The sequence below is a fragment of the Panthera tigris genome, chromosome B2 (assembly GCF_018350195.1).
Source record: "Panthera tigris isolate Pti1 chromosome B2, P.tigris_Pti1_mat1.1, whole genome shotgun sequence".
Lineage (NCBI taxonomy): Eukaryota > Metazoa > Chordata > Mammalia > Carnivora > Felidae > Panthera > Panthera tigris.
The window spans coordinates 85,252,379-85,396,557 of record NC_056664.1 but is presented as its reverse complement, the minus strand read 5'-3'; the positions used below and the strand labels follow the sequence as shown (position 1 = coordinate 85,396,557).

Sequence of the window (144,179 nt, the reverse complement as noted above, 5' to 3'; positions counted from 1 at the left end):
CAGAGCCTGGAGCCTGTTTCAGATTCTGTGTCTCCCTCTCTCTGACCCTCCCCCGTTCATGCTCTGTCTCTCTCTGTCTCAAATAAATGTTAAAAAAATAAATAAAAATTATGATACCTTCTTTGTGAAGAATCAATTAAGGAATGTAGTGCTGGGTATCAGTGAAGGCAAGGCTGTTGTCGCAATTCAGGTAAAGGCTGACAGTGACTGCTATAATGGTACCATGACCCGTTACCATGAATTCTTGGTACTGAAGGTAAAGATAAGTGAAAGCATTGAGTAGTTATTTAGAAGCTTGAATGGGTAGGAAATGGTTTCTTTGAGTATTAGGGGGAAATGTGATTGTTGATGGCATGAAGGATGGCTGCCAGAAGTTTGATATGGATAACATGGACATTGGATTAATTTTTTGAGTAAACATTGGGATGACAATAAAGATGTGTGTGTGTGTGTGTGTGTGTGTGTGTGTGTGTGTGTCGGAGGTGTAGTGAGGGGTTCAGTTTTGGATATGTTGATTTGAATGCCCAGCAAGATACCAAGGCAGAAATATTGAAAAGTAGTTGGACATTTGGGACATGAGTTGGAAAGTAGTTGGAGTAGGTCATCAGTACATAAGAAATAACTGGACTTGAGAACAAGCAAAGCCACCTAGTCAATGTAGAGTAGAAAGAGAAGAGAACCTGTTGTAGAAGGCTGAGGGACACTAACATTTAAGGGTTATGTAAAGCAGTGGAAGAAAAGAATACGGTGGTTTCATAAAGCCACAATGAGTGTGTGCTTTCAGAAACGGAACTTAAACAAGAATTAGAATTGTCCTTTGGATTTAGTAATAGGGGGGTTACTAGTGCCTAACAAAATGTTTGTACCTCTAATGGTAAAATGCCCAACAACAGGGGAATAACAAGAACAATGTGAATGATGAGAAAAGTGATGTCTTCAACAGTACAATGGTAAATACTTGTAAAAACATCCATTTCCTAGAAAGTATCAGCAATGTCCAAAACATGAGGAAGTGGAGAAGAGTGTAGACAGAAGTTTTACAGAGACTTCAGTAGTTAACAAGTAGCACAGATAGGGCCTATGAACACATAGCTTGCAATGACATTTATGGTTGTTATTGCTTCTGTGGCCCTATACTCTGAATTGTCGTCTTAATGGTGTAGACAGTTTGAAACTCAGAGAAACAGATTATATATGATGATTATGATAATAGCACGATTAGAGAACTCTAAAGTACATCTTAGAACTACCTGTTAATAATTCATATTAGGACAACTTCCATTTTGAGTAAGGTGAGAAGGAATTGTAAATAAAATATATGAGATGGAGACTCAAATCTCCACTAGGCACACAACTTCACATCTCAGGGAATTCTTGGGAGACATCGCATAACACTAGCAGAGACCAGGGTCAGTAGGTGTGGATGCCAATAAAAATTGTGCACTGCCTATCTGAGAGGCATGAGGGATGCAACTGTAGTTTACAATTTTGATTCTATGTGCATCATAGAAAGCATCTCCAATTAGAATAGAGTGTACCTACTCCCAAAAAATGAACAGCAAACCAAACAAGCCCATTTGGAATAATTAGATGCACATCTCCTATGCATATCCATTGTCAAGTATATAGAAACTGAATGAAGAAATATTTTTACATGGAGGGGTTGCAGATGGAAGGTGTCTTCTAAATACGCAGTAACTCACACCGTTAAAGGTGCTTCTACCTTTCTTTGTCCACAAGTGCTCCTGCTTTGTCATTTCACATAGACCCCAGCTTAAAGCCGATTGGTAACACCTATCTAGTTTTCCTATATCCACAGGGTGAATTGTACCTAATTTTCTCTGGATAATTTTATTATTTTGGTTGAAAGTTATAATATATCACACTACACTACTTTAATTTTTTGGAGGGAAATATAACAGCAGCCAAAGATCTTACTCTAATTTTTAAAGCATATAAAGAGTATTACTTTTAGGAAAAGCAGAATAGTTACAAATAACTGTTTCTCCTGGTGGTGTGGATTGTTCATTTTAACTTCAGTTGTGGTTATAAATAATATTTTCTCAAAGCTACCTTTTTGAGCTGTTACATTTTTTAAATGGTCACACATCCTTATAGCTTTCTTCAGGCCCCTGCAACACAAAGGTAGATGCTGCTCTGCCTAACTGACCACTTGGGGGAGGATTTTGTAGCATAGCTATATATAGCACTGGTTTCTCAGTACCATGGACAGCACACTCCAGATTACTATGACAATTCAGACTTCTGCAGAGATTCATCACATCTAGAAGAAGGTTGGGTGGTATTGGTAGCCCCTCCAGGAGCTGGCCCTTCATCTAGTAACATGACATTCTTTGGGAAAAATGAAAAGGGAACAAATCTTGTTTTATCTATAGCACTATGTTATTAATAGCATCTCAAGTCTTGTCCTTCTTACTTTTATATGACAATATACATCAAAACCTGAGAAGAACTGATAGTCACAAAGGCAAGCCAGATTTAGAGGATGAGATCAATTCTAGGCCATTCTCACTATGCCTGCTTGGATGAACCTATCTGTACCGCAGGTAGATTCAGGGACAAAGGGGTTTGGGAGATGATTGCAAAAGAAAATATGAAAATATGGGAAAATTTTACTAAGTCTTTAAGACTATTGAAGCTATGTGATATGATGAAAAAGACACTGGACTCAGAGTCAAGATTCCTAGGAACCAAGAGACAGGTATTTTGTGTATACTTTAGAGAGCCATTTTATCTCCTAGACTTGATTCTTCATGAGAAAAATAAAGGACTAGACTAAGTGATAATAATATTATTATATAGTTTTCAAAAGGAATTTTATACATACATCATAATTTAATATCCATGTAATTTTAGTGTATTGTTTACAATATATTTTTTGTATTTTATTCTCCCTTGAGTGAGAAATTGCAGAGAAGAAAAAAAATCCCTATTATTATTAGGACAAAAAACTTAGATGACAAGCAATTATACAACCGGAGCAAGTAATTACACTCAAAATTAAAAGCTTTCATTCTGCATATTTTAGGCTATTAGACTGAATAACAATCTGTCATCTATCTGCATCTGTTCTATCATTTAGACATAGCAACATCCTTAGAATTTATCATATATTCTGGGAACCAAAATTCACTGAAAAAATTAAGAAATAATCTTTATCCCTCATTAGGCAGAAGAATACCAGGCTATGTGTCTGGTGTGCTCATGTAGGGGAATGTGAACATTCATTTACTAGCCATTCCTCACCAGAAGATACCAGGTACAAACTTGTTCCTGGGGAGGGGGGTGGAAAAAACCACAGTGAAGGATTTTGGGTAGTTGAAGATGTATGTTTTAGGGATAGGATTTTCAAAACAAAATTTGGGGTAAAGAGACCCCAAAGGAATAGAAAGAGACTTTGATCCAGCAAGAGCATTTATGCGTGGGATTTGGTGACAGCAAAGCCAGTTTTTATTCCTAAATTTTTATGCATTTTCACTTTTATTATCAACTCTAATGGCAAATAAAACATATATTCATGTCTTCAAACCCAAACTTACTGAATCAAAAGTTATGGTGTTGATGCCCTAGTGAAATTCCTTGAAAAAATTGAAACTGGTATAAAAGAATATGGGTAAATCAGAGTTCAAGGTGATGCTAGCAGCTAACTCCAACCAGGAATCTGAGAAATGTTAGGCAGGAATTGACAGAAAATGAAAACAAAACTCCTGGAAAAGGAGCTGTGATTGCTGTTGGCTTCCCACCTGGGATTATCCTCACACTCTTTGCTTATACTCTGAAACTTTTAAAGAGAAGATTCTCTTATAGGAAACAGGTAAAAATCCAGTTTTGTGATAAATATATTCAGGTGAGAAGAGAGCAGAAGTCACTCAAGCAAGCTGAATCAAGGTATTAAAAAGCTTAGGGGGTTAAATAAGTACAGTGTAACTCAATTATTTGGAAGATGGTTAAGATTCTGTTGGGAAATAGTGAGAGATGGAACATCATGGTAAAATTATGTAAGACCACTTTGTAAAGAGATGTTTACCATGTTAAGTTGTATGGATTTAATTTGATGGTAATAAGGAGAAAGATCAACATTTTATAAATGATCTTCAAATTTTGTTTTTGAAAGTTAACTGGTACCAGTGTGAATACTGGGTTGGAGTGGGGAAGGGCTGAAAGAGATGAGTTAGAGAACTACTGCAACAATCCAGCTTAGGGATGGAGAAAGAAAGGCATTAAGGCAGTGGTGATAGTAAAGGAGAGGAAGGGATAAATTGGACAGATATTTGAAAGGTAAAAAATAATCAGTTACTGAAAGATGGTGTGTAAAGGTTATAAAATTGCTAACGAAGGCTCTAAACACAAGAGCTTGAAGAATTGGGTAAATGATAATTTTATTAACAGTAGTATAGAATTCAAGAACTAAATTATTGTAATTTTCATCCAGGCTGGGTCAGGCTGCAGGATATCCAGGTGGAAACACTCCTTGAGTAAGTTTGGAGCTCAGGAGACAGTAAGGGCTATAGAATATAAAGTTTATCATAGATAATCTATAGATATCTCCTACTATAAATGTTCTACCATTGTACACCCATGTCTTCCTCTAATCTCTTGATCATCCAAAATTAACCAAAACCTTATGAGATCAGGTTTGGGTTTTTTTTGTTTGTTTTTGACTGTGAAATTGTGCTAGAAAATTTGTGAAAGCACCAGCTTAAACCTATGCGGACACATTGAATATTTTTAAAAAAAGGAAAGAAAACATAAAATCTTTCTAAAATTTAAGTTTTACTAAATTACATTTAGTAAAATGTATTAACATTATCTTAGATTCCATTAAGACCTATGACAAATACTTTCAATTTTTCCAAAACCTTTAAACAGTTTTCTGCCAAATACACCCAACTTAATTTAGATATCTTTTATTCACACAATTCACACAACTTCAGGACCATGATGTATCCTATCACACCTTAATTTAAAAAGCAAATAAAATGTCTTCTGTTTATGGAGGTATGAGCTCAGCATGATAATTCAATGTTCTATCCAGTTGCTAAAAACAGTGTGTTACTTGTGTGTTGTTCAAAAAACCATGTTCAAGATGCCCTTCTGTGCAGCTCTTTCTATGATAATAGGTAATGATTTCAAATGAGCATATTTCTAGGCAGTTTTGCCAAATAATAAATAAATGTTATACAGATTAATAAATAATTTAAACAAGGTTAAGAATGCTCATATGTACTTTAAGTCATTAAAATAAATATGAAGAATTAAACATAAAGGTCTATTGACACAGATAATGAAATTAAAAATGTAATTTTTTAATTGAAGTATAAATAAAAAACAGTATTAGTTTCAGGTGTACAATGAGCCAACAATTTATACTTTGCTCAGTGCTCATCATGATAAGTGTAGTCTTAATCCCCTTCACCTATTTCAACCATCCTTCCACCCACCTCCCCCCAAAAAGTAAAATTTACATCACATTTCATACTCTTCTTGGGCTCACCAAGAGTTCTGAGAATAAACTACATGAATCTTTTTTTCCCATCCATTTTTTGTTTTTATTTTTTTATTTTTTTATTTATTTTTTATTTTTCAAAATTTACATCCAAATTAGTTAGCATATAGTGAAACAACGATTTCAGGAGTAGATTCCTTAATGCCCCTTACCCATTTAGCCCATCCCCTCTCCCACACCTCCTCCAGCAACCCTCAGTGTGTTCTCCATATTTATGAGTCTCTTCTGTTTTGTCCCCCTCCCTGTTTTTATATTATTTTTGTTTCCCTTTCCTTATATTCATCTGTTTCATCTCTTAAAGTCCTCATATGAGTGAAGTCACATGATTTTTGTCTTTCTCTGACTAATTTCGCTTAGCATAATACCCTCCAGTTCCAGCCACGTAGTTGCAAATGCAAGATTTCATTTTTTTTTGATTGCCGAGTAATACTCCATTGTGTGTGTGTGTGTGTGTGTGTGTGTGTGTGTGTGTGTATTTATACACCACATTTTCTTTATCCATTCATCCATTGATGGACATCTGGGCTCTCTCCATACTTTGGCTATTGTGGATAGTGCTGCTATAAACATGGGGGTACATGTGTCCCTTCGAAACAGCACACCTGTATCCCGTGGATAAATCTTTTGATGGAATACTTAGGTTTACTTAAATAATGACAAGTTCTGGTTTTTACTTGATTCTCTTTTTTCCTCACCTGCTTCCTCTCTAATATTCATCAGCAAAGACAACAAAAACATATTCTTATTTTTTCTTCTTCTTTTCGGTAATCTCCAAATGCACCCTAACCCAAATAAAAATCATTTCTTATGTGAGAGAGAAAATTATCTCTTTTCTTTCCCTCTTGCCCACCCTTAAATAGATTTTCCCTTCAGAATAATCTTTTAAACAAAATGTGTTTACTTTTTTTAAATCCTCAAAAGGTCCCCATTACACATAAAAACTAAACACCTTACACTGTTAATGTCCTTCATAATCCTGTGCCTACTTCCAACCAAAATTCACTCTTTCTCCCTCTAGCCTTTGTGCTTCAGCCATCGTGGGCTTCTTCTGATTCCTCAAATGTGCCACATCTATTCCATCTCAGGGTCCTGGCATCAAGTCTTCTTTCCACTTTGAACACTGTTCCCCTGGTGTTTGTTTAGCCTGTTCCTTGTTGTGTTCCAGATCTCTCAACTTGAATAGAAAAGTCTCTATCATTTTCCACTTTCCTCTGTGTAATATTAAAGTCCAGGACTGTTCTGTCCATGGGAGAGATGGTCACAGTGGTGAAGAGCCATCCAATGGCCAAGGTTTGAAGCTGTGGTTATATTCATATATCATATCTCTGGAAAGTTATTAAAACTTGCTTTGCCTAAGTTTCTTATCTGTAAAATAGGGGTAACATTAGTGATTACCTCGTAAAGCTCTTGTGAATATTAAATGCATTTAACTAGGGCTGGTGCAATTTAAAGATCTGAGAAATGATCTATTGCTCTCCCCTGGACCTCACACCTTGAACAGCACTTGGTACAAGTGGAAATCTAATAAATATTGGAAAAAAAAAAAAAGAAAAAACGATCATGCTATACTCCTTATTTATATTGAAGTGATTTTTTTTCTTTTAGAAAAGATTCATTATCTTCTTTATTTCTGTCTCAAGATATGGGTATATATCCAAAAGGAAATTTATTTTTAAATTGTAATCTAACTTATCATAGATGTTAATATTAGATTATGCTGAAGGCTCACTGGTCTTATAAAATGGAACTAGTAATCCCTGACCTTCAGCAGTCCATAGAAATGTAGAGAAAAAGAGAAATGAAAAATAGCAATAATTTGCTAACTGTTTGTTAATTTAGTTGCTGTCTTTGTGTAACCCCACAGCTGCAATATAAGGCAGTTTTGATTGTAAACTGGGAAGAGTATAAATCATGGCTAATTAAAAGTGCCAAGGAGATCTGAAATATGACAGAATGCAATTACCCAATTTGGGCATGGGCCAGTCCAGTACTGGTTATCTGCTCTTGGAAATAATGTGGAGTTTTATGTGGCTAGAACAACTTGGTAAAATATAGCTGCTACACTTAGTATCTCAGTTTCCCACAGTCTCTTCATAGGTCTGCATTCCTAGGACTATGTACTACTTGGACAGGAGTTTGTGGAACTTTCTTTCTCACAAATGACCACGTATATGCACAGATCTAACTTTATATTGGCTACAGCTCAAGAGTGCGGTGGTTTCCTGGTCTGGGATATCTACTGCCCTCAGAAACCACAGGCTGTTAATTTGGTTTTGAGTCAGAAACTGCTACTTTCTTAGTCTTGGGGATTGAATAAAACACAATTTGGTCCTCTCTTCAGCCAAGAAGATGGAATTTAATATAATATTTTTTCTTTTATGTATCTTTTATGTGTCTTGGGCTTTAATTTCATGCATATAAAGAATACTTGCAAGATTTTTTAATACTTTTTATTAGGTTTGCTTTCATTCTGAGCTGTGAGTATTATGAGTTCATTAATTTATTTCAAACGTGGAAGGAAAGTAGGTTTCATTCTAATACCTACCTGCCTTATAGTAGTTTTCATTATTCCCACTTAACACAGTGTTAGGGAAGTTAAATTCCTTCTGTAAGATCATTCACCTTGTCCCTGGCTAAGCAGGGATTCCAGCTCAGATCTAGGTGATTACAGAACCACTACTTTTTCCACAATACCCCCCTAGTTTATAAGGACAACTAGATCCAAAATTATAAAGAATGTTGAAAAAATGGATCTGACATTATCTAAGGCCTTAAAATTTTACCCTTTGGTTATAGAAAATGCTATGTATGTGCATAATTAGTGAGGACATCGCCTCCTACTGCTTCTGCCCTTTTCTTAGAGGTCAAGCTATGATTATTGCTGGGATCCATGCATATCTGGCAGTATCTGTGCCCTGGTAAGTGAGCCTAAAGGAAACCATGGGCTTGAAGGGCTGAGTGGCTAGAAGAGGAGTTATCATTTCAGGAAAAGAATCACACATGGCAAACTCATCTCCAGGAGTTGGAGCTGATTTCAGCCTCCCTGTTGCAAGTGTATTTCTTGCTCCTCCACAAGAACACATTCCACGCTGTGTGATATTTGACAATCATTGCATGATGTGTTTGCTAAGAGACTGTTTGACTTCCTTGTGCACCAGCAATGTCTTGCATAGGGCTTGAAGCAGGACTTCAAAGTCTGTTGGTAGTGTAATAGCTAAAAGCCCTACCTCTGGGGTCAGCTCCGGGTTCCAATTTCTGTGTCACCAGTTACTATCCGTGTGACTTTTGACAAATTCATTAATCTTTCTGTGTCACAGGTATCTCATCTGTAAAATAGACATACTAATGCTACCTACTTTTGACCTCTCAGTATAAGGATGAAATGAATTAATATCTTTAAAATGCATGGAAGAGCTTAAATAATGGATTGAGCTTAAATATTCCCCTATCGTGGTCATAAACCTTTGTTCTTTAGTCTTGCTGGGGCCTGGAGAGGAGCTTGGTTTGGCTTGTACAGTGTAGAGAGGAGCAAAAACTGAAATAGAATATGTTCAGAAATGGCACACACTCTTCACTTTTACATAGTCCCTCCTGCTACGTATTTTCTTACATTCTGCACCCTACACTCTTGTCTCATATGTCACACCTCCAGTAATTTGTTCTAAGACAGTGATAAAATTATTAAGGAGGACAGTACAGGGATTTGAATTCATTAGGATGGCACTGAGGTTTGATTCAATCCTTCTTAAATGCAACTGTTCAAATGGCTGTGAATCCATGTGAATGTACATCATCTAAGCTACATTTTCATATATACATATTACTTTTTAAAGCCAATACTTTATTTAAAATAGTGCTTGTGGAACAACTATTATCTTCTAATTACATAAATATGCATACAACCATCAGGTTACATATCAAATGTTAACAATTTATGATGTTTGCTATAAATAAATTTTCAATTTTTTATTTTAAAATGGTAGTAGAAACACTTGAAAATTTAAAAATATCTTTTCATGTGAATAGATACTTATTTTTATTAATAGTACTAGACTAAATCGTATTCTATCATGTACTGTCTCATAATTTAGCCAGACTTGTATTAATGGACATTTTAATTTGTTCCAGTTTTCATGATTATTTAAAAAAATATTTTTGTAAAAACATTCATACATAAATTTTAATGCCCATCTCAGATCATAGCCTTAGGATAAATTTCTCTAATGTTATTGCTAGGATAAATGTTTTGCTGTTTTGGGGGCTCTCTATACATATTACCAAATTACCTCTAGAAAAACTGTACAAGTATATACTCTATATAAGAATGGGTGAGAAAGTCTGTTAAAAGGGCTTTCTCCCACTGAAGCTAACAGATCTTTCACCAGATTTTATAAATGAAAATATGGTATATCAGTATAGCTTCAATTTGCATTTCTTTGAATATTAGCAAAGTTGAATGTATCTCCAACTTTTCATTGGTTATTTAAAATTTTTCTGTTATGGGGCACCTGGGTGGCTCTGTTGGTTAAATGTCCAACTTCGGCTCAGGTCATGATCTCATGGCTCGTGAGTTCCAGCCCTACAGTGGGCTCTGTGCTGACAGCTCAGAGCCTGGAGCCTGCTTGAGATTCTGGGTCTCCCTCTCTCTCTCTCTGCCCCTCCCCTGCTCAGGCTCTGTCTCTCTGTCTCTCAAAAATAAATAAACATTAAACAAAAATTTTTTTAATAAAATTAATTTTTTCTGTTATGAATTACCATTCATATTGTAATGTAAGTTTTCATTTTAAATTGGGTATTCATGTTTTCTGATAAATCTGCCAAAATAATATGGATCCTAAAAAAAAATGTGTTTTTTTCATAATAATACTTTGCAAAGTATTTCCTGGCAGGTTATTCACTTTGTAATCTTGCTTTTTTCATGTTTATATGGTCAAATCAGGTGTTAGTTTCTCTGTATATTCATGCAATTAGGTCAAATTTACAAAGTCCATTTCCCTTCGAGTATTCATTTGTTCTTCTGTGTATTCTTAATTTTTACTATATAGATTTCAATCTATAGTCCTAGAACTTATTTTGAGAACTATAAGGATACATGTTCCTTAGGTTTCAATTTGATTGTACCATCTACATAAAAATCAGCTCCACCTTTTGTGTATTCTAGAAGAATATAGGATTAGCTTTGTGTGGGTGTGGGTTTTTGACAATTTTTTTTTCATCTATTGCTATTTGTCTCTTTGGGGTTTTCCACATCCGTTTCCATCTGTCTTCATAATTTATATTTTCCTAGAAAACCAATTCTTAGAAAAATTTAAGTATTTCCTGAATATTGAGCATGTTTTTCTCTTAATTTTCTTTTCATATTTAATTAATTATGTCTTTTACTTCTCTATTTTCCTAGAGGTTTGTCCATGTCATCTTTTTAAAAAATCAGCTCTTGGATTTATTTATGAATTGTAATACTTACTTTGTTCTACCTTATTCCTGATTTTATCTTACTAAGTATTAATTTCTTAATATTTTAGCTTAGGTTACTATTCTTTTTCATGAGGAAATGCTTGGAATCTTTTCATTATTTGTCATTTAATAATAAAATAATAAAAAGTAGAATTTTTCAAACTTATGGATTATTTTCTTTTCCTTTCTCTGTCCTGTGTTTTGTCCTATTTATTCAAAGAGTTTAGTAAACTTTTCCTACCAGTCCCTGTCTCTAATCCTTGTTCCTACCTCTAAGGACACGATTTGGAATTTTTAATCCAGATATTATTACATTATTTTGCTACTGGAGAGCTTCTCCTCTGAAAATTTTAACTTTAAAACTATGTTTTATAACAAGATTTAAGACAAATTCTCTCTCTCTTTTGTTGTTGTTGTCATAAACACTGGTTTTAGGAGTTTTTACTGAGCTTTCTAAGCCATAAATTTCTTATTCATAAAGAGATGCAACTACTTTCACATGGGAAGGTGACACATGGAAAGAGGCAGGGAAGAATGAGAACCTTGGTAGGGTACTCATCCTGGGTTCTTGTTGTTTTTGAGTCACACTGTGCCCTTGCCCTTTCAGAAGTTGGGTTTATCAACAGAATTCTGAGAACCAAAAAATGTCATTATTTCTAATTTATGTAGTGTTTTTGACAGTTGCAATAAAAAAAGCCTGAGAAATGCCATTAACACATTTTCTGAATGTATACATATCTTAGAATGTCTTTCTGTCCCCTCACAAGCAACAACTTAACCATGTATAATATTGTCACCACCTAATTTCTTCAACATCCCATGTGTTGTGCTTATCTTGGACATAGTTTTGTAAAGGAGAAGTTAATATCAATTCTTTTTTTATTCATTTAAGTAAGCTATATGTTTTTTACCTGGATGTACATAACATTTTTCTCTTTTATCAATGAATTTAAATTTTTTTCCTCAAGTACTGATACTTGAGGAAAATAATTAATATTTTTTAATTTAATTTAATTAATTAATAAATAATTAATATTATTTAATATTATTTAAATTTAATATTTATTAATATTATTTAATTTAATTTTAATTAAAAAATCTTTTAATTACTTACATGCATATCTATTTCTTTTTTCTGGAAATGTCCCATTATATACTTGTCTATTTTTCCTATTGAAGTTACTCTAAATCTTCCTTCCAGAGTTAATGTTTATTTTTGTTTGACTTTACTGTGCTTTAAAAAATGGCCCCTAGCCTCAGTAATTTATTTACAAAACAAGCATTTATATCTTGTTTACGTTTTATGTCACTTATGTTACAATTTATATATTTTTTATTCTGTGATCTAGGTTGATCAAAAAGGAGTAGCTCCTTTTTGGAGTTTGCCATTCCTGTGGCAGAAGGAATAGTAAGGGAGATGGCAGAAACATGGAGTATTGTCCAGAAGTTCATCTTGGAAGTTACATACTATTATTTCCACCATGTTTTCTTAGCCCAAGCAACCTATGACCAAATTTGAAAATACAGAAGCATACTCCACTCCAGGAAGGCACTGTAAGCCATGTTGATTTGGGTAGAAATATATTATCTTCTTACAGGGCAGGGAGCACCTTATTGTAAACAGTAGTAAAATCAATGACAACATCTATGCTACTGTTGTCTATCCCCCAATTTTATTAGCTTTTTTTTAAGTCACATACATTATTTTGCTTTTTTCCTCTACATACATGAAAACTGGTCAATTGTATCCTTTACTTTACTGATCCAGAGTCCTATGGCACTAATTTTCCTTTTACCATCATTAACAGGGGTCCGGTTGTTTTAATTTCCTTGTAAACTATCTTCTCATTTACTTCAATTACTATTTTTCTTCATCATATTCTATTCTTCTTTTATAGAGGCCATGTACTCTTAAAATCTGCTTTAGATAAAAATAGTCACAAATTTTTTTTTTCTCTTTCCTTTGTATTTTCTCACTGTTAAACAGGGTGAGATTTGTCCATACTCAATAATTGCCAACACACAGAATATAACTCTTTCTTCTTCTTGTTTTAACCTCTGGGTTATGTGCCAAAACCTCTTCATAAATCAGTTGGAGAGGACATTGATATAAACATTTTAATACTAAATTTCTGTGATGTATTCACCTGTTTTGTAGTTATTTTTGCTTCTTGTCTTCTCTTAATGGTCATCTACTCTTTGGGCTCCTAAGATTCAGGGTTCTCATGAATTATATTCCTTTTTCCACCTATAGAATACTGCTTTGGGGGACGACAGCTGTCAGATTACACATTGCCATTTAAAGTTCTCATTGATTATTCTTGATCATTTATTCTGTAAATATGAAGTATCCCCTTGGTTTCAAGAAGATAGTATGGGAGGAGTAAAAGAAAAGAGGAAAGATTGGTGATATTTATAGGGCAAGAAGATCAGCATTTCTTCTCAGAGTAGTTTCTTATGAGTAGGAGGAAGCCCCAGAACCTCCACACATGATTGTGCCCTGCACAATCTGGATGGCCAGTGATGAACATTGGCAGGAACTGAAATTCATCCCTCTCCATCAACCAAGCCATATGCTCTTCATCAGCCTGAAGAAGGGGTGCCTTTTGGCTGCTTGCACAACAATGTTACATGTGCTAACAGCAGCCCAGTTTTTTTTTTTTTTTCTGTTTATGCACTTAATACAAATAGGGTCCTAAATATATAGTCTTTTGTGTCTGGCTTCTTTCAATATTATTTTTTTAATCTTCATTCATATTGTAGGTAGTTTTGGTTTATTCTTTCTCAGTGCCAAGTGGTATTTATGCAATTTATCTATTCTATTATTATTGTTCATTTGAATAGTTTTCAGTTTGGAACATATAAATATTTTTGCTATGACAATTAGAGTAGATGTTTCAAGGGAATATATTTTCTTATTGTTAAATATATTCTTAGGGGTACAATTGCTATATTATTATGTATGTGTTATATTGTTATATAGTCTTATGTATATATAGTTTTAGTAGTATGAGCATCTAATTTTCTAAATTGTTGGGGCACCTGGATAACTCAGTTGGTTAAATGTCAAGCTCTTGATTTTAGCTCAGGTCATGATCTGAGGGTTCTGTTGGTGAGATCTAGCCTCTGGTCCAGCACTGCATTGACAGTGCTTGAGATTCTCCCTTTCTGTTTTCCTCTGCCCCTCCCCACCTCCAGCTCACTTGTGCGCATGTGCTTACTCGCTTTCTCAAAAATGAATAAACTTAAAAAAAAAGTGTTTTACTAGCTGACACTCCCACCATCTGTGCATTGGGGTTCTGGTTATTTCGTATTTTTGCCATTGCCTAATACTTCTATGTTCTTCTTTTTTCCTTCTGATGGGTATGCAGTGGGTTTTTATTAGGATTTAATTATCAAATCCCTAATACTTACCATATGTATTAACATGTTGAGCACCTTTTAACATATATATTAAACTTTTGGATATGCTCTTTTATTAAGTGTTAATCTCTGCCCATTTTTCTATTGAATTATCTTGTTTTCTTATTGGTAGGGGTTCTTAATACAGGCTTTTGTTGAATATTTGTTTTATGAAAATGTTTCATGATTTGCAGATTTTTTTATCACTCTCTGAAAGGTGGTTTTTGATAACAGAAATTCTTAATTTTAATCTAATACAGCTTATTAAGTTTTTCTTTTGTGATTACTACCTTGGAGTCCTATTTAAAAAATCTTTGCATTACCAAGTTCACAAAGATTCCTTTTTAATAAAAACTTTATTATTTTACCTTTCACTTTTAGATATGAATTTTGAACTGGTTATTTTTATGTGGTAAGCGTCCAGACACATTTTTCTTACAGATGCCCAATTTGATCCTAGGTCCTCTATTGAAAAGTTCATCTTTTGCTCACTGTAATATAGTATCACCTTTCTCATAAGTTCTAGGCAAATTGTAAAGTTGAAAAGCATTTTTTAAAATGACATAATGTGTAATAAGTGCTCAGTATGAACCACATTTTAAATGGCTTTTCTTTTTCTGGAGTTAAAGTATTTTACAAACTTCTTACTTATTCTTATTCAACTTAGTAAGAAGCAGTCCTGATACTTCCTTGGGTGATCTGCTGATTTTTATTAAGCTTTCTTGCCATGTGCAAATGACAAACATTAAAAAAAATGAAGTAAAAGATATTCTTCTGCTCATCACGACCTCTACTCACTACAGTGGTAATGCACTCATTAATAGACCTTTTATACAGTCAGAGAAATTTCTATCTCCAAGTAACCTTAGAAATGTATTGATTTTAATATAAGAAAAGTTTAGTCCCAGAAAAATGAAGTGGCTTGTCACAGTACTGGTTAGAGAAGGAGACTGGAGTTTAAACCCAAAAAATTCTGGGGCACCTGGGTAGCTCAGGTGGTTAAGCATCCAACTCTTGATTTCTGCTCAGGTCATGATCTCAGGCTTGTGAATTCAAGCCCTGCCTCATGTTCTGTGCTGGCAGCATTGTTCTTGCTTAGTATTCTCTCTCCCCCTCTCACTGCCTCTCCCCTGCTCCTGCTCTCTCTCTCTCCCTCTCTAAAAAAATAAACATACTCCAAAAATCCAGAAATCTTGGGTCTTTTCTAGAGACTCATATTTTTTAAAAAAACAAATAAAAGAAAAACCTGACTTACCTAATAATTTTTGAAAACCTCACAACTCAACAAAAACATAATTTCACTAGCTTCTTTGCTCTCCATATGATTGGAGATCACTGTGTCTCTGAATTTTGAGCTTAAGACAATGAAAGCCCTATTGCCAGGTTCCTGAGGATACTTGTTATGGGCTGAATGTTTGTTCCCCCACCCCACCCCCCGCAATTCACATGTTAAAATCCTAATCCCCAAAGATGATGGTATTAAGAGGTGTGGGACCTTTGGGAGGTTCTTAAATCATGGGAACAGAGCCCTCTTGAGTGCTATTAGAGAGGGGCAGTAGGGGGATGGATTAAATGGGTGATGGGGATTAAGGAGTTCACTTGCTGTGATGAACACCAGGTGTTGTTTGGAACTGTTGAATCACTATAGTGAACACCTGAAACTAATATTACACTATATGTTAGGTAACTGGAATTTACATTAAGGAAGGAAGGAGGGAGGGAAGGAAGGAAGGAAGGAGGGAAGGAACGAGGGAAGGAAGGAGGGAAGGAAGGAAAGGAAGGGAGGGAGGGAGGAAGGAAGGAAGGAAAGAAGGAAGGAAGGAAGGAAGGAAGGAAGGAAGGAAGGAAGGAAGGAAGGAAGGAAGGAAGTTAGTTAGTTAGTTAGTTAGTTAGTTAGTTAGTTAGTTAGTTAGGAAGAAAAGTGCTGAAAGACCTTTGGCTGTGTGAGAACCGAGAGAAGGCACTGGCTGTGAACCAGAAAGAGAGCCTTTACCGAAACGTGACTATGCCAATGCATTGATCTCAGACTTCCACCCTCCAGAACTGTGAGAAATAAGGTTTTGTTGTTTGTAAGTTACTCAGTCTGTGGAATCTTGTTATAGCAGCCTGAACAGACTAAGACAATACTTAACCTCTTGGTGACATATCAAGGAAGCAACAGAGAGTGGAAACGAGAGGCCCCTCCTGTGTGAATTCTTGCTGATATTTAGACTAATGACTCTAAGCTAGCATTCACTGTGTAGACTTTGGAAAATTATAAAACAATTTGTGAAGAAAACCAAATTTCGTTCTTAATGTATCTGTATCTGTATATATGTGTGATAGGGTATTTCTAGTTTCTGTACATTGTATAATCTTTCATGTATTTTTCTTGATCTTTTTAGTTGGACTTTATATAAATTTTAAAAAAAATACAAAATAAGTCTAATTGAGAGCCATTCCATTTTTTTTTTTATCCAGAGGTCAATATATAATGTAGCCACACATTTCCTTTTTTTGAAAATTGAGTCATTTGCTTCTTTCTGGTTGTCCTGCATTTTTCTCTTCCTGCATAATTAAAATATTTATGGCAGTGGCTCTGAGATCATATTTGTACATTTCTACGGCTCCCTAGTGTATAAATCTTCTGTTTCGAGACTTGGGTTAATTTAAAGTAACTAGGGAGTGTCTCAGACCATTTACATATTACCTCAAGCAGTAATATCTTTTTTCATATTGTTCTAGATTTTTAGCTTGAAAGTCATTTTCTTTCCTACAAAAGATGGAATTCAAGGAATGTTTGAATATTCTTCCTTCTTTTATTTGTTATAATTTTCACTAAGCAGTATGTCCAGTTTTTCTTCTCATCTCTACAAGTAACTTTAGAAGTGTATAGATTTTTTTTTTATTTTAAAATTGGTGTCTTAATGGACTCAAGAACACATGGATGTAAATCTTAATTCTGTTTTGTTTATTGGTTTGAGTGACTTTCTTAGCTTTTAGAAGTTTTCTTCATCTGTAATTCTGAAAAAAAATAAATATAACCATTTAAGGTTTGTTAAGCTCTTAAGGAACATACAATGTAAATAGAAAACATTTAGCATAGTGTTTGGCATATAGTATATAAAACACATTGTTAATTTCATTAAGTCACAAATTCATTTTTTCTGTGTTTTCTTGGAGTCATCATCACAGAGTAATTGAGAGTGACCGTGTCTGAGTTGTGTCTCTGGGAAACAGACCATGAACTGGATTTAGGAATGCAGGAGTTTAATTAGGGAGGGAGGGGGTGTGCAGGAAGAGGCTTCAGAATGCAATCCAGATCTGTCTTCTGTGAAAAGAGAAGAAAGTCTTAAACTGATATAGAATTCTGTCACATTCTCATCTGGCCAGAGGAGTTTTGGAGCAAAATTACCCATAGAGCAGACTCACAATAGGTAGAAATGCCAGACTCCAGCATCTCTGCCATGCTCCTCATTGGCTGGGGAAAGCCTGGGAAGAGTGTAACATTGGTTCAAAAATTTAGATATTGTAATGAGGCACTGTCAGCCAACTGTGTTTCTTGCGGCCAAACAGCCAACTTTCTTGGAGGGAAATCTAAGCGATGCCTCTCAAGCTGCCCCATAGGTTTCTGGAACATGCTACCTGTGTTCATTCAAATATGTCCCCTTCACTTACTAAATGGGGGGTTGTAAGGTACTTAACCATTCTGCTCTTGGTTTCTTTATCTGTAAAAAGAAGAAAGTGATGGTAGCTATCATAACATTATTGTGAAGGTTAAATTAAATAACATATAGAGTATTTTAAATAGCATCTGAAGTGCTCAATAAATACTTGCCATTATTACCGTCATATTCTTACATATTTTGCTACTTTGATTTACTCTTGCCTACATACTTCCTTCTTGCATTTTATGTACATATTGTTTTTAAAAAACAGGTTTTGGGCACCTGGGGGGCTCAGCTGATTAAGCATGCGACTTCAGCTCAGGTCATGATCTCATGGTTCGGGGGTTCAAGCCCCTCATCAGGCTCTGTGCTGACAGCTCAGAGCCTAGAACCTGCTTCAGAGTCCGTGTCCCCCTCTCTCTGCCCCACCCCTGCTTGTGTTCTGTCTCTCTCTGTCTTTCAAAAATGAATAAACATTTAAAAATAACATTTAAAAAAAACAGGTTTTGCTGTGAACTTAAAATTGCTCTTAAAATCATCTTAAAATAACTTTTCAGAGAGTCCCCTGAGTGAATATTCATTGTTTATATGCTTTTCCTTCTCTGATTTCTTCTTGTTCATTGTTATCAGTCCAGGCAATTGCACATATTAATATTTCATTTAATAATCCCATTTGGTATAGGTAAGAAGAGAGTCTACATGAGATTTTCATGTCAAAAGCTTGCAGAGTCGATGTACTAGTTCCACAGTATGAACAAAATAAGTTTCTTTGAGAGAAAATCATAAGCACTATGTGCTATATCCTTCCCAGATAAAAAGGAGCTATTTTATATCCATCAAAGTTGAAATAAGGTTTAGTTTAGTGGACCAGAAAAATATTACCTGTTTTGACACAAATACAATAGAACAATTCCAAAGAAATCCAATTTTGAACAGCATTGCACGCAAGGATTAGAAAGTTTCAGAAGATTTGGATTTTCTGAATGCTTTTTGTTGTTTGAGGTGCTCTCCTAAGATTAACTGAGCATATTATGTAAGGATGAACCAGCTTTATCGTTGTGCTTTTTCAATCTCTTCGAAAATGAAAATTTAATCACAAGCCATCATATTCACAGATTCTCATCCATTCCAAGGATCTAAGGCTTTTTTTTTTTTAAGTTGTAGTATATTTTATTTCTTAAATCATTATAAAAAATGTCTACGTTGTGAGATTTAAAACTATTCTGAAGTTTTTTTATTTTTATTTTTATTTTTTTATGTAGTTGATACTAGTAAAGTGATATGCCAGTGTGAGCCCTGGATTGACAAGGCAGCCCCATAAAAAGCTTTGGTTCCCGATTAAATTGTCTTTTAAATAATAACACATAAAATCTCAACAAAGGTCTAAGGTTTTAGATGTATCATCCTCTTAAGAAGATATTCCTTGACAGCTGTCCCAAGGCCACTACTAGTATTCTTACATAATGATATAAACTAAAAACTATAAACCATGGGTGCAGAAAAGAAATTGGATTATTTCGGCTGGCTTAAATGATCATGTCTTTTTTAATGATGTTTTTAAAAATCATGTAATAGTGATAGCATGACATATAGAGAATGTAAGTAATGGATCTGAGTTCTCTTTTCACATTTTAATCACCACTTTTCAAACATTGCCTTAGCAATCATGTATTCACTGTAAATACTTATTGAGTAACTACTTTGTGGCTGGCCTACTTCTAGGTACAGTGATAGAGAAGTGAACAATTGACCTAGGATTTATTCCCCAGCTTAAGATTCTCCATTATAATTAAGAATTCTTACATTACCTGCAAGGCTAAATCAATACACAAGTCTTTACATCTATGAGCTTAAGTCATACAAGATCCCCTGAGCTTATTCCCCTGTAAACCCACACTGTTCTACTGCCCTTCTCTTTGTCTTTGAACATGCCAAACTTTTTCCTGCCTCAGGCCATTTGCACTAGTAGTTATTGTTATCTGTTATGCCCTTCCTTAAGATCCTATGGTTTCTTCTCATTATTCAGATCTCTGTCAAAAGTGCAACTTCATAGGCCTAAATAAAATGGCTCTCAACCCCACTCTCCAATCACTATCCTTTAATACTGTTTTTTAATCTAAAATAAGAATTATTGGAAGTTATCTTACTTATTTTTAAATATATGCTGATTTTTACAAATCGTTCATGCCCTTTCTGATATTGTGACTCCATTTGACAGCCATTTCCCAATCTTTTGCCCTTTCTCCGAGAACCTACCATGTGTTGTTCCTGGATGACTTTGCTCTTTGTTCTATTATAGCACTGAGTACTCTCTGTGCTATAGTGCTCTTTGTACTTGACTGCCCCTAGCACTAATATGTGCTTCACGTCCATATATACAGCTCCTGCAGCAATGCAGTAAACTGTGATTTCTGGGGAAAAGAAAAAACTTATTGAGCAAATTAATGAATTAATTTTTACATTTGTACAATATTTACCACTTAATTAATACATGCTATTTCAACCGTTTCACATAAATAAGGGGAAAAGGGCATAAACTTAATATCTCTTCATTAAATGTTGCAGTGTTACATTCTTTTATTTTTTTAAGTATTTATTTTTGAAAGAAGGAGAAAATGTGAGTGGGGGAGGGGGATAGAGAGAGAGAAAGAGAAAGAGAAAGAGAGGGAGAGAGGGAGAGAGAAGTGGGAGGTTAGAGACAGAATCCCAGGCAGGCTCCACACTATCAGCACAGAGCCTGAGCCAGGGCTTGAACCCATGAACCATGAAGTTGGATGCTTAACCGACTGAGCCACCCAGGTGCCCCAAAACAGTGTTATATTCTCACCCTAAAATTCTCAGAGTCATGTATTCTTACAAGCCACTTGTGAGTTCTAAAGTATTGAATCTTTTTCTCATTAGAGGTCTATAACATAGAAAGCAAGTACCAAGAACTATGAATGTTTGGGGTACTACCATTTGAAATTTCTGTTCTAGGTCACATAATTCCCTTAAGCTAATTATGGAGAAAATCTCTGACATTTCATAGGAAGGAACTCATTTGCATATATGCATGAGAGGATAGGAGAAGCTTTATGTACTAATATTTTAATTATTCTTTGGATGTTTTATTTCTATAACCATTTTAATATATATCCCTTCTGTAGCAAAGAGCATATTGAATTTCTTCCAACAGTGACAATATCATTGGAATTTCTTCCACCAATGATTATAGTTCTTCAGTATCCTGAAACTCAATTATTTATTAATTTCTTAAGGAGAAGTATGCTTGTTACTTATTAACATCATAATAGGTAATTCCTCCTATTCAGATAGATTTATGGAGTAAATCTTAGATAAGAAAAAACACAACACTTAATGGCCTGATTATATGCAGAGAACAAAATATATATCTATTTGATTATGCTTATTTTCATAAGAATTCTGTTTCAGGGTACCTAGGTGGCTCAGTCACTTAAACGTCTGACTCCTGATTTCAGCTTGGGTCATGATCTCACGGTTTGTGAGACTGAGCCCTGCATCAGGCTCTGCGCTGACAGCCTGGATCCTGCTTGGGATTCTCTGCCCCCCACCTCTCTCCCTCAAAATAAATAAACATAAAAAAAATAATTCTGTTTCAAAATGGAATTTAAGTCCCCAAATACTCATAAGAAAACAAAATAAAATAGATCACCAATTAATGTAGCTATAATGTGTGCCACTGAGGTAACTTCCTCATATATCACTAGAATCAACCAGAATAAAGACACTCTTGCTAGACTCATACAAAGAGAAATAATTCAGCTTTTATATTCAAATATTATTCTTCCATATGTGGTTAATATACATATCAATGACAGGAACATCAGAAACTTTATTAGATAACTAAACTGGGTCAAGTATTAATTTAAAGGCATTACTTAATTGTCCAATAACCTTAGATCTAGAATCAAGTTTTTAAAAAATATTAAACTAATTCCTCATAAAAGGATACCTTTCATTACTTTATTTCAGAATGTTGTTTTATATAACATATAACATATTTCTCTAGAGTTATGTTCTCAAGAGTATAGTAATTTTTATGATCTGGAAAAAGGTATGGGTTGGCATTGCTTTTGCTTTCTATTTTATTGAAGCATTCCAGTCAACTTGAACTGAAATTAATGCAAGAGAGAAATAAGCATAGTTCAATGGAAATTTCCATGCCCCACGGTCTGTGGTGTTCTTTGTAGAAATCTAGGGTGAAATGGCAGTGATTTCCACTCTAAAATTTTTTTCCAACATTCTTTTCAATTGATAGTGCGTGCAAAGAGGTATTGCAGTCGCTGGCAGCCACACTTGCCCAAATACTCACGATGATTGCACTTTACGTATATTTATATGTTGAGGATTTTACACACTGAGATAGTCAGGAATTCATGTCCACATTCTTCCAGTGCAAAAAAAAAATGTGCAAACCACATGCCAATTGACTATGTGTAATACCTCAACTTGGTCAGCACTGCTTTAAAAGAAAGATGAACTCAGGAGCATACTGGAAAAAGAGAAAGTGTGGCCTAGAAGAAAGGAATAAAAGAGAAAAATGGTAGATGGGCTAGATTTTTATCTTGGAGTCCTACAACAAATTTAGGTTGATTTTCTTATTACCTTCTCCATTTCCCCACACATGTATCATACTCAGTCCATATTGTTTTCCAAATCATTTTATTTTTATTAATCTTTTACAACCAGTACAGTAATTAATTCCAGAAACAGGCTTTTTGGCTTCCTGACTTCACATTAGCAAAGATAGTCCTTTAGGACTGAAAGTAATGATCTCTGGCATGCCATGTGTACAGTTTTAATTTTAAATTAGTAAAATGTTTGGCAAGTGAGGGTGTACAATGAATGAGATAACAGTTCCATTTTTCCCACACACAAGTGAAACTAGTTGCCATGAGGACAGGTAGGATGTGGCCATGCTTCCCTACCATGGTGAGGGAATTTCTCTCCCACAGTGCATCCTGGGAAGTGATCTTGTTTTATAAACCCTCCAAAGGCTTATGATTATGACAAGAGCCATGTTGGAAAAAAATAAGCAACTGACCATGCTGTAACCATAATGCTTTTCCTATTCCATGTCTATATACTGAAGATGATCCCTCTGTAACACGTGCATTTTCCCCATAGTGAGCTCCACTCAGCTGATGTGTCAACTTATGGTCTAAAATGCAAGTATATCTGTTGGGTAAACTATGGCCCTAATTACAGAAGCATGAGGGATGAAACTGATTTGTGTTAACAGTTATTATGTTCACCCTTCTACAACCCTATGCCCTAGATTTTAATGTAATTTTTAATAAATAAGGACTCCCAAACTTGGACCTTTGCTGTTACTCCCATTAGAACTTTTAACCCATTAACCTTTAACCTTTCCCATTAACCTGTTTTTTTTAGAACATGGACCTTTAAAGTGAGCAATAAAATGGCTTTTTCTAGAATAATTCATGTCCCTTATACTCATGAGAATATGCCATACAGATGTAGGGGATTGAAAGTTCCCCACATTTTTTGGGATGAATACTTGATTCAAAATGAGACTTTCTCATGAGGAATCAAAATGGAGGCTTTATTTCTCTTCCTTTCTGGAGGCCAAGAAGTAATAATTGTATTATATATTTTTCAAGTTTTTATTTAAATTCTAGTTAGTTAACATATACCGTGATATTGGTTTCAGGAGTAGATTCAGTGATTCATCATTTACATACAACATCCAGTGCTCAACACAACAAGTGCTGTCCTTAGAACTAACTCATCACTCATTAACCCATGCCCTGCTTACCTCCCCTCTATCAACCCTCAGTTTGTTCTCTATAGTTGGGAGGTTTGCTCTCTTATGGTTTGCTTCCCTCTCTCTTTTTCTTTTTCCCTTCCCCTATGTTCATTCATCTGTTTTGTTTCTTAAATTCCACATATAAGTGAAATGATATGGTATTTGCCTTTCTCTGACTGACTTATGGAAATAATAATTTTAAAACATTGTGTTGTATTCAAAACAGAAGAGGATGATAGGTTGATTTAAGTAACTAAACAAACTTAAGGACAGCAACAACAGAACAAGAGCAATCATTGTGCTCTTTTGTGATTAGAACAGAGATTATTTAATATACCTCCTCCCTTCAAAGATCTGCATTTGAAAGTAATCATCAGTTTAGCCAGAATGATATTTTGCTTTTCTACTTGTATTACTGACATTTTAATATTCTCCCCCCCCATTTCTCCTTTAGAAACTGTCATCTCAAAAGAATGATTTAAACACTGATGCATTTAGATAATACAATGTACATGATTGAGAAAATTTTAAATACTATAATTTAAGACACTTAAGGCCACAGTTATTTTCATATTAGTTACACCCTCATGCTAGTATAATTCTAATCTAAATTTCTGGCTCGACATGTTTGATTCTGTGGGCATAATCTCAGGTGTCCAAAGCCTTAGGTACTTTTCCATTTCATTTTATTTTTAGCCTTTGTTTGATTTCAATAATGTAATTATTGAAACAATTAGGAAAAAAGCACAGTGAGCAAACTTTCAAAACCTAAAATTCTATGAATCTGTAAAAATCACCATGCCACTGACCAAATTTAGAAGCTATCAAATAAGCTTAAATCAGGTCATTTTGATCTAGACTATTTTTATCCTCAGAGAAATAAAGAGGCAACTTTTCTGCCAATGAGCAGTTTTTAAAATATTTTTAAAGAGATTTTATTTTTAAGTAATCTGTGCATCCAACGTAGAGCTCAAACTCACAACCCCAAGATCAAGAGTTGCATGCTCTACTGACTGAACCAGCCAGGTGCCTCTTTAAAAAAATGAATAAATAAGATTTTATTTTTAATTCATGCCATTAAGTAGTTTAAAAAAAATGTAAAAACTCCTTTTTCACAGATTGATTATCCCCTTCCCATCTCACCTGTTGGTCACCTGTCACATTAGTGAGAGCATGCATACCTTCTCTTAGGAACATAGCAAAAGTTACAGCTTTTCTTCCCAGCACAGGTGAAGCAATGAAAGTGAGGAAATTTGGAAGCCTTGTAAAGATCAATGAGAAATAAACGCGAAGTTACTTTGCAAAGTATAAATTACTATTTACATATAAATATGGCCATTCTTTGCCCCATTACTATTATTATTGGTGCCGTTACTGCTGCTACTACTACGACTATAGTTAATAGTTGGATTTTACAAAGGCTGAAAGAATCTCAAAGATCCTATTCGTCCATGAGAGGAGGTGAACTGCCATCAGTTGATAATAGGCCTTGTCACAGAGATCCATATCTGAATTGTGGCTCAATATTCAACATCTATGTTATCTGAGCCAAATTACCTTAATTATCTGTGCCTCAGTTTCCTTCTCTGTAAAGTGGGAATACAAATTGTATCTGACCTTCAATTAAAAAAAATGTATCTGAGTAATTCCACTTCGGGTCATGATGGAGTAAATGGTACTAGACTTTTCTTCTGTGTAAATAACCAGATAAATATGTGCAAATAACCTGTATGTCTGTTTCCAGACATTAGGCTATACCCAGAGCCGAATGCCCTTAAAGAGAGGAAAAAACATGCTAAGACCTACAATTGTTTCAGCTTTCTGCCTGGATGTGTATTCCAGACTGTGGAGCAGGGAGAGAGAATTTATATAAGGGTAGCATTTTTGCTCAGTTGAGGAGTTAGCAAGCAGAAATCAGTGAAGCCTAAGCAGCTGGAAGTTTTAGGGTGGAACTGTAAGGGGAGGAAGCAACACAAGAAAAGGCACTAAAATTTACAGAGGGGTTCCGTTGGTCTTTAACTATGGAACTGTCACATGTGATCAGACTCCATGAGGCCATCACAGAATAATTACTGGAACAGGACAACTTCTGGGAGCTATTTGCTGAAAGATCACCAAATGAAATTTTTAAAGGAGCTGAATATATTCGAGGTCTGACCAGCCAGAGCAGAGTATCTTACAGAACATTCAGTAGAGAATCTACTATACAGTTAAAAAAAAAAAAAACCTTTAAGCAATTTAGTCTGTATTGGTTATCTTCATTGAGTCCTTCTTGTTCCCGTTTCATTTTCTAAACTTTGAGGTGAGGATGAGGGTAAATTTTACTAAAAGAGAGGTGGAGATGTGACCCTCTTCTTACAAAAGGAAAAAGGAATAAGAGAGAGATAAAAAAAATAAACATGAGACACATACACATGAATCCAAAGGAAAAGGGACAAATGTCATAAAAATAAGAGTTCTGAATCACTTTAATACTCATGACAAAAACTCTTACCTCTCAACGCCATGACCTAATAATATTCTTCACCATGACCTCCATCAGCGCTGCTTTTTCTTGGGGGTAGAATACAGAGGGCTTCAATTCAGCTAGAGAGGCTGAAGTTTTCCATTAGTATCATGACCTGAACTCCAGTGATAGCAACATGGAAAAGGAAATAAATTGAGAGATGCTGCAGAGGGATAAATACAGGAGTTTCAGTGATTAAAATGAGAGAAAACGGTGGCACCATAAATAGGATATGGGCCATGTATATAATAGACAAGGATACAAGAAGTACGCAATGCCTTGAACATATGGAGACAAGTCTAATTTTGTGTATACAGAATTGGGCTGGTGTATCACTGAGGTGAAGCTGTGCAGCTGATAACAGAACAAGGAGACATATTTTATATGAGCTGTTGGAAATAAATATATAGATTTCAAAGTGATCTGTTTGGAGGTGACTATAGACTTTTAGAAAATAATTGAGGAAGAAGTTGACATTAAGGGAAATAAAATAAGTTTAGATAAAATGTGAAATAAATGGAAGATGAGCCAGCCAACATAGATGAAGGGTGAGAACACAGATGAAGTGAGAAGTGAGATTACCAGTGTTCAATGGGTAAATTAGCTTGCTAGGGCTGTGTGATATTGCGATTATAGGAAGAAATATATGTTTACTTTTTGACATCCTTCCAGCACAGAGCTCCTAAAACCATTAGGATTTCCTAAGGAATGGAAACAATAAACATGTTTCTGTTGTCAATGAAGTGACTTTTGCAACAAACCTAAGGATGAGGGCTGGTTTCCAGGAGAGCCAACCTGTGATTATAGACTGTTGAAACTTTCAGTTCCATTCCACCCTTAAACAAACATACTGGGAAGAGAGGGGCTGGAGATTGAGTCCAGTCACTAACAGCTGATGATTTAATCAAGCATGCCTATATAATAAAACTTTCATAAGAACCTAAAAGGGTGGGATTTGGAAGGCTTTCAGGTGGGTGAACACGAGGAGATCAGAGGAGAGTGGCAAAGCATGGTAGCTCCACATCCTTTTCCCAAGCCTTGCTCTATGCATCTCTTCCATCTGTCTGTTCCTGAGATCTATTGCTTTATAATAATCTGGTGATCTAGTAAGTAAAGTCTTTCTCTAAGTTCTGTGAGCTTGCCTAGCAAATTAACCTGAGGAGAGGGTCTTGGAAATCTCTAATCTGTAGTCAGAAACCCAGATGATAACATGGGCTTACAATTGGCATCTGAGAGGAGCATGGGGGAGGAGGGCAGTCTTGCAGAACTGAGCCCTTACCCTGTGGAATATGATGCTAGCTTTAGGTAGATAGTTGTCAGAATTGAGTTGAATAGGGCACCCAGCTGTTGTCAGAAAATTATTGGTGGTGTGGGGAATCAACACACACACACACACACACGTGCACACACACAATAACTGAGTGTAGAACCCTTTTGCTGCCATAACAAAATACCATAGACTGTGCAGCTTAAACAAAAGAAATATATTTTCTTACCATTCCGGAGGCTAATTGTCCAAGATCAGTATGTCAACAAGTTTGAATTCTTCTGAGACTGCTCTCCTTGGTTTGCAGGTAGCTGCCATTAACTGTGCCATGCAGGGTTTTTTCTCTGTAAAGAAAGATCCCCAGTGTGTCTCTGTAGGTCATAAGAGCCCTCTATTATAAGATCACCAGTCAGATTGGATTAGGGTCAACCCTAACAGCCTCATTTTTACTTAATTACCTCTTTAAAGGACCTATCTTCAAAGATAGCTACATTCTGAGGTGCTGGGGGCTAGGACTCAACATATAAACTTTGAGGGAATACAATTAGCCCATAACAATGAGAGAGAAAGAAAAGGATTTCAAGATATCTACAATAAACTAGAAACTGTCTAAAACTAAAACTAAACTATCTACTGAAAGATATCTACAATAAACTATAGAGTGAGGAGAGATTACAAAACATATGCTGTGGAATTCATAAACAAAATAGTATGAAAGGGATAGAAGACAGAATGTAAAGGATTAGGATTGAGTGTTTGAATGGGCATTGAAGACAGATATTGCAATTTGAGGGTACAACAAGAATGGAAGGACCATTTTTTCAAGTGCAAAGATCTGTGCACTTTCAGTTGAATGGAAAAAGTTGATGATACATGATGTAATAGATATGGTTGATGGAAAAAAAATTGTGAAGGACGTTGGAAGGAAATAGATTAGAAGGAAAAGGTGTTAGGGGGATTTAATTTGCAAGATTTTTTTTAAGTCATGGAGAGAGAAGTTGAATATGCCCATTGGTTTCAACCTTCATTAAAGTAGGTAGCTAGGCCATCTTGAAAAAATGGAAAGTGTTTGTCCTTCTCTGACTGACTGATTTTACTTAGCAACTTGTGTGATGTATCTAAAATGGTCAAACACAAGGAAGCAGAGAGTAGAATACTGGTCATGAGGGGTTAGGGGAGTAGGAAATGGGAAGTTTCTATTCAAATGGTAAAGAGTTGCCATTATATGAGATGATTATATTCTAGAGATCTGCTATCCAACATTGTTCCTATAGTTACAATACTGTATTGTACATTTAAAAATTTAAGAGGGGGGATTTCATGTTAAGTGCTCTCACCACAATAGAAAAAATAAAAGTGGTGCAGCTCCAGCTTACTAGTAATGCAAACACATAGGAAATGATGGAGAAAAAAGAAGTTAATGTAATAGTGGCATTGAGTAGCTTTAAGAGGAAGCAACAAATGAGAGGTTGAAGATAGGTAATTGTATTTAAAGATGTGTTTGGTGGAATGCTGGAGAGATAATAGGAATGGAACGTTCTTGTGCTTCAAGAAGAAACAATGCTAACACTAGGTTTCAAGGATTTGTCAAATAAAGAAAAGTAGTTTAATTTCACTGAAGAATGGGTGGGAGATGAGCTAATATCAGGCAGCTGACATTAACGAAAGTAATCTTTTTTTTTTCCCCTGTCACTCTTAGTGGCCCTGCTCACATAATAAACCACATTAAGAGCTAAGGGGTTATTTTAATTCTGTAACAATGCCTCATCTTTGAATTATCTGAGTGGTTTTCATTATAAACTTTTGTTGCAAATTTTAATAGGCTGAATATACACAGCCTTAGGAAAGCTAATTTGTTTCGAAGGAATTCTTTAATAGCTATTACAAAAACTAAGAAAAAAATAGACCTTAAAAAAAGGATTAAAGTTGATTTATCTATGTCTCAGAAAATGCAAGCTAACTGAAAATACAACATGCCTCAATGCATGGAAATTGTTGTCATAAAAATAAATTATCTCAGTGGATATGCATTCAGAAAGTGGTAAATAATGCTGTTCACTCATAAGAACACATTTTAAACTGGAAAAAATTACAGACATCTCCCATTAAGAAAGATAGCCTCTTATGTTCTTGTAATATAGACACACTAAATGGTATAAAATCACAGCACAGTCAGCAAGTCTGAAAACTCATGAGGTCATGTCTACATAATGATAGTAGTAGGATCCAGGTTCAAAAATTATATTGTGCCCATGTTGCCTGTTCTCATTCCACTACAAGATAATGTAACTAAAATAGATAAGCGGATTTTTTATCTATGGTTTCATAGGATTCAGAAAAAGTTGGTACATAATCACACTCACAAGGAGATAAATTTGGCAGGGTAACATATTCACTTCCATTGCAGTTCAAAGGAATAAAAGAGTGCATTGACCTCTTATTCTTTCTATTTGATCTGCTCTTCCTGAAAACCTCCAACCCCAGTGGACTACTGAAGGAAGGAAAACTAAATTTACCTAATCCAGTAATCTTAGTTTGAGTCGATAATGTCAAACGATCCTTTTTTTGGGGGGGGGAGAGAGAAGGGGGGAGAGTAAAAGCTGGGGAGGGGCAGAGAGAGGGGAACATAGGATATGAGGCAGGCTCTGCATTGACAGGTTGACAGCAGCAAGCCCAATGTGGGGCTCAAACTCCAGAACTGCGAGATCATGACCTGAGCCAAAGTCAGATGCTCAATTGACTGAGCCACTCAGGTGGCCCACAAATGACTCTTTAATTCCATTTCTTTGAAATAAAAGGTTTTCTTTCAGATGTCTATCTCTTACCTTTTGAGAGAAGGTGACCATTTATGAATTCTCATGTCAGCAGAAGAGACTCAGGTTGTAAACCCACATGTTGTATGTAGGAGTGCTGACAATACTGACTCCATCTTGTTCATATCCCAGCAATGACCTCCTTTTGGGCTAAGTGTTCCAGACCCCTTGGAGGTTAATGTATGCCTGACCAGAATGCAGGTAGGCTTGTTCTGATTTTCCCTAAAGTTTAGATAACTAGTAGAGATAACAGATTCTTTCTCTTTGGCACACAGATGATACCACGTTAGATAACTACCCTTTGACCTTATCATAATGCCCCTTGCTCTATAAAATCTGGGCATTTTTTTCTTCTTCCAGATTTTTATTTAAAGTTAGTTAATATATATTGTAATATCAGTTTCAGGAGTAGAATTTAATGATTCATCACTTGTATATAATACCCAGTGCTCATCGTAACAAGTGCCCTCCTTAATACCCATCACCAATTTAGCCCACCCCCTTCTCCATCAACCCTCAGTTTGTTCTCTATCAATAAGAGCCTCTTATGGCTTGCTTCTTTCTTTTTTTTCCCTTCCCATAAATTCCTAAATTCCACATTTGGGTATTAAGGTACAAACGTTGTGTTGCATAGTTGTGTTTTGCCTGGATTATTGTCCACCCAACTCCCCCATTAGTAAGTTACTCTGAACAAAACTCTGTAAATGGCATGGTGTGGCTTGATTCATTTTTTGGTCCCAAAATTACTTTGCAGTCTGGAGGATACTTTACTGTCCCTCCTCCACCTTCTAAGAATGCTCCATGCATCTTCTATGATCTTGGCTGTGGGGAGTCTTGAACTGGTCAGCTCTCTGTTCTGGTTAAGTATGACTAATCATATGTTACTCTATTTGTGTTGTTCTGGCAGCCACTTCTGGACTATGGCTACAGATACTTGTCCTATGTCTCAAATTTCCAATCTATTAATAGCTCTGTCATGAAACTGCAAGTTTGACAGGATGCCTACTGTCCCACTTTGCACATCTACTTTTCCTCTCAGGGTGTATCTGTAGGCCCAGAGCCATAGCACAACAAATAAAGGCTTAGAGGAACATTTGCATGCACATCTTCAAGCCTATCCACATGCCTCTGGACATCACCATTGGCACATTGGATCCAGAGCATTTTAATAGGGATTTGCAAATGCCATCACAATTTCCATAGAATTATGCCACTTGCCACTACATTTCCAAATTCTAACCTACAAATATGGATGTTTCTCAAAACCCTCACCTTAAAGTTTTGGTACTCAGTGATAAAGAAGAAAGGAGTTTTGACATTGAAACTACCTTATTTACCTTAGGAGAGCAAGACTTATGACCTAATCATCATAAACAGATGGGAGTGTCTTCTCTGCAATATGAAAGAAAATATATGACTAGAGTCTGTTAGGCTTATCTCTTCATATACTAAAAAGATTTAGAAAATCCTATCTCTGGAAAAGCTTAGATATCTAGGTAATTGTATTTCATGAAAATACTATTTCTAGCATTATAAACCGAGTACAGCATTAACTCTTAAGCTCCCTTTTCATTCCTGCTCCATCAACTATCACTCTCCACATACACACTGAAAAGGATGCCTTACTTCTGACGGACTAGTGAGACCATCACAAACCCATTAAATAAAAAAAAGGTGCCTTAATATATTTCAAAATATCATATTCCTTATATTTAAAAAGGAAACTGTAAAATAATGCTAGAATTTATTTGAATTTGGAATCTATTATCTACCAGTTTCCTCCAGGCTTTCCACTAACTTCCTTTGAAATGAGAGAACCAAGAGGGCAGGGCTTATATTTTATTATTTCCCTATTATCCACACATTCCTCAGGCCAAATCAGAAATGGATTCCCTTATGTAAACATGAGTTATCCTTGAGAACCCATAACTCTGAGATGATCCAGTATCTGATGAAAAAGCAAAATTATAATACTCCATTTTTCGATGTGTGGTAGGATTCTATTAATGTCTGCTTATTGATTGTCTACCTGGTTACTGTAAGAAGCATTAGTTTCTTGCTGGCTGTTAGAGGCCTCCATTCCTCACCATATGGGCCATAGGAAAGCTTTAGTGTTCTCCTGACATGGAGATAGCTGCATACCTTTTATGATCTGGTCTTGGAACTGTGAGACTGGCTGTGATTTTCACTTTCACCATATTCTATTTGTCAGAAGCAAGTTATTAAATCCAGCCCACTTTTAATATGGGGGGAATTAAGCTTTACCTCTTGAAAGGACTGTAAGATAAATCGTAGATGTATTTTAAAATCACAACATCCTCCTACAGAGAACTTCTTTTCTACCATAATAATACATCTGACTTTCCTGGACCCAGAGGTCTGTAACCAGATCAGGCCAATAACTTCCATCCACTGGACAATTATGGTACAGAGTCTATTATCTTTTACTCTCCAACCCAAAAGCTATAGATACACTTACCTATCATAATCCCCTCACCAACATACTCTCTGCTCTCCAGATCTGTATATTTGTCCACCAGATTCCTGAAATACATTTCTACATAATTTCCTCATCTTACTATATGTTCTTAGTCTTTGCATATAAAAATCGTAATATATCTCTGAATTCTAGCTCAAATGCTACCTCATGTTAAAGTTTTCTTTATTAAGAATATCTTGCTCCCCTTCCCATCCTCTTACATTCTTTCAGTTCATCTTTTGATTTAATCATTGCTGAGGCAAGCAGCTTTGTACAGATGTGACCAGACAGCACCTCCCATTAGCTGTACCAGTGATCTTTTTGCTTTCTGTCCCGAGCTTCTCTGTAACAGGACACGTGTGGGAACCATATGGCCACTTATATGCAACCTGGGAGTGTGGGAGAGTTAATGTCCCAGTGGGCGACTATTTATAGAGTAGAAAGAGAATTGCTGTTATTAAGTTCTGACCTCTTTTGTCCTTAGGCAGTTCTGGAACACACCTCCATGGTTCCATAGAAGGTCCAGGGAGAATCAAGCCAAGATGCTGTTAGTAGTGACCTATTCAAGAATATACCCTGGAGTTGTTTTTTTTCTCCTCCCCTATATCCCTCAGCCTCATCTGCCACTCCTTTTCCCTGCAGCTATTTCTAAAAATAATCTACCTGCCTACTAGCAATATTCTCTGTCTCTGATTCCAGGTCAATAGCTTGAGGAAGACATTCTCCCTGATCATGATTAAAAGCAATCACTTCTTTCTTGTTTATCACAGTAGGTCTTCTATGTTGTCTTTATTATGCCTCCTTGTACTTGGCTGTACAATTTTTTAAAGTGAAAACTGTGCTATTTATCTTCTTGGCTATGATGCCTACCCCAGAGTTTTTCACATCATGGGTTTTCAATCATTTCTTTTTTTTTAATGTTTATTTATTTTTGAAGGAGAGAGAGACAGAGTAAGTGGGGGAGGGGGAGAGAGAGAGAGAGAGAGAGAGAGAGAGAGAGAGACATAGAATCTGAAGCAGGCTCCAGGCTGTGTCAGCACAGAGCCTGATGCAGGGCTCGAGCTCACGAACCTCAGTATCATGACCTGAGTTGAGGTCGGATGATTAACCTATTGAGCCACCCAGATGCCCCTTTCAATCATTTCTTGAATACAAACATAACTTTTAAGCTCCTAAAAAGTAGATGACATAGTGATTACATATGCATGTTGTCTGCAAAACCAGATAAGTAACATCTCTGTGAAAAGTGGACTATAACATTTGGTCAATGAGACAAATCAATTTCAACTGGTTTAAATTTTCAAAACAGATGCAAACTCTGCCAATTTGGATTTTGTGAGGCATCTCTTTTAGCAAATTATAGCTATAGATTTATGGGGAACTTTCATCAATTTTAAGGACTGAATAAAGCCCAAGCATCTTGGGAGGATCATCTGAGGCTATGTTGTATGATATCAGGAAAAAGAAAATAACTTACAGAATAGTCAGATTAATATAAGACAAAAAGCATTACATTAACATAAAAAACAGCCCTAACATTTCCCTTTGCCTTTATTTCATAATGTTCTGCAGCATTGAGGGAGACTAGCAAAACATCCTTCTTATCCATTTGGTTGGTAAGTTTCCCAAATCTTCACAAAGTCAACATATTTCATTTTAAAGAGTTACAAAGTATAACTGTTGTCCCCATTCCTACTTGACTTTCTTAAAATTAATTTCCCACACACAACAGCCAAAATATTTTTGAAAATCCCTATCAGATCATGTCATCACCCTGCTTAAAATATGAGATGTTAGGATTAATCTGCCTTCTTACCCTGACTTACATAGCCCTGTATCTTATGACTCTTACCTGCTTCTCCAACTTTTCTTACCACTTTCACTCTTGATTACAGTGCTCAGTACACAGTCCAACACTCAACATTCAAATTTTTTTTTCATGTTGAGGTCTTCACTCTACTTCCCTCTATCTGAAATGTTTTTTTTTTTTTTAATGTGAGTCCTTATTACCCTTCAGTATCAGTTCAGTGTTACCTTCTTAAGATAATTCTCCCCTAATAATCCTATCTAATGAAACCATATGTGAACATTTCTTTCATAGCACCTTTTATAATTCAACATTAAATTATATGTTTGCTTGTTTATTATTATTATTTTTTTCTTATCTCGCTCTTCCCCCATTAGGTCCATGAAAACAGGGACCTTGTCTTTTGCATGCATTATTATATCTCTAGTGATCTGTCCATAGCAGGTGGTATTCAATAGATCTCTATTGAATAAATGAGTGAGAACGTTATATAGCATGGTGGGAAGAGCATAGGGCCTTAGAGTCAGATTGACTGGTTTTGGATATCAGCCCCACTGCCCACTAGCTATATACCATGAGCAATTTAGTTGATCTCATTTTTCCTCAGTAAAATAGAAATGATGAAAAGCCAATCTCTACATTATTGTGGAGATTAAATGCCTAGAACACAGTTAAGCATAAAACATACTCAATATTGACATTAGCTTTATCAGGGTGGGAAGCAACATGGTCTTATTTAAAGAGAAGGAAACTGCCTGTATGTCCACCACTCATTTTCAAAATTAGGAACCCTAATATTTAGGGGAAAGGAGACTGGTAGTGGACTTTGTTCCCTTCATGTAGAAAGGGAAAATTTAAAACTTTTCCATTAGCATATCCCTGAAAAAACAGGCCACAAGCATGGGGTGACTTAGCCACAGCTAGGAAAATTGTCTAGGGGGCAGTGATTGTTTTTCATAGAGTACTACACATAATGACATGAAAGATTCTCAGAACGGGCAAAGTGGGTAAATGCTAGAATTTCCTATGATTAACTTATGAAAAGATTGAATAATTTTCCAAAAGAGGCTTTATACAGATGAAAAACACTATTTTGAACTAGGAGAAATGGATAAGCTAAACTTAAGGTTTATTTTTTGTTCTTTATTCCAGTCTTTTGAAACTAGGGTTAGATAGTAAGATGAAATCAGTAATAGGAAATAAAATTACAAATTCTGTGAATTTGACTTATAGTGTATACCTTTTGAAATTCCAGACACACACATACACACTCATTTAAAATGGTTTTGAATAATATTTTAAAACATACTATGAAAAAAAAATTCATCAATTATGCCATGTCTGACGCCAGGGAAAAAGTCCTTGAACTTGAGTGTGCAAAAGAATTGGCATGGTGATGTTATACATTACAGATATTCAGTCTTTAACTCCAAAGAGTCTGATTCAGTAGGGTTGGGCAGTCCTGGAGATATGCATTTAAAAAACTCTTAGATGACCAGTCATGTGGCAGTCTGCATGAGGAATAAACTTAAATAAAGTTTGGTGCTATATATATATATATATATATATATATATATATATATATATATATATATATCACTATATATATATATATATATATATATATATAAAATATATAAAATATAAAATACTTTAGGGAATGCAAACTCTGTATAATTAAAAAGGTTAGGGGAAAAAAAGTCTTACACAGAAATGAAGACAAAATTTCATATATTCTTCTACTCTTCCTAATTATTTCATTTCCAAATAGCTTAAATTATACCTGAAGTCAAATACAAGGTGTGCCAACTGCTGACAAGTACCCTTAATTTTATACCCTTAAATGCTGATAATCAAGGGCAAATGCATTCCCATTGGAGTCTCAAGTGGCTTGAGCCAATATGTCATTTAAAAAAGAATTTTCTTCCCACTGTGTGGTTCCATCTATGTATTACATTCAGTGACAGGCAAAACTAATCCATGCTGTGAAAGGTCATGATTGTAGTTGCCATTGGGGGAAGAGGAGTGGTAGGGACTGGGGATAGAGGACTGGGGGAAAATGAGAAGGTTTTGATGGTGCTGGTGATATTCTATTTCATGATCTGGGAGGTAGATATACAAGAGTTTAAACAACAGTGAGCTATATACATAGGACATGTACCTTTTGAAATAATTTTTTGTAAAAAAAAATTAAGTTAAAAAAATTAAATGGTTTTGTTGTTGTTTTAGAATACTTTTAGATTTACAGAAACATTGTAAAGATAGTCCTGAGAATTTCCATATACCTCACACTCAGTTTCCCTTATTATTAACATCTTACATTTGCCACAGTTTATTCAGATTTTCTGTTCCAGGATTCTAATCCAAGATTCCACACTGCATTTAGACATCATGTCTCCTTAGCTGTGATGGTGTATCATCAATTTTTGATGACCCTGACAGTTTTGAGAATATGGTCAGGTATTTTGCAGACTATCCCTCAATTAGGATTTGTCTGATATTTTTCTCATTATTAGACTGGAGTTATGGGTTTGTGAGAGGAAGTGGCATTCTTATCACATCATATCTGGAGTACATACTATCAACATGACTTAACACCATTGATGTTAATGTTCATCACCTGTCTAAGGTAGTTATTGTCAGATCTCTTCACTGTAAAGTTACTATTTTTTCTTCTTCCTTTCTGCACTTTGCTCTATGGATGGAAATCACTTATGCAGCCCACACTCAATGTGTAGGAAGTTATGCTCTACCTACTTGAGGTTAGGATACCTACATAAATTATTTGGAATTCTTCAACACAGGAGAATTTTTCTGTTTCCTCCTCTTTATTTGTTTATTCTCGTAGTTATATTAATATGATCTAACAAATATTTATATTTTACTTTGGATTGAACTAATACTGCTTCATTATTCAAATTTTACCAGCCTTGGTCACTGGGAACCATTTTAATTCCTGAGTTCCTGAGTCCTTTTGATGTATGCACACACAGTGCCTTTTTGTTTTGTTTTTGTTGTATTTGTTCGTTTTGGCAAACATTCCCTTCCTTTCAGGCACTACAAAATGCTCCAGGCTCCTCCTACACATTTCCTACTTCAGGCCTAGAATCAGCCATTTCTTCAAGGAGCAACTGGCTCTTTTTATTGGAGAATGATAAAACCAAGGTCTGAGTACTGAGTGTGATCACTGCCACTAGAATGTTGTTGATTCTATGCCCTCTCAGCTGACAGATCAAGAAAATATGTGTGTATATACTAGCTCATGTATGTTTAAATATCTATACATATCTCTATATGTCATCACCTGCTTCTATATTAAGCTGAATATAAATTTACACAAACTCTACTCCATCACCCCATGAATCCTTCTAGTTCTTCTTCTCTGTAGCCCCCCACTCCAACAACAAGAAACCTGGTATGCAACCCATTAATTTAATTGTTCAGTTGCAGTAGACATGTAAAACATTAGCAAAATTGTCAACCAGTTATGCTGTGCAAAACAGTTTTATCAACCAGGGTATAGTACTTACAAGCAGTTTCTTCTGCCCTTAGTCTTACAGACTCCACACATCTCCCAAATTACTTCAGTCAGCACCTTTCACTCCCTCCCCTTTAGTGAAGTTGTTTCACATTCGTTTACTCTTGTATTCTGTCCTGTGGTATCTTTTTAAATGTTTGAATTGACTTTTTAAAAGTTTACATACCTAAAGGTTCATTCTTTGTGCTGGAAAGTTCTATGGGTTCTGACAAATACATAGTTGCATATAACCATCATTACAGTATCATACTGAACAGTTTTGCCTGCTCCTAACATTCCCATTCCCTCTAAGCCATCCTTCCCCCACAACCACTGAACTCCTGGAAGCCACTGATCTGCTAGTTGTCCTGACGGTTTTGCCCTTTCTAGAATGTTATATAATTGAAAGTATATGTCTGTAGCCTTTCAGACTGGCTTCTTTTCTTTAGTAATATGCATTTTAGATCCATCCCTGTGTTTGTGTGGCTTGATACTTTGTTTCTTTTTATTGAGTAGTATTCTGTTGTATGGATGTAAATGAGCTCGTTTATCAACTTACCTATTGGAGGACATCTTGGTTGCTTCCAGCCTTTGGTGATTATGAATGAAGCTGCTATAAAAAAATTGTGTGTGGGTTTTGCGTGGATGTATGTTTTTAAATTATTTGGGCAAATATCTAAGAGCTGTATTGCCGAATCCCAAGTGAAGATTAAGTTCGGCTTTGAAAGAAACTGCCAAAGTGTCTTCCAAAGTAGATGTACCACTTTGCATTCCTTCCAGAAATGAATGAGTTTCTGTTGCTTTATATCCTCACCAACATTTGGAAATGTCAGTTGTTTGGATTTTAGCCATTCTAATATGTGTATAGCAGTATCTCCTTATGGTTTTAATTTGTATGTCCCTAATGACCTGTGATATTGAGTATCTTTTCAGGTGCTTATTTGTTATCATTATATCTTCTTTGATGAGGTATTTATTCAGTTCTTGTGCTCATTATTTACTGATTTAATTTATTTTTGTGCTTGAAGAGTTCTTCATATATTTTTGGTAGGTTCTTTATCCTATATATGTTTTGCATATATTTTCTCCTAGTCTGTAACTTGTCTTTCATTCTCTTAATAGTATGCTTTGCAAAAGTTTTTAATTGCATTAAAGACTAACTTACCACGTTTTTGTCTTTTATAGATCACGCTTTAAGTGTTACATCAAAAACTGATCACCAAATTTAAGGTCACCTAGGTTTTCTCATATATTCTGTCAGTTTTAAATTGTTTCATTTTACATTTGGTATATGCATTTTATATGTAAGACATACATCAGTGAAGAACTCTTTTTGTTATTATTTTTGTCAAGATGAATCTTCTATTCCAAGATATTTTTGCCAAGTGTTCACCCACTGGCCTGAGCTGGATTAAAGAAAAGTTGTCTCCTGAAGTGGCCTGGCCTCAGTTAGATAGGTCAACACTTTCGTAACCACTCCCCCACATGCCATAGCTCTAGTGGCTACCAAGATCAAGCTCTACCTTGGTGCTATGGTATGTAGTGTTCTAGTGTGTTCCTCACTTTCCATGCTTCCAGGTGTAGATAGCTCTGGCTCTTGGGTGAACTTGAAGGCTCCTGAAATCTTAGGTTGAATTTTTGAGAATGTATTATGGAGAAGAAGGGCAGAAGGTAGTGGTGGGTTGTACCTGGCATCCTCTTATATCCTTAGTTGCCATGTTTGATGTTGGATCCTGTAATGTGTTTTATGCTAAAGAAAAGACACAGTAACCCGACTTGATTATATAAACTAAAATTACTTTGTTCTTGTGCAAGTCTTATTTCAGTAACTGATACCGGGAGGTCAGATTGATAGCTCTTTGGAAACCATAGCACGGTTATCAGAAATGCAGGCGGGTGGGCATGGCTGACATTTTAAGAACTAGATTTATTATACAGCTAATTCTAAGGTTGAAGTACTCTCCCTTGGGTTGGAATTCAGTTTTTGTTAATTAAAAATCCATTTATCTAAATTGTGTTAGGTTTCCCACAAATCTAAAATGTGAACACCTGCAAGTGATATTGACATTCTAAAGCCCCGACTGCATAAGGATGGGGCGGTTATTTTTCATTGTCAGAAATGCCCTTTTTCCAGATCTCTCTATGAGGAAAATAAGTATATGGTAGAGAAAAAAAATGAAGCCCAGCATTATCCTCTGAGAAGATGGATACTTTTTAGAGGAAGGGAATGTCACTATATTGATAAATCCTTATTCTGAATTATTTTGCAGTAGATATTTAGAAGCAGTAGAACATTAAGATAAATGAAAGCTCTGATACCAGACTACATGGTCTTGTATCCCAGCTCCAAAAATGATTGAATAGGGGAGCCTGGGCAGCTCAGTCACTTAATCCTCCAACTTTGGCTCAGGTCATGATCTCATGGCTCCTGAGTTCAAGCCCCCATAGGACTGGGCTCTGTGCTGACAGCTCAGAGCCTGGTGTCTGTTTCAGATTCTGTGTTTCCATTTCTCTCTCATCTCTCCCCCATTCACATTCTGTCACACGCATGCTCTCAAAAATAAATAAACATTAAAAAATTTTAATGACTGAATAGTTGATCTTGCACAAGTTTCTTAATCTCAGTTTCCTAATGTATGCAGTACATAATGATAGTGACTCTATACTCGCAGGGATATATTCTGGTTTAATTTAGTGCTGTTTTGGTCAGGGATGAAGTTCTTTCCTCAGCCCTATTTCCATTAGAATCTTCAAATTTCCTACCATTTTTTCAAGAAGGAACTTACAAGCATCCAAACTGTGGAAAATCAGGTTCTTTGCCCTTGATAGATTGGTGAGGGTAGGGGAAATTCATGACCCATCACAGTTTCATCTTAGAAGTGTCTCCAAACCATCCAGTCTCTCCTTTACATTTTACATGTAACATCATCTTTTCCTCTCATTTCCACAGGCTATTTCGTCTACGAAAAAGTCTTTTTCTGGAAAGAAAACATGTTTTCCCTATATATTGGCAATTTCTTTCAATCTTTCTTTTCCCTTTAGTATAAGATACACAGAAGGAAAATAGCCCCTGGGTTACAAATGGCAGAGAAGAGGTTAGAGAAGTCGGGAAGATAGCTATATTAATTAATACTTCAGGATATAATTCCACCATGCATAGAACACCCAAAGCCTCATGCCTGGTACTAGTAAGGGACTAATAACAGACTTGTTATTATCTAATCATAATCAACACTATAATGATGACTGTCTTAGTTCAGGCTGCTATAACAAAATGCCACAGATTGAGTAGCTTATAAACAATAGAAATTTAGTGTCAGGTGGGGGCCCTCTTCCAGAGCACAGACTTTTTGTTGTGTCATCACTTGGTGGAAGGGGCAAAGGAGCTCTCTGAGGACTCTTTTATAAGAACACTATCCCATTCAGGAAGGTTCCACCCACATGACCTAAGCAACTCCCAGTGTCCCCACTTCCTAATACCATCATTTGGGGGCTTTAGATTTTTAATACACACACACACACAGAAATGACCCAGAAAGTTTTCCTGATGTGTTTGGAAAAGTTTGGAAAAGATTATAAATAAGAATGGCTGACGAGAGAGTTAAAAAAAAGAAAGAAAGAAAGAAACTGTCCTGACCACTTCAAATAGCAACCAAACCAACAATAGAGAACAAAAAGAGAGTGATCCAAGGGATGAAAGGAATCAGAATTGCCCTAAATGCTTTCTTGGACTAACTCGTACTTCACTCTAAATAGCAGCACCTTGATCTCAGATCCAGGGAAAACAGAGTCAGTCCTGCGTGGGGACCCACATATGTATTGGCAAGTGCCAATTGAACATTGTTCAGTAAACAGCAAGATGGGCAACACATTGCTCTCGTATCAGTCTGGACTTGGGTACTGGTCTCTCCAGAGCCTCAGGTGGTGCTAAAGCAGGACTCCCTGCAGGGCCCAGTCTGGGTGACCCCCTAATATTTTCCTTTTCTTTTCAGTACAAATGGTTTCCAAGTCACTTGGAATTAAAAAAAATTAATAAATAGGAAACTTGCCATTAGCAAGAAATAATGATGTAATTAGAAGATTGATCCCAATATAAAGACTTAATCAATTTGAGAAGCCATTTTTTATTTCTTAAGCTGTACTTGGGTCAGTTTTACATGTTGTATTCAGAAGCTAGAATTACTCCTGTTCCTAAAATCATCAAGCATATTTATTTTCTTTCCATTTCTATGATCCTCTAGGATATTCTCTGAAGCTACTCTGTGGCTAAAGTGACTTAATCATTACTTTTTATTTGTTTTCACTAAACATTCAGATTTTTAGCACTGAACCTCAGCTTGACTTTTACATAATAATAGCCTATTTGCATATGCTTTACATGTTAATTGTTGTGCTGCTAATCTCTTTGCTATAATTAAAGTTAGCACTTCATTATAAAATCCTATTTTCTAAGTTTTATAGCATGACAGTAAATATTTCCTGAAGCTAATATTAACCTACCCACTTATTTGCAGCTCCTTTTTATGTATTGAGATATGTGTGTGTGTATGTGAGTGTGTATGTGTGTGTGTTTTCCCAAGTGTGGGAATGGTAAAAGCTTGGAAAGTTTTGCATTTTTGTTTTATTTTCATTTCTTAGCCTGAAGTTAAAGTTTACTCGAGTTTCATGATTGAACATTTCCATTAATAGTTGTTTTATCATTGCTACATTAGTTTGGGTTGCATATATATGATGCAACATTTCCTATATCAAAACATTTTGTATTAAATCAGTCCTACCATCTTATGATTCGTGGGGGTTCTGAATAATCTAAGTATACGAGTGTCTTCTTGTAATGGAAATAGATTCTACCAGAACTTTGCTAAGTGCTAACACCACTATTGAGTCAGCTGGTCTTATTAAGTTTAGACACTCGAGGAAAACCTCAAAGTACAGATATCATTTACTTTTCATCTACATTCCAAAACATGGAGCCACATCTATTTCCTCCTCTAAATCCATCTTTAAGTTAACTGTGAAGAAATACTCTGAAAAGAACGTGTGACAATATGGATTGGTTGTCAGGCAGTCAAAGCTTTATCTGGAAGTTTGACCAGGGACATGTCTCTTAACTTCTCTGGTATTTGGTTCAAAATATGAGGGTTTTGTTGAGATAATTTCTAGGCTCTACATGCTTTAAAATTCCGAGATTCTGAGAACTGAAAATTATAGAAGGCTTATGTTCAAATCTCAAATCTACTGTGATAAACTTTATTGTTCAGTTAATCTCCCTAGAGTTAGGCTTCTCATCTATGAAACAAGACAAAGAAAGTATCTGATATCTGTAGGCCTTTTCAAGTATAACCTTAAGGATCACAGATTACTAGTGCAGCAAAATAAAGAATGAAACCACAAATAAGGGCATGTTGAATGTATGTATTATGTTCTACTTCTTGCTAAAATCCCATTAAATGACACCAAAAGAATGTTTATAAGTTTTGGAGATTTGAAGATTGGGAGAGAAAATTTTATAAGAAAATGACAAGTACAGTGAGAATGGGAGGAGACCCAATAGCAACCAAATTTGGGAGCTGGAAAGTTGAAGCAAAAAGAGGAACAGACTTGGTGCACCCAAGAAAACAGGAGCCAATGGTAGGGAAAGCAGAACAACAACCCTTCAAAAGGCTCCAGAATTCACTTTACTAGTTACTTCTGGAAACGGGGCAGAAAGTAGGGTTATACAAGGCTGACTGAAGATCCCTTTAAGGTATTGGTAGACCTCCACATATCCATCTCAGTTTTGCAACTGAGCAATGGCTCTTATTGGCACTCTTTCTGGATTGAGTCAAACTGAGGATTCTTGAACTAGGAGAGAGCAGACCAAATTGAAAGAGTCCATACAGAAAAGAAGGAGTAAATTGAAGTGTACATACTACATAAGTCTTCAAACCTTCTCCTTCACTTATCCCATAGAATGCCAGCAGCCAGGTCAGGAGACAGAAAAAAAAATCTCCAAGTATTCTGAATCAATCAGTCAAGAGGAAAGACCCAATGACATTGACAGAAAATGCTTCAATAAATAAATAGTCCAGATGAACAACCCACATTAAAACTACACTCAATACAACTTTACCTAGATGTTCCTATCACTGTTTTATTGTCTACACTAAAATGTAAATGGACAGCCAAAGGTAATTGTGCATTTTAGACATGCATTTAATATGAAAGACAAGGCCAAAGGTGCAAAAAAACAGTATAGGAGGGTAACGTGGGAGAACCATTTTTTAAGTGTTTTTTTTTTTTTAATGTTTTCTTTATTTTTGAGAGAGAGAGAGAGAGAGAGAGAGAGGGAGAGAACTTGAGTAGGGGAGGGGCAGAGAGCAAGGGAAACACAGAATCAGAAGCAGACTCCAGGCTCTGAGCTGTCAGCACAGAGCCCTCTGTGGGGCTCAAACTCACAAACCGTGAGATCATGACCTGAGCTGAGGTCAGACGCTTAACCCACTGAACCACCCAGGCAGGGGGAGCCATTTTTTTTAAAGCAAGGTGACAAAGAATTACCAAAAAGATTTGGAAAGATGAGGAGGAAGTGTAGGGATGGAGGGATGAAGAGTAGGAGGAGAAGAAGGAAGAGCCACTCTGTGGATAACTGATGCAGTAAACTGAGCCAAATTTCAACCAACCAATTTTGACCCAGAAAGAAAACTTTGTAAGTTATTCGCCAATTAACTTCTTTCTTTAATATGAAGAAATCAAGAGGCAAATTCAGGCTTTATTCAAAGAAACTCCTAAAATGAGAACTTAACAATGACCTCTTATCTAAAAGTCTCTTTTAGTCGTGTTTGTTTGCATTCATTGCCTCAATTTTCTACTCAGTTTTCCTAGCTGAATTCTGACTGTAGTGACAGAAACATGCTGAATGTTTTCTTCTTGCTTGTTTTAGAACTGATGCAGAGGGAAGTCCCTAACAACCCTTTCATATCTCTAGAGGTCCTCTGGGGGACCTACAAGGGCAATCCCAGAGGCTAGAGCCACACGTACACTGGGGGAACCACTGATTTGCTCCTGTCATTCTCAGCACATTGCAGTAGAGGTCTGTGTTAGAGTATGAAGTGGAAGGGATTGAGGCAGATCTATCTGAAACAGTCACCAGGTAGAAAGGAGGAACTCTCAATGGTCTGGGACCCCTGTGGAGAGCTCATGGCTGTGCTCATGAAAGGAAATCCACATGTACATTGATCCATATGTTTGATCTTCTTTCCTGTGGCATTATCCAAGGAAAACCAGGAGCCCCAGCTCAGCTCAGCACTTTCTGTGCTTAATCCATCATAGGAGCCCACTTGGTATGTGCAATTCACAAGCTGAATTGCCTACTTTTCTCTCAACTTTGTCTGTGTCCAGTTTCCATGTTTTAAGCCAGTGCTTGGCCAGGCCCAGGAGCTCCCAGCTAAGAGAAGAGGCTATGCTGTGTGAAGTAGATTTGAGAGCGGTGCAAGAGGCAGAACACAGCTCTTCTAACATATTTTGTAGAGAAAGAAACCAATATGCTTCCTGTGTTTGTTTCTCTGTTACTCCTTCTTTATTAGAATGCAGGAAGATAATTCTGAAAACACCAATTTTTAATTTGAGAGGTATTCACTTTGTATCTTTAGGTGTGGAAATAATATTTAACTATATAGTATGCCCATGGCATCTCTTCTTGTTACAATATTCCCTACCTACTTCACAGAGGTGAAAGACATTGTCACACTTCAATGAAGGATCCTTCATAACTGCAAGTGCTAGTTTGAGAAAGCTGACATTTGAGAAGTCATGCTGTGTTTCCATGGAAACTACTTGCAGTTTTAAGAAAAACTCTTAGAGCCAGATTTTAATCTCAAATGCAAGAAGCACAGAACCACATATTCTAAATGGAGAAGAGGAATGGAGTGATAGAAGAAATGCTAATTTGAAGGCACAGAGTGACAGGGTTTTTGTTTGTATGTTTGATTGTTTTCAAATTTAAAACCTCATCCAAAAGTCATATTTGTTGTATGTACATAGTTTACTAATAGTGCATCCGTGTTTATTTTTGTCAGAGGTCCAAGTGCATTGAAATGAAGCATTTTTAGTATGAGACTCTCCTCTTCAATTTTGGAGGGAATTTGAGAAAGCTGTTTAAACGGAAGAACTCTATGGACGAATACTTTTGCAGTCATGCACGATGAGGCTATGAAAGTTTGGCACAGACTCATCTCTGGAAATATAGCATCATTCTTAGGCACTAAATGACAAATTGGCTATGTGTTAAAAATTTATTATGAGGATGGGCAGGTGTGTGAGAAGCATGTTGAATAAAGACTCAGAAGAAAGGAGTAGGATTCTTTTATAATACTTATAATGAAAAAGATGGGAAAAAGGAAAAGCCTTGTGATGGTCTCAAAAACATACAGAGGTATGTTGGCACATTTAAAAAGTAAGTTGGAAGGAGATATGAGGCATTGCTAGCTAAGACAAAATGTCTTTCAAAAGTTTTGAACGCTCTTTTGAATGTTTTTGCCATCTGTGAAAGATCAAAGCTAACTAGAGGATTACTGATTAGGTAATGAATGTTATAAAATGTCCTAAATAATTCTTTTTTTCTCAGTGAAATTTGCAGAAAAGATTCAGTTAATGAGAATTTCTTAAAAGCCTAGACAATAAAGACTGCTATGAGAGTTGAACAAGGAAAATGGAGACAAGATCCCCTATTTCCCAGAAAGAAGAAAAATGAATCTATCACAAATGTGATAAGATCATCAAAACCACATAAATAGCTACAAATAAATTGTAGCACTATGCAATGAATCTATGGCATGACAGAAAATTCTTCATCATGATATAAAAATTTTAATGAAAGACAGACTTTTCTATAATTTAACAAATGGTGATATTTTGATACTTTAATTTTTACGATTTGCTGCTCTGTTCACGCTTCACCTTCGCCTCAGGAACTTGTGTGCACTGCAATACAGCAGCAAGTAAACAAAGAGGACGTACCAGGACACGGAGCCTGAATTCCAGAAAGGATCACAGACTGTAAAAACAGCTGTATAATATTGTCTTTTGGTAAAAGATCCTTGAAGAAAAGTGACATAGTACAAGGGAATAGAGAGTGATATGCCTGCTATTTTAAATAGTATAGTCAGGGAAAAATTTGAGACTTTTGGACAGAAGCAAAAGTGAAATGACGGTTGCAGGGAGCCTTACAAATATCTTGGGGAGGATCATTCTGAAGAGGAAACAGAGGGACAAAGAAAGGAGGAGCCTGAGGAACACACCTGGATAGAGTGCTGTAGAGAAGGCAAAAAGGTCTTTGTGGCTGGGGTGGAGTGAGCAAAGAATAACGAAGGAAAGATGATCAGGACTGAAGCAGGGGCTAGATCATGCAGGCTTGGGCACCTCCTGCAAATACTTCGGATTTTATTCCTACTGTTGAGGAGAGTCATTGGATAGTTTTATGAAATATCATAATGTATAATTTAACATATTAAAAAGAATCACTCATGGGCATCTGGGTGGCTCAGTCAGTTAAGTGTCCAACTCTTGACTTCGGCTCAGGACAATGGGGAGCCTGCTTAGGATTCTCTGTCTCCCCCTTTCTCTGTCCCTCTCCCACTTATATGCTCGCCCTCCCCCCTATTTCTCTCTCAAAAATAAACTTAAAAAAAATCACTTAGCTACTAAGAAGGAGATAGACTATATGTTTCCAAAAATAGAAACACGATGAGAAGTTACAGTCAGGGAAGAAAAGGTGGTGGCTACAACCAAACTAGTCCTAGTTAGTGAATGGAGTGAGAAACTTTCATATTTGGGACACATTTTAAAAGCAGAACTGGCATATGCTCCACAAAGGAATGGATGTAGGATGTGAAGTAAAGATTGATTCTAAGCATTTTGGTATGAGGAACAGAAAGTATGCTGATGCCACTTGCTGGGAAAGCAAATGTTGGTGGGATGTAGGAAATCAAATTCAGTTTTTTAAAAGTTAAATTTAAATTACTTATTAGAAAACCAAGTTCAGATTAGCTATATAAGCCTAGACATTTGGATGAAAAGTCAGGGCTTATACACACACTTTTGGAAGTTATATCCTATAGATATAGTTTTGGAAGTTACTTGCATATCCGTGGCACTAGACAAAGTTGCCTAGAAAGAGAATGTCGATAAAAAAGAGAAGATAAGCAAGGACAGAGCCCAGAGCCTTGTAACCTTCAGTGGTTACAAAAGGCAGGAGCATGCAGCAATGTTGACTGAAAAAGAACTTTGAATGTTAATTTTTTTTAATGTTTATTTTTGAAAGAGAGAGGGAGACAGAGCGTGAGCAGACAAGGGGCAGAGAGAGAGGGAGACATAGAATCCGAAGCGGGCTCCAGGCTCTGAGCTGTCAGCACAGACACAAACATAGAGCAGTGAATGTTAGAAGGAAAACCTAAAGTGGGTGATGTCACCAAACTAAGGGAAGAAAGTTCTTCAAGGAGGATGAAATGATGAACTGAACTCACTGCTGGGAGTTTGAATAAGATGGAGACTGAGAATTACTTTCTAAATTTGGCAATTTGGAGGTCATTAGAGACCCTAATAAGAGCACTTTTAGTGGAGTGATAGGAAAGAAAGATTTAACTGGATCCGAAAGAGAAAAGCAGGAGAAGTAGAGAGTATAAACAACTCTCCAGAGATATTTGCTGTATAAAGGAATAGAGAGCTGTAACTGGTGGGAGATAAAGTCAAGGGAAGATTTTGTTGTTGTTTTATGATGGGGATATTACACATTCTTCTATACAAATGAGAACTCTCCAATAGATAAAAATTGATGATGAAGAGGGAGGAAATAATTCTAGAAAGAGAGTCTTTGATGTGAAGAGAGGTAATTGGATTAAATGCACAATTCAAAAGATGGCATTAGGAACACAGAAAGTCTATACATTATAATAGAAGAGACAGTTGAATAATGAAGAACAAACTGTAGATAGATTGGAATACTTGATGGATGTAGAAATTCTCTTCTGATGGCCTCTATTTCCTCAGTGAATTCTAGAGATCATAGATAAAGAGTTTGGGGGGATTCAGGGGTGTGTTAGTTGCATATTTCTGTGTAACAATAATATCACAAACGTAACAGCTGAAAACATTGCAGATTTATCATCTTCCAATTTCTGTGAGTCAAAAGTCTAAGCATGGTTTGTCTGGTCCTCTGAAAGGCTGCAGTGAAGGTGTCAGCCAAAGCTATGTTCTCAACACTTGACTAGGGATGGATTCACTTCCAAACTCATGTCGTTGTTGGCAGGATTCAGATACTTGCAGACTGATGGATTAAGGGTCTTAGTTTCTTGCTGCTGTCAGCTGATTACTCTCAGTTCTTTGCCATGAGACCTTTCAAGTAAAACTACTTGCTTCATCAAAACCAGCAAGCGATAGATTCTTCTAGCAAAGCAGAAATTTCAATCTCAGATCATAACCACGGATGTGACATCTAGTCACTTTTGCATATTTTATTAGTTAGAAGCAAGTCCCAGCACCCCCCACCCCCAACCCACACACAAAAGGAAGAAATTACACAAAAACTTGAGCACCAGAAAGGTGGGATAACTGAGGTTGTCTTAGAGTCTGTAGGCCACAGGAAAGAATGGGAGCTTGAGTCAGATTAAAATAATGTTTAGTGCCATGTGAAGGTAAATTGATAAAGGATATGAAGTTTGGACTTTTTGTCAGGGAACTAAGATAAACAAGAATATAGGACACAATAGCTATTTGTATTGATGGTATCTTATGGGGATATGAATGATTAAGTCTAATTATAGACCCATCTTGGAACTGGTTCAAGATAAGTTTGAGATGATTGGAGGATGGGAAGTCACAGTCAGACTGAAAGTAAAGCCTAACTCTGTCATTTCCCCTCCCCTCACCACTTCCCAATCCAATGGAGAGCAGTGCAGGAGCTAGTGGAAGGGGTTCTTTCCAGGAGCAGTTAGCCTTCAGTATGTCATTATAGCACAATTAGGCACATAAACTATAGAGTTGAACAGGAAAGGTTTAATTCTGGTCCTAATCTGTTAGCTCTGCAGCCCTGTGTAGGTTACTGTGCAACATTTTCCTCAACTAATGGCACATAACTCCAGGAGTTGTGTGCTATTATTATTTGCATTTTACAGATAAGGAAACTAAAACTGGAGCTAAAGTTAGCTCCTTTGCCCTACAAGGATGTTTTGAAGGTTAATGAAACCACCAACCTAAAACATAGTCAGTAGATATTCAAAAACTATTAGTCATAAATATCATCCTCCTCTATGATGAATCAACGTGCTCTAATCAAAATATATGTAGGGAGTGATGCAAGTTCAACTATTATATAATTGAGGGTTTGTAATTTATGAAAAACGTGATGACCATCTCCACTAAAACTTACTTTGAAGTCTACACAGTTCAAGACAGATTATAACGTGTAAAAATCACTTTGGAATTTAGATTTAAAAAGTGAAGAGAGAATTTTAAAATGTATATCATCATATACTTTGTATCCCAATAGTTCTACCTGTTAAAAAAACTGGTCTGAAGAAATGTTATTTGGAGCAGTTAGCTTTTTTGTAGAAAGGAAGTAAAGAAACTGGCAAGGAAATAAAGAAGGAAGGGAGGGGGAAGGAAGGGGGAAATATAGAAAGCAAGGAAGAAATGAAGATAAAAAGAAAAAACAAAAAAAAAAAAAGAAAGAAAAAGAAAAAGATACCCTAGAGAAATTTTTAAAAATATGAAAATGAAAGATTTAAGCTTATTTCCAAGTTGATTATCAAGTTTTTCGTGAAAGTGTCACTATAAATTGTTGGCTCACTTGAAGCTAGTTAGGTAAAATAGGTTTCTCAAATTCATAGTTGGAAATATTTTATTTCTTAGAGCATAGTAATTACCATTAAGAAAGCATGATGCTTAATGATGCTTATAAATGGTGAATAAAAATACATTTCTCTGGAGCTGTTGGAAATCAGTGCACAGTAAAGAAGATATATTTCAGTTTAGGATCCTTGGATTAATGCCTACAAAAGTTAAAAAGTCAAAAGGACTGAAATGTTGCAAGGCATCATTAAAGAAAATCAATATTTTCTCAGCTATCTTAATAATATACGATGCCATAATGCTGAGCAACAAAAGAACAGTTGTCAGTTAGTGAAAGATACCTTATTTAAAGAAAAGTTTTGTGTGCTTCACCAATGATAGATTACTGAGATCAATCTGCATGGTGTTACAATCACATCTGTAGAATGTCAGATATTATTTGAATAAAGTGAATATTTGAAAATGTGGATAAAAGGAAACCATTGTGCATTGATGATAGGGATGTAAATTGCTGCAGCAACTATGCAAAATAGCATGGAGGTTTCTCAAAAAATTGAAAATAGAACTACCATACTATCCAGCAATTCCACTTCTGGTTATTGATTTGAAGAAAACAAAAATACTAATTCAGAAAGATATATGTACCCTATGTTCATTGCAGTATAATTTACAATAGACAAGATATGGATATATCTATAGTCCATATAGATAACGATAGAAAGAAAATGTAATACACACACACACACACACACACACACACACACACACACGAATATTAGCCATAAAAAACAATGACATCTTGCCATTTGTTATGATATGAACCTAGAGGGTATTATGCTAAATGAAATAAGTCAGAAAAAGACAAATACTATATGATTTCACTTTCATGTGGAATCTAAAAAAGCGAAATGAACAAATGAAATAAAACAAAACCAGGCCACATAGATATAGGAAATAAACTGATGTTTGGAGAGGATGAAGAATGGGTGGAATAGCTGAAAGGGATTAAATTGTACAAACTTCTAGTTATAAAATAAATATATAAAGTACAGCATAGAGAATATGGTCAATAATATTATAATAATTTTATATGATAACAGATGGTAACTAGACCTAAGCTCCATAATTTTCTAAAGTATTTAAATTACCTCCATTAAACCAAAGTAAGAACACTGGAAACTAATGTCATATTGTATATCAGCTATATGTCAATAAAAGTAAAATTAAAATGAAATAAAATAGAATAAAGCCATGTTTAAGTGAATCCAGGTCTTAATCATAACAGTATGGAATTTTAAGTTTATGAACACTTAGGTAATGTAATAAGTACAGATAAAGAAAATTTAGTAAATATATCTGAAAATAAGTCATTCAATGTGATTTCATATAATTTTCAAATACTGTAATAACCATGAAAATTTCCAAATATGAGTCTGTGGCAGCTGACATTGAGAAAAAATAGAAAATAATGTGTTCTCATTTATTAGGCATCTCTGCACAAATATATTTTATTTTTTAATGTTCTCAATTTTATAAATTATGGAATGAAACTTTACAGAAACAGCTAATTTCATGTTAATGAAAACTTTAATGATAAAACAACACAAACTTAAGCAAATTATCTGCGGTATGGTTTTGTTATTCAGTCCTCCTTACTAGCAAATTAATTTAATATTCATCAATACAGTCCCCTTTTAATATAGGCAGAAAATATTGGGTTATATTGTAAATGTAGTGTATTAAGAAAGAATGTCCCTATTGAAACTAAACAAGACATGCTTACTTGAGGCAGCAAAATCAACATACTTAATTTAAATAATATGTTTTTTCTTCTATGTAAAAATATATAATGGTTATATAAATATATCATGCATAATTTACATATTAAGCTTAAAATGGTTTTATAAGAGAAATATTCATAAGAAAAAGTTCAAGAGGCTGCAGCATATAGAAAATTCTATATCAATTGGTGTTGGATGGTATTAGATTTTGTTAGCAAATAAAATAAATCTGAAGTTCTCTCAAAACTGTCAGTTTTTATAGGGCTATTTATGCATTCTCAAAAATATATGTCACTCTTCCTCATACAAATTAACATGTTTTTGGTAAAAAATATTTGGCTACCACTCGGAGCTAAAGCATTTTAAAAGTATCACATTTACATGTCTCAACTGTTTTTGTTTGCTTGACTAAGTTGCACTCCTGGAGAGAACACCCACTAACTCATCCAAGCAGTTGTCTCCAGCTCTACTTGACTCAGTGGTTCAGCCACACTAGGGGAAATACTTGATTCCCATAAGAAGTTGTTCATAATTGTATATGCTTAGAAATAACCGCTCCACTCAGGGGTTAGTAGCTAACAGGTAATAAACCACTGGTCTGTTTTACCCATTGGTCCTTAGTATCTTGTTCACCTTAATTAAACCAAAGTTAGATGATTTTAGGACTCAAATTATACCCTTTATAGAAAATCCAGTCCACAACAAATAAGGTTTATTTATGTATTTATTTATTTTGGAGAGAGAGCATGTACATGTGTGTGCAAGCTAGCACAGTGTGGGAGGGGCAGAGACAGAGAGAGAATTCCAAGCAGGCTCCATGCTGTCAGCGCAGAGCCTAATGTGGGGCTGGATCTCAAAACAGTGAGATCATGACCTGCGCCAAAATCAAGAGTCAGACGCTCAACTGACTGAGCCATCCAGGTGCCCCCATCGCAAATAAAGTTTTTATGTATTCGTTAGTGATTTCTCAGAACATATGGGAAACATTTCAAAAATTATATATCATAAAACCCATTTCCCCAAAAAGATCATACAATGGAATTTGGCTGCTGCTGGTTCAATTACCAGGTGTAAACTTGGCCAAATTGGTAATTGCTTTCTCCCTTCATTAAAAAATTGGAGACAATAACAGAATCGATTTCACAATATATGTGATATGCTTAAGACCATGCTTATCTCATAGTAAGAACTCAGAAAATCATTAACATATTTTCTTGGTTTGCCCAAATGTTGGGTTCTTAGACTTTAAAATTTAAGAGTGACTCCTCTGTGAATGTTTCCTTAGCCTTTCAGAGAGGATGGACTCACTCTTTGTAATGTCTTTTCCATATCTACCTCTACATTGAGATTTACAATACTATATGCAATTGTATCGATCATGACTCTTTCAGTTCCATGAATTAAATCTAACTAAAATTAGCTTAATCCAAAAGAAAGGTTTACTGGCTAATGGAATGGAGCCAAAAGGCAGATGTAGTTTAGGGTAGAATTTGAGGGGTCCAGATATGTTATCAAGACTCTTTTTCTCCACCTCTTGCTTTTTGCTTCCTCCTGTATATTCGATTTTTCTCAGACAGATTTCCATGTGGGGGGAAAAAAATGTATCTAGGGAGTGCTCCAAGCCTATATTATTAGAGATCAACTGAGCTTGGTTCACATGTCTAGCCCTGGAGCAATCACTGTTGCAAATGGAGTAGATTCATTTGGTAGTTTCTACCATATGTCCAATCTAAAGGTTCTGGGATTAATAATCCCACCAGGACCACATAGAATAGGGAAAGGTTGTTCCTCAAATACAGACTTTTTATCATAAAAACTTAAGGGACACTGGACAAGCAGAAACAATGATTACCTTGTGAAGAAATTATTCTTTTGTTTCTAGCCTGTGAACTACTTGTGCATGGAGATATTACCTTCATTTTATTTCCTTATTATCTAAAAGTAAGTATGCTATAAACTTGTGTTCCATGAAAATAGTAGGTGTAATCTAAAATAAAATAGAATCGTCAAAGAAGGACTCACTGGAAAGTCCTCACTGATATTTCAGCAAAGACCTAAAGAAGGTGAGGGACCACCATGGTATACTTGTCAAGCCTAAGAAACTAACACAGACTGCTTCAGACTTTGTTCAGAGTTCAACAGTTGTTCCCTTCATGTCCTTTTACTGTTGCAGGGTCCAGTCCCAGAAACCACTGAATTTAGTTGCCATGTTGCCTTTGTTTCTGCTGGCCTATGCCAGTCAGCCTTTTCTTGTTGCATGATCTTGACAGTTTTGTGGAATTCTGGTTAGGTATTTTGCAGAAGGTCCCTCAATTTGCGTGTGTCTGATTTTTTTTTCTCATGACTAGACTGGGGTTATTGTTTCTTGGAGATGATACCACAGAGGTGGTATGTTTTGTGAAGCCAGAAGAAACTAGATCCTGTTTGATGATGAAATGAGTCAGTAGAGAAGGGGGAGATTTAATGATTTCTGAGTAAGAGAGTACCACTGTCAGTTTTGTGCCTTTGATCACAAAGGGGAAGTAAGGTTTAGAACCCAGAGGGAGAAAATGGACTTAGATGAAATAAGGATGGTTTATTCATAATTAAGAGAAAGGCTGACAGAGTTTATGAGCCCAGATGTGTGCAGGAGAATGCATGTGGTGGTGGTGGCTTATGCACATTTTCTTTTGACTGTGTATTTATTTTCTATTTCTATGTAACAAATTATTAAAAATTTAGCAGTTTAAAACAACAAATATTTTATTATCTCACAGTTTCCTTGAGTCAGGATACCTGGCACGGCTTACCTGGATTCTCAGCTTAGGGTCTTACAGGGTGGTAAATAAGGTGTCAGCTGGTGCTGAGGAAAATGTAATGCTGAGTCGTCTTCTCAGCTCATGCAGTTGTTGGGGGACTTCATTTCTTTGAAGCTGGAGATTCATGGTGGTTTGCTTCTTGTCAGTAAGACAGTGTCTCTAATGTATTGTCTCTAACCTCTGGCCTTTTTTAAAAAGCATTCAACTGATTAGGCAGCCAAACAAGAATTATATACCTTTTGATTAACTTAAGGTCAACTGATTAGTTATCTCAATTACATCTTCAAAATCATTTCACCTTTGCCATATAATTGCAGAAATGCTAACACGTTAACTTTGATGTAGTCTGTTGGAAATAAATGAGTATAGATTATAGATCCTACTCACACTTATGGGGAGGGGATTATATAAAGGAATGGCTCATTGGGCATCATCTTCAATTTCTTCTACTTTCTTAGTTAAGTAGGAAGCAAGATCACAAATTGGACAGAGAAGGTAGTGGAGGTTTCAGGAAGTGGGAAAAGGGCTGACCTATATCTAAGAATGTGTACCTTTTGACTAAACAACCTCCTCAAGATTTTTCCAGCATGTGGTTTCCTAGGATAACTGTTTATCCAACCCAATCATCATACTTTATCAATTGCTAAATATACTGTATGGTATCTGTGGGACTTTGTCACAGTAAGAAAGAATTCACTCTACTGTCTTACTTAAAATTGAAAGATCTATGAGGAATTATGATTAATGGATAGATGAGGTTAATATTCAACACATGGTTTTCTAAATCTTAATATTGATTGAAAAGCATGTCAATATTTACTTTTTAAAAATTTCTGGTGCATGTTATGTTTTAATAGCTGTGTTAAATTTAGCAAAACATTTAGTGGGAAGAGCACAGGGATTATGCAAATACCTCAGAAGCTATGACTATCTCAAACATTATACTGTTAGAGTAAATGACTGATTATAAATCTGTTTAATTGGGACACTTATAGAATTTCTGCCACTAATGTGTTTAATCAACAAAATAGCTTTACTTTTATGTAAGCAATGGAGTTTTTTGTTTATTGTTTTTGTTTGCATTACAGAGCTTTCCTGAAATTGACTTTGTATGAAAGGGTCAGAAAAAACAACAAAATAAAATTTGTGAGATACAACTACAGTTTTATTTATTTATTTCTTAAATGTTTATTTATCTTGAGAGAGAGAATGTGTGAGCATGAGCAGTGGAGGAAGAGAGAGAGAGAGAGGGAGAGAGAGAATCCTAAGCACGGTCCACACCAGACACAGAGCCTGATGTGGGGGCTCAGTCCCATGAACCATAAGATCATGACATGAGCCAAAATCAAGAGTCGGACATTTAACTGACTAAGCCAGCCAGGTAGCCCGCAACTACAATTTTATTTTTAAAGTTTTAATTAGTGATTATAAAAATAAACTATATATACCAATATTATTTGGTTTAACCATCAATTCATGGAACACATCTACAATTTTCTTGCCAGTAACTAAGAGGACAAGAATAATAATAAGGAATGTTCATGAGAAGAAACCTTTGTGTAACACATTGTTTTGTATATGCAAAGCTTCATATAAATCTGTCTTCAGTTCAACAAGTATTTAATTTGCACCTAATCTGTGTCACACTGGGAGTGTAAAGATGGAAAAGACACACTCCCTGAGGTTTCCGATTTATGAGGAATGCTACATTTCATTAAATTTAGTGCTGGGTCCATGACAGCCTTTTAAAAAAACTAAATATCTATTATGTTCTTTTTCTGTGCATGACATATTTATATTCTTAAAAAAAAGTGAAACCAAAGATATTTCCCACCCCCAATGTGCTTATTTTAGAAAGATATCACCCATGAAGCTTATCTCAATACAAAGTAGTAAGTGCTAGGATAGAAGTGTAGTTGGAATATCTAACCTATGTGAGTAGGGAAAGTGTTGGCAAATAGTTCTAGGTAAGTTGGCCCTATAGTAGAATGACATAGTTTGTTCAGACCCATCTCTACTCAAGTGGCTGTAGGACATTGACAAATTTTGTAATATAGTATCAATTATAAAATAAAGCTACCTCAGAATGTTAGATGATTATCACATGAAATAAAATGTACAAAACTTTAATACAGTGTTTGACACACATTAGATACTTGTTAGAAATGTCTATTTCCTTTCTACCTATGCTTTCCTGTTCCATTCTTTTTTTTTTTAATATTTTTTTTAACGTTTATTTATTTTTGAGACAGAGAGAGAGAGACAGAGCATGAATGGGGGAGGGGCAGAGAGAGAGGGAGACACAGCATCCGAAACAGGCTCCAGGCTCTGCCCGGTCAACACAGAGTCCGATGCGGGGCTCGAACTCACGGACAGCGAGATCATGACCTGAGGCGAAGTCGGCCGCCCAACCGACTGAGCCACCCAGGCGCCCCTCCTGTTCCATTCTTAACCTCTTTCAAGTAGGAGTAAATAATTGAGGAACAATGAAAAAGACATCATACACACACACACACACACACACACACACACACACACACACATCTTCATGGGATTATGAAACAGCAAGTTGTGTTTGACAATCCCTCTAAAAGTAAAATATTGTAGCAAAAAGTTTGAGGGAAAAAATGACCCAGGAGATGAGACTGTTCCTATAAACATTGAAGAGTAATGAGACATCTTACATACCTTCTGAAGTTTGTGCTTTATTCTGTAGGAAATTGGCAGTCACTTAAAAGATTCGAAGCAAGAGAATGACCTAGACTCTGGGTCTGTAGAGTGATTTGAATTAGATACTGCTCCAAGTATATAAACTAGTTGAGAAGATCTAATAGGCTAAGCGAAAACATGATGATGTCTTAGGTATGATCAGAGATTATACAGATGGAGAATAGCATAAATATTTAGGAAATATCTAGGGGAAAAAGGTAGCAGTACTTAATGGCTGATGTGGTTTAGGGCACTGAGAGAGTGTGGTAAGGCACAGAAGGACCACATTTCTGGTTGTGTGGCATGAATGACAATGGCATGATTTGAGATTGGGAAAAGAAATTGAGGATTGAAGATGAGAAATTCTGCTAGTGGAAGTGACATTGTTGGTCATAGTGTAAAGATGTGTCTAGCTATATAAGAAATTGCCAAACGGTTTTTGAAAGTTGGTGAAGTATTTTACACTGGCACCACAAAAGGATGATTGCTTTAGCATTCTAAGTCTTCTTAAATTTTTGTCATTTGTATGAATGTGTAGTAGTACCACATCATAGGCTTCAAAATACTAATATACAGAAAATTAACCTGTTTCTTTTGTGTGTATGTGTTTGTTGAGTGGAAAGCAGTTGTATAGCCCCGTGAATTTTGACAAATGTATAGCGTTGAGCAATCAACAATTATTTTGTGCTCCTCCTTTGTAATCAAGCCCCTGTCCCCAACACCTAAACCATGGTGACCACCAATGTATTCTGCCTGTAGAATTTTGCCTTTTCGAGAATATCATATAAGTAGAATCATAATGTATACAAATGCTTCTCTTGCTATCAAAAGTTTGCTTTATGCCATTTTTGTTTCAGGAAAGAGCTACGATAGCATCTATTTTTGCTAACCGAAAGAAATCCGAAGAGGATTTTCGCTTTTGTGAAACGGCAATCGTTTCTTTGCTTTACATGATTTTAGCTCATAAAAGATTTCATAGGAATGTTTTGCTTTCAGGTAAATGGGGAAAGCCTGTAAGTGGCAGCTGACGTCTTTCACTTAGCATAATGCATTTGAGATTTATCCACATGGTTGCATGTATCAGTGTTTTGTTGTTTTTTAATGCTTAGTAAAAATGAATGTACCAGAGTTCATTTATCCTTTCGCTCACTGACAGACATTTGAATTGTTCTTGAGTATAAAAATTACAGGAATGTCCAGCATTTATGAATATTACCATGTTTCAGTACTATTTTAGCACTTTATTTGTATTAACACATTTAATATCTACAACAATATTATTTGAAAGGCAGACATGAGAGTAATAAAATCCAGAGTGGATGACAGATATTAATTTTAAGGTTTGTATGATTTTATCAAATCGTTTTTTTTTCCAGCTACCATTTATGTCTTTATTATAGATATGCAGACCTTGTTTCTCTCTCTCTCTCTCTCTCTTCTTCTTCTTTTTTTTTTTTTTTTTTTTGGTTTTGATGCTATTGATAACATAAAAATAATTTTAGTTCCAGATAGCGGTCTTAGTTGTTCTTCAGCCCAATGCCTCCATTTTAAAGATATAGAAACCGGGCAGATGAGTTATCAGTAACCATTTTGGTCTCCTTTTTTGTAAATGAATGGTGATCTATGGCTAATGTACAACCAATTCAGCAAATGTCAATTTTTTTCTGTATAAAATCCTATATAATTTCATTTTCCCTTCTGGAACTAATATATATTTGACTCAGCCTTTTATTTTGATTATTTATCAGAAAGTTTCTGTTATGAATATAGCTGATTAGGCATGAGGAATCAAAAACATAAACTGCATCACCTAAAACATAATGCTTTGTTAAAAACTTTAAGTATCTTGAAAGCAGGTAGCTACTGTTTTATTCATGTATAATCCCCTTCACCAGTTTCTGGCAAAACTTCAAGAAATTTTAATTAACAAATAACTCAAAAAATTATGGGAAGAATTGCTTGAAGGATACATGGACTATCCACTTTTTGAGCTAAATGGATGGATAGGTATTAAATGCTTTCAGTGACTGTGCTTTAGCATGATACTGAAATCACATATGTAAAGACATTTATAAGAAAAAGCCCTAGGAAATTTGGTCTTGACATATTATAAGGAGAGTGTTGATAAAAATATTGCTCATTAGGGGTGCCTGGGTGGCTCAGTTGGTTGAGCATCTGACTTCGGCTCAGGTCATGATCTCCTGGTCTGTGAGTCTGAGCCCTGTGTTGGGCTCTGTGCTGACAGCTTAGAGCCTGGAGTCTGCTTCTGATTCTGTGTCTCCCCCTCTCTCTGCCCCTCCACCACTCGTGCTCTGTATCTCTCAAAAAGTAAACAAACATAAAAAATTTTAAAAAAGTATATTGTTCATATTACAGTATCCTCTTTATAAGAACCCTCCAAAAGAAATTCCTCTTTCAATACTAAGCTCTCTCTCTCTCTCTATATATATATACTTTATATATATACACACACATATACATATATGTATATACATACACATACACACAATTATATATATGCAATTGAAATATAGTTGACATACAATTTATATTAGTTTCAGGTGTACAACATAGTGATTTGACAAATCTATACATTATGCTATATTTACCATGAGTGTAACTATCATCTTTTCACTATACAACACTATTATATCATTGATATACTCCCTGTGCTGTACCTTTCATCCCTGTGCCTTCTCTATTCCATAACTGGAAGTCTATATCTCCAACCCATTCTCATTTAGCCATTTTGCTCATTCCCCCACTCCTCTCCCTTCTGGCAACCATCAATTCGTTCTATTTATGGATCTGTTTCTGCTTTATTTATTCATTTTTGTTTTTTAAATTCCACATTTGAGTGAAATTAAGGTATTTGTCTGACTTACTTCACTTAGCATAATACCCTCTAGGTCCAGCCATGTTGTTGCAGATGGTAAGATTTTATTCTCTTTATGGGTAATACTCCATTATATATATTTACCACATCTTCTTTACTCATTCATCTATAGATGGACACTTTGCTTCCTTATGTGGTGACTGCTGAATAAACATAGGGGTGCATATATCTTTTCAAAATAGTATTTTCATTTTCTGTGGGTAAATAGGTAGGGAAATGACTGGAACATACGTATTTCAACTTGTAATTTTTCAAGGAACTTCCACAGTGGCCGCACTCATTTACATTGCCACCAACAGTGCATGAGCTTTCCTTTTTCTCTGCATCCTTGCCAACACTTCCTGTTTTTTTCAATTTTAGTCCTTTGGTTAGGTGTAAGATGATATCTCATTGTGGTTTTGATTTGTATCTCCTAATGGTTAGTGATGTTGATGGGTCTACTGGTCATCTGTAGATCTTCTTTGGGAGAATGTATACAGGTCTTTTGCCCATGTTTTTATCAGATTTTTCTGATGTTGAGTTATAGAGGTTTTTTATATATTTTTGATGTTAACCCCTTATTGGATTTTTTTTGCAAATAGCTTCTGCCACTCAGTAGGCTGCCTTTTCATTTTGCTGATGGTTTCCTTTGTTGTGCAGAAGCTTTGTATTTTGGTGTAGTCCAATAGTTTGTTAATTTAGTTTAATAGTTTAATTTTCAGGCAATAGTCCTTTCCTAAGGAGACATACCTACAATTACATTGCTAGAGTTGAGGTCAAAGAGATTATTTCATATTTTCTTCTAGGAGTTTTATGGTTTTAGGTCTCACAGTTAGGTCTTTCCTTAATCCATTTTATTTTTTGTATTGTGTAAGATAGTGATCCAGTTTCATTCTTTTGCATGTAGCTGTCCAGTTTTTCCAGCACCTTTATTGAGGAGACTGTCTTTTTTCCCATTGTATTCTTGCCTCCTTTGTCATAATTGACCATATAAGCATGGGTTTATTTCTAACCTCTCTATTCTATTTATCAATGTTTCAAGTTTTGTGCCAGTGCCATAGTGTTTTGATTACTACAGCTCTGTGTAGTATATCTTGAAATCTGGGAAAGTTTTGTTCTTCTTTTCCAAGATTGATTTTGCTACTTGGGGCTTTATGTGGTCCCATATATATCTTAGTGTCATTCTGGTTCTATGAAAAATACTCTAGGTATTTTGATAGAGATTGCAGCAAACCTATAGATTCCTTTGGATAGTAAGAACATTTTAGCAATATTAATCCAATCCATGAGCATGGTATATCTTTCCACTTGTTTGTGTCATCTTCAATTTTTTCATTGGTGTTTTAGAGTTTTCAGAGTACAGATCTTTCACCACTTGGGTTAAGTTTACTCCTAGGTATTTTTCTGATGCAATTTAAATGGGATTGTTTTCTGAATGTCTCTTTCTTTTGTCATTTGCATATATAAAGACAACAGATTTTCTATATATTAGGTTTGTATCCTGCACCTTTAGTGAATTCACTTTTTATTTCTAATAGTTTTTTGGTGGAGTCTATGGTTTTGTCCTATATCATGTCATCTGCAAATAGTTTTATTTCTTTCTTACCAGTTTAGATGCCTTTTATTTCTTTTTTGTTGTCTAATTGTTGTGGCTAGAACTTACAGTACTAATTTGAGTAAATGTGGTGAGAGTGGACATCTTTTTTTTTTAATGTTTATTTATTTATTAAAAAAAATTTAATGTCTATTTTTGAAACAGAGAGAGACAGAGCATGAATGGGGAGGGTCAGAGAGAGAGGGAGACACAGAATCTTAAATAGGCTCAGGCTCTGAGCTGCCAGCACAGAGCCCGACACGGGCTCAAACTCATGAACCGTGAGATCATGACCTGAGCCGAAGTCAGGCGCTTAACCGACTGAGCCGCCCAGGGGCCCCTGTTTATTTATTTTTTGAGAGAGAGAGTGTGAGCAGGGGAGGGGCAGAGAGAGAGGAAGACACAGAATCCAAAGCAGGCTCCAGGCTCTGAGCTGTCAGCACACAGCCTGACGTGGGGCTTGAACTCACAAACCATGAGATCAAGACCTGAGCTGAAGTTGGAGGCTTAACTGAGTAAGCCAGCCAGGCGCCCTGAGATTGGACATCCTTAAGATAGCTCTACTTTTCCTGAGAAATTTATTTGTATTTTATGCTATGGACATTACCCAATATGTGGATGATTAGATGCTTTACCATATTGGCTACTCAAAAGCTTAAAGTTAAACTTGTAACCACCAGTATAGCAGTGTATTTACATTAATACTGTTTTCCTTTCAATGCTAGCTTCATGTATATTCCTATTCTTGCTCCATTTCAATGGAGACTTTTTGTCACATGTTACATATTCTAACAAATCACTAGTATCCTTTTTGAAACAAAACAGGAAATAACGAAACTAAAAGGCAAACTTTGGAATGGGAGAAGATATTTGCAAATGACAAATGATGATGAAGGGTTAGTATCCAAAATCTATTTAAAAAAAAAAAAAACAAAAAACTTAACAAACTCAACACCCAAAAACCAAATAATCCACTTAAGAAATGGGCACAAAACCTGAATAGACATTTTTCCAAAGTAGACAGATGACCAAAAGACATGTGAAAAAATGCTCAACATCATTCATCAGTTTTTTCATTTTTTTAAAAAAAAATTTTTTTTTGAGAGAGAGTGTGAGCAAGGGAGGAGCAGACAGAGAGGGAGACACAGAATCTGCTGTCAGCACAGAGCCCGACGCAGGGCTCAAACTCACGAACTGCGAGATCGTGACCTGAGCCAAAGTCTGACGCTCAACTGACTGAGCCACCCAGGTGCCCCACTGATACAAATCAAAACTTCAAAAGATGTCACCTCACACCTATAAGAATGGTTAAAATTAACAACACAAGAAACAACGGGTGTTGGTGAGGATGAAGAAAAAGGAGAACCCTCTTGCACTGTTGGGTGGTTGATGGGAATGCAAACTGGTACAGTCACGAAAAAAGTATGGAGCTTCCACAAAAAGTTAAAAAATAGAACTACCCTATGATCCAACAATAGTACTATTAGATATTTACCTAAAAGATACAAAAATACTAATTTGAAGGGACACATGCACCTTGATGTTTTCAGCAGTATTATCAACAATAGTCAAATTTTGGAAGGAGCCTAAATGTCCATTAACTGATGGATGAATAAAGAAGTTGAATACACATGTGCACACACACACACACGGAATATTACTCAGCCATCAAAATAATGAAATCTTGCCAGTTGCAATGACATGGATGGAACTAGAATATTTTATGCCAAGCAAAATAAGTCTGAGAAAGGCAAATCCCATATGATTTCACTCATGTGCAATTTAAGAAAACAGATGAACATGGTGGGGGGGGCGGTTGGAAAGAGAGGCAAACCATAAAACAAGACTTTAAGTATAAAGAACAAACAGGGTTGCTGGAGGGGAGAAAGAAGGGGGTTGAACTAAATCAGTGATGGGTGTTAAGGAGGGCACTTGTGAGAAGCACTGTATTATATGTAAGTGATAAATCACTAAATTCTCCTGAAAGTAATATTACATTATATGTAAACTAGAATTTAAATAAAAACTTAAAACGAACAGGAAGTTAAGAATAAGAAATGTTGAATGGCAGGCATCAAAAAGTCAGAAGTGGGGGCTATAATTAAATGCAATTACTTATAGTGTTTTTTTTTTTCTATTTATTTTTGAAGTTTCAAACATAGATCCATACCTAACAAACAATAGAATAAATCCTTCCAGGACCCTTCTCAGTAAATAAAATTCACATCAGCTATTCAAAAATCAAGTTAGGTTAAATAATAGAGAAGACTGGCAAAGAGATACACATCTAACTCATTTTGAGGTGCTTTATTTCTGATCTTGCACTAGATAAGATCTGGGAAAAGCTATCATATAATCAGAACCCTCATGGATTCACTTTCCCTGAGTTTTGTTGTATACCTGGAATTTATCCAATAATCATCACAATAATTTGATAGATGAAATCCTCTTAAGTGTAATAAAACATTATGACAAATATTCTCAATAGTTTTACATTCTTTATATCAGAGGTCACATATTAGTGACCCCCAACCAACAAATATTTTTAAAATCATCTGTGATATTTGCCGTTATAATTAGAAAAACTTAAACACACATGGACATAGTACCTAATTCTTCATTTTAGTGATGCCTAACTACAAAATGAACACTGACAGAGCTGATTAGCAGCTATTCCTTTTAGGAGTGGTCCACAGTTCCTAGGATTCTCTCTCCAGGGTCTTAGACCTGATGCATTTTATTTATATTACCTGACAGGTTCCTGTAGGTTTTTACACTTTTGACACGAGGTATAATGGCCATTTGAGAAATTTATTTTTCTGAAATTTTTTGCATGGTTGATATACATTAGTTTCAGGTATACAACATAGTGATTCAACAACTCTATGCATTATGCTGTGCTCCCCATAAATGTAGTTACTACCTGTCACATGCAACACTATTATAGTACTATTGACTATATTCCTTATAACTTTTATTTTAAATTGTGTTGACAAGGTGAACTTTACCTTGGAGAGGAAAGGAGGTGCTTCTTTTCTGGCAGTAAGAAACATATAACATTTTATATTAACTACTCAAGCTCAATACCAAATATGTAGTCAACCACGTATGCTAGCACTGTATATGTACATTCTTTTTAAAATCTCATGTTTCATTGTTCAGATTAAAAAAATGTTAATGTTTATTTTTGAGAGAGAGAGCAAGTGGGGGAGGGTCAGAGAGAAAGGAGAATCCAAAGCAGGCTCCAGGCTCTGAGCTGTCAGCACAGAACCCAATGCAGGGCTCGAACTCATGAACTGTGAGATCATGACCTGAGCCAAAGTTGGACACTTAACTGACTGAGCCACTCAGGCCCCCCTTTTTGCAGAAAAAAATGTTATGTTTTTCAAAGAGTACACATATTTTAAAAAAAGGAAATATTACCTACACCCTATATAAGAATAACTCAAGTGAAAATAGTGAAATACTATACATTAAAAGAATATTTGGAGATTAAGTCTTTAGCTGAAAATACATAATACTCATGACAAATAAAACAGAATTTGAGCTCAGCTACTTATTCATAAAGTGATTATCATTCAACATTTTTTACAAGATGGCTAAAAAGTATTTTCAAGACACATGTACTTTAATTAAAATGAATATAACACCAATTTTCAAGAATTTAGCAGATTTACAGTTAACTTTTTACATGAAACCAAAGATTAGATTGCTCTACTTTAATATTGGTTTAATAGTGTGCCACATGGCTAATGAATCTAAGTAAAAAACAATATATAGAATGGCAGTCTTCAAAATAAACTTACTACATACAAAAAAGTTCTGGTACACTACATTTAGATGACTGTTTAAACATATAAACTTCTAAACTTTATTGCATTAACAATTGAATTTCTTCTAAATTTTTTTGTATTTTCAAAATCAGGGTAAAGATTGCATTACATTAGATATTATCAAAAGAGTGAGTGTCTTCATAATGGCTTTTATAAAACTGATTCAAACATACTTTTATGCATGAATATAATTGTAATGTATTTTAAATGTGATTCAATAGCTAAAGAGTGTCACTTTATGTTGTTTACAATCTTTTCTTGGATTTTTAACCAATTCTTTCAAGTCAAAAACACAAAGCATGAGGATACAATCATATACCATAAGTTGAATTGTATATAGAATTATAGTACACTATTGTTTTATGTCATGAGATATTTATTTCATGGGTATTTTCTGAAAGTCTCTTTATGGTTAAATTCATGGTTAAATTTTTTTACAATTTAATATATAAGATGCTTTTAAATGGGATCTAGAACACTAAGAATAAAAAGTGCTACTCTTTTCAGTAAATTTTAGATGTATGATCATTTGCTTACTAGTTTTTAAATTCTTTTGATATCCTAAATTATGTAAAACCAACAAAAACTAATTGCATTGAAAAATGTTCCTCTCTCCACGGATAATTGAAATGTAACAGCACTACTACTAAGTTCTTTAGACTAAGGATAAGTGAGTATTTGTAATTAAGCCAATGTAGTACCTGAATTCTCAATGATAATTTTACAGTAAGCATACAATAACATTTAGACTTTACGTGGACATGTAACAAAGTATAAAATTCAATTTGGAGTTTATTTTTAAACAGAGAACATGTGAGCCAAAAAAATGTTTCTGCCTGTGGCTAGGTCCATTTTTCATTTTGAACTTGTAGATATTTATGAAAGTAACTGGACTTTTTCTGGTAATAAATAAAGTATTGCTTCTACACTATGGGACATGAGGGTGTTTGACCTTAATCCAAAATTTAGATAGAGTTTTAAGAGCTGTTTCTGTAGGGACTATAGAGTTCACACATGTCATCGTGTTTAAACTGAGTGATTAGTTTGAAAAAGTGCATGGTTATAAACTTGGTAGACTTTCTGGTAGCTTGTTAGGGTAAGACCAATTTCATAAGAGTTAGAACATGAGTATGCCTAAAGAATAAAAAAAATAAAACATCTCCCAAATAAAAAAAACATGTTTAGCAAATTTACATTTAAATGTATATGCAGTTAAAGATAGACTTTGTGAGTGTTGCATATTTCAAACAGAAAATAAAGAGTGCTGAATGAATACTACTTTCATCTGTTAATCAGAAACTAAATATTTCATTAAGTAGAAACATTTTTATATATATTATTTCATGTACGCTTTTATTAAATGAAAGTTAATATAACAAAATAGTCTTTTTAATTTCAAAACAAAAAAGTTAACGTACAACTTAAACACTAATAACAGCAGTTTTTGACAATATTAGTCCTTAAGGGGACAATAAAACAAAGATTTTCTATACAGTCAAAACAGACTGATTAAACCATAAAAGAATTATGATTCATGCATTGCATATATTACACTGTTTATTGAATTTACACCTATATAGTTTAGGCAATCAGTTCTTTGCTCTCATTTACTTGTGATTATAATGATATAAACTGTGTTGTAAGTAAAATGATGAAGGCAGCTGTAATGAATACCTGAGGAAGGGTTTTGAGAGCATTCTTGAGAATTATTGGAGATGATTCCTGCTAATAATTTTTTTTAACAGGTGAAAAGACACACGATGTTCATATAAATTCTTAAACCATTATATCAGATTCCAAACATTGTTCCCTTGAGAATAACTTTCTGCACTGAAGACAGAATCTGTTTTATCTTACTTTGAAGTCTGATTGTTACTGGCTGGATGGGGTCAAGTTCAGAGGTAAAGCATGCTGTTGATTATCTAGGTCTGCAATGAGAGCAAAATAGGAAGTGATGGTATTTGTGTTGAGGATTTGCTGACCTTGTTTTTATCCACTTTCCCTTAATCAGAACCATTTCACAAAACTTTTCTGTCACAGTAGGTTCAAATATATAGTACAAGCAATGTCAAAAACTCCTCTGTAGTATTCTTCAAAATTTAATACAGTGTGATTATTAGGCATGATGTATTTAGAATTCATCCCTAGGATAGCATACAGTGGCTAACTGGATAGAAGAAAAAAAAATCCACAGGTTCTATCTGTATGAGTGGTCCTATGAAGATGCTTGCTTACATCACTATAGTGATTTATTCTTGTCATTTTTTGAGAAAGTGGATTACTATTATTGTACTAATTTGCCATCGTCTGATCATTCTGAGAAATGGCAAATTAAGTTATAAGTTTAACACTAATCTTGCCTCTTTTCAAAGAAATTTTACTTCAAAATCACTGATTGAAAATAAATTTCATCACCTGATGGACTATTTTATGATAAATTGTTAATTTATTGTTAATTCTACTGTTAATTCTACTGTTGTTAATTTATTTCTGTATGAGTATCTCTAAACCCTGAAGATTTATATGTATTTTTGATTACACTGCCCAATTGCTTCTCTTTAATAAATAATATTCATGTAAGCATATATTTTTTTACTATATTTCTAATTACAAATATTAACTATAAGAACTGGAGAATGACATACTCTATTATTAAAGAGATTCATTGTTGGGGAGCCTGGGTGGCTCAGTCGGTTAAGTGTTCGACTTTGGCTCAGGTCATGATCTCATGGTTTGTGAGTTTGAGCCCTGTGTCAGGCTCTGTGCCAATAGCTCAGAGCCTGGAGCCTGCTTCAGATTCTGTAGTCTCCTCCTCTCTCTGCCCCTCCCCTGCTCGTGCTCTCTCAATAATAAATAAACATTAAAAAAAAATAAAGATTCATTATTAGCATACAGGTAGATTAATTTGTCACAATATGACAAACAACTGATCACAAGCATTAAACGTGATAGGTACCATGAATGTATGATGTTTTTACACATGGGGATGTTATTACATACAATAAAGTATTTTAAGTGAGATTATTTCAATCATTAAATTGGTACAAGTAAAATGTAGGAATGGATTTAAGATATAAAAATATTTTCACTTCCTTAAAATGCTAAGTAAATTTTCTCTATTTTGGTAAAAATAGCTAAAAACAAGAAGGAAATCCGATGACAGGTAAGAAAGAAAAAAAATTGATACTAACAGTTGGTCTCTAATTAACATTGAATTTTAAAAACATGAATAACAATTGTGAACTATGTTTTCTTAATAACTGATAAGCAATTGTTAACTTTTATGAAACAACTTTCCACAGCTTCTGAAATCTGTAATTCATCGATGTGAAGCAGACACATTAGACGGACAAAACACCAAGCGTGCTATGGTTTATCAAAGTTCCTCAAAGGATGATGCAAGCCTTCCTCACACAATAGGATTCACAGTAAGACTGATGTTATGATTACATTCCCTTAAGTATTTTTAGTGGAGATTTTAGTGTTCAAACTCTGGATGACGGAATCACTGAAAAAATTCTACATGAAACATGTACACTATCGTTTAAGCCTTATTTTCCTCAGTAGACATACCAAATATGCACACAATCTATTTCTTTGGGCCCAGAATACAAGTTTGATGTAACTGTGCACTAATTATGTAACATGAGCATTTACTGTGAAATGAAAGTATCAAAGTAGGATTTTAACTGCAAATTCAGAACATTGTGCACTTTTCTCATTTTTTCAGTGCAGCATTGTGAAGGGTGGCAATGATGACATTACCATTTTTAAAAAAGAACAAATTCTTTTTATTAAGTGTATCAGTGTATACTGATTGACAGTTATTCCTAAAACAAAAAATATTTATTGATTTCTAGAATTATAAATGCATTAAGAAAGAGGCAGCTCATGATCGAATGCATAAGCAGCTCTTTCCTTACTGTATTTTTCAGACCACTTGCGAGTTAGTTCTAGATAAAGACTTGGTTTATGAGGCCGGTAATCTAGGTATACCGTATTACTGGTTCTTTTGGGAACAGCTTTTTCAATCTGAGTTCCTTCGTGCCACTCATTAAAAGAGGTGATGGAAATTACACTGGGGTGGGCATGGAGTGCGGCACCCAGGGCAGTTTCATAGTACTTCCCGCTGATTCGGTTCCGAGTATTTTGAGCGTTCCACGGACGGATGCTGGTGTCTATGTATCCTGGGCCCACACTTGGGATAAACAGTAGGTTGAACTGATCACAAAAAAATTTTAGCCCTGCCCAGTTTTCATAGGATGAGCCATAAGTAAAGCCGTTTGTGGCAAAATATGTGTAAATTCCATCAAAACCACCTTGTAGAATATCATACCTATGTTTGCTTTCTACTAGAAGTGCAATGAACAGTCCATCATAAGGAGAATTGCGAATGCTTTGAGACCCTGTGGTGGTTAACAGATTGGCCCATTTTTCAGGCTTTGTGATATAGGAATCATAGATATAAAACATAGGAAGGGCATTGCCAGTCTTAGTCTTGTACCTATAAAAGGCTGGATGATTTCCATACCTAAAATACAAAAATATGTAAAAATGAAATTAATATCTGCAACTCATTTTCCATAGACCATAACTGTTTCTATATTGAAAATGAAGGTAATGCATGCATTTTAATAAGCACATTGTTCACTTTGAGGGGGATCAGTTGTATTATGGGTAATGATTAAAAAAGTATTTTCAATTTTGCAGATTAGAAAAATGAGATACTGGATACATCAAGACATTACCTAACAACAAATTAATGATCTTATATTGAGGTTTACAAATAATGACCAATACCATAAAAAGCCCATTTTCTATATGAATATGTCAACTGTTTCCTACTAGTAATCAATGTCTCCCTGTTGCTGACGAGTTTCTTTTTAAGAGTATATAGTATCTGTCACAGTTCTCATCAGTAAAATCCTTGAACAAAATTAATAAATGTTTCCTTATAATCAGATTAAATATAAATATTAGATGTGAGTCCACTGATAGAGAAGCAGTTCATGTTTCATAATTAGACAAAACTCAATATTTGTGGTTTAATAACATCAATTTAAAATATTTTATATCATTTATATGATATGAGAAATCATAAACAGCTTAATAAACACAAACAGTAAAGTGAACAATCTATTTACACACAAAGTGAATTATAAGGAATTTCATAAATATTCCTCAAAATGATTAGTTTTAATGTATCAGATCATAACTCATTCAAATCTCTCAAATACATTTAAATTTACTCTTCTTATAACTGTAATTATCACTGTCTCATAAAAAATAATTATAAACACAGAAGAAACTCACTTGTCTATAATATATTTGACATTTTTGTACATGTTTTGATCATCCCGATTGCTATATGGCTCGATGTGAAAAGTGACCTAAAACAAAAAATTGATTAGAGAAATTATTTATAATGTAAAAAAGGTTATTAAAACGTGGAATATACTTTCATTAATTTAAGATAATGTTTATGTTCAATAAGTAGTCAACAGAGAATTCTAAGGGAGAAAGCTCTTAGTCAATGTTGTTACTGTGAAATAATATGCTCAACAGTTTATACTTTTTACCTCCATTCTCATGACTCTCTAAAGTAGTTACTAAGTGAGTCAGATACTTGGAGTCAAAATGGGCAATCTGAATTCAGAACCCAAATGTTCGACCACCATCCAATACGTCTTCCTATATTTCTTATAAAGAATAGGGATATATTCTACATCCAGACATAGGTTTCTTTAAAAGAACATGGTCCAGAAAAATCTGGATGGATTCTATTCCCAGGTATGACCAACTAAGTTTACATTTAAATGGAGTCAATAGCAAATATCTTTTTTTTTTAAAGTTTATTTATTTTGAGAGACAGAGTGGGGGAGGGAGAGAGAGAGAGAATCCCAGGCAGTCTCCACGCCGTCATTGCAGAGCCCCACAAGGGTGTCAAACTCATAAACCATGAGATCATGACTTGAGCAGAGATCAAGGGTCAGATGCTTAAGCGACTGAGTCACCCAAGCATCCTAATAGCAGGTATCTTTAAATGACAAAATCTTCTATCATTAAAACAATATTTCACAAAATAATCTACATATGTGTACTATTACTCAAAGGATTTATTCCAAAATTACTGAAAAAATAATATGTGCTAGTACTACGAATGCTTATTGATAATGGTTTATAGATAGATCTCAACCATAATTGTAGAAAGCAGTAACCAAAAGTATTTTTTAAATACTGTGCACAGAACAATCATTTTGTAAACTGAAAAACACTACTTATATACAAATTTAAAAAAACTAATTATGGCTAGCAAAACCATTTTGAATGCTACTTCCAACTAGTACTTAAGGTGTGAGTATCAAATAATGTGAAAATTTTCACTTTCATTACTAATTTTACTGACTTATCAGTAGTCATTAAACATCTTTATGACAATCGAATAACATCAAAATGTTTATCTTAACTTTAGGGTTTGGTCTCTATGAAGCATGCATGTAATTAGAAACTTCTAGGGGGTGTCTGGGTGGGTTGGCCAGTTGAGCATCCAACTCTTGATTTTGGCTCAGGCTATGATCCCAGGGTGATGGGGTCAAGCCACACATTGGGCTCCATGCTGAGTGAGCATGGGGTCTGCTTGAGCTTCTCGTTCTCTCTGTAAAAATAAAAATAAATTTCTATGCTACTGCAATATAAAGTGCCTTTATTTTCAATTACCCAATTAAAGTAAAATGAATTTTACATAAATCAGTGCTAACAGTTGTCACAGAAGTTTAAAATCAGATAGCATTTAATGAAAATATTCCCTACATTGTATAATATTATCGAGACTTCATTTTATTAATAGGAAGTTGTATCATTAAGATCAAATTCGATTCTGTGTGTTGTAAGTATTGCTAGGATAGTCATAGTTTTCAGTAGCTCTGGTATTTGCTTTTTAACTTCAATGAAAGCAGATTGGTAAGGATATAGGTATTCTTATGTAATGTTACCTTGGGTAATTCTCCCTTTAGATGGAATGTTGTATTTTCTAAGTTTTCATTTTGTAAATGGTACCATATTAAGCAAACAGCTTATGTCAAATACAAATGACATCCTTCCTTCTTTTGTAAAGTATAGCTCAATATATTTACAGTAATTAAAAAAGCCATTGATAAATATATAATATTTTCATTTTCCCTCATATATTTCAAACTTTTTAATTATAATATCACTTTGTAGGTTTAATGATGTAACCTAGTTACTATTTCTCATTCAATGGGAAAATCCTATTAGACCAATGCTAAAGTAACCTTATAAATGATAGAACACTATAAATAAAATCAAATGCAATGCTTTAGATTATGGAGTAAGAATCATGAATGTTTCTTCATTTCAGGCTTCTACTTCTGACCTCTCCAGCTCTTCTCCACCCTGCAGCCAAAGTGAACATTCTAAAGTGAACATCTGACAGTCCTGGTGAGGTCAGCAACATGCTAGCATAAAATGTTTCTCCTACTTATCCCCCTTTTTAATCAAAAGATTTGACATTCATACATAAACCAAAGCACCCTCGTGGGTGTTTTCAGACCTATCACCTTACTCCAAAGAACCTGGCAGGAGTCTCACCCACCAGTGCAGCCAGTAAGAGACAAACCAACCTCTGCAAGAGCTGGGGGAACCAGAGAAGGTAGCCAAACTGCCTAGACCCCTCTTGCCACTATGGGACAAAAATCGGGTGAGTGCAGATCTGAACAGGCACTTACACATCAGAGAGAGAACATGCTCCTGAGTCTAGACTTCCCTAAGGCAGACTCTAGCACACTACCCTAAAGGGAAAAATATAGGAGTTTGGTTGCAGAAGAAGCAGTAAGAGAAACTTTCCAGGCTAAGAAAACACTGAAGGGTGCTGATTTATCTGGTGGCAGTGACCTCTCCTGCAAGGGAAAAGAAATCAATGACTGCCTACTTATGGCAACTAGAGAAATCCATTTTCTGCCTCAGCACATGGAGTACTAAGGTGGGAGCTCTATAACTGGAAGTTGGGAGGATACTGGAAAAGAAGCAGGTAAGAATTTCAAATGGTGTGAGAAGGACTGTGCTTAATAAGAAGTACCACTCCTGGGATCATCCTACTGGGTCTGTGGGAGCACCCAGTGCTAAACCCACACCTCCCCTCGAGGTCTGTTAGTTCCTTGTGCAGGATTCTCAAGTGCCACCGTGAGAGTAGTCTCTAGTAGACAGCACAAACTTGAGCTATAGTGCCACCTTCTAGAAAACAAAAGAAACGCTTGTAGTCTGGTAAATTATAAGAACCAGAGAAAACCTAAAAGCTTTAGAAAACTGCCCCAAAGGAGGAACAAGATGACGAGAAGGTTTCTTCAAAAACACAGAGGAAAAATACAGTAACAATACTATAGAACATAATGCCCCATCTGAAGACAGTAAGCAGAATTAAGGAGGTATCTTCTACTTCAAATGTGAAAGCACCAATAAATATCTACAAAGGTTATGAAAATTCAAGGAAATAGAGCATTACTAAAAGAAAATTATATTCTTCAGCAATCAAGCTCGCAGGCACAGGGTATTCTGATCTAACCGATAAAGAATTTAAGATAGCTATAATGAAGAAACTCAACAAGTTCTAAGAAAATTCAGAAAGACAATTCGTTGAAGTCAGGAATTAAAAATACAAACAAAATGAGTTTTCTTTTCTTTTTTTTTTTTTTTTACCAAAGAGAATGAAATTATAGAAACAGAACAAATTCTGGAGCTGATAATTCAATAAAACAGAGAGCATATATAACAAGGCCCATCATATGGAAGAAAGAATAATTGACACGGAGAATAAGAATTTTGAAATAACACAAAAGAGAGAAATTAGAGTTAAAAAAAAGTGAAGAAAGCCTATGTGAGTGGTGATTATCCATAAAGAAGGCAAATATCAGAATAAATCAGGATTTCAGAAGAAGAGATAGAGAAGGGGGCAGAGGTTATAAATAAATTTTTAAAAAGCTGAGAACTTCCCAAACCTGAGGAAAGTTATGTATGTCCAAGTCTACCAACTAATAGATCACCCTTTTATCTCAATACCCAATGACCTTCTATAAGACGTAACTTTCACAAATAATAAAGAATATTAAAGACATCCAATTTAATAAAAAAAATGTAACTTACGTAGGAATTCCCATTAGGCTATCAGTGTATTTCTCTGCAGAACATCTACTGGCCAGGAGAGAGCATGCGACACATTTGAAGTGTTGAAAGACAAAAAATTGTCAGCCAAGAATATTTAATCTGGCAAAGTTTCCCTTCAGATATGAAGAGGAAATAAAGGCTTTCCCAGACCAACGAAATAAAGTTCACCACCACTAAATCTGCCTTGCAAGCAACCTGATAAAGAGTTCTTCAAGCTAAAATGAAGACATGCTAATAAGCCACATAAAAACATTCCAAAGTACACAACACACTAGGTAAAAGTAAAAATATACCTTAGAAAACTGTAACTCTATATTAGGATGGTGTGTCAACTCTTCAACTACAGTATAAAAGTCAGAGGAAAAGCAGGAAAAATAAATACAGCAACAATAAATTGTTAAAGAAAAAATAGGAGGTCAATTGGAACATCAATAATAAGACAAAACCCACAGCAAATTGACAAAGGAGGAAACAGAACATACCACCATGAAAAATAACCAATTTACAAAGGTAGGCAGAAAGAGAGGTAAAAAGAAATAGTGGAAATATAAAAGCTATTAATGGTTAAGGACTTACTAAAAAATCACTCTAAACATAAGTGGTTTGAATTCACCAATCAAAAGGCACTCTGGCTGGCTGGATAAAAACTAAGACCCAAGTATTTGGTACCAACAATGGATACATTTCAGCTTTAAGGATGCATGTAAAACTTGAAGAGATGGAAAAGATACTCCATGCAAGTGGAATTGCAGAACATCAAATTTCAGAATATAAATTCAAAGAGGGCTGAAAAATTAAGCAAAAATCGTTAATTTTTTTATGGCAATGTTTCCATGTGCTGTGGCAATGATGCTGTATTTTAAAAGTATTTTTGTCTTTCTTCTGGTAATACTTTCCCCTAAAATATCAACAGATATAATTTATTGTACTTATGCTAATTATGGTTAACTTTCCTCCTTACAAAATTGTGTCTCTGTGAGTGTTAAATATTTTTGTTTCCTTGTAGTTTTACTTGATAATTTATTTGATATAAATGTTAACTCTAGTAGGGAAAGAAAATAAAAAACGGTTCCAATTCAAGACAGTGACGTAGGAAGAAGATCCTACATGGACACACTATATCTATAGGTACATCTATGGAATAATTTCCTCGGCGGGGGGGGGGGGGGGGGAACAACCCTAAAACCTGGCAGCATGAGCTCTTCACATCTGGCAAACATGGGAAAAACCATATCAAAGTGTATAGGAAAGACTGAGACAATCTTACGATAAACCCACCCCCGATCCATAATCAGAAGGGGATTCAAAAGCTGGAGCTTCTCCCAGAGAAGCAAAGTGTTTGATCCCATATTGGGTATCCCACTTTTAAGACTGCCACCTGACAGAGGAGTACCCAAAACATCTGGCTTTGAAGACCAACAGGGTTCATACCCACCAGACTGACTTAAAAGGTTCATGTGCCGACTCACCTGCCCCAGGGCCCAGCACAGAAACAGTTCTTTGAAAGGTGCCCAGACTTTATGTCAAAGAGACTCATCTGCTAATGTCAAAGCATTGATCTGAGAGGCAGGGGCCTACAGGAATACTCTCTGGGGAAGAAGGCCGGTGGGTGAATTCTTCCTGATCTCTCTCTCTGTTGTGCTCTAGAACACCAGTATCTCCTAAAGGAGAGCTTTTACCCATGTCTGGCAACTCGGTTTTTATGTCTGGTGACCCAGTTTTTGTGTCTGCCACTCAGGAAACACCCCTTGATCACCTGGCTCTCAAGAACAAGGAGCCTATCATCTTAAGGGACCCAGGAACACAACAATCAGAGAGGCAGTTCTTGGCAGACTGGCACTCCCCTAGGAGAGTATTGATAGCAGACTAAAACCCAGTCCCAAATGGAGACAGAGGCCTATTTGCTTGTCCAGGAGCTCTGACCAGAGGGCTTGACCTAAGGCTTCTGACTTGGCACATTTATAGATATCCAGAGAATTGCTCAGTGGATGCAGTATTTATGTTCTCCATCTGCCTTGCTTAAACTTACCCTTATCTTCAAGAAAGGAACTTAAGTTCTTGGCTGGTGCCTTGATTTGTACAGCTGCTTCCAGGGGACACCTCTACATCACCTGGCTCTGCTGGCCAGTGGAGTTAATGCTCACAAATCCCACAGGACTGCAACCCACAGAAAAATAATTCTTAAACAGATATCACCTCTTTGGCATAGCAACAGGTAACAACTAGGAGCTCAGTCTTTTTGTAAAAGGGGCCTAACAGTTTGTCATCATTGCAATCTGAGAGGCAGGCTTCTAATTAAACACATTTACGGGCTGACTGTAAACCTTTCCTGGGCCCTCAGAGGGCCAGGCACCATCTCTGCTTCTCCCTCTGCTGCACTTCAGAGCATCAGCATCTCTTAGAGGGGGCCTCTTACATGTGTCTGGTGCAGCTGCAACCAAGACGATAACTCTTAATTACTCTTGAATGCCTGGCTCTGGTAGCAGCAGTGCTGGAGTTCTGGAGTCTCCCAGAAATGCACTAACCAGAGACTTGGTGGCACAGGTACTTGGTGGCACAGCACACACACAGCAGACTGAAACACAGCCCCATTCTGTCAAAAAAAGGGACTTGCTTGTCCTGGAGCTTCGGCCTTAGGGAAAGATTTCAGGTTTGGCACACATCTGGAGCACACAGAAGTGCTTTCAGGGAATGTAGGCCAGAGGATGTGGTCTTTGCGTTCTCCCTCTGCTTCACAGCTTGTGGAGTCTCCCAGAAAGGAGCTAATAAACTTGTCTGGTGCTACAATTTTCACAACTGCCATGCAGGCAACACATCCAGATTGCCTGGCTCTGGTGGGTCTCACGTCTGTGGTCCCACTGGACTGTATTTATTTGTATTCTTTAAAAAGCTACTGCCTGGGGCGCCTGGGTGGCTCAGTCGGTTAAGTGGCTGACTTCGGCTCAGGTCATGATCTCGCCATCCCTGAGTTCAGGCCTTGCATCGGCCCTGTGCTGACAACTCAGAGCCTGGAGCCTGTTTCAGATTCTGTGTCTCCCTCTCTCTGACCCTCCCCCATTCATGCTCTGTCTCTGTCTCAAAAATAAATAAACGTTTAAAAAAATTTTTTTTTAAAAGCTACTGCCTTACTAAGGCTCTGGTTTATCAGCCTGAACCTAGGTGCTGATGGAGGCTCTCCCTTGCTTTGTATAACTATTTGGAATACCCCAACTACAGGGATCTATTAAAAATAAAATACAGGGTGCCTGAGTGGCTCAGTTGGTTGAGCATCCGACTTTGGCTCAGGTCATGATCTCATGGTTTGTTAAGTTTGAATCCCACATTGGGCTTGGGCTCACTGCTGTCAGTGTAGAGCCTGCTTCAGATCATCTGTCCCTCTCTCCCTCTCTCTCTAAAAAATAAACATTAAAAATAATCTTTTGTGTTTGTCCAAGCATCTTAACAGACAGCCAAAAGCTAGGGGGGCAGGGCTGAGTTTTAAGGTTCGGCTCCTATATAAGGCCAACCATTCAAGACGGGGAGAGATGGTTGTTTCATCTAATGCATAGAAACCAACAGAGAGTCAAATAAAATGGAGATAGTAACTTACCTGATAAAGAGCTGAAATTAATAATCTTAAATATGGTCACAAAACTCAGAAGAATGGATAAAAAAGTGAAAACTTCAACAAAGGGATAATATTAGAAAGTACCAAATGAAAGTCAGTGCTAAAGAATTAAATAGCTGAACTGAAAAATACACAAGAGGGATTAAATAGCATGAAACAGAAGAAAGGTTCAGTGAACTCGAACACAGGGCATAGGAACTCACCAACCAGAACAGCAAAAAATAAGTAAGTAAATAAGTAAATAAATTAATTAAAAAGAATGGAAAAATAGTGAACCTAAATTAAGGGATTTTTATAGGATAACATCAAGTAAACATTTGCATGACAGGGGTCCCAGAAGGAGAAGAGAGTGAGAGAAATGGAGATGTAATGTAGAACATAGTGACTACAGTTCCTAATACTGCACTGCATATTTGAAATTTACTAAGAGATTAGACCTTAAAATTTTTATCACAAGAAAATTTTATAATCATGTGTGGTGGTAGATGTTAACTGGACTTAGTGTGGTGATTATTCCACAATATATATAAATATAAAATCTTTACACTGTACACCTGAAACTAATATAATGTTACATGTCAATTATACCCCCTTAAAAAACAAAAGGAAATCAAAGAATGTCTCAACACAAATGAAAATGGAAACACAACACACCCAAACCAACGGAATGCTTCAAAACTAGTTCAGAGACAAGTTTATAGATGATAGATGCACATATTAAAAAATGAAAATGAGAAAGGTCGTATATAAACAGCCTAACTTTATACCTCAAGAAACTGGAAAAAGAACAAATTAAGCTTAAAGTTAGCAGAAGGAAGGAAATAATAAAGATCAAATAATAAAGATCAAAGATCAAATGGAAACCAGAAAAGCAATAGAAAAGAGTAACGAAACTAAGGGCTGTTTTTTTGCGAAGATTAACAAAATTTACAACTCTTAAGTGAGAATGAGAGAGAAGACTCAAAAAAGAAATTACAACAGACACTATGAAAATAAATAGGATAAGAGACTACTATGAATAATTACATGTCAACAAATTAGATAACCTACAAGAACTGGATAATTTCCTAAAGACACAGAAAAAGAAAATCTAAGCACACATAAAGAGATTGAATCAGTTATCAAAAGCTTCCTGATTCATGAAACCCCATGACCAGATGTCTTACTTAACTGGGAATTCTACCAAATATTTAAAGAGTTAATGCTAATACTTTTCACTTTTTTTTCCAAAAAATAGAAGAGCAGGAAACACTTCTAAACTGATTGTATGAGGCCAGCATTACCCTGATGCTAAAGCTAGATAATGATGCTACTACATGGGTAGAAAACTATAGACCTTCTGAAAAGACAGGCACAAGTTCTCAACAAATATTAGCAAACTGAATTCAAGAACTCATTAAAAAAATTATATACCATGACCAAGTAGAAATTATCACTGGGAATCAAGATGATTCAACATACTTAAATCAATGAGATACATCACATTAACAGAATGAAAGATAAAGATCATACGATGATCATCTCAATAGATGCAGAAAAAGCATTTAAAAAAATACAACATCCTTTCATCATAAAACCCTCAACAAATCTGATATAGAAGGATCATACCTAACAATGCTCTAGACTGTGGATCAGGTTCAGGTCTGCTCTGTGTGCCTTACCATTAAGGGTCCTAGGCACAAAGAGCACCTGGTACATGCTGTTCTCATTGAAGAGAAAGGAACACGACCATGGACAATGCTTATGCTCAGACATGGTATACATTATGTTTCTCACATCTCATCAGCCATCAGCCAAAGTAAGCCATGAGGCCAAGCCCAACATCAGTGGGGCAAGAGGTACCTTTACTCTTTTCCACGGAGGGGAAAGGAAACAGGAATATTGGCCAAACAATGACACAAATCTACCAAAACATGTCTCACTCAAGTACTGTTTCACTGCTATGTTCATGAAGATATAGGAGGGCATGGGGCACCTGGGTGGCTCAGTCAGTTAAGTGACTTTAGCTCAGGTCATGACCTCACGGTTCATGAATTTTAACCCTGCATCAGGCTCTGTGCTGACAGCTCAGAGCCTGGAGCCTGCTTTGGATTCTGTGTCTTCCTCTCTCTCTGCCCCTCCCCCTTTCACCTTCCCTCCTTCTCTCTCTAAAATAAATAAACATTAAAGACAATTTAAAAAACTAAAGATCTGAGCTGAATTTTTTTTCTACCCTGTCTTTGCCCTCCTATACCTTTAAAAAAATTTTTTTAATGTTTATTTTTGAAAGAGAGACAGAGCATGAGCGGGGGAGGGGGGGGGCAGAGAGAGAGAGAGGAAGACAGAATCCAAAGCAGGCTTCAGGCTCTGAGCTGTCAACACAGAGCTTGATATGGGGTTCAAACATGAACCATGAGGTCATGACCTGAGCTGAAGTCAGAGGCTTAACTGACTGAGCCACCCAGGCACCCCTGATTTTTACAGTTTTTACAAAACCAACCTACTCAGTGACAGTTAAAAGTGATATAGCTCTTATTCCACTGAATACGCTGACAAATATATGAGAGAGCAGATATCTCTCTTTGAAAACTCATGATTTATATTTTAGTTTTACTCATTTACTTTGGCCCCCCCTTGAAGAAATTAATCCACATTTCCTAAAGATAATGCAAAACAAGTAACTACAGTGTCAAACATTTTTATTATTCTTGCTTGTTTGACTTAAAACGCACTAACCTAAAATGACTCTTGGTTGAAGTTAATAAAAATTGCAATTACTAAGTACTTAGTGACTAATACTAGTTATACTATTATGTAATGAAAACTAATGAGCTATGACAAAAGCTTAACTATGAGACAAACTCATTTTTGAGCAAACTCTCTTTCCTAAACCAAAAAAAAAAAAGAGAGAATAAAGGAAAAACATTTTCAGCTCAGAAGGTAGCAAGAGAGGAGTAAAATAAACCCAAGCAAAGAATGAGAAAAATATCAATCAAGGTTGAATACAATTAATACATTAAAACTACTGGAATATTTTAGGGATGCCTGGGTGGCTCAGTCAGTTAAGTGACTAACTCTTGATTTCAGCTTGGGTCATGATCTGGTTCTTAGGATTAAACTCCACATAGGACTTTGCACTGATAGTGCAGAGCCTGGATGGGATTCTGTCCCTCTCGCTCTTTCTACTCCTCCCCCACTTATGTGTTCTCTCTCTAAATAAACACTAAAAAAAACTGAATATTTTAAAAATAAAATTGATAAATTGAAGAGCTGCTTTCTTAGGGGTAAGGGACTAATACTAACTCTATACTAATCAAATTGGAGAAAAGGGGAGATTACTTCCTGGGGCTGAAAATTAGCAAGCAAAAAAAGTTTTTACTAATAAACCCATTTATTTTACCCTTAAAGCTTCAGGTGTGGTGACAAATGTGCATTGTGGGCCCCAGTTTATTAGCACAGAACTCAGAGAATTACTCCTCCTTTGTATCATATTGCCTTAAAATTTTAATTTTAGTAAATTACTGTCATTAATATTTAAGCATTAACTTTTGTTTGAACTAGAAAGCAAAGTATCCATTCTTTATAAGAACAGGATATATTACACTTTATCTATTTACAAAAATATCCTTTCAACAATACTACAGAAATCACACAAAAATCCAATAAATAAAACCATCTTATGGTTTCATGTCATTTCATGACATCTTATGATGTCATTTTAAAATGAGGAAGATAAGCCAAGAAGATGAAGTAAGTAACATAAAACTCCAGAGCTAATAAGAACCGCAGTCTCATGGTTCCTGGTCTACTTTTTTAAAGCACTGCATAATTGCTCCCCACATACAAGTCAAAAAAATTGTCCTAAAAAGTTTGTAAAATATTAGACTCTCTGGTTCCAAATTTTTCTGATCATCAGATATAAAATTTGAGACACATATTTGCAAACATGATATTCTATTAAAAAACATGAAAGACCACCAAAAAAATTGCTAGAATACATGAACTCAGCAAAGTTGCAAGACACAAAATCAATGTACAGAAATCTCTTGCATTTCTATATGCCAACAACGCAGCAGCAGAAAAAGAAATCAAGAAATCATTCCCATTTGCAATTGCACAAAAAAAAACATAAGATAACTAGGAATAAACCTAACCAAAGAGGTAAAAGATTTATACTCTGAAAACTATAGAAGACTTATGAAAGAAATTAAAGAGGACACAAAGGAATGGAAAAACTTTCTACGCTCATGGATTAGAACATTGTTAAAATGTCTACACTACTCAAAGCAATCTAAACATTTAATACAATCCCTGTCAAAATACCACCAGCATATTTTGCAGAGCTAGAACAAACAATCCTAAAATTTGTATGGAACCACAAAAGACCTTGAATAGCCAAAGCAATCCTGAAAAATAAAAATAAAACTGGAGGCATCATCATTCTGGATTTCTAGCTGTATTACAAATCTGTAGTCCTTGAGACAGTATGGTACTGGCACAAAAACAGACACACAGATCAATGGAACAGAACAGAACCCCCAAAATGGACCCACAACTATATGGTCAACTATATCCAACGGAAAAAAATGGTACTGGGAAAGCTGGATACTAACATGCACAAGAATGAAACAGGACTACTTTCTTACACGATACACAAAAATAAATTCAAATGGATGAAAGACTTAAATGTGAGACAGGAAACAATCAAAATCCTCAAGGAAAACCCAGAAAGGAACCTCTTTGACCTCCACTGCAACAAATTCTTACTGGACACGTTGCTGAAGGCAAGGGAAACAAAAGCAAACATGAACTATGGACACTTCATCAAGATAAAAAGCTTCTGCACAGTGAGGGAAACAATCAACAAAACTAAAAGGCAGGCTACAAAATGGGAGAAAAGAGGGGAAGGGCCGACATGGTAGGGAAACAGGGGGATCCGAAGTTCCCTTATCTCACAAACAAACCAGTGCTGAAGCTAAAGGACTTTGAACTCTGAGAGTCTGGGAGGAAAAGAGACAGTTGTGCTTCCAGGCACCCACTGGGACAATCTGATGGGCCATAGGTGCATGACTGCAAATCCGGAGAGAGAAAACGAAGGAGGGGAGGGATCCCCTTCTGCGGAGAGACAAAGGGAAGAGCAAGAGTGGCTGAGGAAGCTTAGGGCTGTATCTGGACAAGAAAAAAACAAAACAAAACAAAACAAAAACATGGATCAGGAAGGAGAAAGAGCCAATCTCTAACTGAGAGGCTTTCTCCAGACAGGGGACTGGGGCTGGCTGCCCATATGGTGCACCTGGGGAAGAGGGGAGCCAGCCCCAGGCTCAGTGGCTAGGTCAGGGGTGCAGTCCTCAGTAGGAGAAAGCAATCCTCTCCCTGGAGTGCTGTGGGACTCCCTGGAGTCCTGCACCCGCAGCTGGGGACCACATATTGGGTGGCGCACAGCTGTGCTTCCCCAGTAACAGGGCACACGGACAGGAGTTTGAATCCCAGCCAAGCACTGGGGCTTGGGAGTCAGTGGAGCAGGACAAACTGACTCGTTTTTGCCTGTGGCACTGTGAGGACGGCTCGAACAAAGTGGTTTGGCTCACTGGGTCCATGGAGGAGAGACAGGGGTGTCACTATTTTTCTCCCCATCACTAACAAGGGGGGACTTCAGCAAAGGGCCAGTGGGGCCCACAGAGGAGGCGGGACCCGCCTACACCAAACCACATCCCTCTGCACCTGCTAACTGCATATCTACTGGAGCAGGATTGATACTGATGAACCAGACGGCCTCTTCTCCAGACCAGCGCTGTTGCATTGCCTGATTTAATTCTCGGACATTTATTATATAGATATATTCTTCCTTCCTTTTCTCCTTCTTATCTCTTCCCTCCTCTACTCTGGTTACTCTAAATATGTCTTTAAACAGACCAAAACCAATCTATTCTCTTGATACATGTTCTATACCTCCTTCTTTATTCTCCTTTCTCTCTCTCTGGATTAAACCCTATAGTTTCTCTGTCTGGGTAACTATTTTCTTTTTCCTTTTCCAAGTGTCGTCTTTATTTTCCTTTCTCTCTCTCTCTGGATTAAGCCATATAGTTTCTCTGGTCAATTCTTATTCTTTCTTTTTCCCTACCCGTCATTTCTCTCTTTGTATGGGATAAGGCCTCTTCCCTCAGCACCACCTCCACCCTGTTTACTAGTAGCTGGTGTTTCTGGTTTTTTGTTTTTGGGTTGTGTGTTCAAGTGTTTTTGTTTTCTGTTTGTTTTTGTTTGTTTTCCTTTCCAGGGCTACTTCAAGGAACAAATCAAAGCACATCTAGTGAAGGGTTCAAAATATCACTAAGAGCAGGGAGACAAAGTAGCCAAACTCACAACAATAGAGAGCAAGTAGCACTCTCCAAAAAAACACCTCCTATAGGGCCAGGCCCTGGACAATGTATGACCCCCCCTTTAATATAGCAGTGCTTGCAGGTACAGGACACATACAAAGGTTAAAACACATAAGGGACAGAAAACTAGCCAAAATGACAAAATGGAAGAATTCTCCTCAAAAGAAATTCCAGGAAGAAATGGCAGCTAAAGAATTGCTCAAAACAGATATAAACAATATGACTGAACAAGAATTTAGAATAATAGTCATAAGATTAATTGCTGGTACTTAAAAAAACATAGAAGACAGCAGAGAATCTATTGCTGCAGAGATCAAAAAAATAGTCATGATGTATTAAAAAAAAATCTGTAATGAGGTGCAAAATAAACTAGAGACGGCAAAACCCAGAATTGAAGAGGCAAAGGGGAGAACAGTAAAATTATGGAAAAAGATGAAGCTGAGAAAAAGATGAAAAAAATTCTGGATCACAAGGGGAGAATTAGAGAACTAAGTGACTCAATGAAACAGAACAACATCCATATGGAGGAGGAGGAGGAGGAGGAGGAGGAGGAGGAGGAGAAGAAAGAGAGAGAGAGAGAGAAAGAGAGAGAGAGAGAGAGAGAGAGAGAGAAGGGGGCCTAAGACGTGCTTGAACAAATCATAGCTGAGAACTTCCCCAATCTGGGGAAGCAAACAGACGTTGAAATCCAGGAGGCACAGAGAACTCCCTTCAGACGTAATTTGAATTGATCTTTTGCAAGACATATCAGTGAAACTGGCAAAATACAAAGATAAAGAGAGAACTCTGAAAGCAGCTGGGGATAAATGGGCCTTAACCTGTAAGGATAGACAGACACATGAGGGCAGTAGCAGATCTATCTACTGAAAATTGACAGAAAGGAGTGGCAGGAAATTTTCAAAGTGATGAATAAGAAAAATATGCAGCCAAGAACCCTTTATCCAGCAAGCCTGTCATTCAGAATAGAAGGACAGATAAAGGTTTTCCCAAACAAACAAAAACTGAAGGAATTCATCAGGACTAAACCAGCCATACAAGAGATCCTAAGGGGGACTCTGTGAGTACTGCAAAGACCACAAAGGACCAGAGACACCACTACAAGCATGAAACCTACAGATAACATGATGACTCTAAATGCATATTTTTCATTAATAACACTGAATGTAAATGGACTAAATGTTCCAATCAAAAGACATAGGGTATCCGAATGCATAAAAAAACAAGACCCATTCTATTCTCTGTCTATAAGAGACTCATTTTAGACCTGAGGGCACCTTCAGATTGAAAGTGAGGGGATGTAGAACTATCAAGAAAGCTGGAGTAGCCAAACTTATATCAGACAAACTGGACTTTAAATTGAAGGCTGTAACAAGAGATGAAGAAAGGCACAGTCTATCCATCAAGAAGAGCTAACAATTAGAAATGTTTATGCACCGAATTCAGTAACACTCAAATATATAAAACAATGAATCACAAACCTAAGCAATCTTATTGGTAAGAATGTGGGAATGTGGTAATTGCAGGGGACTTTAATACTCCACTTACAACAATGGACAGATCATCTAGACATAAAATCAATAAGAAACAATGGTCGTGAATGATACACTGGAGCAGATGGACTTGACAGATAAATTTAGAACTTTTCGTCCAAAAGCAGCAGAATAAACATTCTTCTTGAGTGCACATGGAACATTCTCCAAGATAGATCACATACTGGTTCACAAAACAGCCCTCAATAAATACAAAAGAACTGAGATCATACCATGCACTTTTAGATCACAATGCTATGAAACCTGAAATCAACCACGGGAAAAAGTTTGGAAAACCTCCAAACGCATGGAGGTTAAAGGACATCCTACTAAAGAATGAATGGGTCAACCAGGCAATTAAAGAAGGAATTAAAAAAATATATGGAAACAAATGAAAATGAAAACACAACAATCCAAACCCTTTGGGATGCAGCAAAAGTAGTCCTAAGAGGAAAATACATTGCAATCCAGGCCTACCTCAAGAAACAAGAAAAATCCCAAATACAAAATCTAACAGCACACCAGAAGGAACTAGAAGCAGGACAACAAAAAAACCCCAAACCCAGCAGAAGAGAAATAATAAAGATCAGAGCAGAAATAAACAATATAGAATCCAAAAATAGAAATAAAAATAAAAATAAAACAGTAGAACAGATCAATGAAGCTGAGAGTTGGTTTTTTGAAGAAATAAACAAAATTGATAACCCCTAGCCAGACTTCTCAAAAAGAGAGAAGACCCAAATAGATAAAATCACAAATGAAAATGGATTTATCACAGCCAATCCCTCAGAAATACAAGAAATTATCAGAGAATACTTTGAAAAATTATATGCCAACAAACAGGACAACCTGGAAGAAATGGACAAATTCCAAGACACCCACACACTACCAAAACTCAAACAGGAAGAAAGAGAAAATTTGAACAGACCCCAAACTAATGAAGAAATTGAATCAGTTATCAAAAATCTCCCAACAGAACGGAGTCTCTGGAGCCAAGCACAGACGAGAGGCCCACGGAAGAGGGTAGGAAGGGCGGCGAGGTGGTGCGCGCTCCACGGACTGGCAGGAGGGAGCCGGGGCGGAGGGGCGGCTTGCTGGCCAAGCAGAGCCCCTGAGTCTGGCTGGCAAAAGCGGAGGGGCCGGACGGACTGTGTTCCCACAGCAAGCGCGACTTAGCGTCTGGGAGGTCATAAGTTAACAGCTCCGCTCGGAAAGCGGGAAGGCTGGAGGACAAAGGGAGGGAGAGCTGCTGAGCCCCCGGACGGCAGAGCTCAGCTTGGCGGGGAACAAAGGCGCTCGCCAGCGCCATCTCCCCCGCCCACCCCCCAGCCAAAATCCCAAAGGGAACCAGTTCCTGCCAGGGAACTTGCTCGCGCAGCGCAAACACCCAACTATGTGCTTCTGCGGAGCCAAACCTCCGGCAGCGGATCTGACTCCCTCCCGCTGCCACAGGGCCCCTCCTGAAGTGGATCACCTAAGGAGAAGCGAGCTAAGCCTGCCCCTCCAGCCCCCGTGCACCTTGCCTACCCACCCCAGCTAATACGCCAGATCCCCAGCAACACAAGCCTGGCAGTGTGCAGGTAGCCCAGACGGGCCACGCCACTCCACAGTGAATCCCGCCCCTAGGAGAGGGGAAGAGAAGGCACACACCAGTCTGACTGTGGCCCCAGCGGTGGGCTGGGGGCAGACATCAGGTCGGACTGCGGCCCCGCCCACCAACTCCAGTTATACACCACAGCACAGGGGAAGTGCCCTGCAGGTCCTCACCACTCCAGGGACTATCCAAAATGACCAAACAGAAGAATTCCCCTCAGACGAATCTCCAGGAAATAACAACAGCTAATGAACTGATCAAAAAGGATTTAAATAATATAACAGAAAGTGAATTTAGAATAATAGTCATAAAGTTAATTGCTGGGCTTGAAAACAGTATACAGGACAGCAGAGAATCTCTTGCTACAGAGATCAAGGGACTAAGGACCAGTCATGAGCTGAAAAACGCTTTAAACGAAATGCAAAACAAAATGGAAACCACGACGGCTCGGCTTGAAGAGGCAGAGGAGAGAATAGGTGAACTAGAAGATAAAGTTATGGAGAAAGAGGAAGCTGAAAGAAAGAGAGATAAAAAAATCCAGGAGTATGAGGGGAAAATTAGAGAACTAAGTGATACACTAAAAAGAAATAATATACGCATAATTGGTATCCCAGAGGAGGAAGAGAGAGGGAAAGGTGCTGAAGGGGTACTTGAAGAAATTATAGCTGAGAACTTCCCTGAACTGGGGAAGGAAAAAGGCATTGAAATCCAAGAGGCACAGAGAACTCCCTTCAGACGTAACTTGAATCGATCTTCTGCACGACATATCATAGTGAAACTGGCAAAATACAAGGATAAAGAGAAAATTCTGAAAGCAGCAAGGGATAAACGTGCCCTCACATATAAAGGGAGACCTATAAGACTCGTGACTGATCTCTCCTTTGAAACTTGGCAGGCCAGAAAGGCTTGGCACGATATCTACAGTGTGCTAAACAGAAAAAATATGCAGCCGAGAATCCTTTATCCAGCAAGTCTGTCATTTAGAATAGAAGGAGAGATAAAGGTCTTCCCAAACAAACAAAAAATGAAGGAATTTGTCACCACGAAACCAGCCCTACAAGAGATCCTAAGGGGGATCCTGTGAGACAAAGTACCAGAGACATCACTACAAGCATAAAACATACAGACATCACAATGACTCTAAACCCGTATCTTTCTATAATAACACTGAATGTAAATGGATTAAATGCGCCAACTAAAAGACATAGGGTATCAGAATGGATAAAAAAACAAGACCCATCTATTTGCTGTCTACAAGAGACTCATTTTAGATCTGAGGACACCTTTAGATTGAGAGTGAGGGGATGGAGAACTATTTATCATGCTACTGGAAGCCAAAAGAAAGCTGGAGTAGCCATACTTATATCAGACAAACTAGACTTTAAATTAAAGGCTGTAACAAGAGATGAAGAAGGGCATTATATAATAATCACAGGGTCTACCCATCAGGAAGAGCTAACTATTATAAATGTCTATGCGCCAAATACCGGAGCCCCCAGATATATAAAACAATTACTCATAAACATAAGCAACCTTATTGATAAGAATGTGGTCATTGCAGGGGACTTTAACACCCCACTTACAGAAATGGATAGATCATCTAGACACACAGTCAATAAAGAAACAAGGGCCCTGAATGATACATTGGATCAGATGGACTTGACAGATATATTTAGAACTCTGCATCCCAAAGCAACAGAATATACTTTTTTCTCGAGTGCACATGGAACATTCTCCAAGATAGATCATATACTGGGTCACAAAACAGCCCTTCATAAGTTTACAAGAATTGAAATTATACCATGCATACTTTCAGACCACAATGCTATGAAGCTTGAAATCAACCACAGGAAAAAGTCTGGAAAACCTCCAAAAGCATGGAGGTTAAAGAACACCCTACTAACGAATGAGTGGGTCAACCAGGAAATTAGAGAAGAAATTAAAAAATATATGGAAACAAATGAAAATGAAAATACAACAATCCAAACGCTTTGGGACGCAGCGAAGGCAGTCCTGAGAGGAAAATACATTGCAATCGAGGCCTATCTCAAGAAACAAGAAAAATCCCAAATACAAAATCTAACAGCACACCTAAAGGAAATAGAAGCAGAAGAGCAAAGGCAGCCTAAACCCAGCAGAAGAAGAGAAATAATAAAGATCAGAGCAGAAATAAACAATATAGAATCTAAAAAAACTGTAGAGCATATCAACGAAACCATGAGTTGGTTTTTTGAAAAAATAAACAAAATTGACAAACCTCTAGCCAGGCTTCTCAAAAAGAAAAGGGAGATGACCCAAATAGATAAAATCATGAATGAAAATGGAATTATTACAACCAATCCCTCAGAGATACAAACAATTATCAGGGAATACTATGAAAAATTATATGCCAACAAATTGGACAACCTGGAAGAAATGGACAAATTCCTAAACACCCACACTCTTCCAAAACTCAATCAGGAGGAAATAGAAAGCTTGAACAGACCCATAACCAGCAAAGAAATTGAATCGGTTATCAAAAATCTCCCAACAAATAAGAGTCCAGGACCAGATGGCTTCCCAGGGGAGTTCTACCAGACGTTTAAAGCAGAGATAATACCTATCCTTCTCAAGCTATTCCAAGAAATAGAAAGGGAAGGAAAACTTCCAGACTTATTCTATGAAGCCAGTATTACTTTGATTCCTAAACCAGACAGAGACCCAGTAAAAAAAGAGAACTACAGGCCAATATCTCTGATGAATATGGATGCAAAAATTCTCAATAAGATACTAGCAAATAGAATTCAACAGCATATAAAAAGAATTATTCACCATGATCAAGTGGGATTCATTCCTGGGATGCAGGGCTGGTTCAACATTCACAAATCGATCAACGTGATACATCACATTAACAAAAAAAAAAGAGAAGAACCATATGATCCTGTCAATCGATGCAGAAAAGGCCTTTGACAAAATCCAGCACCCTTTCTTAATAAAAACCCTTGAGAAAGTCGGGATAGAAGGAACATACTTAAAGATCATAAAGGCCATTTATGAAAAGCCCACAGCTAACATCATCCTCAACGGGGAAAAACTGAGAGCTTTTTCCCTGAGATCAGGAACATGACAGGGATGCCCACTGTCACCGCTGCTGTTTAATATAGTGCTGGAAGTTCTAGCATCAGCAATCAGACAACAAAAGGAAATCAAAGGCATCAAAATTGGCAAAGATGAAGTCAAGCTTTCACTTTTTGCAGATGACATGATATTATACATGGAAAATCCGATAGACTCCACCAAAAGTCTGCTAGAACTGATACATGAATTCAGCAAAGTTGCAGGATACAAAATCAATGTGCAGAAATCAGTTGCATTCTTATACACTAACAATGAAGCAACAGAAAGACAAATGAAGAAACTGATCCCATTCACAGTGGCACCAAGAAGCATAAAATACCTAGGAATAAATCTAACCAAAGATGTAAAAGATCTGTATGCTGAAAACTATAGAAAGCTTATGCAGGTAATTGAAGAAGATATAAAGAAATGGAAAGACATTCCCTGCTCATGGATTGGAAGAATAAATATTGTCAAAATGTCAATACTACCCAAAGCTATCTACACATTCAATGCAATCCCAATCAAAATTGCACCAGCATTCTTCTCGAAACTAGAACAAGCAATCCTAAAATTCACATGGAACCACAAAAGGCCCCGAATAGCCAAAGTAATTTTGAAGAAGAAGACCAAAGCAGGAGGCATCACAATCCCAGACTTTAGCCTCTACTACAAAGCTGTCATCATCAAGACAGCATGGTATTGGCATAAAAACAGACACATAGACCAATGGAATAGAATAGAAACCCCAGAACTAGACCCACAAACGTATGGCCAACTCATCTTTGACAAAGCAGGAAAGAACATCCAATGGAAAAAAGACAGTCGCTTTAACAAATGGTGCTGGGAGAACTGGACAGCAACATGCAGAAGGTTGAAACTAGACCACTTTCTCACACCATTCACAAAAATAAACTCAAAATGGATAAAGGACCTGAATGTGAGACAGGAAACCATCAAAACCTTAGAGGAGAAAGCAGGAAAAGACCTCTCTGACCTCAGCCGTAGCAATCTCTTACTCGGCACATCCCCAAAGGCAAGGGAATTAAAAGCAAAAGTGAATTACTGGGACCTTATGAAGATAAAAAGCTTCTGCACAGCAAAGGAAACAACCAACAAAACTAAAAGGCAACCAACGGAATGGGAAAAGATATTTGCAAATGACACATCGGACAAAGGGCTAGTATCCAAAACCTATAAAGAGCTCATCAAACTCCACACCCGAAAAACAAATAACCCAGTGAAGAAATGGGCAGAAAACATGAATAGACACTTCTCTAAAGAAGACATCCGGATGGCCAACAGGCACATGAAAAGATGTTCAACGTCGCTCCTTATCAGGGAAATACAAATCAAAACCACACTCAGATACCACCTCACGCCAGTCAGAGTGGCCAAAATGAAGAAATCAGGAGACTATAGATGCTGGAGAGGATGTGGAGAAACAGGAACCCTCTTGCACTGTTGGTGGGAATGCAAATTGGTGCAGCCGCTCTGGAAAGCAGTGTGGAGGTTCCTCAGAAAATTAAAAATAGACCTACCCTATGACCCAGCAATAGCACTGCTAGGAATTTATCCAAGGGATACAGGAGTACTGATGCATAGGGGCACTTGTACCCCAATGTTTATAGCAGCACTCTCAACAATAGCCAAATTATGGAAAGAGCCTAAATGTCCATCAACTGATGAATGGATAAAGAAATTATGGTTTATATACACAATGGAATACTACATGGCAATGAGAAAAAATGAAATATGGCCTTTTGTAGCAACGTGGATGGAACTGGAGAGTGTGATGCTAAGTGAAATAAGCCATACAGAGAAAGACAGATACCATATGGTTTCACTCTTATGTGGATCCTGAGAAACGTAACAGAAACCCATGGGGGAGGGGAAGGAAAAAAAAAAAAAAAAAAGAGGTTAGAGTGGGAGAGAGCCAAAGCATAAGAGACTGTTAAAAACTGAGAACAAACTGAGGGTTGATGGGGGGTGGGAGGGAGGGCAGGGTGGGTGATGGGTATTGAGGAGGGTACCTTTTGGGATGAGCACTGGGTGTTGTATGGAAACCAATTTGACAGTAAATTTCATATATTAAAAAAAAAAAAATCTCCCAACAAATAAGGGCTCTGGATCAGATGGATTCCCTGGAAAATTCTACCAGACATTTAAAGCAGAGTTAGTACCCATCCATCTCAAATTGTTCCACAAAATAAAAACGGAAGAAAAACAGCATTACCTTGATGCCTAAACCAGACAGAGACACCACGAAAAAGGAGAACTCCAGGCCAATATCCCTGATGAATATAGATACAAAAATTCTCAACAAGATACTAGCAAATCAAATTCAACAGTATATAAAAAGAATTATTCACCATGACCAAGTGGGATTCCTTCCTGAGCTGCAGGGCTGGTTCAATATTTGCATATCAATCAATGTGATACATCAGATTAAGAAAGGATAAGAACCATATTATGCTGTCAATAGATGCAGAAAAAGCATTTGACAAAATACAACATCCTTTCTTAATAAAAACCATCAAGAAAGGAACATACTTAACATCATAAAAGCCATGTATGAAAAGCCCACAGCTAATATCATCCTCAATGGGGAAAAACAGAGCTTTCTCCCTGAGATCAGGAACATAACAGGGATGTCCACTCTCACCACTGTTGTTTAACATAGTGTTGGAAGTTCTAGCATCAGCAATCAGACAACAAAAGGAAATAAAAGGCATCAAAATTGGCAAAGAAGTCAAATTTTCACTTTTTGCAGACAACACAATACTCTACATGGAAAACCCCAAAGACTCCGCCAAAAGACTCCTAGAACTGATACATGAATTCAGTAAAGTTTCAGGGTACAAAATCAATGTACAGAAATCGGTTGCATTTTTATACACCAATAATGAAGCAACAGAAAGAGAAATAAACAATCCCATTTACAACTGAGCCAAGAACCATAAAATACTTAGGAATAAACCTAACCAAAGATGTAAAAGACCTGTATGCTGAAAACTATAGGAAGTTCATGAACATGAAGGAAACTGAAGAAGACACAAAGAAATGGAAAAACATTCCATGCTCCTGGATTGGAAGAATAAATATTGTAAGTATTTGTTAATAATATATTTGTATATTAATATTTGTTATTATATTTGTATATTAATGTGTGTTAATATTGTTAATATTTGTCAATACTACCCAAAGCAATCGACACATTCAATGCAATCCCAATCAAAATTGCACAGGCATTCTTCTCAAAGCTAGAATGAACAATCCTAAAATTTGTATAGAACCACAAAAGACCCCAAATAGCCAAAGTAGTATTGAAGAAGAAAACCAAAGTAGGAGGCATCACAATCCCAGACTTTAGCCTCTACTACAAAGCTGTAATCATCAACACAGTATGGTATTAGCACAAAAATAGACATATAGACCAATGTAACAGAACCCAGAATTGGACCCACAAATGTACGGCCAACTAATCTCTGACAAAGCAGGAAAGAGCATCCAATGGAAAAAAGACAGTGTCTTTAGCAAATGGTGCTGGGAGAACTAGACAGCAACATTCAGAAAAATGAAACTAGCCCACCTTCTTACACCATGCACAAAAATAAACTCAAAATGGATGAAAGACCTAAATGTGAGTTAGGAAACCATGAAAACCCTAGAGGAGAAAGCAGGCTACCTCTTTGATGTCAGCCGCAGCAATTTCTTGTTCGATATATCTCCAAAGGCAAGAGAATTAAATGAAAAAATGAACTATTGGGACCTCATCAAAGTTTCTGCACTGCAAAGGAAATCATCAACAAAACTAAAAGGCAACAAACAGAATGGGAAATGATATTTTCAAATGACAGATAAAGGGCTAGTATCCAAAATCTATAAAGAACTTAACCAAACTCCACACCTGAAAAACAAATAATCCAGCAAAGAAATGGGCAGAATTCTAAAGACATCCAGATGGCCAAAAGACACATGAAAGGATGCTCAATGTCACTCATCATCGGGAAACACAAATGAAAGCCACACTGATATACCACCTCACACCAGTCAGAGTGGCTAAAATGAACACATCAGGTAACTATAGATGCTGGCGAGGATGTGCAAAAACAGGAACCCTCTTGCACTGTTGGTGGGAATGTAAACTGGTGCAGCCGTTCTGGAAAATAGTGTGGAGGTGCCTCAAAAGATTAAAAATAGAGCCACCCTATAACCCAGCAATAGCAATACTAGGAATTTACCCAAGGGATACAGGAGTGATGATGCATAAGGGCCTGTGTACCCCAATGTTTACAGCAGCACTTTGAACAACAGCCAAATTATGGAAAGAGCCTAAATGTCCATCAACTGATGAATGGATAAAGAAGATGTGGTTTATATATTCAATGGAATACTATTTGGCAATGAGAAAGAATGAAATCTGGCCATTTGCAGCAACGTGGATGGAACTGGAAGGTTTTATCTGAGTGAAATAAGTCAGTCAGAGGATAGATATATTTTCACTCATATATGGGTCTTGAGAAACTGAACAGAAGGCTATGGGGGAAGGGAAGGGGGAAAAAAAAGATACAAACAGAGAGGGAGGGAGGCAAACCACAAGAGACTATTAAATACAGAGAACAAACTACGGGTGAATGCGGAATGGGGGAGAGGGAAAATGGGTGATGGGCACTGAGGAGGGCACTTGTTGGGATGAGCACTGGGTGCTGTATGTAAGCCAATTTGACAATAAATTATATTCATTAAAAAATGAGAGAAGATATTTGCAAATGACATATCTAATAAAGGGTTAGTATCCAAAATATATAAAGAACTTATCAAACTCAAAATAACGTAGAAGACATGAACAGACACTTTTCCAAAGAAGACATCCAGATGGCTAACAGACACATGAAAAGATACTCAATATCAGTCATCATCAGGGAAATACATATCAAAACCATGATAAGATACCATCTGGCACATGTCAGAATAGCTAAAATTAACAACACAAGAAACAACTGGTGTTGGTGAGGATGCAGAAAAAGGAGAACCCTCTTGCACTGTCGGCAGGAATGCACACTGGTGAGGCCACTCTGCGGAAGAGCATGGAGGTTCCTCAAGAAACTAAAAATAGAACTACCCTACAATCCAGCAATGGCACAATAGGTATTTATGCGAAAGATACAAAAGTACAGATTCAAAGGGGTACATGCACCCCAATGTTTATATAGCAGCATTATCAACAATAGCCAACAACAGAGAAAGCCCAAATGTCCATCAACTTATGAATGGATAAAAAAGATGTGGTATACATACACAATGGAATATCACTCATTCATCAAAAAGAATGAAATCTTGCCATTTTCAATAATGTAGATCGAGCTAGAATGTATTATGCCAAATGAAATATGTCAATCAGAGAAAGTCAAATACCATATGATTTCACTCATATGTGGAATTTAAGTAATGAAACGGGTGAGCATATGGGAAAGGGGGGAAGAGAAGGGAGGGAAACAAACCACAAGAGACTCTTAATGATAGAGAACAAACTATGGCTTGACAGAGGGAAAAGGTTGGTAGTTGGGCTAGATGGGTGATAGGTACTAAGGGCACCTGTTGTGATGAGCACTGGGTGTTGTGTGTAAGTGATGAATCACTGAATTCTACTCCTGAAACCAATATTGCACAGTATGTTAAAATTTAAATTAAAAAAATACTATAAAATAATAAAAAAAATCTGATGCAGAAAGACTAAGTATGTTGGCAATTAGACATCTTTGCCACATTCACCTAAACAATAAGCTTTAAACATGAGAAATCCAAACCTATCCCCATTCATCAGAACACCCTCAGTGTACCTTTAAACTCTGAAAGTACAATCTAAAAAGCCAGCTTTCTTGGGTTGTGAAGGCCCCTTCCCTCTCATGTCCCAGGATTATAATATCTATAGTTATAGGGAAAGAACAGTGGCCCTTGGACCTGTTTTGTAGAAGATAAATCATATCACTTATCTAGTTTCAGACTTGGTGCCAGAATTTGCAAGGTCTGTATATTCGCAGATTTCAAGTGCCAATGAAAGCTAACTGAATGGTACAGGGGACATGGCAAATGACAGCTCTTCCCAGTCACCTAATTTAGGAGATGCTGCCTTAAGAGCTTTAGGGTTATAAAGTAGGAGAAGGCTTTATGGACAGGAATTAAAAACAAACAAAAAAAGACAGAAAAAAGAATTTGCCTATCTAGTTGCTCCCGCCTGTTTCCCTAGAGTTCCAGTTCTACTCCACAATAAACTACTAAATCCTTAAGCTGTGAAAGAAGTATTAAAACTAAGTTTCCTCTTTTTATTTGGAAATAATTTACCTGTACCAGACAAACCAGCTGTATTTAATTAGGATATATAAACTGGAAGAAGTTTCAGAGCAAATAAAAACCCTCAGTGATTTTTAAGAGTGGTAACAACCTGAAAATTCAGAGTAACTAGTCTCTAGTGAAAAGATACTGATTCACATTTTCATCAAGATTTGCTAACACACTGCCTTAGAAAAACAAGAATAAACCTGAAGAAAAATGAACAACCTGAGAAGAATTATTAGACATGAAAATTACTGCTTAAGGACAACAGTGGAGTGAATAATGCAAAAAAAATAACCAGTACCAGGAAGACAAGATTATTAAAAACATTCCTTTTATACTTCATTCTAAATGATTCTTCAGTTATATACTAGAATTCCACATAAAGTGCTTTGTTTTTGGACTGTTTCATTTCATTGATCTCTTTCTGTATAGTAATGCTAATGCCATACTTCTAGTATCTGTCATTTTATAGTACATTTTGTTATTTGGAAAAACAAGTTTTCCCCTTCATTAATAAACATTTGTTTAAGTCTTACTTTTTTCTAGCATAGTTATAAACTTTAGGATTAGGTGGTTAAGTTCTATAAAATCTCATCAGATTTTTTCATTTGGATTGCACTAAATTTACAAATTAATTATATTAATATATAAAATACAAATGTTTGAAAGAATGGCCACTTGGCAATTTTGACTCTTCACAATAAATTCATGTTCTCCAGGGGTGCCTGGGTGGCTCAGTCGGTTAGGGGTCTGACTTCGGCCCGGGTCATGATCCCACACTTCGTGGGCTCAAGCCTTGCGTCAGGCTCTGTGCTGATAGCTCAGAGCCTGGAGCCTGCTTCAGATTTTGTGTCTCCCTCTCTCTCTGTCCCTTCCCTGCTTGCACTCTGTCTCTCTGTCTCCCATGAAATACTAAAAAAAAAAAAAAAAAAAAAAAAAATTAATTCATGTTTCTCCATTTATTCAAGTCTTTTATATCCTTTCATAAAATGCCAAAGATTTCTTTGTATATTTACTGCTATGCTATTTTCAATGTACATTTTTTCCATTCTTTTCCCTATAATACAAGAATCCTCTTGACTTGTATATTCTTTGGGTTTGGCCACCTTATTGGACTCTTTACACATAATAGTTTTTAGATAGTTTTCATGAGTTTTATAGGTATTTTCCACTTGTAAAGAATGGTAATTTTATTTGGAACACTTTTAGTTAAAATGATTTGTTCAGAATTCAATCACTATTAAATAATACTGACGATAGAAGGCATTCTTGATTGATCTTGGCTTAATAAACATGTTTTACCATTGTTTTACCATTAAATGTTTGATATAGGTTAGTAGAATACCTCATTTATCAAGTTAAAAAACTTGCATTAGAAGATTTATTACTGAGTTTTTATGTAGTCAAAATTTCAGTATCTGTTATGACATATTTTATCTCCAGTAAACTTTATTTACTTAACATTCATATAGCGCTTACTCTGTGCCAGACACTGAGCACTTTTCATATATTACTTCATGTAATCTTTCCAACCACTCTGCAGATTTTCTTTTTCCATTTGAAAGATGAGAGAACTCAGGCATAAGTGTTACATAGTTCTTAGGTGGTTGAGTCAGGATTGAATGCAGAGATTTGAATTCAGATTTCATACTCTTGAAACCATTCTTTAGCTTCTTGCTAATGAACACTTCTTATCTGCATTTTTGCTTTAGGAATTTTGCATATATTTTCATTAGCGAGATCAGTCTATAAATCTTTCTCAAGCTGTACTTGTTTAGTTGGTCTACCAGTAGATAAATCCATAGAAGAAGTCAAAGTGATAGTCACTTCTAAGATTAGGTCAAGAAAACACTGGACTCTGTCTCAGATCATTCACTAAGGGGAAACTAGCTGCCATGTGTTAAGGGGACTCAGGTAATTCTGTGGGAAGGCTTACATGATAAAGAACCAAAACTCCCATTCCAATAGCTGAAAGGAACTGAGGCCTGTCAACCTTTACATAAGAAGCTCGGAAGTGGATCCTACAGCCTTCAGATAACTGCAGCACCAGCAAAGAAACTGACTACAACCTCTTGGGAGACCCTGAACCAGACCCACCAGGTTCAGCCACTTCCAGATTCTCAACTTTTAGAAAATGTGTGAGATAATACATGTTTGTTCCTTTAAACTGCAGAATTTTACGGCAATTTGTTATGTAGCAATAGATAATGGGTAAACTCTCCACTGTATTTTAGTATCATAAGAATCAGCTGTTTCTCAAAGGTTGACTAGAAGTAATGGGTGAAATCTGATGCTATGTAAAGATATGCTCAATAAACTTTTAGATTTTTTTCAATGATACAAGTTAATTCAGAATGAACTATCACAAAGAGAAATTAAGAAAATCCCATTTACAACTGCATCAAAAATAATAAAATACCTAAAAATAAATTTAACCAAGAAGGTAAAAGATCTGGACACTGAATAGAAGACATTGAGAGAAACGGAGGAAGACACAAATGGAGAGATACTCCATGTTTATAAACTGAAAGAACTAATATTGTTAAAACATGCATACTATACAAAGCAATTTATAGATTAAATCCCATCCCTAGGAATATTCCAATGGCATTTTCAACAGAAATGGAACAAATAGTCCTAAAATTTGTATGGAACCACAAGAGAACCAAAACAGAGAACGAAAAAGAAACCTCGAAGTATCAAGGTCCCTAATTTCAAATTGTATTACAAAGCTACAGTAATCAAAACAATGTGGTTGGTACTGGCAAGATCAAAACCAGAGATATAAATCAATGGAACAAACAGAACAGAAAGCTTCCTCCCCCCAAACCCACACAGATATGGCCAATTAATCTTCAACAAAGGAGACAAGAACACACAATGGAGAAAGGCCAGTCTCTTCAATAAATGGTGCTGGAAACACTGGACAGCTACATGCAAAAAACTGAAACATACAAAAAATTAACCAAAAATGGATTAAAATCTTATAAATTTAGAAACTGGAAGATAACATAGGTGGCAAGGTCCTTGACACAGAGCTTAGCGATGATTTTTTTTTTGGATTTGACACCAAAAGCAAAGGCAACAAAAGCAAAAACAAACAAGTGGGACTACAGCAAACTAAAAAGGTTCTGCACAGCAAAGTGAAAGGCAACCTAGCAACTGGGAGAAAATATTTGCATATCATATATCTGATAGGGAGTTAATATCCAATATAAATTTTAAAAACACACAATCCAATTAAAGTTCTTAACATTTTTTCTAAGATATCCAGACAGCCAATAGGTACATGAAAAGGTGCTCATCACCACCACTTAACGGGGAAATGCAAATGAAACCACAAAGAGGTATATCTTATACCTGTTAGAATGGCTATTATCAAAAAGATAGGAAATAAGTAATGTAGAGGATGTGGAGAAAAGGGAACCCTTGTGCACTGTTGGTGGGAATATAAATTGATTCAGCTGCTATGGAAAACACTATGGAAGTTCTTTAAAAAAATTAAACATAAAACTACCATATGACCCAGGAATTTCCTTTCTGGTATTCATCCAAAGGAAACAAAAACAAGTTTGAAAAAATACTTATGCTTATTGCATCATTACAAGCATATCAGAGACATTATAGGTTTGGTTCCAGACTCGTTCAATAAAGTGAATATTGCAAAAAAGTGACTCAAATGAATTTTTTGGCTTCCCAGTGCATAAAAAAGTTATGCTTACACTACATACAGTGTAGTCTGTTACATTTGCAACAGCATTATGTCTAAAAAAAACAATGTGTCTTAATTAAAAAATACTTTACTGCTAAAAAGTGCTAGCCATCATTTCATCTTCCAGCAAGTCATAACCACTCATCACAGATTACCTTAATAAATATAATGCAAAAGTTTGAAATATTGCAAGAATTACCAAAATGTGGCAAAGAACATGAAGTAAGCAAATACTGTTGGAAAATGGTGCTGATATTCAGCACCAAAAAGTTGGTTGAATATTATTCAGCCACAAAAAGAAGGGAATCTTGCCATCTGCTACAACATGGATGGACCTTGAGGACATTATGCTATGTGAATTAAGTCTATCAGAGAAAGACAAATACCCTATGATCACACTTAAATGTGGAATCTTAAAAACAAAACAAAACAACCTCATAGATACAGAGAACAAATGTGTGGTTGGCCTGAGGTGGCTGTGAGGAGGGGTAAAATGGGTGAAGATGGTTAAAAGGTACAAACTTCTAGTCACAAAATAAAAAAGACCTAGGTATATAATGTACAGCACGGTGACTATAATTAATGTTGTACTACATATTTGAAAGCTGCTAAGAGAATAGATCTTAAAAATTCTTATCACAAGAAAAAATAATTTCTAATTGTGTGGTAATAAATGTTAACTAGACTTATTTTGATGATCACTTCACAAAATAAACACATCAAATCATTATATGCTGAACACCTGAAATTAATATGTCAATTTTATCTCAATAACAAATAAATTAAATACCTTCAGATTATATTTATGAGCTTTATCCAAAATAGTTGGTACCAAATCATCAGTATTTTCTCCATTTTCATCATTTGTACCAGGTGGGTACCAAGATAGGGCTAGTACACCTAATAGAAAAAACCAAAAAGAAAAATAAATACAGGAACAGGACTGATTGGAGGTATTCCAAACAGATTTTTCTTAAAAGGCAGAACAAAGACCAAATTGTCAACAATAAAAAAGAAACATATTTCCATATAAGTTATTATTTTGTTACTTAAATATTACCTATGGCTATTTAATTACTTTGTATAGTCATATTTATGAACTCTATCAGGTATGGATATATTTAATAAGTTTTACTTTACAGAATTTAGGTTTACAGAAAAATTGCACTGAAAGTAGTTTTCATACATTCTCCTCCACACCCCCACTCCAACCCACATATAGTTCCTGTTATTAATACCTTGCATTACTGTGGTATGTTTGTTACACATAATGAACCAATATTGATACATCATTATTAATCAAAGTCTACCTTTTGTGTTGTACAGTTCTATGGCTTCTGACAAAAGCATATTTGCCCACTGTTACAGTGTCATACAGAATAGTTTTACTGACCTCAGAATCCTCTGACATCCCTCTATTCATCCCTCCTCTCTCAATCCCCTGGACAATAACTGATCTTTTTAGTATCTCTATTGCTGTCTTTTCCAGGATGTTACATAGGTAGAATCATACAGTAACTTCTTCAGACTGGCTTTTGAAATTTAGTCATACATACATAACTAAGATTCATTCATGTCTTTTTGTGGATTTATAAATCATTCTTTTTCTTAAAAATTTTTTTTTTAACGTTTATTTATTTTTGAGACAGAGAGACAGAGCATGAATGGGGGAGGGTCACAGAGAGAGGGAGACACAGAATCTGAAACAGGCTCCAGGCTCTGAGCGGTCAGCACAGAGCCCGACGCGGGGCTTGAACTCACAGACCGCGAGATCATGACCTGAGCCGAAGTCGGACGCTTAACCGACCGAGCCACCCAGGCGCCCCTAAATCATTCTTTTTTATTGCCACATACTATCTCATTGTATGAATGTGCCAGTTTATCCATTCAACTACTAGAGGATACCATGGATGCTTATTTGGGGAAATTACGAACATTCAAGAAAAAAAATTACAGTTTCTTCCTGTAGTACTTACTTTTGAAATGATAAGTTACAAAATAAATTTTAGAAACATAAGCCTGCAAAAAAAAAATCACTCACTTTGATGGAATATTTGAAGTCAAGTAATTCAAACCCACATTAATATATAAAGCTGTAACAGGCCATTAGAAAAATGCTACTAATTTCTAAATTAATCAACATACTCTTTAAGGCATGGAGAGAAATACAATGGTACCAAAAGAGAAGCATGTGGAAATGCAGAAACTGCAAGGTTAGAAACCGGCAGAGAACTAAATTATAAGATTTAAACTTTATAGCAGACATGCCATGTACAGAGCAGCCCCATCTAGGGAAACAAAACAGAACTTTCATTAACATTTCCAAAAGAAGAAGAAGAAAAAGAAGAAGTCGTCGTCTATGTCCTCTATCCACTCTGAAAACAAGAATAGCTATAGAACACAAGAGATAGAAAAAAGAACCTATAATAGGCTTTAGGAAAGCTTATGGCTAGTTACAAAGGGAGTCTATTATATAGAGGGAAATGATGGTAAGAAAATGGTCTGGAGACAATTGATCAAACATTTAAGTTGCCTACTAGCCTAGTTTATAAAAAGAAAAAAAAAAACACCACTAATGAAGAGTCACAATTAAAAAAGTTTCAACACGGGACCTATGAAAAAATCCTGCAAAAAATAAGAAAACAAGCATGAGACAAAATAATAAAGGAAGAATATATAAAAGATTATCCATGAAGCCTAGGAAAATTTTAAGCACAGCATTCTCCCATGAAATTCAAATCAAAAGATCCCTGTTCCTAGCAATAAAGATTAGGTTACATAGACCAACATTTCCAATGACAAACAATTATTAAACAAAATACAGATTACAAAAAAAAAAAAAAAAAAAAAGTTCTCAAAGCCAAAGAGCTGGAGAATAAGGAATTATCTGTCCAAACTGAGGCAAAAACACAAAGAAGAGAAGTATCTGAGCAAGAACTTGGTCTGCTCAAAACATAATTGGCAGAAGTAAACTAACCCTCAAAACCAGTGGATTAAGTACCAGGTTGACAAGCTTGGGAAGTCCTCTAGCTTTAAATTTAAAGTGACTAGTATTTTCTACTGTACTGAATAGCATAGATAAAGAACATTTTCATTCTTACAGAAAGTTCTACCGGACAGCATTCCTAGATTTCTGATCCTCCCAATACCTGACCATCTCATTCTTGTCTGCTGAGTTTTCTTCCTCCCTATTCTCACTCAAGTTCTACTCTAAGGCTTGAGAAGAATGTTCTTTGTTCCTCCTCGTTACTCTGCTTCAGCTTTTTTATTCTGTCAAATTATCATTTCCACATGTCTAATTCTATACCCTTACTGTGCTCCACAGTCTAATTTATCTTTGCAGCATATCTTTTGGACTGTATCCCTCATGAGCTCTGAACACAAGTAACAGTCTGGGAAATAAGCCAATCATGGTCTTCCTCACAAGGAGAGTTGAGCCGCTGACAATGGTAATGAACCTTCACAGCAACCAGAAAATTTTCTGTAACACACATAATCTAAGTATCATTTATAAATAAGATTACTGAGTATTTCTACTGTATAGTGAAAAGGGATATTCTTTGAGGTCTATTCTTAGCACACTAGCATTTTACTAAATGCAGATCATGTCATATTGATCATGGTGTCCCTCCATAGCACTTATTACAGGGTCTTCAATATAAATGGTGCCCAACCATTTATTTTATGAAGTAAAATGATGAATCTAAACAGGGTAATAGTTAAGAAGATATGAAATCGGACAGACCTGGAGATTCAAGTTCTCATTCTCTTATTTGATAGGTGTTTATCTTTAATTAATTTTACTTAAGTTTCCATACTTGTAAAATGGGGATAAGCTCAGTTCATTCCCTAAAAGTGTTTTTAAAAATAGAAAATGCCTTACAAAGAATAAGACCCCCAAAAGTGATTATAAAAACAATAATAAAAAGACAATGGCAAGTAAATTAGGATACATTTAACTCCACAGAACTTATGATAGCTTCTCTTCGATATAGAGAACTTACTGTTTCTTTCAAACATATTAAACACTCCTTCAAACTAAAGATTTAGCAGAAACAAAGGCAAGCCCAGTTTCAGACATAAACACTATTATCACTATATAGGATGACCCATGTTCAACAAAAAGTATAAGGCATACAAAAAAGAAAAAAAAAATAACTGTCAAGAGGCAAAGAAGTCAACAGAACCAAACTATATATGAAACAGATACTGAAATCATTAAATAAGCAATGTAAAATTACTATGACCAAAACATTAAAAGATCTAATGGGAAAGACAGCTACCATACGTGAATCAGCTGGGAAATATGCCAGAAATGAAAATTCTAAGAATCAAATAGAAGTACAGGGGAGACAGCAGAGTAGGATGATCCCAGGTTCACCTCCTCCCATGGACACAGCTCTGAGACTATAGCGAACTCTAAGTAACTAACTCTGAAAATGACCTAAAGACTGGCAGAAAGACCTTTCACAGTCAATCATAGACAGGAGGCTATGTCAAAAAGGGCAGGAGAGGTGGACACATGGTTGGGAACCAACCACCCAGGTGAGATTAACCACAGAAAGGGCTTACACCACAAGCAAAGAGGAAGGAGAGGATTAGACCCCACACTAGGCACCAGAAGTACTGGGATATGCACTAGGAAATAAGACCCCATCTGGCCTTGAAAACCTATGGGGCTGAACTTTAGAAGCTTTTCATATCACCAAGATTTAACTCCACATACTTTACAAATCAAATGGGCTTAACTCCAAGAGAGTCAGATAGCAATAGGAAACTGAGTTCCGCCTTTAAAAAGACAGCATAGTGCTCACTTCAGCAGCACATATACTAAAAAGCCAGCATAATAAATGACTCAACCAAAGACACAGCACAATAGTAGCAGTTTGAAAAGTGCCTGGGGTATACGTGAAGGAGAATCACTTACTAATCTCGGAACACATGCTAAAGGAGTGGGAATGATCAGAAGACTTCTCCAAAAACAAAAGTACTAGAGGGTGCCATTTCTCTTCCCCTCCCCCATCCTAGATAGCTGGACATTTGAAGGAGCCAGTACTAATGCTCTACCTATCTTTCTAGCACTGTGTGCTTTGTCCCCACATTCCCATGCAGACCTGCCAATCCAACCCTCCTGCCTTGGCAGGCATCACAACAAAGTGGTTCCTGCCCCACCATAACCTGAAAGCAGCCCCAGCAGGGATCCGCACAACTACAAAGTGACTCCTGCCCTGGGGAGAGGCCAAGTAATCTCACACACCAGCATGCCCACAATTCCAGCAGCAAAGCCTCTTCACTGAGCAGAAAGAAGTTTTGCTGTTTGGTATCCCATAGCTGTGGCAGACAGGCTAAGAGCAGACAGCCTGACTGCTGACCCTGCCCACCTACAAGCCTGCAGAGGCCTCAGACTGGGACCAAACCCTGTCTAGTGTGCCCACAGCAGGCAAAGTCAGTCACTGCAGCTGATTGGGGCAAAGGTAAATGAGGTTCAGGCACAACAGTAGGGTGCACACAGCCTGCAAAAGAAACACCACAGGAGCACCTGTTTCTGGTGACCAGGAGGGACTGAGCTACAGGGTATCACAGGACCTCTTCTATAGAAGGCCACTGTTTTTAAGATCAGGAGATGTAGCTGACCTCCATAATATATGGACACAGAGAGTCAAGCAAAATGAGATGACAGAGAAAGATGTCCCAAATGAAAGAAAAAGACAAAAATCACAGCAAAAGTGTTCAATGAAACTGAGATAAGCAAAAATGCCTGATAAAAAAAATTCAAAGTAATGGTCATAAATATAGTCACTGGAAGGGCAACTGGGTGGCTCAGTCAGTTAAGTGTCTGACCTCATCTCAGGTCATGATTCTCACAGTTCATAAGTTCAAGTCCCACGTCGGGCTCTGTGCTGACAGCTCAGATCCTGGAGTCTGCTTTGGATTCTATGTCTCCCTCTCTCTGCCCCTCCCCTGCTTATGCGCTCGCTCGCTCTCTCGCTCTCTCTCAAAAATAAATAAATATTTACAAAAATTTAAAGATAGTCACTGGACTTACAAACAGAGTGGATGAATTCAGAACTTTTACAAAAATAGACGTATAAATCAAAAGAACCAGAGATTAAAAACAAACACCTCAATAGCTGAAATAAAAAATAATTAACAGCAGATTAAAAAGACACAGAAAAACAGATCAGTGATCTGGAAGACAGGGTAATGGGAAGCAACCAAGCTGAACAGCAAAGAGAAAAAAGATTACTAAAAAGCAGTAAGACTAGGTTAAGGAAACTCATCATCAAGCGTCATAATATCCACATTATAGAGATAACAGAGAAAGGAGAGAGAGAAAGGAAGAGAAAATTTACTTGAAAAAAATCAAGCTGAAAATTTCCCTAATCTGGGGAAATATACATCAGTTTCAGAAAGCACACACAGTGCATAACAAGATGAGTCCAAGACACATACGTAAAATGGCAAAAAGTAACAATAGAGAATTTTTAATTCAGCAAGCAAAACAAAACAATTACATACAAAGGAAACTCCATAACCCCAACAGGTGATTTCTCAGCAGAAACTGTTCAGGCCAAAAGGAAGTGGCATGATCTATTCAAAGGAATGAAAGGGGAAAAAAAACAAAACAAAACAAAAAAAAACAAAAACAGAAAAAAACTTGCAACCAAGAATAATCTACTCAGCAAAGTTATCATTCAGAATAGAAAAAGAAGTTCTTTCCTAAACAAAAACTAAAGGAGTTCATCACCACTAAACCAGCCTTACATGATAATGGGAATTCTTCAAATGGAAAGAAGACGCCATAACAAGTAGGAAAATTAATAAAGAAAAAATTTCATAGGCAAAAGCACATATATAATAAAGGTAGGAGATGAATCACTTATAAAGCCAATACGGTGGTTAAGACACAAAAATTGATTTTACATCAATTATATTTACAAAAATCATTCAAAACATACACAAAATAAAAAGATAAAATATGACACCATATATATAAAACAAAGGGAGAATAATAATTTAGTGCTTTAGAATGTATTCAAACTTAAGCAACGATTAACACAACTGCATACATGTTATATATGATCCAATGGAAACCACAAATCAAAAACCTATAATGCCCCCCCACACAAACACATACACAAAGAATCCAATCCAAGCCTACCACTAAAGAAAGCGATCAAACCAAATGAAGATAGAGAAAAACTATACCAAAAAAATTAACAAAATGGCAATAGGTACATACATATCATTACTTTAGAACAAGACTCACCTATATTCTGCCCACAAGAGCTTCACTTCAGACCTAAAGACACATACACCCTGAAAGTGAAGAAGAGCTGAAAAAACATATACCATCCAGAAAACAAAACAAAAAGAGCTGGGATAGCAATACTAATATGAAATAAAAACAAAACAACATGAACAACAAAACCAAAAAACAAAAAACACTTTAAAACAAAGACTGTGGCCAGAGACAATTAAGGGCATTACATAATGATAAAGGGACCAATCCAACAAGAAGATATAACAATTGTAGATATCTATACAACCAAAGCACCTAAATATATAAATCAAATATTAACAGACAGAAATGGAGAAATTGACAGTATTACAATGGTAGAGGTCTTTAACACCCCACTTACATCAATGGATAGAAAATCCAAACAGAAATCAACAATGAAAAAGTAGCTCTGAATTGACACATTAGACCAGTTGTGAATTAACAGATATATACAGAATATTCTATCCAAAAACGTAAGAATATCCATTCTTTTCAAATGTACATGCAACATTCTCCAAGACAGATCACACATTAGGCCACAAACAAGTCTCAATAATAGTATGAAACTAGTAGTCAGTTATAAGAAAAAAATCTGGAAAGAACACAAATGTATGGAGGTCTAACAACAGGCTACTAAACAGGGAAGGAGTCAACCTTGAAATCAAAGAGGAAATTAAAAAACACATTGAGACAAATGAAAATACCATTTCAAATCTTTGGGACAGAGCAAAAGTAGTTCTAAGAGAGAAGGTTATGGCAATACAGGTCTATCTCAAGAAACAAAAATCTCAAATAACCAAAACCACACCTAAAAGAGCTAGAAAAAGAACAAATGAAGCCCAAAGCTAGTAGAAGAAATAATAAAGTTTAGAGCAGAAATAAATAAAAAAGAAAAAAAAACAGGAAAAAAAAAGATCAAAGAAACAAACTGGTCCCTTGAAAAGATAAACAAAACTTATAAACTTTTAGCTAGACTCATCAAGAAAAAAAAGAGGCCTCAAAAAAATAAAATCAGAAATGAAGGAGAAAGAACAACCAACACCAAAAAAGAGTAAAGCAGTATAGAGAACAGAATGAAAAATTATGTATCAACAAATTGGGATAACCCAGAAGAAATGGATTAATTTCTAGAAACATATAATCTGCCAAAACTGAATCAGGAAAAAATAGAAGATTTGAACAGGCCAATGACTAGTAATAAAATTGCACTGGTTATGAAAAAAAAAACCCATCAAATGTTCAAATGAGATCTACAGGTGAATACTATCAAACATTTAAACAGTTATTACTTATTCTTCTCAAACTATTCCCAAAAAAACAGAAGAAGGAAAACTTCTAAAATTCATTCTATAAGTCCAGCATTACCCTGATACCAAAATAAGACAAAGACATCTCACAAAAAGAAAACTGGAGGCTAGTATCTCTGATGAACATAGATGCAAAATCCTCAACAAAATACTAGCAAATAGAATTCAACAATATATTAGAAAGATTATTCACCACTATCAAGTAGGATTTGCTCTAGGGATGCAAGGATGTTTCAATATGTGCAAAACAAAGTTTTTCCTCTATCAGGAGTAAAACAAGATGTCTACTCTCACCACTTTTATTAAATATAGTACTGAAGTCCTAGCTGCAGTAATCAGAAAAGAAATAAAAGGTATTGAAATTGTTAAGGAAGAAGCTGTCACTATTTGCAGATGATGTGATACTATATATAGAAAACCATAAGGACTACACCAAAAAACTACTAGGAACTGATAAATGAATCCAATCAAGTTGCAAGATATAAAATTAATATACAGAAATCTGTTGCATGAATTACAAAGTAGCAGAAAGACAAATTAACAATTTCATTTGCAATCACACCCAAAATAATAAAATATCTATAAACTTAACTAAGGAGGTAAATGACTTATGCTCTGAAAACTCTAAAACATTCATGAAAAAAATTAAAAAGAACATAAATAAATGGAAAAATGTTCCATGCTCATGGTTTGGAAGAATTAATATTGTTGAAATGTCCTATTAATATTGTTGAAATGTCCTAAAGCAATTTACAGACTCAATGCAATCTCTTATCAAAATACCTACAGAATTTGTCACAGAACTACAATATATAATCCTAAAACTTATACAGAACCACAAGACCTCAATGAGCCAAAGCAATCTTAAAAAAGAACAAAGTTGAAGGTATCACAATCCCAGATTTCAAAGTATACTACACAAAGCTGTAATAATGAAAACAGCATGGTATTAGCCAAAAAATAAGATGCATACAAGAATCGAGGACCCAGAACTAAACCCATGCTTATATGGTCAATTAGTCTATAACAAAGGAGGCTAGGATATACAATGGGTAAAAGACAATCTCTTCAATAAACTGCACTGGTACAGCTAGAGAGCTACATGCAAAGAAATGAAACTGTACCACTTTCTCACAGTATACAAAAAAAAAGAAACTCAAAATGGATTAAAAACCTACATGTGAGACCTGAAATTGTATCTCACAATATGTTTATTGCAGCATTATTTATAACAGCCAAAAATCCCTAAAAGAAAATAGTAATAATCTCTTTGACATGGGCCTTACCAAAATTTTTCTAGTTAGGTCTCCTTTGGCAAGGGAAACAAAAGCAAAAATAAACTATTGGGAGTATACCAAAACAACAACAACAAGTTTTTGCACAGTGAAGGAAACCATGAACAAAATGAAAAGGCAACCTACTGATAGGAGAAGACGTGTAAATCATGCATCATATAAGCGTTTAATATTCAAACTACAAATAACTTTTACATCTCAATACCAGAACCAACAACAACAACAAAAAAACCTGACAAAAAAATAATTTAGTTAAAAAATGGGAAGAAGACTTGAGTAGATATCTTTTCCAAAGAAGACACACAGATGGCCAAAATATGAAAAGATGTTCAACACCACTAATCATCAGGGAATTGCAAGTTTAAACCATGAGATATCACTTTACTATTGTGAGAACGGCTAGAATCAAAGACAGGAAGTACAAGTCTTGGCATGGATGTGGAAACAAAAGAATTCTTGTTCACTGTTGGTGGGGCTGTAAATTGATGCAGCCACTGTGGAAAACAGTATGGAAGTTCCTTAAAAAATTAAAAAAAGAAATACCTAATGATCCAGTAATTCTACTACTGGGTATTTACCCACAGAAAATGAAAACTCTAATTCAAAAAGACATATGCACCCTATGTTTATTGCAGCATTATTTACAATAGCCAAAATATGGAGGCACACCAAATGTCCATCAACAGATGAATCACTAAAGAATATATGGTGTATACATATGTATACAAACACAATGTAATATTATTCAGCTATACAAAGAATGAGGTATTGCCATTTGCAACAACATGGATGGACCTAGAGGGTATTATATTAAGTGAAATAAGTCAGGCAGACAAATACCATAAAATTTCACTTATATGTGGAACCTAAAAAATAAATGAACAAAGAAGAAACAAACTCCAAAATATAGAGAACTGGTGGTTGCCTGAAGGGAGGGATGTGGGGGGAATGGGTGAAATAGATAAAGGAGATTAAGTACAAATTTACAGTTAAGAAATAACTAAGTCACAGAGATGAAGGGTATAGTATGGAGAAAATCATCAATAATATAGTAATAACATTGTAAGATGACAGATGGTGACTACAGTTATAGTAGCACTGAGTAATATATAAGATTTGTTGAACCAGTATGTTGTACACATGAAACTAATACACCACTGGATGTTAATTACACTTCAATAAAAAGAAGAATCAAATAGAAATACTGGAAATGAAAAACATGTTAAAAGATGAGGAATATCTTCAACAAACTCATGAAAGGACTGAACAGAGCTGAGGAAAGGGTCAATTTCCAGTCACATAAAATTACATTAAAATATAATATGACTAAGGTAAAACACACATGTAACTGAAAACTCAGAAGAGGTAGAAGGTATATATATGTCAAAATAATTGCTAATTATGCAAAGCTGATGACAGACACAAAACAACAAATTCAAGAAGCTCAGAGAATACCAAGCAGAATAAATACCAAAACCAACAGATACACACATGTTTAAACTACTAAAATTCATAAACAAAGAAAAAACATTTTAAAATCAGTGCAAAAAGGAAACATACAGGACGTAAAGATAGAAAAAGTTTTGTAAAACTTACAGTATACTTCTCATCAGAAACCATGATAGAAGACAATGGAGCAGCATTTTTAAAGTTCCAAAAGAAAACATAAACCTACAAAACTCTTCCTGCTGACAATTCTATAGCAAAGGAGACATTCAAAACAAAGGATATAAACAATACTTGAAAGATTAATATTGGTTCCTTAATTACTTTATAAGAGGAATGATTGCTTAAAATTGTCATCAACAAGCTATTGTCCATGAGCCAAATCTTGCCCTCTGTAAGTCTTGTATACATTTGTCTACAAATGGCAACTTTTACACGATAATGGCAGAGTTGAGTGGTTGTAAAGAGATAATATGGGCCACAAAACCAAAAATATTGCTGGTCCTTTACAGAAGATGTTAACTAATATCTGGTCTACAAGAAAAAGAACAGTAATGTACACCATTTTATATACTAGAATGACAACAATAGCAAAAGATATGGGAGGAAAAAACCAGGAATATATGTGGAGAGGTCCTTCTGCTACATATGAAGTATATATTATTTGCAAGTACCCGGATCATATAAAGGTATATTTGGTAAATCTTATGTCAACAACTAAAGAGATGAGAAGTAACAATAAGCAAATGTGGAGTACATGGAATCATAAAAAATGTTCAACTAACCCAAAAGAATACGGAAAAAAACAAAACAAAACAGGAGAACAAAGAAATTGAGTAAATAGGAAGTGGCTAATAAAGCAGATTTCAATCAATATAATCATAAAAATAATCACACTGAGTGCAAACAGTCTAAGCACACTATTTTAAGGACAAAATTTTCAAATTGGATTTAAAAAAAAAAAATCAAGACCTGACAAAAGAATGATTTCCTTGCACACACACAACAGATAGGTTAAAAGTAAAATAATGAAAAAAGATTCACCACGCAAACACTAATCAAAGAGAGCTGGAATTGTTTATATTAACATCAAAGTTGATTTCAGAACAAAGAATATTAACCAGCACTAAAGAGAGATACTTCATAATAATAAAGGACTCTGTCTAAATGATATAATAGTCCTAAATGTTTGTGTACCTAACAAAAGACGTTCAAAATATAGAAAGCAAAAAATGGCAGACCTGAAAGGGGAAATAAATAAATCTACAATTATACCTGAAGACACATCAACACTGCTTTATCAATAATTGATAGAACAGGTAGATAATTGGCAAGGATACAGAAGACTTGAATACTATCAGGAACTTTAACTGACATTTATAAGACAATCCAACAGCAGCACAACAACCTTTTTCAGATAATGAAACCAACTGTTCATTTACTGAAAGGATCAATAATATTAAATATTAATTATATTGACCAAGAAAAAAAGGAGAAAAATATTAGCAAAAGCATGGATGAAAGAGGTAAAACATACAGAACATACAGACTCCGTACACTTTAAAATCATAATAAAGGGATAACACAAGCAACTCTGCTCATAAAACTGACAAATATGATGACATTGACCAGTTATTTACAAAATATAAGGACCAAAACTCACTCAAGAAGAAATAAATGAACATAGGGGAAGTGAAGGAAAATAAGATAAAAAGAAGAGGGAGGCAAACCATTAAGACTCTTCAATAAAGAGAACTGAGGGTTGCTGAATGGGGATGTGTGGGGAGATGGGCAAAATGGGTGATGGGCATTAAGGAAGGCACTTGTTGAAATGAGCATCGGGTATTATATGTAAGTGTCGAATCACTCAGCTCTATTCCTGAAATCAATCAATAAAAATAAAAATGTTCTTGGAAGAAAAAAGGGGGGGGGACACCTGGCAAAGCTAAGCAGGCTAGCTTTATTTGCTTGGCTTTTAAAATATTCTTCTGCTGAAACCCTGAATTGACCATTGTTTTACTTATTTGTAATCAAACATAACTGGTTGAACCACGTTCTGCTAGCACAGCTTCAAAAAAAAAAAAAAAAAAAAGGAAAGAAAAAAGGTAGTAAAGATCAGAACATGCCATCCCAAAATATGCCGCTCTGGCATATTGACTATTTTGAGCTGAAGGTACTTGAGAAACTGCAGATGCAGAAGGGCTCTCTGACTTTCCCCTTTCTACCTAAAAGCAGGTTGATCATAAATTTCCCATGAGAAAGTTGCCGTCCCTGTACCAGAAAGAGAGTATCTTATCTCCTGAGACTGGGAGTCAACCCTGCAATGGACCTGCAAAAACAAACCTACTAAAATAACCCTTGAACTTCTATTAGTTTCCCTCCTACACTTCCTGTTCACTGTCCCACAGTCTACTGCCCTGAGCCCAAACCCCTTTGTCTGGTCACATCCCCACAATTTATTGTTCTCTGTGTAAAAAGGTCCATAAACTTTTAAGCCTACCATCTTCTTCAGGTCTTCATTTATCTTCTGAGGACTTTCATATAAGCATCGAAAATATTAAATAAATATGTATGCTTTTTTTCTGCTAAAAAAAACTGATGACCTGAATAGTCCTAATAATGAAACTGAATTTATAATTAAATAATGAAACCACCAAGGCAAGATAGTTTTACTGATAAATTCTATCAAATACATAATAGGAAATAATGCCAACTCTACTCAATCTCTTCCAGAAAAAAAAAAAAAAAAAGAGGGAGGTTTTCTTAAATCATTTTATGAGGCCAGCACTACTTTAATAACAAAAAGACAAAAGACATCTCAAGAAAAGAAAAACTACAGATCAGTATACCAGCTGAACATGGATACAAAATCTTTCTTAAAAGATTAGCAAATAGAATTTAGTAATATATGAACAAAATAATAAGCCATCAACAAATGGAGTTTATTCCAGTAATGAAAAATAACAGTCGGTATCTGAAAATAAATCAACATAAGTCACCCTATTAGAGACTAAATGATTAAACAACCAATAGATAAAAGAAGAAATCATGAGGGAAATGTTTCTAAACATTTAGAAATGACTAAAACAAAAACATGACATACCAAAATTTATGGCATATGGATAAAATAGTGCTAAGGGAGTAAACTGACAGCTATAAATGCTTTACATTAAAAAAAAGAAAAGAATGATCTCATCAACCTAACTTTATAACTTAAGGAACTAGAACAAGAAGAAAAAAACTAATCCTAAGGCTTGCAGAAAGAAGGAAATAATAAAGATTAGAGCAGAGATAAATAAAATAGGCAATTAAAAAACAACAGAGAAAAATCAATGAAAATAAAGGTTGGCCCTTTGAAGAAATGAACAAAACTAATAAACCTTTAGCAAGATGGACTAAGAAAAAAGAAGATACAAATTACTAAAATCAGAAATGAAAGTGGGGACATTACTAATAATTTCTACAAAAATAATGATTATCAGAGAGTACTATGAACAAATACATGGCAAAATACTGGATACCCAGGTTGAAGTGTACAAATTCTAGAAGCCCAGGGGCACCTGGAGTGGCTCAGTGAGTAAAGTGACTGACTTCAGATTAGATCATGATCTTGCAGCCTGTGAGTTCAAGCCCCGCCTCAGGGTCTGTGCTGACAGCTCAGATCCAGGACCCTGCTTCAGATTCTGTGTATCCCTCTCCTTATCCCTCTCTCCCACGCACACTGTGTGTCTCTCTCTCAAAAATAAATATTAAAAAAAAATTAAAAAAAAAATCTAGATGCCCAAATGCTACCAAGACTAAATTATGAAGAAATAAACAGAATAGACTTATAACTAGTAAGGAAAATGAATAAGTAATCAAGAACCTCCCAAAAAAGAAAAGCCCTAGACCCAATGGCTTTGTAAGTGAATTCTATCAAATACATAAAGAATTAAACCAATTCTTCTCAAACTATTCCAAAAAATTAAGGAAGAGGGAATACTTTCTAACTCATTGTAAGGTCAGCATTACCTTAATACCAAACCAGACAAAGACACAAAAAAACTAGAGCACTATCGCAAATGAACACTGATGTAAAAATGCTCAACAAAATACAGATGGTACCAGACATAGGATGGTTCAAGTTAAGATATTTCATCTTTAAGATGGTGTGAAAGTGATAGGCATTCAGTAGAAACCATACTTTGAATTTTGATATTTTCCCAGGCTAGCAATACGTGGTAACATACTTTCTTTTGATGATGGGCAGCAGTAGTGAGCTGCAGCTCCTAGTCAGCCAGGCAATCATAAAGGTAAAAAACCAATACATTTACAATGTATATGTAATATACAATGTACACTTGCAATACAGTATTCAGTTAGTTACATAGACTTCTAACACTTTAGTATAAAATAGGCTTCCTATAAGATGATTTTGCCCAACTGTTGGCTAATTTAAGTGTCCTGAGCACATTTAAGGTAGGCTAGAATAAGCTACAATGTTTGGTAGGTGAGGTGTATTAAATGCATTTTCGGCTCATGATATTTTCAACTTACTATGGGTTTATCAGGAAATAAACCCGTCCTAAGATGAGGAAGATCTGTTATTACCAAACAAATACAGTAGCATAGTAAAAGGATTACACACAATGATTAAGTGGAGTTTACTCCTGGAATGCGACGATGATATAATATGTGGAAATCGTATGCACATTAACAGATGAAGGGGGAAAAATGATCTCAGTTGATATAGAAAAAGCATCTGACAAAATTCGACTCTTCATGATAAAAATACTCAAAAACTTAGAAGGAAATTACCACAACACAACAAAAACTACACCCCCCCCCCCGACACACACACAACCCACAGTGCCAACAGTGAGATTTAAAGATTTTCCTAGAAAATCAAGACAGGATGGCCCTTATACCACTTCTATTTAACATAGCATTGAAAGATCTAGACAGAGCAATTAAGAAAGGAAAGGAAAAGACATCCAAGTTGGAAAGAAGTAAAATTATCTGTTTGCAAATGAAGTGATCTTATATATAGAAAACTTTCAAGGTTGTACTAAAAAGAAAAAAGAATAAGTAATTTCAGCAAAGTAGCAGGACATAAAGTCAACATACAAAAATTGGTTGCATTTCTATACTAACAATGAAAAATCTGAAAAGGATATTGCAAAAATAATTCCAATAGCATCAAAAAGAATAAAATATTTAGGAATTAACTAAGGAGGTGACAGATTTGTACAATGAGAAACACAAAATATTGCTAAAAGAAATCAAGGGCCACAAGGAAAGACACGGAGAAAAAATGTAACCTAAAATGGAAACACCATTAGGCTATTAGTGGATTTGTCTGCAGAAACTCTACATGGCAGTGGAGAATGGAATGACATATTCAAAGAGCTTAAAGATAAAAATGGCCAGCCAAGAACATCTCCAACAGTTATCCCTTAGATATGATGGACAAGTAAAGGTTTTCTCAAACAAAATCGGAAGCAGCTCACCATCACTAGATCTGTCTTGCAAGAAATACTGAAAGGAGTTCTTCAAGCTGAAATGAAAACAGGCTAATCAGCCTCATAAAAACATATGAAAGCACACAAAATGCTGGTAAAGCTGAAAATTATACAGTCAGATGTAGAAAACTCTAACTCTGTATTAGAATGATGTATTAATACTCAACTATAGTACCAAGGCTAACAGAAAGCTGGAAAACTATAGCTACTATAAATTAACAAATACACAACAAAAAGTAGATAAACTGTAATACCAATATAAAAAGTAGGAGAGAAAGGATAGAGAAATTTACAGGCAATCAGTGATAAGTTACTCTCAGCCTAAAATGTATGTGTTTGTAAGATGTTTTATGTAAGCCCAAGAGTAACAAGAGAAAAACCTAGAGCAGATTCACAAAAGAGAAAAAAAAGGTGGAAACTAACATACCACCATGGAAAATAATTTATAAAGGTAGGCAGAAACAGAAAAATAAAACCAGAAAGCAATTAACAAGATGTCACTAGTAAGTCCTTACATATTAATAATTGCTCTAAATGTAAATGAATGGAGTTCACCAATCAAAAGGCATGCAAGTAGCTAGATGGATAAAAAATAAGATCCAGTTATGCGGTGCCAATTAAGAGATCCACTTCAGCTTTAAGGATGCACAGAAGACTCCAAGTAAAAGGATAAAAAGATATTCTATACAAGTGGAAACCAAACAGAAGTAAGGATAGCCATACTTGTATCAAAACAGTTAGAAAATTTGGAAATATGTAGAATCTAAACAAACTCCTGAACAACCAATAAGCGAAAGAATAAATCAAAAAGGGAATCAAAGAATATCTTGAAACAAATGAAAACAGAAACAAAACATACCAAAACCACTGAGATGCTGCAAAAACAGTTGAGACAGAAATTTATGGCAACATATGCATACATTAAGAACTAAGAAAGATTGCAAATAAACATCATAACCTTATACCTCAAAGAAGTAGAATAAACAGAACAAACCAAGACCGCAGTTAGTAGAAGGAAGGAAATAATAAAGTTCAAAGTGGAAAAGACCAGAAAAATAGAAAAAAAAAATCAACAAAGAGCTATTTTCTTTGAAAAATAAACAAAACTAACAACCCTTTAGCGAGTACTTATGACAGAAAAGACTCGAATAAATAAAATCAGAAATGGATGAGTAGAAAGTGCAATTGACTACAGAAATACATAGACTCATAAGAGACTACTATAAACATGTACATGCCAGCAAATTATAGAACCCAGAAGAAATGAGTAAATTCCTACAATCCCATAACCTTCCAAAACTGAACCAGGAAGAAATAGAGTCTGAACAGAATGATAACATGTAAGGAGAATGAATCAGTAATCAAAAACCTCCCAACACAGAAATATCCAGACCAGATGGTTTCCCTGGTAAATTTTTGCAAACATTTAAAGAAGAATTAAAGCCAATTATTCTCAAACTCTTCCATAAAGTTGGAGAGAAGGAAACACTTAAAAAGTTATTTAATGAGGTAAACAATACTCTGATGACAAAGTCAGATAAGGATCCTACAAGAATAAAAAACTACAGACCAATGTCCCTGATGGACACAGATGCAACAATTCTAAACAAAATATTAGCAAACCAAATTCAAGAATTCATTGAAAGGATTATATCATGACCATGTGGGATTTACCCCTAGGATTCAAGGATGGTCCAACAATATATGAATCAATAAATGTGATACGCCAGATTAATAGAATGAAAAATAAAAATCATATGATCATCTCAAAAGATGTAACAAAAAAACACATTTGACAAAATACAACATTCTTTCATGATAAAATTCCTCAATAGATTGAGTACATAAAGAACATACCTCAATATAATAAAAGTAATATACAACAAACACACAGGTAACAGCATACTCAATGGAAAAAATGGAAAGCTGTTTCTGTAAGATCAAGAACAATACAAAGGTGCCCATTGTCACCACTCTTATTCAACATACTGTGAGTCTTACCTAGGACAGTCAGGCAGGACAAAGAAAAAGCATCCAAATAGGAAAGGAAGAATTAAAATTGTTGCTATTTGCAGATGATGTGACATTATATACTGAAATAAAAAAATGGTTGGGTCTAATCAATGAATACAATAAAATTAAAGGATATAAAATCACAACACAGATATTAGTTGTTTTCCATACACTAACCATAATGCATCTGAAAAACATTAAAAAAAAAAAAACTATCCCATTCACACTAGCAACACAAATAACAAAATACCTAGGAAGAAATTTAATCAAGTAAAAGATCTATGAAAACTACAAGGCTTTTCTAAATGACATAAAAAAATTGGAAGGATATCCCATGTCAAGGATTTGAAGAGTTAATATTGTTAAAAGGTCCATGCTACCAAAGCCATTTATAGATTCAACATAATCACTATCAAAATTCCTATGGCATTTTTTAAATTTGTTTTTTATTTTTTGATTAAAAATTTTTTTAATCCTTTTTTATTTTTTAAGAGACAGAGTGCGAGTAGAGGAGGGACAGAGGGAGACACAGAATCCAAAGCAGGCTCCATGCTCTGGGCTGTCAGCACAGAGCCCAAAACAGGGACGGAACTCATGAAACATGAGTTTATGACCTGAGCTGAAGTCAGACCCTTAACTGACTGAGCCACCCAGGTGCCCCAGCATTTCTCACAATAGAAAAATCAATCCTCAAATTTGTATGGAACCACAAAAGATCCCTTTATAGCCAAAGCAATGATGATAAAGAAAATCAAAAGTGGAACCATCATACTTACTGATTTCAAAGTATACTATGAAGCTATACTAATTAAATAATACAACCCTGGCCTAAAAACAGGTACTTAGGTCAACAGAACAAAATACAGTACCCAGAATTAAACTCCCACATATACTGTCAACTAATAAATGATAAGGGATCTAAGAACAGTCAATAGGGAAAGGATAGCTTTTCAATAAATGATGCTGGGAAAACTCAATAAACACGTGCAAAGAAAATTGGACCCCTACTTACACCACCCACAAAAATCACCTAGAAATGGATCAGACTTAAACATTTGGATAGGATATCCAAAGCACAAATGTAAAACAAAACAAAACAAAACAAAACAAAAGTGGGACTACATCAAACTTAAAAGCTTCTACACTGCAGAAGCAAGAATTAAGAAATTAAGAAAATGAAGAAATTAAGAAAATGAAAACGCAAACTAATTATTGGTAAATAAAAGGCAAATGGATAATGGGTTAATATGCAAAATATACATAGAATTCCTAGAACTCAGTAACAAACAAACAAACAAACAAAAAACCCACAAAGAATCCAATTAGAAAATGGGCAAAGGAACTGAAGAGGTACTTTTCCAAAGAAGACATGCCAATAGATACATGAAAAGGTGCTCAACATCACTAATACAAGTCAAAACCACAATGAGATATCATTTCACACTTGTAACAATAGCTATTATCAAGAAAACAAGAGATAACAAGTGTCGGCACTGTTGGTGGGAATGAAATTGGTTCAGCCACGATGGAGAACTGCATAGTTTCCCCAAAAAAAGTTAAGAATAGAACTACCGTATGATCCAGTAATCACAATTCTGTGTATAAATCAAAAGGAATTTAAAATTATCAAAGATATACACTGTATACTGCAGCATTAACACAACAGCCAAACTGTGTCCATCAACAAGTGAACGGACAAAGACATGGTGACACACACATACAAATATATAAAGTGTGATAGATCACATTTTATTTACATTCATATCACATTCATATACATAAAACAGAATTATACATATATACATATATGTGTGTGTATATAAATAAAACAATACTCTTCAGCCACAAGAAAAAGGGAAATCCTGCCATTTGCAGCAACATGGATGGATCTTGAGGACATTATGTTAAGATAAGACAAATACTGCCAGATACCTCCTATATGTGAAAGGTAAACAAAACAAAACAAATGAAGAAACAGTAAAATGGTACTTGCCAGGGGCTCAGGAGTGGACGAATGGAAGAGATGTTGTTCAGGGTACATGCTTACAACTATTACATGAATAAGACATGGGGATCCCATACGCATACAGTGATTACAGACAGCAAAACTGTATTAAAGACATTAAACTTGCTAACAGACTAGATCTTAATTTTTTCCACCACTAGAAGAAATGATAATTACGAGATGTGATAGAAAGGTTTGCTAATGCCTCAATGGTAATCGTATGAAAACACGTATATCAAATCAATGTGCTATGTATCTTTAACTTACGGCATGTTAAATGTCAATAATATTTCAATAACAAAGACTATAATTCAAGATAAGAAAATAATTTAACTGATAAGAAAATAATTTATTTACAGATGGATTATGATGCCACTTTTATTACTATCAAATGATTTTTTCCCAGAAAATCTACCAAAGAAAAAAAGCATTTGCATCAATAGTGAAACTGTGAACATTTATAATTAAGATTAATTGTATTGACTTTTGTTTTGAAACATTTCATGTTCACACATATTACGTAGTAGTAAAATAATATACGGGGAAAAAAGGTCTTCATAAACTTAAGATAGGCATAAAACTAAATATAAACTGAAAGTTTTCTTCCTAATCACAATTAAATTATAACATACAAAGTATGTCATTTATATATTATTTCTTTATATGAGAAGTATCTGGGGGGAAAAAACACTCATTGCATACTGTTCAGTTTGCATGAAAAAAACCTTGAAACTTCCACGGATATCAATTTTTTGTCAAGAACTACTAGTATAGTCATAAACAAATCAACGTTGTAATAACAAAAAAGCCTCAAATGTGATATAAATTCTTTGCACAAAATAGTTAAAAAGTCATTTGCAAGATCCTCTCCACAAAAGTAAATTGTAAATAGAGATAGCAGTCAATGCTGTCTGAATTTACCAATCCTATTTTATGTCATATTTTATATCCTAGAACACAGAAACTGGAGCTGGCCAGAAAGCTAGATTTTTTTAAAACCAGTTGGAAAAAAAATCAATTACAGAAGAAAGTCATCTTGCACACAGTTGATGCAGATTCACAGAATTCTACACTGTTTTGCTCATGAAAAAGCCTTGCACATCTCCATATACGTTTCAGCTCAATAATAAGTTTGTGCCTTTTGTACAGCTATAAAAATGTGAAAACACTCAATCTGTTCTTGTGGTCCCAGTGCTATGGAGACTGGGAAGACACAGGAAACATAACAGAGAAGTTTTGTTTTTTGTTTTTGTCTTTTTTTTAAGGGTAGATTAACAAATTGAAGAATTCTCAGGCATCCCATTTTAATTTTTTCTTATGAATTACTTGTGAGATAATCTGACTCTATGTAAATGTGTGCAACTGGAGTGCCAGAAGTTAGAGGGAAGAAAAAGCTGCAGGGAAAAAACAATACAAATAACTACAGACTTCTTATCAGTTAAGTTAAAGTGTATATTGTAAATTTTAAAGCAATCATACAATAAATAAAATGAAGGGACATCTAGTAAGTCAGAAGAGAAAATAAAATGGAATAAACATATTTTATACCAAAGAAGGCAGAAAAAGAGGAAAAAGGAACAAAACAGATGGAATAGACATAAAAAACAGCAAAGAAAACATAATTAACCATATCACTATTACATGAAATAGAAATAAACACAGAAAGTTAAAAAGAAATCGTTAGGCTAGTTTTAAAAAACAGAAAAACAAGACCAAATTGTATACTACACGTCTAAAATTTGAAACAGTACAAATGTCCATCAAGATGAATGCAGAAACAAACTGCCACAATCATACAATGGAATACTACTCAGCAGTAATGACTCAACTACTGATACAGTTAACAGCATGAGTAAATTTCAAAATGATGTGCTAGGCAAAAGTTCACACACTCACACACACACACACACACACACACACACACACACGCACATGTGCACACTGGCTGATTCTATTTCATGGAGTCATACGTGAACATTCACAATTATTCTACAGTGATAGAAATTAGATTTAGTTTCCTGGGGAGGAATGTGGGTGTGCATAAGGGAAGCATGACAAAAGTTTCTGGGCTATAGAATATTTTACTTCATGTTGGGGTAATATTTAAACAGGTGTATACCTTAGAGAAATATCACTGAGCTATATACATAAAGTGGGAGAATTCATTGCCATCTTATGTTAACCATAATTTAATAAAATTAAGAATGTTAAGTTAGGAATCAAAACTATATCCAGAAATGTTCCAAAAGTTAGAAATTAAACACAGTTTAGAGTAGTGTTAAAAGGTGGTTTATCAGATGTTTAAGAACATATGTATGTATACACAGCTTAATTTAGAATCCATGTTTAAAATTATAATTAACAACAATGTGAAGACTAATCAGTAACTTAAATATTCTACAAAAAATTATTTATACATACACACAATCACATGCCTAAACACACACACATAAAGTAATTACCAATTGAAGCTGAGTACATTTGTTTCATGTGAGTTTCAATGACAGAAGGATCCCGAGAGCTGTAAATTCCCAACTCAGGGTAAAAGCTGGAGCCAATGTCATCCGGGGGATTATGTTTCCCTTGTGGATAATTCTTGGTTATTCTAGGGTCCCAATGCTTCAGGATTGGATGGTTCCAATGTATATATTTACCATCAAATTGCGGATTTCCATACCAACTGTAATAAAAGACATGCAAATAATAATTCAGAGGTCGCAGCTCTTCCAGGTAAGGTTCAGAGGCTTTGGAAGGTTTCAGAGTGATTTCAACACTTTTTAAATTCTTGATATTTGTTTCACTGTTGATTTTGTCATTGTTTTGGGAATCAAGGTTTTTCCCTAAGTGAGTTTGTTGATGAAGTTCTGGAAGAAGTTCAAGTCCAAAAGGATCTCCAAAAGTAGCTTTATTTGGTCTCAGCATTTTTAAACCCATCATCAGGGAGAAAATAAACAGAATAAAAAGTGACAAAATGATGCAAGTCCTTCTTCGAAATTTTGCCATGATGACATACTTTAAACTCCAAAATGGTAAGTGTTTAGCTGTAATTTATTGAAAAGTGGTATTAGTAAGTAGTATTGACAATATTACCCAATGTATTCAAAATGAAAACAAAAATCTGTAAAGTTCATTACATTGAAAGATTTTAAAAGTTCATCATATTAGTTGTATAATCAAAAACTGAGATCTACAAAATAATCTATATATGGCTAGATTAAATAGCAGTATTTATTTGGAAATATCACAATTACATTTTATGTTTTTATGTTTAAGTATGTATATACATATATGTATAGGTATGTGTGTATATGTACATAGGTATATACACACATATATGAATAAAATATCTTTATGTACAAATTTCTGGCTTGGGGAAAAGTTGACACTGATTTTTAAAATACGACTTTCTATGATAAATCATGCTGTTGTTATTCCAAAGAATTAAGTTCATAACAACTAATCCTGATAGAAAAGACAGACAAGTAAAACATAATCAGCAAGTAATTCTGTCTCACACATACACAAATACTTTCTATAAACTGTTACTTCCATTATGCATATATGCAAGAATTACTAAGATGAGCAAGCATATTTCTTTTAGGGCTAAAATCAGTCTTCTCAAAGTAAAGTTTAATTGTGAAATATAACACACCTAAAGATTAATATAAAAGACATACATCTAGGTTGAAACATATAAACATTCAAAACGGAAGCTGCCAGCTTAAAAATTCATCTCTACCTTTTGTGCCCCTTGCCAATCACCAGCCCTGCCCCTTCTCCTTAACAACAACCACTTGCCTTTTGTATTTACCATCCCCTCACCTTTCTTTGTAGGTTTTCTAAAACATACACGTATCTAACCAATATTCATTTTGTTTTGCCCATTTCAAAATTTTACTTAAGTAGATATGGTAATATCCATATGTACATATACACAAATAGAGAATATGCATATTAATCTTACACAAATATATGTGTATGCCTTCCATATACTTAGATATACTATAAATATGTATAATTACATATATAATTAGATGTACAGAAGTTACACAAAAATATTGAGAAACTTTATTAAACCTTCTCTGACACTTTACGTGGTATCCTACCTCTTTTCCATCCCTATGTTCTAATTTGCATCAGTTCTTCCTCTCATAAAAAAGTCATGAAAATGGAAAGGCATAGGTAGATAGGTCTGGAGATTTTGTTTTACAACTATAATAATCCACTGGTTTCATGAAAATGCTTTCGTGTCAAATATTCTCCTTCTTAAACTTTTGGAAGTAAAAAGTTAACACTTTCTCTATTGTTCCTAAGACTAATTTAGGGACACCCCCCCAAGTTATAATATTTTAATATTATTACATAGATACACTATGACCACACCAACAAGCCGGACTCATTAACGTAGATCATGTAACCAATTAACACTAGACATAAACTAAAACAAGCATTATGAAAGTAGAAATAGTTGACTTTTAGATGAGAAACAGGTGAATCCTTACTGTTGTTCAAGGAACAAAAATATGTTTCATTTGGTTGGAATATCAAAACAAATTCTAGACTCAGTTTAATTGAGCAACTAAATTGTGTAAAAAATAGTATGCTATGTGCCACATGAAATAGACTGATTAGTAAGACACAGTTCTTATGTTCAAGATGCTTGGAGTCCCCAAGGAAGGCAGAAGACACGTATGCAAATAAACTATAACTCAAAGAAGAAAAGTGCTAAAAGAGAAGTGAAAGGCATGTATAAAGCATACCATATAAATTAAGGAGTTGAAAAAAAACTCTTTATAAAAAAATGTAAAATCTTAGAAGAAGGAGTACAATATGCATAGGCTGGTGGAAAAGAGAAGGGGAAAAAAAAAAAAAAAAAAAAATGTCCCTAGTGTCAGAGAAAGGATGTGCCCAAAGATATACCTGACATGAAAGACACATTGTGAAACACAAAGGCCTCTGTAGGCTGCAGCCAGTAAAAGATAAGGAGGAAAAATAAAGCTATAGTGCTATGTTGGAACCATGCTACACCAAAGAAAACTTTTCTGGTAAACAAGGGACCACTAAAGGCTTGTAAACAAAGTATTGGCATAATAAGAGTTCAGATTAGAAGAATGGAGCCCTTATAAAAAAATAATGTTCAAGGCATCAAACTCCACCATTTTCCGAATCTAATAATCTCCCATTCACTGATCATTTTAACAACTTACTCCTTTCCTACTTCTATTACTATTTTTAGTGACTCCACCAATATGGATGATCCAGTCCCGTAGTTTAGCCACCCCAACTCTTTGCCTCACTTCTAAAGATCTGTTCTTTCTTTCACTCCACTTCACTAACTCAGGTGTCATACTCCTACTCTTGATCCTGACATTGTCAAACATTTATTACTCCAAAATCTTTATTTTTTTTCCCCCATTTCCAAACATAACCTTCCGTGCCTTGAGCCCCTCTAGTTTAGTATTCTCATTCTGGCAATTCCTTGACCTTATTGAGATGTCCAGTCCACTGAGTCCACTGCTTTTTTGCTATATTTCCTTTTCTTCATGTTTTGTCTCTAGTGACAGTTTATAGTCCATTGTCCAACATTATAATTCCTCACTTCTCTCCTTTCTTAATACATACTGGTAAAACCCCAAATAAATGATGTGTGCCTTGACCTTGATCCAGAACCACAGAATTATACTGGACAAAACACACAACCATGTTGACTTTTCACTATGAATTCATACTCAAGACGCTTAACAATCCTGTCACTAAACTCCAGTATGTTCACTTTTCTAACCTCAGAATTACTTTATTCATTTTTGTTTTTCATCAAACCTACGGCTACATCACCAACTTCCTTTATTATCTTCAGATATCTATGTCTTATCCAGCTGACCCTTGAACAATGCGGGTTTGAACTATGCAGGTTCATTAATATGTGCATTTTTCAATAAATATAGTGCAGTACTAAAAATGCATTTTCTCTTGTGATTTTAATACCATTTTTTTCTCTAGCTTACATTATTGTAAGAATACAAATATAATATAAAGGACATATATAAATAACATGTTAATGAACTGTGTGTGTTATCAGGAAGGTTTCAGTCAACAGTAGGTAATTAGTAAAGTTTTTGAGAGTCCAAAGTTACAGGAAGATTTCCAACTGCATAGGAGTCAGCACCCCTAACCTCCAGTGTTCAAGGGTCAGCAGTACTTCATAGAGGAAACAAAAACAATTTTACACAAACTCCCTTATCTTCCCATTAAGAAATTAACTTTAATATCAACTTGTTTTTATTGTCAGCAAAGGTTTCCAATTTTAATATTTGTTGTTTCACTCCTTGGATTTTCTTCTATAGAAAGCTCTATTACTTTTATTGAATTTTGCTCAACTTTTACAACTGTATTATCTCTTCAATTTTTAAGTTTCTGTACCCTTTACCTTTCATAGGGCATTATCTATTGTGTTTGTCTTGTAGTCTTCATTTATAAAATTTGCTCATTTTTCACTTTTCATAGTCATAATTTGCTTATTCATCCAAATCTCATATAGCTATTTTAATTATTTCTATTAAAATATTAGGTTATGGTTGTCATATATTTTATGAACAGGTCTCTCTGGCATGCTTTCAGTATCTACAAGTATGTTCACTTCTTTGCTTATAAGGACTTTGTATGGGACCTGACTGATCTTTTTCTATTGACAAATATTACATGAAATAATTTTCTCTCAATTTTTGGAAGTGAATGCTTTATCATGATAGTTTTTCCAGATTCATGCTCTATAGAACTTAAGCTGTTTTTGGGAAATCTTACAATGGCTTTGAATGTCTTTCTGAGATCAGTTGGGTTCTTCTCCATTCCCACATTTATCTGGCATTTTTTATTTCCTTGGCTTGTATGCTATTATTACCCTGCTCAATTTGAAAGCTATTTCCAGAAGTTACTCTTCAATATGGGGTTTTGTCCTGAAAACCAATATGTTGTAGCCCCTTCAGATGTTAGGCTTCAAAGTCTCCCTCCCCCGTTGCAGCTACTATTCTCAAAGTGGTCTGTCACTCTTTCAATTAATATCTATGGTTAGAAATGTTCCTGTCTTCAGTTCAAGCAGATGCACTACTGCTTTCCTCTGTTTCCTCCTGCACAGAGTTAGAAAACAAGTCTTATAGTTATTAGAGAGCTGTCCCCTTCCACTCATACTGTGAGTCCATGGGGGATAACTTGTCTTTCAGTTTTGTTACAGATTATTTGTTTTGGTTTTACTATTTACTGGTCTGCTTTTATGATTTCAGGATAATTTAAACATTATACCAAAGCTGTTGCCATCACTCAACTCTTTGTACTTTCCTTAAAATGTGTTAATACCATAACTCTACTGCTAATTACATCTTTAGCAGTATCTTAGAAGTTCTGTATTCTGTACTTTTATGACCACTGAGTTCAAAATATATTCAAATTTCCATTATTTCTCCCATGAGAACTTATTTATAGATGTATTATATTTGGGAGATTTCCTAGTTTTTTGTTGTTGTTGTTGTTGTTATTGATTTATAGTGTGAATCCAATGAAAACATCGCCTGCATGATTTCAGTGCTTTGAAATATGTGGAGACTTGCTTTAAGGCTCAGCCTATGATCAATCTCATTAAGTGTCCCATATACATCAGGAAAGCATATTCTGCAGCTAGTGGTTACAAGATCTATGTACCAAATATGCTATCTTGTTTATATCGTTCATATCATCAGTATTAAAAATCCCCTATATTTATATCTACATGTTTATATTATATAATTTTAATTGATGGTATTATGTAGAGACAAATTTGAGACTGCTAGATTTTCCTGAAATATTAAATCTTATTTTATATGAAATGTTCCTTTTCTTCTCTGATAGAGTACAGTGTAAGACAATACCTAATATTAATATAGCTACAACAGATTTCTTTTGGTTGACACTGGAACAGAGTATCATTTTCATCATTTTATTGTCACCTCAAATGGTTATTTTTGAAATAAGACACTTATTATTATTGCTGTTTTTAACCTGAGAGTCTTTGTCTAATAGTTGTAGTATACACTACATTTACAGTTCTATAAATATGGATATTTAAATCTAATTCTTGCCCTTGTTTTTCCTTTTGGCCTTCTTACAAGCTCCATTTTCTCTCTTCCTTCCCCCCCCCCCTTATCTTTTTAATGGTTTCATTTTTCTCTATTATGCATTCTCGGTGCAATTAAGAGCATGCATTCTTCTCAAAAACTGGTATGAATTAGAACTTTACTATTTCTCAAACAATAAAAGCACACTTAGAAGACTTTAGTTCCTTTATCCCTGCCCCAACTTTGAGCTCCTATTTTGGTGTAGATTATTTTTTTTTACACATATCTTAAACCCCACCAGATATCATTTTTTTTTAATATTTATTTTGAGAGGGGGGAGGGGTAGAGACAGAGGGAGAGAGAGAATCCCAAATAGGCACCATGCTGTCAGCACAGAGCCAGCTGGGGGGGCCCAATCTCACAAACTTCAAGATTGTGACCAGAGTTGAAATCAAGAGTCCAGGGCTTAACTGACTGAGCCACCTAGGCACCCCTAGGATATCATTTTATACAGTCAACATTATTGCATTTACCCTTTTCTTTCCTCTTTAGTTCCTCTTGCATTCGCCTACTTCCATTCAAACTAATTTTCCTCATGGTGAAAAAACAATTCCCTTTAACAGGGCTTTTAGTATTAGTCTGCTGCTCATAAACTCCATATTAGTTTGTTTGAAAATGTATGTTACCTTCAACTTAACATGTATACATAGACTTCTATATTGGCAATTATTTTCTTTCAGCACAAACTATTATCTTCTGCTTTTGTTTCTGTTGAAAACTCAACCACTATTTTTTTTTCCTCTTTGATTTTAAGGATTTTTAAAGGTATTTTCTTTTTTCTCTGGTTTCTTTTAATACTTTTCTCTTTTTCTTTGGTTTTCAGCAGTTTCCCTATGGAACAATACACATGGAATATGGTTTTCTTAATACTTATCCTGCTTTTGGTCCAACGTGCTTCTTCAATCTGGGGTTAATAGCATTCCTTAGCCTTGTAAAATTCTTGACCACAATCTCTTCAAATATTGCTTTTGCTCCATTATTGCCTTCTTGCTCATTTTGGAATACATTACACATGTTAGAATTCTATATCCTATGTGTTTATAACATTTTTTTAAACTTTCCCTCCATATCTCTCCATGTCTCTGTACTTCTGAAATATCTTCTAGTTTCCTATTTCTCTTCAGCTGTCATTTCTTAATTTCAGTTATAATTTTACTCTTAGAATTTCCATTTGACTCTTTTCAAAGGTATCAGTTTTCTGCTAAAATTTTCCTTCTCTAATTCCTTGAACATGTTAATCCCATTTATTAAAGTCCACCTCTAATAACCTGAATTGGACCTTAGGGATTCTGTTTCTATTGCCCGTCTTTTGTTGTTTTGTTTTGTTCTTGCTTAGTACCTGGACAGTCACAGTCTTTCTGTAAGGCGGGTTAATTTATTATTGAATGCCAGCCCTTGTGTATGAAATGTGAAGAGGAAGATTATCTGAATCTACTAAGAGCAAAATCTTCAAAACTGGGTTTAAGTCCTTGTAAATATTTGTACTATTTGTAATTAATCCTTATTCCTTTACACATATGGGTACTGAAATTAAAGGCATGGGTTTTATCAAGATCCTTCAACTTTCTATTTTCTACTTATGTTTAGCTTCTCTGCTACTTTCAAATGAGGGATTTTGAATAACCCTTCCTATCTTCCCCACAATCTCCCAAAGAATAATGCATGATGTAGGGCTCAGAGCCATTGAAATAAGTAATTCCACCTGAATTTCCTTATAACCTGAGCGTAATGAAACGCTTTAGAAGGGACTCAAAATTCAGATTCAATAGAAGTCATAGTTAATTTGTCTTTTCATTAACTATAGCTTTTAAAATATGCATATCAGAAAATACGGTCAACAAAGGACAACTGACAAACTGAAAATACCAAGATATTCTACCTCATTCAAAATTTTTAAAAATGCAAATTAAGGGCGCCTGGGTGGTTCAGTGGTTAAGCATCCGACTCGATTTTCGCTCAAGTCATGAACTCTCATGGTTGTTAGATCAAGCCCTGCATCAGGCTCTGCGCTGATGGTGTAGAGCCTGCTTGGGATTCTTTCTCTTTCTCTCTCTGCCCCTGCCCCATGTGCGCTTACACACTCCCAATCTTGCTCTCAAAATAAAATTTAAAAAATGCAAATTAAAACTACACACAAAAAAAATCGTTTCTTATCTAGGAGACTGGCAAAACAAACACACAAATATATGCTGTTGGTAAAACTGTGGGAAAACAAGCACTTCCAAACACTGCTAGTGAATGCAAATTGGTACAGCCTTTTTGTGAATTTGGCACTAACAAAATTACATATACATTTACCTTTGGACTCAGTCCTACTTCATGGAAATTACCTTAAAAATATACAACATACACAAAAAATACAAAACCACATGAACAGTACATAAATCCATATACAGCACCATTTGTAACTGTAAAATGCTGGGGTGTTCAGCTGAATGAGGAAGAGATCTTGGAAATGACATAAACTGATTTTCTGGATATATTCTTAAGTGAAAAAAGGAAAATGCAAATAAGGAAATATACATTTTTCAAGTGAGCAAAGAAACAGAATAAACATTAGATAATGATGTGGATTATGTATGGGGGTAAGGAGAAACAGGGCAGAATAAAGGGGGATGAGAATGGGTAGAAGGATTGGAGGATGGAAGTGACTTCTCTTTTTGTATAGTTCTTTTTTTGAGCCATGTTATATTTCCCATACTCTAACAAATATAAAATGTTAAACTCCAGTTAGTAAGCTGTTTTTGCATTGGTACAGGTTAGCAATTCTTAACACTTAATGTGTATTCTACAAGTAAGCCAACAAACAATATATGCTGGAACCTGGAGCCCAGGTTTTTCACTGACAAAAAAGTTGAGTTATGTATAAAGTGAAGGCTAGAAAGAAACTTGTGTTACCAGACAGTAATTAGCAGTATTAGTATGGATGTGTGTTTTTTATCAGTAAATGGGGGAAGTGTGTATATACACATTAACATAACCACATTATTTCCTAGTTCTGTCCACTGGCAGTCTAGGACCAAAGAAACCCCAGCAGCAATGAACACATCTGATGCTAAGATTTTTGGTTTTTAAATATTCCTTCTCTACTTAGAAGCAGCAGTAGTTACCTTGGAGAAATGTGGACTCCCAGACTGTGGCTGAGAAAGTACAAAATGAGCCTTGATCATCTTACCAGAAAGTAAAGTACTCAAGAAGTGTTGGGGATATGTCCATTCGACACAAAAGCCAGACTGAGGGGCAATCACTGCCTAAATCCAGGACAATTTCAGCACCAAAATAAGGAATAAGTAATAAATGATAGGTATTAAAATAAGAATTCATGAATCCATGCTGATATTTTTAGTTTTTTTTTATTTTCATACTGATGTTTAAAATGCAAAAATAAATAAAAGGATTAGAGAAGACTCATATTAGAATGCCAACTAATAAATTAAAAAAATTTGTTTTACATTTATTTTTTTGAGAGACATAGAGAGACAGAGTACAAGTTGGGAAGGGGCAGAGAGAGAGAAGGAGACACAGAATCCAAAGTAGGTTCCAAGCTCCGAGGTGTCAGTACAGAGCCCCACGCGGGGCTCCAACTCATGAACCGTGAGATCATGACCTGAGCAGAAGTTGGACGCTTAACTGACTGAGCCACCCAGGCGCCCCGCAACTAATAAATTTAGATAGAATAATGGAATACCACTATTTGGCAACCACCATAATAACAACTATTATTAGGCAAAATCATCAACAGATTTTAAATGAGGAAATAAAAGTTTGATGAGAAACAGGATATCCATATATTGGCAAAGTATCTCTCCAAAAGACACCTAATTAACTACAAAGGGAACAACAGTAACTCAGTGCAAAACCTAGCAGACACCACCTTAAACGACTGATCAAAATGAACTTCATCAGTTAATTCTGGTTAGATAGATATAAGTTTCCTGAGAGGATGCCCTAAGAAGGAAACAATCACTGCTATGGTATTCCTGTCAAAATTTAATTTGGATCTAATCATGAGGAAACATCAGACATTAGACACACACATATCCATCCATACATACATTACATACATATATACACCTATGTACACACATACATGTTACACGTAATGTATATAATTATGTACAACATAATACAGAAGTGTGTACATGCGTATAATGATAAAGCAAATACAGTTAAGATATTACCATTTGGTGAAATGCAGAAGTATATAGGGATTTGTTGTACTGAAATTTACAAATTATCAAGATAACTGATAATAAAAAATCCTTCCCTTAAAGATAGTGAGAAATCTGACAAGCAATGAAGTAGAAAAAACAATTATGAACATAATATCTCAATACTAAAGATATACCAAGGAGAAAATAATGATTACCTCTGGGTGATAAGATAATAGTGATATTTTCTTACTCTACCTTCTAAAATTAGAACTTAATACTTCCTAAGAAAGAAAATTTTAGGAAATAATGGTAATGAATATTGCTAAGTCACAGAGAATGGGAGCAATAACTACAGCATTAATTAGTAAGACATTGGTTTTTCAGAGACTGACCAGTTGAGTGGTGAAGTAGGTAGAAGAGTCAGGATATGTAACAGGAAACTGATCTTGCCATCTAAAACCAAAGTCCAAATCAGCTAGGTTGATCCCCTTGTGGGACCCTCACTAAATCATTTAATCTCTTTTTAAAGAAAGAACACATTAGGTGTGTTTTCTGACAAAGTAGTTCTGTGTCTTATGCAAGATGATGTTTGCAAAAGAAGTGGAAGAGGGTAATATTTTACCAATTGGATTTAAGAATAAGTGCAAAATTGGGGCGCCTGGGTGGCTCAGTCGGTTAAGCGTCCGACTTCGGCTCAGGTCATGATCCCACAGTTCATGAGTTGGAGTCCCATGTGGGGCTCTGTACTGACAGCTCAGAGCCTGGAGCCTGCTTGGGATTCTGTGTGTCCCTCTCTCTCTGCCCATCCCCCACTCACGCTGTCTCTCTCTCAAAAATAAACATTTAAAAAAAAAATAAGTGCAAAATGAATATAAAAAAAAACAATTCTGAACAACTCTGAAACTTTTGTACATTCGTTAGATTCATTTCTCAGATTCGTTTCTCAGATCTACAGAAGAACACAAAACATAAAACGTCCATTTATGGAAGTTGCCTGGTTGATTCCCCACCTTTGCCTGTAAATGTAATTTTAAGTTGGTCCCTCTCTTTTCACATTACTTATTTCACTCATTTAAATGTTCATTTATTACATCATTATAGATGGTTCTTCCCAACCTCCACATCACAATTAACAGTAAGTCACCTCAAACAAAAGGCAGATCACTGTGATTAAAAGCAAGTATCCCCCAGCTGTTTTGTTTTTTGTTTTTGTTTTTCAGCTATTTCACTCATCAAATGACCTGATCTTTCTGTGCTTCTTTTCTTATCTATACAATGTTATTACCTCATTCACAGATTTGTAGGCATGAAATAAGTTGGTATTATAAAACTTCTAGAATAATTTCCTGTTTAGAGTGATGGTGATGAGGATGATGATGATCAAAGACGGGCATCTAGCAAGCAATTAATAACTAACACATAGTTAATTCTCTCTAAAGGTCCATTCTCTACAGGACTAACTTTTAAAATGCTACTCCTCCTTCAAGACAATGCTGAAATGTTGCCTCTTCTTGACACCTTCCCTAATGATTCCACAGTGAAAAGTACTCATTTTCTCAAATATTCTATTGTTACAGCATTACCTACTTTTTAAAGTGGCGTTTATGTGTTGTATTATGCTATTTACATATATTGTATCCACTAGATTGCTTTTAAGTTCCAAAAATGGAATCCTTCTCTTTACACTGCAGTAGAGCCCCATATATCTTATACACAGCCAGTGACCATTAAGTGTTTAGCTTAAACAACTTAATGTCAGGCCCTTCTGTTTTTGACATTGATATATATTTGGGCAGTATGTGTATAAATAGATTCTACTGACTATACAGATAGTTGACTTTTTTATAGTCTATACTGAACATATTACATAGGAAGAAACCTAGATCCAATAATTTTAAAAATCCATTTTAATAAATTGCCAAGTTCAAGATAGCAAAACCACAATGACCCTTGAGATGCCCGGGGTCTAATTATCTAGCAAGGAAAGAGTGGAGAACTACTTATATTGCTTCAACAAAGGCAAGAAATTTCACAAGTCTCCTGAGAAAATAATAAAATCACAACTGAAGATGTATGGACACCCAAACCAGGAATCTACTCAAGGTATTGGCTATTGAAGACTGAAAAGGACAGTTTACATTACATAATACACAGAAGTTATACCTAATAATATCTTTTAGAAACTCTATCATTTGTACTTTTGTGTCTTATGCCTTTCATCTTCTGGAAATTCTAGGTTTTGACTTAGAGGTCTAGTGAGGCCTAATAGACACAGAACAATGTGATATCAACTATTATTTCAAAAAAGTGCTGTCAATCCAGTTAGAAACACCTTTTAATTACCCTATTACTAAATTATACAGACTTCTAGTGCTTTTTTCTTTTTAGTATTGTTTTCTAATTTCATTTTCTAAGAAGCTATTGTAAATAAAAAAATAATACTAGAAAACACACCTGGAACTTTCAACACAAGTTTCTATACCAACGCTTCCTTACCCCAGTTTTAATGAAACACACCTGCTGGTTAACAGAAATTCAGTTAAGCATAATTTCATCCCTCCACTTTAACCTTCACAATGACCTAGGAAGTAAAACTTTTTTAACGCCATTTTACAGATGACACAGTAGAGGTACAAACCAATTGGTAACTTTTCAGTCTGTGGGCTAGTGAAGAGCTAAGTAACATGTCCGAGGTGAAGCAACTAGCAAGAAACAGGACAAATTTAGCTCTAGAATTCAAGCTCTAGCCTTCTATTCCACCATCCTACAACATACTAGACAAATTAAGTTTAAAAATTTTTTGTGACACAGATGAAAACTGCCAACATGTGGTCAAGTTTTCATTTAAATAGTACGGTCTTAGCGGTGCCTGGGTGGCTAAGTGGGCTAAGCTCCCACTCTTGGTTTCAGCTCAGGTCATGAGGTCATGTTTCTGAAGGTTCCAGCCAGAGTCCCGTGGTCATAGCAAAGCCTGCTTGGGATTCTCCCCACCCCCCCCCCCTCTCTGCACCTTCCTGGCTCACTCACTCTCTAATAAACTTTAAAAATAAATAAATAAATAAATAAATAAGTAGTATGGTCTTAGAAAACAAGATTATCTGCTACCTACTCATAAATTGCAGCTCAAATTTAATCTGAAGACCGTTTACTTTCTGATCATACACTTACTGTTCACCACGTGACTAACAGCAACATCTCTGGTAATGTTTTATGCACAGATAGAGCCTGAAAATACACAAAATTCACAACACTACACCGGTTTTAGGAGTTTACATATAGCTCAAGAAGGAGGAAATAACGTATTGTCGTGAAAGTGACCAGTAAGCAATGTGGCAGTATTACCAATACCTAGATTTTACTTTATTTTTTTCTCCTAAACTGTCTAAAATACTTGAACATAAACCCATTCCAGTCCTATTCGTCTTTTTTAACATCATATCCTATTATCCTCCCTTATTGGTCTTTAAACACTTCGAGGTTTTCCCTTAACACTTACTCAGAGGGTCTAACAATAATACAACTAAAACTGTCGTAAACGCCTGAATTTCAATTTGCTCCTTTAGAAAATGTAACAAGACATAGTCCGGCATAGCTGCATCCTGAAACTTAACAAAAGATAACAGTCTACGAAGACAGAGCCAAAAGTGTTTTAACAAGCAAATGGAAAAAACCACCGCTGCGGTGGCCCAAAGGCTCCAGGAGGTTGGTGGCCGCGACCTTCCGCCAACACCCGGAGCCCGGTAGGCCTCGATCCCCCCACTCTCCCGGCAGGCTCAAGGCTTAGCTGAAGTTTGCATACAAAAGGACCGGGCCTAGAACAGCTTCCGTCACTCCCGGAATTCCCAACTTGCTGGGGGAGAGAAGGGAAAACAGAGGCGACGGGAGGTTCCTCTCCGAAGAAGTGGCGGACACAAGGCCGGCAGGATCGGGAAACAGCAGGCAATAAAAAAAGGCAATAAAACTAACCAAGACACAAAGAAGGGCTAAGAGTGACAAGAGTGAGTTGCCCCGGGGGGGTCCCGAAGCACGCAGCGCGACACCTCTCGCTTGCCGGAGGGGCGCGGGGTCAAAGGCCACCCGCAGAAGCTGCGAGCACATTGGCTGGCGGAAGAGCGCGCAGGCGCCCAGGGTAGGTCCCGTACCCGCCGCAGCCGCATCTGCGGGGCCCTGAATCTTCCAGCTACTCACCAGGGAATCCGGCCACCAGCAGACGATCCAGCCAGAGCCGTGAGGGTAGAGAGAAGAGGGAGAGCGGGTGCAGAGAGCCCGCGGCCTCCAGGCAGCGCGCACAACCAGCCCCGCCTCCCCAAAGACGCGCGCTGAGCGTTCCTGCAACCCCGGGGGGCGGGGCTTTGACGCCGGGCTCCGCGAGCCAGCGGGGTGCAGGCTTCCCCCACAGGGGCTCCTCTTATCCGTCAGGGCCTGAGGGGCGTGGACGAATGAGGGGAGAGCTTTTCTGGGCGTTCGGTGCGGGTGGAGAAAAGGGGTGGAGCAGGTTCTAGCCGAACTCCCAACCTCCCCCTCCAACTAGAGATGACCCACCCCTCTCTTAAAAACAGGTCTTCTGAGGTTTCTCTGCGAAAGTCTCACTGATCCGCTGATCGAGGGCAGCTGGTCTTGATGTGGCCTTCCAAAGTTGCATTAACTGACGTACACCGGTTGTTTTCATGCTCTTTAAATTAAGGAACCGTTTTTTGTCTTTTTTTAAAAAACTAGAACTTTTCTTAAAGGCCCTAAGTAGAGAATCAAAGATGACATTTAATTTGCAAATATATTGTATAAAGTCACATTTGTTCTGAAGTAGAGAAATGATTGAAAACAATGAGGCAGGTGTGAAGAACAAGTACTTTGGAGACAGGTTACAGCTGAAGGTTTCCATCTTACATCAGCCTCAGAAGCCAAGAGAATTCCGTATTTTGTTTGGTGACATGGTAACAAGGAAATCCTGACTCACAGTCTAGAACTTGCTGATGTGAACAATTTTGTAAGGGCTGCCTTTAAAGTCAGACTAGATTTTTTAAAAGGAATGTTCATTGTGAAATATGCATATATGAATGTATCCCGTATGTGCACATTTTAAAGAATAATAAAAAGAATACCCTGCTACTCACTACAGAGCTGAAGATGCAGAATACCAGTATTTCTGAGACCTCGGAAGTCCCTTTCCATCTCCCTCCCAGACAGAAATAAACATTATGCTAAATATTGTATTACTTATTTCCTTGCATTTTTGAATATAGTTTTATATGTATAATTCCCTAAAAATATAGTTATCCTGGTGATGTAGATTTTATAATGAATCATACAGCATTTTCCCCCTCTAACTTCTTTTTTCACTACACATTTGGGTTTTGAGATTCATCTATACACAGATACATTTCACATGGACTAGACTGGCACATGATTATCCATAACACCTGTTATTTTTAGCGTTTAAAACTTTTTGCCTGGTAATATCCTCTTTTAATTTGCTCTTTCAGTTTACATTCACCCCTTGCCAATGAAGTTGTGCAGCTTATAAATGCTTAGTGGCTATTTGGGTTTCTGTGGAATGCCTGTTCTCAATTTTGACTCACTTTTTATAGGCTTGTTGCTTTTGAAAATTAATTTGTTAAAAAAATTAATTTGTAGATAATCTTTATATATTTTTAAAGCTTAAATACTTCTCTGTTGTTAGTTATATGTGTTTCAAATAGCTTCTCTCAGTTTGTGGATTGTATTTTAACTTTCTGTGGTCTGTATGAACCAAAAGCTGTATATTTTAAGGTACTGCTAGCTGATAACAAATTTGTACATTATAATTTCATGCTTTTTGCTTTCTTGTTTACAAGAGGCTTCCCAACCTTAGACCATGAGATATACTCTTTTGTTTTCTACATTTTTGAAGTTCAATTATGAAATATTTTCAGACACAGAAAAATACAGATAATAACATAGTGAACACCCATGCACTCTACATAATGAAAATTTTTTCAAGCCCCTCTTTCTTATGATTCTTCTTTAAAATTGCCTTAGCTACTCTTGGCTCTTTGCTCTCTCATATAAACTTTAGGATGAGTCCATTAAGATCCATAAAAAACCCTATTTGGATTTTGATTGGAATGGAATTGACTTTATAGAGTAACTTAGCAAAAAATGTCTTATCAGTGAACATGGGACAATTATCCATTTATTCAGGTCTTTTATAGCCTGTAATGCTTTGTATTTTATTAAAGTTTTAAACAATTTTCATTACACAGGGTCTTAGATTTTCTTCCTAAAATTGGAGCTATCCTTCTTTAAATTACATTTTCTAATTGGCTATTAATAGTTTATAAAAAGGGCACCAATTTTTGTACATTGGTCTCATATCCATAAAATTTTGCTGAATTTTTTGTGTTTGCTTTGTTACTTTGTTACCTCTCTGGATATTTTATGTAAATAACCATGTCATGTATAAATAAGGGTAATTGTTTTCCTTCTTTTTCATTTCTTAAACCACTTATTCATTTTTCTTTTCTTTTGTATTAACAGGACCTTCAGTACAATATTTTAAACTTTTTTTTTTTTTTTTTTTTTAGGGGAGAGACAGAAGAAGAGAAAGAAACTATCCCAAGCAGGCTCCTCATTGTTAGTACAGAGCCTGATGTGGGTCTCAAACTCACGAACCCAACCGTGAGATCATGACCTGAGCCGAAATCAAGAGTCAGATGCTTAACCAACTGAGCCACCCAGATGTCCCATACAATGTTAGTGGAAATAATGATAGCATCTTTATCTTGTCCCTGACTTTACTGAAGTGTTTCTAAAATTTTATCATGAAATAATGCTTGCTATGGGCTTTTGGTAGATACTTTATCAGGTTTATTAAGGTTTCTATTTATAGTTACTAATTTTTTAAATCAAGAATGGTTATTTTATTGATTTTTTCTTCATGTTTTGAATAATTATTCCCTCCTCTAATATTTTTATGGGAGTTATTATATTAATAAATATTCTGATGTTGAATAAAAGAAAGGTTATTTTATAAATATATCCAATGCATACCTACTTAAAAATGGTTTGATTATGCCTGCCACCATAAATAAATTAGGGTAAATAGATTCTCATTGCATCACTTTTTCTACCCATCAGTTTCAATGTATAACAATATTTATAAATTGGATTGGGATCACAGCTAATGCCCATCCTATAAGTCTTACTGTTCTATTGGCCCCTTATCCCTTGCTAATGGCAAGAGATGTTGAAATATCACTTATAGAGACAATGTTATCCTTTTTTTTCACATCACTTTTTTTTCAAAATATTTTTGTGTAGATTACTTACTTATTGGGAGGTATGGTAACAATATTTTGTCGTAATGATCACATATATATTTTTACGTGATAAATCTTGAATTTCTCAAATACAGGATGGCTATAATTCCTGCCAAGTTCAATTGTCTATTTTTCATATATACTTTAACTAAAAAAAGTAGCACTGGAAAATATGCCATTCATTTAAAGATGGATTCCCAGAAGGAAAAACATGAGAGCTGCATGTAAATTGATTTTGTGTAGTAAAGAGACATTTTAAATGTATTGCATCAGGGTGGTCGGGAAAAATGGGGAGAAAATAATCCAAATTTTCCTTATCAAATTCTTGTTGAGAACTATTCTAACACATTAAACTAATAGTAGCTTTTGGCTTCTCTGAATTACTATTTATTATTATAATAGTCTCTACCTGACAAGATCCTGGGGGTTGATCTTATCTTGCTACTAGTGAAACAGCATCCATTTCTCTTTTGGCATTAGCAGCAAAGATCCTTCTCCTTATTTCCCAGGCTTGTGCACACTTGTATACCTACAGTCATCCTTTTCCCTGTCTCAATTTCAGTGAGCCTCAGAAATACACAAAATATACAGTGTGTGAGGAGGTATACCAGTTAAGACACGCTTTAGTTGCATAAAACAGAATACTAAAATAACAGTTCACATTTGTAAAACAGAGAAAATATTTCATAAAACTGAACTAAATAGCCTGCTTGGAGTGTACATTGTGGGCACTGTGGTTCTGACTATCCAAGACCCTATGTGGTAATTTCTAAGGTGTTAAGGAGGTCAATATCCTGCATACATGTAACACATTACTGGCTCCCTGAATGAGAAGCTCTTCCCTAGCTAATTAAATTCACTTCACCACAACACATCACCACATAAGGAGTCTTCAGGGAACTGGGGCTCCAGCAAGTATGCTGATGGGATGATAGAAGACACAATGCATGCTCCTGTGGCTTGTGGATAGCGTGAGAAGTCATCCATTAAGGGAGAGGACTAAGTTTGGACAATCTCCTTATCAGTGCTGTATACGTCTTCCATAGACTAGGATTATTACTCAGTTTTGCATCTTGTAATTTTATCTTCTAGCCTAGTGCATGTCTTTCTAGTTGTTTTTTTTCTGTTGAAGTAATGGGGGATATGGAAAAAGGTGAGACATCAATGTCCTTTTGACCATGAGAAAGAAGTTTTGACATGTCTCTTTTATGTTTGGCTAGTGAATGCACACCACTTCATGCTTTAAACTCTATATTCTGTTTTATTACAGTCACAAGAGGACTATCAGAATTGTAGTAATAGAATTTAAATCCAGATCTGTATATTCCAGGAAGAAGGGCTTTCTGAGAGTGCAAGTTGATTAAGTGCATAACGGCAGCTGGGTCAAGTTGTAACTAGTGGGGCAGAATTTCTCACCGGTCTTTCTGCTTTCATATGTAGATTTTCCACTCCCCTCTTTTCTGTACTATGGTATTTCATGGTAAACTCATAAATTTATCATTAACCATAACTAGCAAATAGGTATGTGGCCTTAAAACAGAGAATGCTGCCCTCAGGACTGACACTCTCTTACTTTGATTTACTAGGATTCTAAATTGCTTTAGAATTTCTACTTGTATCAATTTTTAAAATTGATAAATTGGTGGCAATAATTAGCAAGAGAGAGAGAGAGAGTTATCTAAGTGTTTAAATTGAAACAAGA

General features: G+C 35.7%; 1 protein-coding gene and 1 long non-coding RNA gene across 6 annotated transcripts; both read right to left on the bottom strand.

The window, feature by feature from the left end:
• Positions 1–17,312: 17,312 nt before the first annotated feature.
• LOC122238414 lies at positions 17,313–33,326 on the bottom strand. Of its 3 annotated transcripts, none has more exons than XR_006217330.1 (8): positions 33,108–33,326; positions 27,824–27,938; positions 26,316–26,442; positions 24,965–25,082; positions 22,495–22,565; positions 20,287–20,441; positions 18,041–18,090; positions 17,313–17,386 (listed from the first exon to the last, which is right to left on the bottom strand). It is a non-coding gene; the product is annotated as an uncharacterized LOC122238414 (long non-coding RNA). The 3 variants fall into 3 exon arrangements; XR_006217329.1 differs by having other exon boundaries at positions 25,003–25,082; XR_006217331.1 differs by lacking the exon at positions 22,495–22,565 and having other exon boundaries at positions 25,003–25,082.
• A 36,458-nt stretch (positions 33,327–69,784) lies between these two features.
• Positions 69,785–140,007, bottom strand: MANEA (mannosidase endo-alpha). 3 transcript variants are annotated; one of them, XM_042986818.1, is made up of 5 exons: positions 139,371–140,007; positions 125,347–125,925; positions 102,826–102,935; positions 71,939–72,015; positions 69,785–71,156 (listed from the first exon to the last, which is right to left on the bottom strand). In XM_042986818.1, the coding sequence occupies exons 2-5, from the start codon at positions 125,885–125,887 to the stop codon at positions 70,499–70,501; spliced, it is 1,386 nt and encodes a 461-aa protein (XP_042842752.1). In that variant the 5' UTR covers positions 125,888–125,925; positions 139,371–140,007; the 3' UTR covers positions 69,785–70,498. The 3 variants fall into 3 exon arrangements, with proteins under 3 accessions (XP_042842752.1, XP_007084973.1, XP_042842753.1); XM_007084911.3 differs by lacking the exon at positions 139,371–140,007 and adding an exon at positions 139,149–139,244; XM_042986819.1 differs by lacking the exon at positions 139,371–140,007 and adding an exon at positions 137,637–138,133.
• Between the last annotated feature and the right edge of the window lie 4,172 nt (positions 140,008–144,179).

Excerpts from the sequence above, each read along its gene's own strand:
- MANEA (XM_042986818.1), bottom strand. The coding sequence starts at position 125,887 with ATGGCAAAATTTCGAAGAAGGACTTGCATCATTTTGTCACTTTTTATT. Across the intron at positions 102,936-125,346 it reads AATGTACTCAGCTTCAATTG|GTGTACTAGCCCTATCTTGG; the intron begins GTAATTACTTTA and ends TTTTTCTATTAG. Across the intron at positions 71,157-71,938 it reads GTCAAATATATTATAGACAA|GTATGGAAATCATCCAGCCT; the intron begins GTGAGTTTCTTC and ends TTTGTATTTTAG.